Source organism: Molothrus ater, chromosome 3, assembly GCF_012460135.2.
Source record: "Molothrus ater isolate BHLD 08-10-18 breed brown headed cowbird chromosome 3, BPBGC_Mater_1.1, whole genome shotgun sequence".
NCBI lineage: Eukaryota > Metazoa > Chordata > Aves > Passeriformes > Icteridae > Molothrus > Molothrus ater.
The window spans coordinates 87337148-87459043 of NC_050480.2; the positions used below are offsets into that span (position 1 = coordinate 87337148).

Consider the following 121896-nt stretch of genomic DNA (forward strand, 5'->3'; position numbering starts at 1 on the left):
AGAATACCAGAAGGGAAGGATGCCAGGGGCTGGCAGCATTTCTGCTCAGCTCTCCAGCTGAGGTCAGTTGTGCAAAGGGCAAATGGCAGGAGAACTGCTCAGCACAGTGGGAACCACAGCACCCTGTGCTCCCAGGCCAGCAGCACCTCATCAGATAGCCCTCATCATTACTGATCCCTGGTGCCTTTTTCTGTACAGTGCTAATCATCATCTTGGCTGTTTTCCAGCCCACATGACTGCCTTCTGCCTGTTGAAATTATCTTCAACAGTTTGAGATAGGTTTGGAATTTTTCTGCATGTCCTAGGAGTGCTAGGGAGATGTGTCTACACCATGTCCTTACTGCATCTCCTGACTGAAGGCATGGAGGTGATGCCCTCCTCTCTCTATCTCTGCCACTTTTTCATGTCTTACAGCAAGGTGCTTAATAATTTTGCTGGGTTTCAGATCACACAACTGGAAATTACTTTCAAGGTCTAAAATATGGCCCTAGCCTTATTAACAGCTGTGTGCATCCAGACAGGAGAGACCCTGCATATAAGTGCCATCTACTACCTAAGAAAGTGTATGTCCAGGCAATTGAACAGAAGTGCCCTGTCTGCTTCCCAGGTGACAGCTGGCCTCCACTGCCTGTTTGCTGTCAGCCCACAGGATGATCATGTAAAACCTGTTGGCTGCAGGGATGGAAATAACAAGTCTTCTTTCACAACTGCCCCAGGCTGAGAAAGGCAGAGCAGAACTCATCAATGTTACAAGCAAGGCTGGGCAGCTGCCTGTGGCAGCAAGACAGGGGAGCTGTGGGCTGCCTACCTTGGCTGCACTTACTCCCAAAATCCTGGCACCTGGTGGCTCTGATCCCACTTTTCTTTTTCACCTCTCCCCAGAACCATAAGCAGAGTCTCTTCATGCTTGAATTTTGCTTATTCTGCTGAGAAATTTGGAGCTGCTGTCATATATATACCAAATTACTGAGCTTCAACTGACAAACATAAATCTTTAATCACAGTAATTTACCCTCAGCATACCACCGAAGAAAACATCAAATTATTCTCCCAGCTCTGTTTGGGCAGTTGCACAATTCCCAGGAGCTTAAGTGAGGGGAGGATATGGCCCCTAATCTCCCGGGAGAGTCAAAGTTGCTGCTCAGAGTACCTCCTCCCAAATCCTCTGAGCTCTTGGGCAGTTTTCCTTTCAAATTGCCTTGAAAGTATTAAAAAAAAAAATAGAGTAATCTGTTGAGTCAAGCTTGGCTGAATGTTTCATTGTTCCTTTGTTTCTCAACACGTGGAAGCTGAATTACTTCTGCTGCTATCCAGTTAGAGAGGAACAACTGCTTTATAAAAATAACACTTGGGAAACACAAGGGAAAACAATTGGAGTTTGAACATGCATGGCCATAAGCCCAAAGAGAGTTATGTCTGACAATGAAGAAAAACTACACAATTTATTCTTTCTATATATAAAGCAAAATATGTTTTTAAATCCATAAGAACAGATGCCCTTTGTTTTCAATGCATGGTCAAAAGCAGTGGCATTGGTAGCAGGGGGAAACTGTTTTAATGCTTTGCTGGGGAAAATGGCATTGGCGCTTCCCATCTTTGTCAGTGAACTATTCCCCAGCTGTGGCAAACAGCCAGCCATGGCTGGGGCACACTTGAACTCCTCCTGAAAGCCATGTTTCCCTCTTTTCCTTCCCAGCTGTAGAGTTCAGTGCTTGCTCCGAGGTCACTGAGTAAGCCTGTTAGACAAGCTCAAGGTATTATTAACTTTGAAATATTCCTGAGCTGCTCTTGTGATTTTTTTGCAGTACTACCAGATATGCTAGTGCAATATTTATTTCCAGGCAGCAACTGAAGAAACCAAACATATGATGATAGGTACAAATGTATTTTTGTCATCCACAGAGGGCCTTACTTAAAGCACAGGAATGAGCTCTAATGTCTGCACAATCCTGTTCTTGATTTCTTACTCTTTCTTCCAGGATCCACAAGAAATTTAGCTTGCAGCAAGAGGAGATTTTGGTTTTGCTATGAAAACAGGACAAAATAATAGTTTTTACATAAAATCTTAAATTGTGTGGTAATCCTAACTACCAGAAGATGAGAATAATTTAAGAGAAACCACTTAAAGCACTTTGCAACACTTTTGTGTCCTTTGGTAGTAGGAAGAGGCTTTAAAATGTGGATACACTGCGGGCTATTTTATCTTGCCAGAAAGATGTGTGTAAGTACACGTGTCAGCAGAGCAATAACCACTTTCCTCTCTTGCAGTAATTTGAAATTTTATGCCATTTTTTACACTCCTGCAAAACAGACTATTAAGAACAAGGCCTAAATGCAGCAGTCACCGACTGTCTCTTCTAGATTTTGTAAAGGATGAACCTTTTATCAAAATCACCTTTTTTGTGATTTTTCTGTTGCTTTCCTTGTTCTTGTAATTGCACAATTCAAATGCAACGTTCAAAAGGGGTAAATGCTCCTCAGAAACAGCTTTCTCTCTCTACCCATTGGATACTAATAACTGCTGTAGTGGACAGGACAAGACAGAGGCATGCTGTACTCTTGATCTGTCGTCCTCTTTTAAAAATGTTGAACAAAACTTTACCCAAAATATGTTCAAATATTTGCAAAGGACTTTAATGGTATTGCCTTCATACATTTAAACAAGCCCTGAGTGCAGATGTGGGCTATACAACATCACCAGTGAGTGGATAAGCAGACAAGAAAAATGAAAGATAATCTGTTTACCCATTCTAATTGCAAAACCCTCCTGCTGGATGGCTCTCTGCTGTCACTTACTGTCCGTGCAGTGCCAAGGGAACCTCAGTGCTGTAACTCTGCATCCACAGCAACACAGGGGAGGGAACCCACATCTAGCAGCATACCTCGTGTTGATTTTAAATGCTCTGGACATACCCTTCTGCCAGGTTTGCATGGCTCTGCATAGTTTTCATAAGTAACAAATCTCTGCTCTGAGGTGTGATATCTCTTAAACAAATGCCGTATGGGGATGAGGAGGAGTGAAATATGAGGTCAATAGGATTGGAAATATGGAATATTGGTCTTGCACTGGAAATCTGTGAAGAATGAGGGTGTTTGAATTTGTGCTTAGAAGATCAGGAAAGTTTCTCCTATGAAAAGGGCACCAAGCTAGAAGATGAAGGCAAGCATCAGCAGAGGTAAGGATATGAGGACATTGTTCACCACAAATTGGAGACATGAGGAGATTGCACATGCTCTGTCAGCTAAAACCAAGTTCTTGATGTGACTTCCTGTGTCATCTGTTACCTGACACAGGTAATGACCTCATAAAACATTCATGGATACAATCAGGCTTTATGGTACAAATTTGAGGAAGCATAACACCTATTAAAACTCCTTTGGTGCTGTGTTTTTCCATGGATCCTGGGTATCCCCCAAAACGTAAGAGTGGATTGGGGAGTAGCAGGGAATCAGGAAGGAGAGATATCCTTCCTGGTGGTGTCTGCTTTCAGAACACCAGGACATGCTCCTTACATCCTGCCCAAACTTCCTGATGCAGTATTTAGAGCCCCAAAAAACTTCTGCTTGGAGAAGATCCCTTTCTGCTTTTAGTGTTACACTCTTTTAGTCTGAGATATTCACAGCAGACCTATGATGCTCCATCACACACAGCAGCATTCTGGCTGCTTAATCTCAAAAAGCAGCATCACACTCTGGACCAACCATGATGTATTTTCTGATCTTTTCCTCTCTGTGTTTGTGCGTGTCTCTGCCACAACTCAATCATTGTCCATTGGGCTACATTAGAAACCTGCCTGAAGCTGAATGGTTATTCATTTTGTACTAGTGAACACACCAACTTGGGTTATGTAGTTGTGTGTATCTTGTACAGATTACTGGATTGGAAAAAAGTAATAGCTGAGGTCTTCTTCAGTCAGGTGGAAGAAGCCTTGTTTGATCAAAATTATTAGGAATAGTCAGCACAGATTTGTGAAAGGGAAATTGTGCTTATCCAAACTCATGACCTTCTACGATGAGAAGAGTGGCTTGGTGGATGAGTGGATGTTCTCTTTCTTGGCATTAGCCAGGATTTCAAAACTGTCACCTGCAACATCCTCATAGACAAGCAGAGAAGTGTGTGCATGATAAGTGGACAGTGAGGTGGACTGACAGCTGTGACTTGACAGGCTTAAAGGGTTGTGATCAGTGACACAAAGTCCATCTGGAGGCCTGTTACTAGGAGTGTACCCAAAGGTGGATACTGAGACTGCTATTATTTAACATCTTCATTAATAACTTTGGCGATGGGAGATGGGACAAGCTCAGCAAATTTGTTGATGGTTCAAAATTGTGATGAGTAGCTGATTCCATTCAGAGGGACTTGGACAGCCTGGTGAAAGGGGCAGAGAGGAATCTCATTGAGCTCAGTAAAGAAAAAAAAAAGTCCTACACCTGGGGAGGAATAGCTCCATGCTCCTGTACAGACTAGGGGCCAACCAGCTGGAAAATAACATGGGATAAAAAGCCCTGAGTATCCTGGTGCACAAGCTGACCACGAGCCAGCAATTCTCCCTCATGGCAAAAAAGGCTAATAGTACCCTGGGTTGCATTAGGCAAAGTGTTGCCAGCATATTGAGGGAAGTGACACATGCCCTCTGCTCAGCCCTGGCATGCTGTTCCAGTGCTGGGCTCTCCTGGACAAGAAAGGTATGACCTCAATGGATTGGGTCCCATGAAGTATCTGGGAGTTGGTTAAGGGACAGGAGCAACCGTCACGTGAGGAAAGGCAGAGAAAGCTGGGAATGTTTGGACTGGAGAAGAGAAAGCTCAGGGGGAATCTTTTTATTGGATATAAATACCTGATGGGACAATATGAAGCAGAGCCTCTTCTCAGATATCAACAGGATGAGAGGCAATGGGCACATGCTCAAGCACAGGAAATTCTATCTGAAATAAGAAAACACTTTTTTATTGTGAGGCTAGCCAAACACTGGCACAGGTTCCCCAGAGAGGCTGTGGATTCTCCAGAAGAATCTCTGTGGAGATATTCAAAAGTCATGAGGACATGGTGTTGAGTGAAATATTCTAGCTGACCCTGCCTTATAAAGGGTGGTAGGGAGTCGACTAAATGATCTCTAGAGGTCCCTTCCAACCTCAACTGTTATGTGCTTCTGTTCCCTAATTTCCAAATTGCTATGCACTTGAACTGCACTTTCCTTTATCAGGAAAGGATCCTGCCCATATTACAGGTAACAGGCAGTGATATTAGACCCCCTCCCTGCATGAGAACCTCTCTTTCCTATTTCAGACACAATGTGAGGATGTAGCTTTTAGATGTTTTAGAAAAAGTTGGATGTGAAGACAGTGTATATAAAAAAACATTTGCTATATGAGACTCAAATGCTGCTTGATTTACACAAGGTTGAATCATAAATTTCTGAGGATTTGCTATTGCCTGGAGCTGTGGTGCTTGACCAGCTTCCTCATCTGTGAAGGGCTCCTTTGGTCCTGTATAGTACATGATATGTCATCAAGTGGTGCTGGATGTAACCCCAAAGGCATAACATTCCTCTAGGTCTATAGAGAGGCAGGTGACAAAACAAAGAAAGTATTTGGATACATGAAATTTAAGGTGTCATTATGTGAAATTTATGCATATAACCTGGTTTTGCCAATCAAAGTTGGTGGGAGGCATATAAGCTACATCTGTATTAGTAAATTAAATAGTCAGGGGGGCTGATTTACCTGCCAGCTTTACTTGTGTCCATGTGCTGACTTTGGCTAGGATAGTTTTCTTTACTGTAGCTGGTATGGGCTGTGTTTTGGATTTGTGCTAAACACAGGTTTGATAATACAGAGATGTTTTTGTTGTTGCTGAGCAGGGCTTACACAGAGCCAAGGCCTTTCCTGCTGTTTGCACTGCCACGCTGGTGAGGAGGCTGGAGTGCATGGGAAGCTGGAAGGAGGCACAGCTGACCCAAACTGACCAAAGGGGTATTCCAGACCATATGGCATCATGCTCAGTATATAAAGTGGGGCGAAGAAAAAGGATGGGGGGGCATTTGGAGTGATGGCATCTGTTTTCCCAAGTCACTGTCACATGTAACGGGGCCCTGCTCTCCTGAAGATGGCTGAGCACCTGCCATGGGTAGCAGTGAATTAATTCCTTGTTTTGTTTTGTTTTGCTTGCATGTGTGGCTTTTGCTTTTTCCATTAAACTGTCTTTATCTCAACCCACAGATTTTCTAGCTTCTAGTTTTCTGATTCTCTCCCTGATCCCACTGGTGGGGGAGTGAGCAAGTGGCTGTGTGGGGCTTGGCTGCTGGCTTGGGGTTAGACCACAACATCCTAGAGCTAAATTCTACCTGCCTGTGAACAGTGTGGCTGCATCCTGCCTGGGTGACTCGTGGGCTGTGCCTGCAGAGAGTGCACCATGCAGTACCATGAGCTAGCACCATGCAGGGAATAAACTAACCATATATTTTTGTACAAATATTTGACCAGACAGGTCGTTTATGCTTTCCTTAGACTGTATCTGAGCCCCAAATATTTTCTGCCTAATGGGTAGGGCTGGGTATCCATTCCATGATTCCAAGTAACAAGTAATGCCATCAAAGTGTCCAGTTAATATTAACAGGCTGTTAGAACAGTGTTGCCCAAGATGTGGCCTGTACCCATTATTCAGGTTATAAAACATCATTGGAAAAGTAGTCCAGGGCATGAGCAAGAGCAACTAGAGGTAGATTAATACATTACTTGAGTAGTTAGGGAGATGATGTGAATCACTCCTGTTCACCTAGAACAGGAGCATGGAGCAGAACAGCTGAAAATGCTGCTGCTTGGCAAAGTCAGAGGGGAACAGCAGGGCTTTCTTTACATTCTGCATAGTCAAGGTACCTGCTAGACAGGGCGGGTAGCCCTGTGAGAGGCCTCAGTCATCTGAGGAGAGGCACCTGCCTGTTCTGTGTGACTGCTGAGAGGGTTGGGCAGGCTCCACCCTGCTGCCAAGGAACATAGTAACAGGGCTGCAGCTGTCTGGCTGTCTCCTGTGCAATGCTCCTGTGTTTGGAGGGCCCACCCAGAAAGCTGGAGACTTTAATTCAGTTGCGTGCTCAGCCACTAACTGAGCTCAGCCATCGCCAAGGAGGAGTCCCCAGGCATGACAAGGCTCCCACTGGAGTAGGGAATGTGCATGCTGGTGACCGGGAGTTTACCTGCTAGGGGACCTCTTCTCAGTTGCTGATTCTCTTCTCCACCCTACTCTACTAGTGACTGCTTGAATTCCATCCAGCTTCCAATGCCTGCCTGATAGGCTGAAGTCTGTCCTTTCTACTATGCCTGCTTCTCAATTAACATTGAATTTTGTAAGAATATGATTGAATCAGACCAGAAAGCCAATGTTCTCTCCCTGGCAGATGTGGATGCTTCAGGAAAGAACACAAGGAGCAGCTGGTACAAAATTATCTTTCTCTGACTTATTTACCCCATTCCAACATCCCATGAATTTGGATTTCCTTGGCAATGGTAACCATAATACTGAATATTAAGCCAGATAATAACAATAATAGCAATGACAATGATGATGATGATACCTTTATCTAAGTACTAGCCACATCTTTCCATTCATTTTGCTGATCACCTGGAAAACCCTTCCATATTTTCACCTCTTGCAGTGATCAGTTCCACAATTTACTTAAGTGATTCAATCATGTTTATCCCCCAGACACCTATTTTCAGGAGAAAAATTTCTAAATTATTTTGTCTGCATCATTATGATAGACCTTCTATTTTTCTGAAAATTCCCTTTGTCCTTGGCCATCTCTTGCTCTGTTTTATGTGTTTTGAGATTAGGCAGGGAGAACACTCACACCACGCAATGTGTATTACACAGAGGTTTACAAATATGCACTCTTTTGTTCTCTGTGGTAGCAAAGTCCAATAAAAAGGCTGGAGAATTTCCATCCTTTCCTCTCTCTCCACCAGAGACTCTTTAAAAGCTATGTTAAGGAATTGGTTTAGGTACTCTGAGTGGAGATTGTGTGTATGCAAACCCTCAGAGGCAGCAGCATATCTCTGTTGGGTCTGACTGAGACAGAGTTCCCTTGTCCCTCACTGTGCTGTGCTGGGCATCAGTAGCTGGGAGGGTGTTGATAACACAGCGGTGTTTTGGCTACTGCTGAGCAGCACTGTCCCTGTAACATTCCTTCCCTCCACTAAGGGGCTTCACCTGGAGCCTGTGGCAAAGGACCTCAGGAGAAACCCGAGGCCAACAGTTAAGGATTTGGAGCTGGAGTTATGGAGGATCAGAGGCCCGCTATACTCCAGCTGAAAGAGCAATGTTAGTGGCCTATAGAGGGGTTTGAGCTGCCTCAGAAGTTGTTGGGACAGAAGCTTGTCACTTCTTGGCACCATGATTTCCATCCTACACCGGATGTTTAATGGAAACATCCCCTCAACACCTCACAACCAGTGCTACATGGAGTAAGTGGGTAGCATTGATTACACAACAAGCTCTAATGGGAAAACCCCATTTCCCAGGAATCCTAGAAGAGCTTAGGACTGGCCAGAAGCCAGACATTCTGGAGCATTGCCTGAGAAAGTGACTCATGCCCAAGAAGCACCACCATATAACTTCCACTTTCTGAGAATGCCCTAACCACAAGGGTCTCATAATAGCTTTGAAGCTGAGCCCTTATGGAAAAACAGAAAGTGCACTTGGTGGATAGCCTGTTGCTTTCATTCCAGACTGAGTCCCTCAGTCTGGAATGGGACTTGAGCATCGCTGGTTTGGTCAGTGACTGGACCTACACAGGTCTCTCGGTTGTCCCCTCTCTTTGGAGAGGTGTGTGCTGAGATGTCCGGGAAACTTGTGAAGTCAAAATGGGAGGAGTCTGGAGGTCAGACCCTTGGAGAGGACAATAAATGAGCAAGGGTCTGATGCCTCAACCCATCTTGGAAAAAATGTCACCATAAATGGACTTTTATCACTCCCGATCTACACAAAACATTGCTGTAAGTCTGCAAAAGCCTAAGTTCACGTTAGGATCGGTGGCAATGTGCCACTTGCCAAAAGCTTCACCTGCTGTCCCATGGCTGACAGCCATCAGCACAGTGAGCATTTGTTATGTTGGACCCAGCTGCTTTCCAGCCTCACCCTCTCTTCAGCACCAAGTCCTGACATTTTGACTGTTTTACCTCAGTGATGCTTCACTCTTTTTTGGTTTCTATCTGCCACACAGAAAGAAGCAGAAGGAGGACAGGACCCCCAGCTTTTCTTGGGGAAAAGGAATTGCTCGGCTTTCTTAGTCTAGCAAAGGTCTGCCAGCTGCATGTCCAAAACTGGTTCCACGGGAGCCAGACACAGAGCAGTCCCTGCCTGCCTCCCTGTGTGCCAAAGCTAATGAGGTAAGAATATTAAAGCATTCCTTGGCAATCACTTTATGGAAAGAGAGGCTCAAAATTAGAGAAATTTTTTTTAATAATTTTTTTAAGATAAAATTCTAAAACATGAAAAGGTCTTCCATCCCAAATTACATGCCAGATTTATCTGGCCTGGATCATCAGGTTTCACAGACACTACTAAACTCCCCCTGCTATATAAATCTTAAATCTTCTCTGACTTTTTCCTGTTATGCCCACTCTTAGGTTGCCTCCTGACTACCACCTCACTTTATTAGGTGGGTTAACCCTTTGGTGGGGTCTTCTCAGCTTCACACCATCCCTGTATGTCCTGCTGGTCTCCATTTCACCTGTCTATTCTCCTGTCTCTGAATAAATGCAGACTTTCCTTTGCCTGTCTCCTTGCAGATAATTTACAACTCACTCTCTACACCAGACCTGTCTTCTTCTGCCTACACTGAAATCTGAGCTGCCAGATAAACTGAACTTGGACAAACTGGAGCTCCTTAACACCTCCTGCTTTTCCTTCTTCCTTTTTTTTTTTTCGTTAACCATGGACAAAAAAAGCCAGACACAAGCTTGTATCTTGTGCACTCTGTCCTCAAGTCTAGGCTGCAAAAGCCTTGCAGTCTTCCTTCATGGTGTTAAGTAATGAGGCATTTTAAGAGGACTATTGTGTGGCTCAGGCCCATGTCTGCCTTCCCAGGTTTTTTGTGTCTCTTCCAACACCTGGGTAGTGGAAGCAGGCACAGCCTCCCATTTTGCATCCCATGGGTGCGGGGCTGCTGACATGGAGCTGCAGAGGGGCAGGCAGGCAGGCTAAAATCAGGAGGCAGAAGTTAGGAGCAAAAGAAGCAGTCAGTTAGACAAGAGACTCAACCAGGGAGATGTGCTATGTGGGGAGAGGAGGGGGCCGGAAGGGGGTGGTCCTGAAGGAGAAGGTGAGGCTGGCAGAGAGGGAAGTAATGATGAAGCTAGCCTTTTCCCCTGGAAAACATCTTTTGTGGTTTCTCTTGACTGGGTTTGTTTCTTGGAACAGGCAGAGCTCCTGGGAACACTCGGACAGAGAAGCTGGGATATGCTGGGTACTTGTGATTCAGATTTTTTTTCCTTTCCTATCTCCACAGAAAACATCAGGCAAGTTTCAAAACTGGGAACTTGGTGTTACGTCAGTGCTTCCTGCCCCATTGAAAGAGTTTTTGAAGGTAGCTGTTAAATCACCAGTTCCTGTTGTAGGGCCTGTCATAGCTGCTGATCTCCAACTGGAGGTGTGCCATGAAGACACAGCACTAGTGTTCACTGATTTCTGAAGTGTCCATGATGCCCTCTTGGAGGCACATGCCACCTGCAGTGTCCCAGGACACAACCCAGAGGTGTTTTTTCATGACAGGTATTGGAAAATCTCCAATCTGGCTGATTTTGAGCCAGTGGGCTCCACCAGTAAAAGTTGTTTACAAGGAAGTAGCTAAGACAAACCAAGTTTATACACACTCTGCATTTGTTGATGATAAAAGATAAAAAATGCGTGGGCAAGGCTGTCACTATGTCATCTCTCTCAAACTCTAGGCACAGCCAAGGAAGAGTTGTAAAGACAATGCAGTTTGATGATAAAATTTATCAAAATGCTTTACACATTGATTACAATTAGAGCATCAGACTCACCACCTCACATCATCCAGTGGGCACTTCTAGACCCGCACTGTGCCTTTGGTTGCCATATGCCAGCTGTGAGTAAGTGTGCTTGGCACCCAAGTTTTGACACACTACAAAACTCTGTTGGCTGCATCAGGACAAAAGGAGATAAACCTCTCTTTCAGGATGAAAGCAGAGTTGGATGGAAACAGTTAACCATTTGGTGATGTCCTGACAACTGGTGTGCCTAACACATGATCCCCTCTGGCCAGTGTGGTCCTGGAGGAAGTGTTCCTCTTCCCAGAGAGCAGCTTGCTGTGGTATATCTTGAAAACTAACACAGAGCTTTGTAAAAACATATGAGTACAGAAGGCACTCAGTGAGAAACACAGCAGCCTGCTGGGATTTTCCCTGGATACTCTTGTTGTACAGTTGTAATCCTCTAAGTTTCCTTTCTGTTCTGTGGATTTTGATTTTCTGAGGCAGGATGAGAAATGTTTTGTCCTAGCACTGTGTTGGAGTTCAGGGCAAGCAAGTATCACACTTTATCAATTAGAAGCAAGGCCAAACATGCCATGAGTCACAGCTGGAGGGACTTAAGTGGGATGCCTTCTCCCTTCCTAACTGTGCCACCTCTTTGAGTCCCTGTGGCCTGAGTGGGAATGGCCAGATACTGATGACACCACATGTGCTGTGATGAGTGGGAAGCAGAAAGCCAGAATGAATTTCCAGGGATATGTGGGCACTCCCTTCTGGAGCTCTGCTTTTCATATGCAACTCTAAAAATGGCTGCATCCCTCCCCCACAAGAAGCTGTGGGATGTGTGCCAATTGGGCTGCACTGAAAGTAAAGGGAAAAAGACAAAAATCTGAAATATGTTGTTTTATGCCATTCTCAAAAGAGTCCTGGGCAGATTTTTTTTAAAGACTGAGTGAAGTTTGTTGTCTACAAATGATTATTTTAAGAGCAAGAGCAAACTGCATCTAAAAAGGGCATTCACCTCTTCACCTCACACGGTTGTTCAGGATGTGTCATGTCCGGAAGCACTGGAATGTTGCATGTTTTAATTTGGACCATGGCAGTTTTGCTCCCAGCAATTGTGTGGGTAAATTTTGGAAAGGGACACGTTGGTCTGGATTGCTCTTTAAACACATACAGAGGTCTGCCCTGCTTATAGGGCATCTAGAAAGCACATCTGCCTGGAGGGCTCCCAGCTGGGGTGTCCCCAGGCAGCCCCACCACTGGCTTCATCTGTCATATGCCCCTTCCCAGAGGGAAGCAGGGATGGAGAGGAATAGCCACTGCTCTGCTGTGTGACCCCACCGGGAAGAGTGCATGGGTTAACCCGTGAGTAGCACCTGGGGCATAAATCCACAGAGGATTTGGACCTGGAATTCCGCTGTGGCTCGGGCTCCTTTTCCCCTGTATTCAGCTGAGAACAGCTGTTTTCCTCCCAGCTCACTGCAGTGCCTCTTACCTTAGGAGGACACCTAGGGCTGGCTCTGGCCTTAGCAATGAGCTCTGTTCAGCCTCATCCCCGTGCCTTGAGCACACCCCAGTGAGGACTCTGCCTGGCTTCTGCTGTCTGTACCAAGGTTATTTCATTTTGCTGGCAATGGTCACACTGCCAAAACCCAGGGATCCCATTGGAGTTTATATTGCACTGCTCTGGTTCACCCTGCCAGGGTGAGAAGTTACAGGCAGAGGTGGTTTGTGCTCAGTGGTCCAGTTTGTGTCTGAGACAGAGTACAACAGCCCCATCTCCTGCTCTCCACAGTCTGGGGGGTCTGGAGAGCTGGCTGCCAGCTTGGCCTGCCTCCACTAACATCCCATGCCATCCTCTGTCCTACTGCTCTTTAGAATCAGATGCCTGTAGCTGATGCCAGTGGGATGAATAACACACAGAAATGCTGCAGAGTGGGATGAAAGGTAGGAAATGTGGGTGATGCCAAGTCTTGCTTCCCCTCAGCAGAGGTATTTTTTTGCTGGAAGGCTTTCCTGTTTTTCATTAGGCAGCTGTGTGACGGTCTCTGGGCAAGACATCCCAGTCCCTTGTGGTGCCAAGAAAAACACTCCAAGTTCTTGGCCTCAGAATGCCCATGTGGTGAGTAAGCTGGCAAGGATTAGATGTCCAGCTCTGCCTGTGCATGCAAGATGGGAACAGACGGGAAGGAATATAGTCCAAGCTAGAAAATGGTTGAAGGGAAAGAAGAAACCTAACTGAAGAATGCTGGGGAACTTGAGGTCGTCTTGGCACAGATGCTTCCCCAGCACAAATCAAAGAGTAGAGAGAAAAATGGAACCTCTCAGGATGGCAAAAGGCTTCTCTCCTTCATTCTTTCCTCTTCCCTGTCCCCAGTCACCTCTTCTGAATATGACCTGCCAGAGCAACACACAGCAAGCAACTCCTCACTGCCACACAGACTGGCTGTAGTCAAGGCACTGACAGTAAGGCACTCCTTAAGATCTTTCATCAAAATCTGTACCATCACCCTGTACCATCAGATAAAAATCTGCTTACTTTTGATCTAGTTGCATTTAATAGAAGCTTGGACTTTTTCCAGAATAGGAACAATTTTTGTTGCTTAAATATTTTATAAACTAGCATTTTTCTGGCCAGAACACAAACTCTTAGAAGTCAATGATGAGCCATCATGTACCAACACCTTTTTTTGGGCACAATGTGGCTCTGGGTATTATTTTAACTTTCCTTCACTAGGAAGTGAAGGAAAATTTACTTTTAACTTTCTCACTGTCAGCATGACTTTAGTTTTCCCTTTGTGTCATGTCACAGGGGTGTAACTTTGGAGTAAATTTGTGATACATAACTAAATTCAATGGCTAAATTAACATAGTTTTCAAAGACTGAGAGAAGAGTTTACAGCCATTTCTTGCTTAACATAAGCCATAGTAGCTTGCCCAGTTGTTCAATTCTAAAGCCAGCATTTACAGTTACACTTCTCTTCAGGAAAGACATTGCTTTGTTGAAAGGGAGACACAATGCTGCTACACAAGCTGCAGAAACCTGCATTTACTGCTGTACAGAGTGAATCCTCATACTTGAGAGGGAATGGGCAGAAAGTGTTGTAGCGTGCAAAGCCTTCCTGACTTTACCTGTCTAGGAGAACCTTACAAGGAGATTCTCATTTCTAAGGAAATCTTATTCCAGGGAACACCGTATTTGGTTTGCATGGCCCAATTTTGGTATTGGGTAGGTTACAGGGGTGGCTTCTGTGAGAAGCTGCTGGAAGCTTCCCCCATGTGCAACAGAGTCAATGACAGATGGCTCCAAGATGGACCTGCTGCTGGCCCAGGCTGAGCCCATCATCAACAGTGCTGGTGCTTCTGGAATAGTATTTTTAAGAAATGGAAAAAACTGCATATCAGCACTCAGCTGGAAGAGGGGATGTTGGAACCCAGGACATCCCTCTGGCTGTCCTGAGCAGCCAAGACCCCTGCCAGGGGGCTCAGAGACCCTGGCACAGAGCCCAAGATGCCTGTGGTTTTGATTATGACCCGTGGAGCAAGTTACCAACCTTAGATGAAGATCTGCAAGCCATGACAGTTTAAGTAGAATGATAGTGAATTTATCATGGGGTAAAAAAGTAGATTTTGGGGTTTTTAGAATGGGGGTTCAAAGGGCAAGATAGAGGAATCTGGGTGTGTTCAGCCTTTCTCCTTCTTCTTCTTGGCCTCCATCTTCTGCTGTGATGTTGGCACTTTTAGATTGGTTTAGAGTAGAAGCTCACTGTCTAACATAGGTGATAGGTAGTGGAAAGTAATTGTAAATATTGTATATGTAATTTTTAGTATAAAGACATAACACTGCCCTGGGGGCAGGATGAATGCCTCTGACTGTCTTGCTGAGTGGACCTCAGCTGGACAGGAGAAAACATTTTATAGATAAGGAACAATAAACAACCTTGTGACCAAGAACTGAAGAGCCCTGACTCCTTCAAGCGCCGGGCTGGGAAAAGAGACTCTCTAACTTTTCTCTGGGTTACTCTGACCAGAGAGAGATCCCGAGAAGGGGAGTGAGAATATGTGTGAGAAACAACTCTGCAGACACCAAGGTCAGAGAAGGAGGAGGGGAAGGTGGTGCTCCAGGTGACAGAGCTGAGATTCCCTGTAGCCCATGAAGGCCTGTAGTGATGCAGAGATCCACCTGCAGCTCCTAGAAGAACCCCCAGCAAAACAGATGGATGCCCAAAGGAGGCTGTGATCCTGTGGGAAATCCACAATGGCATGGGCTCCTGGCAGGACTTGTGGCCCCGTGGAGGGAGGAACCCAGGCTGGAGCAGGCTTGCACCACTGTGAGAAAGGCAAGCTGCTTGCAGAGCTCTGTGCACACACAAAAGGAGACATTTTAAGGATGCAGGCCATGATAAAAGTATGGCTATAATAACCCAGAAACAAAGACACTTGAACATAAATAGTCTGATGCAAGAGAAAACTGGAATCAGATTTCATAGCATCCAGACCTCTGAAGATCACAATGGAATCTCCTAGCTGAAAATGGAGTGGAAAGCATGAAGGGTGCTACTGGGGCTGAACTGAGACCAACACAATGATCACTGAAAGTGCCATGACTGATGCACAGTTAGTCTTTGGGCAAGGAATCAATCACAATTCAGCTCAAGCGCTGAGACTTCTTCCCCTCCCTTTGCTCACATGACTGATGGAAAGGTCATTGTTTCCACTATAGCATTTCATGACTGCAGAACCAAAAGTCCTGTATGCATAGCCCAAAGAAGTTTCTCATGCTCTCTGCAAAAGGCCAGCCGGGGCTTGAGGCTTGGACTAGGGTTTGCTTCTCTACCTCAGAGTGGGCACAGATAGAACAGAGCCACCTCTAAGAGACAGTGGCAAAGCTTGCCCCCTGTCCCTGCAGCAACTCTGGTTTGTGCTGACAGCCTTCAGCACACTATAAAGAACAGGGTGGATCACATACCTGAACTCCTCATCTAGTGAGTGTACAATGCTCAGACATGCAAGCAAACCTTAACTTCTACAAGTTTAAGGTAACTCTGACTGCAAACATGCATGTCTCAAAAAACAGAAGCAGCTCTGTGTTTGATCTCACCCATCCCTTCTGGAAACATGCACACAAGAAATCAGGAGGGAAATTTCCAGCCACAACTTTTTAGGCATTGTGACAAAATGTTCTCTGTCTTACAGGACACTTCAATGCTTCAATGTCAACTGAAAGGGAATAAGGACATGTATTGAAGCAGTACCAGCAGAAAAGCATTCCAACTATTTTTAAGGATTTTCCAAGCATAGTGGCTCATGCTGTGCAATCAGACAGATGGTACAATTTTAACAATAGCAAGGACTTCTTCGCTGTAGGAATGTCAGACCATTTGTCTGAGTCCTGAGCAGCCCCACTGTGAACAAATTAAGTCTATGTGAGTTGTACCTGCCAGCTATGCAATGCCTCCTTTTTTGAATCTAAAAGTGTGGGTTCAAGTCATGCAAGTGACCAACACATACTGCAAATTTTATTTTTATTTCCTTGTTACAGAAACTAAATTAGCATATGCCTACATCTTAATTAAAACAAATTCACCACTGCAGAGAAAAAGTATTCTTTTTATTCTCTAAAGCACACCTGTGAACACAGAATGAAGTGTAATTCAGTACATAAAAGCTTCTTGGCGCACCTCTCACTGCAGTTTCTCCATTAGTTCTTTAAAAAAACCATTAGATCTTAGGGATTTTAATATGCTTCCATAAGCTTTGCATCTTCTACCCCTAATGCAATTCACTTTTAGAAATCAGTTAAGAAGCTAAATCAAAAAGGCCCCTTAAGTTTGCTTTATTTACAGATGCAATGGCTGAATTGAAATAGATTACAGTCACTCCCAGCACCAGCTTCCAATTCAAAGGATTAGTGCATTCCAAAATTTCTCTTTCAACTGTTTCCTAGAGGGGATTAAACTGTCTGTAACTACAGCTATGTAGGTAATCCCAGCCACCTACATAAGTTACCTTAGAGAAAATAAACGTGCTGACAAAAATATTTATAATTAACAAAATGACAAAATGAGAAAGTCAACCTTCAGGAAGAATGGACAGAAGTTTGGTTTTGTGCTGCAGTCATTGTTGACTATGGGAGCAGCAGCAGTGTGGGAGAAGAGCCGTTAAGCAGGCTGAAGTCCAGAGCAGGTGTCTCAGGTTCTTTTGTGAGGAGGGCTGTATGTCCAGTTCCATTTCCTCCTCCCTTTCCACACATCTCCCGTTACTACTTTTTTATGAAATCATTGGGCAGATTTTCTGAACAGAGACAGCATGCAGCTTATTTCAGAGGGGAAGAAAATAACTGCATCTGCAGGCAGGCTGACTTGCATTATCATCTGCTCCTCTGAGTTTTACAGTTTACAAATGGATGAAGGTCTTGTGGCAACTGAGAAACTACTATAAGATTAACAGCTTGGATGCACATATATTTGTCTGTTCTTACATACTTTCAAAACCCAACGGAAGGAAGAAGTATCTGTGATTCAGGTAGATCCAGAAGGATTTTTTTTCTTACACAATAAGGTAAATTACTTAGCACATTCCAGGTTAAAAAAATTACAGTAAACATTCAGTAACTGGAATGCATATAATATACAAGTACCATTACATTTACAAAGCTGTTCATGACAATTTTTCTTTCTATATTAAGCATAAAAAAGTTACAAGCTAATTCACAATAACCTTAGTTACAATGTTATTAAAATACATTGATGTTAATCATAAAAATATTTTACTATTTACATGTATATTGTATAAACCTTAACAATAAGAATATGCCTATTTTATGATGCCTTAAATGAATATTTAGGCAGATTGGCCCATTTTATAGTGCAGTATCCCTGTTTTGGTCTTCACACCATGAAACTGTACCAGATTCACAGTATCTTTGCTAGTGCTTTGCTAAAAGGCTTAATCTTTTTATTATTTAAGAAGCATTCATTCATTCATTACAAAGAGTCAGTTTTATTTCCACTTTGTTTCTTATTAAATCCTACCCCCAGTAGTTCAGGACACTCTGCCTGGCCTTGAGCAATTTGGTTGCATCTCCACATAAGGCTGTAATTCATCTCATCAGTTATCACACTGTCTTGCTTGTAGTCCGGATGCTGCGCGATGAATTCCCTCATCCATCGAGCCACTGTCATTAACTCTCCTGTGGGCAAGAGCAAATGAAATTTCACAGTTTATACAGCTAATTTAGCAGTAGAACACCTAGAGTTCTGTGCACTATATACACAATTAATGAGTAGCCCATGCTTTCATGAGAAACACATTCCTATACTTTTTGGTTTTCAAATATGGCTAAACGGCAGGCACAATTAGGCTTGACTTTTCCCTGATGGTCTAAAAGACACTTACCTGGTGCAGTTTTCCAACTTTCAGATGTTCCAATGACACAATGCAGAGAGAAGTAGCAACTAGAACGGGTGCTACCAACAGATTGTACAGCAAAAGGTCTTAAACTCTTCATTTAACAGAGAATCTGGCTGAGATGAATCAACAGCCACCTCTGCACTACTGCATTTATATAGAATAAGTTTGTAGTTGATCCATCCAACTGACCTGCTAGTTTTGGTCAGTCAACCCTGGCTTATTATTCTTCCTCTGGCAGCTACTCTAGCAAAAAATACGCTGGTTCCCAATTATACCAACTTCTGGTTTGTACACAGTGCCTCTGTTTCACTCCAGAGTTCTTGGGTTGGTCAGCAGGTACCTAAGGGTCCCCAGCACCTCTGTAAAAGGTCACTGAATGACACACACCACTTGCAGGAGACTGGCAGCCCCATGAAGCTGCAGCTGGGGGCTGGCTGGACACCAGGGTCCAGGCTGCTGAATCTTGCTCCTGAATGCAGCACATGCAAGCAAACCTTAACTAATACAAGTTTAAGGTAATTCTGTCTGTTTTAAGACATTAAGATGGGCTGATGAGATGCTCAAAGAGTCTAGAAAAACTTTCATGGCTAGCTACCAGAACATCAGCTTCACTGTGAGAGTGGGAAGAGTCAAGGGCTTCCACTACACAAGTCTTTGGTTTAAGAATATTATAATAAAGCAAGAGAAATCAAGTTAGAGAAAGCATGAAGGAACACACAAGTAAAAAGTAAAAAGAATCCAACACTATTTAAAAATATCCTAGCAGTGGTTTTGAACAGATGTACATGAAGACAAATCAGAAAAATTGCAGAAAGTACTGGAAAGAAAAGCAGAATGAAAAAGGTTACTAGAAATCAAAATCTGCTTCAAAAACCAGAAGTAATGTTTTCAAGGAATGAGGCCAGAGTTTACACTTCTACATAAGAGGGCAGGAAAAAAATTACTCAAGAGGCTTTATTTATTGAAGGCACTAAAACTCAACATGAAAACTTTCTGACATCAACGAGAAGCAGGGAGCCTGCAAGAAAGTCAGTGGAGGCAGGAGCTGAGTAGAGTGAAGCTCAGGAAGAGACAGGTTTGGAGTGCAAGCCGGAGTGCAGCTCAGGAACAGGTTTGGAGTGCAAGCCGGAGTGCAGCTCAGGAACAGGTTTGGAGTGCAAGCCTGAGTGCAGCTCAGGAACTGACAGGTTTGGAGTGCAAGCCGGAGTGCAGCTCAGGAACTGACAGGTTTGGAGTGCAAGCCGGAGTGCAGCTCAGGAACTGACAGGTTTGGAGTGCAAGCCGGAGTGCAGCTCAGGAACTGACAGGTTTGGAGTGCAAGCCGGAGTGCAGCTCAGGAACTGACAGGTTTGGAGTGCAAGCCGGAGTGCAGCTCAGGAACTGACAGGTTTGGAGTGCAAGCCGTGCAGGAGCAGTGCTGCAGGAACAGGCAGTGTCCGGCACAGCAACACGGACACCTAGTGGCCAGGCAGCCCGGCACTCCTCATCCCGGCCCCGCGGTACCCTGCCCACCTGCACTGGGAGCACAGCCTGCAGCTCTCAGGAGTCCTTACGGGAGTATGGCACCACTGACTGCCAAAAGGTGTGAGACACCTTCCAGGCAAGGAGGGGTAAAGGGAGTTGTACGTTCAGGAGCAACAATACACTGGAGAGGTCCGCACAATTAAGAATGCTGATGACAAGTGAGTAGATAAACATGATCCTACAACAGAAGCCTAGAAAGTGTATACTGGAATAACTGTGAAGAGCATTTAAACTAGAAAAACTAGAGAATTAATTTTTTCAAAAAGCATACCACAGAACTGTGTAATTTCTTATTATATGACTTTAGGGGGAGCAAAAGTGTAACTGCTTCAAGAAAGGTAAGGCAAAGATCATGGAAAGCACATCTGTGAAGGCTCATCAAGCTCTTTGATTACTGCACTGCAGGCAGCCAGGAGAGCACACCAGGACAAGGACCACTTGATGCTGCTACCTCAGTACTGCTTGCATCAATAACTGGTGGTGGTCAGCAGCTGCTGCCTGCCTAGCAATCTGTAGTTTCACTGAGTGGTGGCAGTCACACACCAGCTATACAGAGGCCAGGAGGGTAATACCTGCTCTGCTGCAGGAGAGGAGGTTGACTGAAGCTCAAATGAATTATGCCAGGGCAAGGTTACAGCCACAGCAGCTAAGATGTCAGTGGTCTTAATTCATGAGTGCTGTGTTCACCATTTGAGAAATCTGAAAAATGGCCACTCTTTGTGGATGTGACTCATACTAAACAGGCTGTGGATAAGGAACATTTGATTTAAGATCAAGAGTAAACTGGAATAATCCAAAGCTCACAGCTGAGAAACATTGTGGCACAGTAATAAAATACCTAATGCTTTTTTATTCTGTGAATTCTGGTTCTTAAGACGCTTCATTTAAAAGTAGTTTCAGTTCGTAAGACCTGAACTATAAATCCTACACTCTTATCTACCTCACTCTCACAGCTTTTACATCTGTGTAAATACAGGAGCTGACTTTTGCAATGACTGCAACTTTGCACCAAACAGCAAAGTTTTTCTTTGGTGGGGAACACCTGCAGCTGGTCACTAGGCCTTAGGGAAAATGCCTGCTACAGTTATGGATTCCTTGTTTTCTCAAGATCATTTCTCTGAAGGAAAAAAACCCAAACAACAGACAAGGGAATGTTGAAAAACATATTACCATTCTGAAGAACTGCTAAAGTAGTGAATTACCAGATAAGACAAAATCCTGATTTCCACCTTAGCTTTGGAAAGGTCTTTACCGAGAAGCTTCTACAGCAATTTTCAGGAATTAAAAAGGAATGCAGCACTTTAGTTTAAAACTTGGGGGGGGGGGGGGGGGGGGGAGAGGGCTAAGAGAAAAACATTCTTGACTTAGGAGGCTAAAATTAACCATCTAGCTAACTTTTCATCAATGCAATTATACAAGGGATTTACACCAAAAAAGTTAAAAAGTTGGCGCAGACTGAGCTACGCACACAGTTCTGAATTAAGTTTAGCCTGCATCTTTTACTTATTATACTGCTGCATTTTAAGAAGAAACATAAACAATCATTGTACACCTGTCCTGAAAAACATTGCAACGTGGGAAAGACTGTGGAAGAGCCAGCTCTGCTCTCCCTTGTAGGAGTTCTGCTGCTTACAGAAGGACTTTCTTATCAGTGAGCTGAAGTCTAGGTCCCATGGTCTAGCAGACCTGAGTTTACACTTATGAATGCTTTGCAGTCACACCAGTAATATCAGGCAAGCTATCAGACCCAGCCTCAAATACTCTTACAACACTCCAGTGACAGGGCAAAGTGGAGTAGTGTATGTTTAAACTACTACAAAGTGGACAGACAATACAGTGGCAAAAGAGCAGTAAATGGTGTTGAAAAGCAAAATTGAGAACTGGGTACATACTACCCTCTAAACCATCACTGTTACTCCATCAGTTACTCTGAATTTAAGTTCTAAAATGGATCACTACACACTAAAGATCAAAAATAGACACGATAAGATTGAAGCTAGAGAACACACTCGAGTCCTTTGCTCTAATGATTCAACAGCTAACAAGACATCCACAGGTCCCATCAGTCTTATCCAACTGAAAGGAGAAAAATGCCAAGAAAGTCAATGTCCAAAAATATCAAACATACCAGAGGCTCTCTTTTTTATTAGCTTCAGGTAGTTTAGGATGCTGCATCTTGTATCCACATCCACTTCCATGTTTTCAAGATAGGAATTCAAAATTGGGATCAGACCTGGAAAGACTCCTTCCTGTGTAAGAAGAACAGAATCAGCATAAAACACACTAAGTCTGGTTTCTGGGAGGGTAGATTAGGATGTGTTCCAGGTAGAAGAGGCTATTACCTTCCCATTGATAATTGTGTCAATGCTCATTAAGGTGTACTCTTCTGCATCGGTGCCTGTCCCATTCTGTGCAGAGCCACATCCATCCAAAACAGCATTTCCACCTTCACGTGTGACAAAGGGAAAGGAAAAAAAATGGTTAAAAGGCAAGACATGTGCTAAACATCCACAACAATGTTAGTCAGATTACTTGATGTGATACCTTTGCAGATATCTTTTCTGAAGTAAAACATTCCCTGTCGTACAGCATCTCTTTTCTGGGCCTCCTTCATGTTTTCATCCACCTGGCAAAAAAAATATTGCAGAGATCTGTGACATTTTAGAACAGTAGGATTCTACCAAACTGTCACATTTGTGTTTCATAAGTTGAAATATCTACTATATTTCTTACTATTTCATCACACAAGGCCAAACTGTGAAGCTAAGTTTTATTTCATTCTTCAGCGTCCAGGACAAACCCACCAACAGATGACATTTTACAAAACTGGGTCTCCAGCAGAATAGGTAATGGTATTGTGTTAGAACATGCTATGCTAATCTCAGTTTGGATGAAAATGCAGTAACAGTTACAATTAACAGGTTATATCCCTTCTGGCAGACTTCTTTGCATATTTAGATGCAATTTAAATAAGTATGGAAGAAGAAAATTTCAACTTCCCTAGCCATAATTTGCTGCTTTTATTAACAAAATCATCACTGTCTTTAGAAGAATTATCACTATATTAAACAAATGTTCAGAAATAGCATTCAAATAAGTTTGTATGGGAATTGTATCTATTCCATCCCAAACATGTTAGATATTCAAACTTAGATTGCCAGCAATAAAAGTTCTAAATTTCAGGCTTCTCAAAAGTCCCCAAAACTACGTTTGCTCTGCAAATGACATAAGCATTGCTCTGTCTTTCTGGATGGAAGATTTTGTCCAAGGTCTTTGTTAATTAACATCATACAGCTTTTGGACATTAGCTTTACCATATCGTCTTCAGAAAAAGAGATATATTTTGCTGAATTCTTTGTCTGATATTTAACTAAAGGCTATGCAAAATCTTCACTTACTTCTTACCTTCCACACCTTTGTTTTCAATTCACTTTATATTATGAAACCTATTTACACAACAGGTTGTTTTGAAAGTTTGAAAGAACTCCAGTCCCAGCTGACGAGTGTTCAACCACATTCAATCAGACAGCCAAGATTAGTGTGAGATTAGCCCCATAACCCCCTATTATTTTACTTGAAAGAGGCAGGCTTACCAATGGTTGTGCAATTCTGTGTTGCATTACCTGCCAAATTGCTTGGCAAGCTTAAGCAATTTTAAGCCCCCCAGCCCTGCAATTCTGTTCAGGTTCTTTCAGCACCTGATCTCTTATTCACTCTTAACTGGTAGTTAAAATTTTTGTGCTTTTGAGACATTGAAATAACAATGCAATTATGTAATCTAACTGCTAAATTGCTGCATTATGCATAGAGTCTGAACTCCCTGACATCTCCTTTTAGAAGTCATACCAAATCATACCATGTATGAATGGTATGATTACTGTAAATTTATGACTTCAATATTTTTCTCCATTTTAATTAAAAAAACTCTATGAAAAGCCACAGGATACTGTGGCTATGCAGGATTGTCCAGTATAGTGTCAAAAGCCTTCTGCCCTACAAGACCTTTTTTAAAGCTACCTATAACATCACAGGAATATCCATCTAAAAAGACATGTTTTTGGTCAAGCGCCTCAGAAAAAGGACATGCAAAGACAGTTTCACACAAAATATTTCAGCAATTGTGAGGGCAAAATTAAGAAAAAAGTACATTTTGCATGGCTGGTCTGTCTAAAGACAAGTCACAGCTGTGACCAGAGTCAGCGGTATTTGTTTCCACTCAAGTACTGTGTAACGCTAAGCATGCTGAACTCCTCCTTTCCCTCCCCACTCACTACATACAAACAAAACACAGAATAAGAGCATGAGACACAGGCAACATTAATGTTAAATAAGTGGAAAGTTTTTATTTTGAGTTCCACATATTTCTCCCCTGCATGTAAAATGGGGGAAACATACCCTTTCCCAGCCTCCAAAACAGCCTTGTGACAATGCTATTTCTCAACATTTCTGCAGCAGTTCAATGCTAGGCATCACAGAAATTCCTACAGCATGGAAGGAGTTTAATTTCATGACACAGCAGTAAAATATTTGTTTAATATTGTAGAGTTTAAATTAATTCAAAGTACTGGTACAGATGAAAACTGACTGGAAGATAAAAATGACTGTTCTGTAAGTGGACAAATATTATTTCCTAGCTTGCAGGGGATAAAAATCAGATTTGATGCATTACATTTAGCTCTAACAGATCTGATCTTTCACACCTACCTTGGACAAAGGAATGAGAAAATCCAGTTTATATGACAGAATCACTCTGGTTAGCAATACCACAAACACAACATAAGCAGAGTTTTCAAAGTCCGTTAACTGGACCTAGACAGGAAAGAAGTAGGGATTCAATTACTTTGGTGGGAACACACTCATGCAAGGCCAGTCTGGAGCAGTTTGACTCAGGTGCTCATGCTGGCACTCGTGCTCCCACATGCTGCACTCGCCGAGGGCTGAGCCACACACACGACCACCAGCACTGACTTCCAGTGCACAAAGCACACACAGGCTGCAACAAACAACCCTGCAATTCCATGCAAAGCACACTTGTGCTTCAAAAGACTAATAACCTGCACCTTCAGGCTCTCTAATTACAGAAATATAGTAGCATTTAAATTTCCAGTCTAAAAGGATTAAAGTCAGAGAGCTTAGAAACAGACTACTATAGAATAAAAGCACTTTGTGAAAAAAACAAAACTGTGACAGTGGAATTGTTCAGTACCAGGAAATGTACTAGAGAAATACAGTCTCTAGAAGCTAAATGGGGCTTTGTTTGCTGCTGCTTTAATACAAGGCTAATTCCTTTCCCCATCACCCCAAATCCATTAGCATGCGTTGATTTACTGCAGTGGATTCTCCTGTCAGTTACATTCCCACAGTCCATGTCTGATTAAATACTGCTGTCCACTTCACTTGCATCCAGCAAATCAAAGGGGAGAAAACACAGCACAAGTAATAGGAGTTTGATACTGGATGGCAGAATGCCTGGTACTTTTCCACTTAAAAGGAAATGTGCTCTTGTACATACTGATGTCTTCCTTACCTCCATAGGTCTGAATTCCACTCTCCATCCAATATCTGAATTTGGAGGTGGTGGCTTAAACCTCATTGTCTGCCAGTTTGTAGACTGAATATTCTGCAAAGCACATGAAATAATCTGTCACAATCAAAATGCACATCATTCTATAATATAATTGAAGAAAAATAAGCAGATAACTAGAGCCCTGGTGTTTTTCGTGGAACAGCACAGGAGGTTACAGAAGGGGTTCCAAAGTAAAGTGCTGTAATTTCCTAAAGCCCACAGTACAACTACCCAACCTAGGAGCAAATATGTTGCACTTTCTCATGCTGTTTTGGTTGAGTGTTATGCACAAGATACTAAGGGTGTGGCATGCAAATGACTTTATTTTTTCATGAGGGGCTGACACATCCTGAACTAAAAAGGCCTAATATTACCACAGCTATTACCTCATAAAGCTGTAAAAGAGAGATTTCTACATAAATAAAATACAAACCAGGTTTCAGGAAGCCTTAAAAATTGACAGTTCCCCTTTACATTTATATACATAGCTATAATTTAGGCTCTTCATATTTTATTTAAAGTATAAGCCATCACCTTCTAAATAAAAGATAAAATTAATAAATGAATGTGCTTATAACTGCAAAGTCATATGCTAAAAAACTACCTGAAGTGAAAAATTAATGAAAAAATTCTTAGCTAATATAGCCATCCTCCAATTCAGTATTATGAAGATAAGCAATTTATATATATATATATATATTTATTAAATTCCTCTAAATTAGACGTAACCTCAAAATGGTCGGATTCATTTGCATCATCTAGATGTATTTTCTCCTCAAACAAAGTCAATGGGTCTCGAATGAACAAGTGTGCAATATGCTGTGCCAAAAGGTGGTCAATACCTACAAAATGAAAATTCAAACAAACAATTCATACATATCAAAACAGGTTCTAGGAATTTTGTTTTTTTAACAAGACTGAAAACATCTAACACTGAAGTGCTACCTCAGCCCACCACATCCTGTTAAAGTGATGACTTCAGGAAGGAAGGAAATGATTAAAAAGAGCAAAAACCCCCAAACCAAACAGGTTCTTGTTTGGAAATGGCAGCTGAGTATTGGTGTGGCTGCCATTCTTCCTGTTTTCTGATGCATTCTGTGCCATGTTTCCTAAAGCAGTTCGGCTCTCTCCATAAAAATAAACCTTTAATTCCAGCTTGAGAAACTCAGTTTGATGCATTAGGGACAGTTTCTGTTACAAATGAATCCTTTTTAAAAAACTTTCAAGACCACTCTGTACAGATACTTCCTGAGTAGGAAATCACCCATGATTTCCTGAGGGCTGCACAATATTTGTAACAAACAACAACAAAAACCAAAAAGTATCCCCACACACTGCAAACATATTTCTTAACCTGCTCATAATGAAGCAAACACTTACCTTCCTTTATTAGGTGCTCGTAGATATCTTTGTCTATTGTCAAATCAATGTCATTGTATTTCTCACCACATTCAGATAGATAACTGTCTATGGAATCATATCTGGATTTACTGATTCTATAATGGTTGTTCTTCAGTGGCTATATAATTTAAGAATACAATATTTTAACAGCTTGTTAACAATGTTACCTAAGTTTAGCTCACTAATGACACTTAAGTTGAGAATTACTATCCTATTTAAAAAAACCCTACAACCTCAATTAAAATTATTAAAAGCACGAGTCTTAAACAGGCTCAATATAAAGTGATTCTGGAATTATGACTATTTTGTTTGCAGACATATATATCTCAGCAAAAAATCAGTCATCACACATTTACTAGAATTCTCTAGATGTAGAAATGTTTTCCTGATGTAATATGCCATTACCCCAAGCACCTGGAAATCATTAAACACATACCAACAGTTTCACTATGTGCACACTGTTAGAGATGCCCTTAAAATAGGTAGTTCAAGAAATATTTCAAGTAAATTTAAAAAAAATATTTCTTGTGTGTAATTTTGTAAGTGCATTGAATGGAAATTCCTGCTTAGAGAAACTCTACAAGTTCTGATACCTGGCTCTCTTGATTTAGTTCTAGTTTATACTACTCAGCAGCACCCACTATTTAATCTAGTGCAATTTTTGCCTTTTGGGCTCAAGCATAAATTAGAAAGTTTCCTCACTGAGGCCCTTTTCAGCCAGCTGTGGAAGACTGGGATTCCATACCTAATTAGAAATATGTATTTGTTAACACAAACTGACCAACCAAGGCCAAGTGTTTACGCCATCTCTCCTGTATTTACCACAAAGACCATCACACTTCCTCACTAGGGTTTCTGATGAGCACAAGTAGAATCTGGTAACGAAGATTTAACTGTTTTGCCCAAAAAACCCCAGCCGCCTTGGAGGCAGCGTGGCTTACCTCCAGCCCTCGCTCCTCGCGCGTCCGGTCATCCACGGAGGCAGAGATCACTCCCCAGCGACAGTCAATGTCAGACACGTAGCCTCTGTAGAATGGAGACGCAGCACTCAGCGCCATCTAAAATGGAACAGCTGGCATCAAAACAAAGGACAGGCCAAGGAACCAGAAGCAAAATACAACTCCACAGGAAAGGGATCCAGAAGGAGCTGAAGTATATGTATTGCAGTTTGACATCCAGCCAAAGCCTGAATAACCAGAAATATCTCAACTGCTGCCTCCGAAAAACGCCTGGGTCAAGGGTTGGCATTCCTGAAGTGGCTTCTGACACTCTCCAAAGGTTTCACCTCTACAGATCAGCATTCAAGGAAAGCAAAAATGACACTGGCAGAAGCACTTTTGAGACAAATCATCAAGTATTCTGCTTGCTCACTTCCAAAGTTCACCTGGCAATCATTTTATTTTGTTTATCTTTGTTTGGCCAAGCACCTTAGTAACACAGCTGGAACATACCTCACTCGAGGTAGGATCTTCTCATCATTCAGACCAGACTAATACTTTAGTTTCATAACTCCTGTTATAAACAGTTGTTTATGACAACATGCTTATACAAGGGACAGATTTAAACAACTTAAGCTGAAATCCTTTGTAGCACCAGAGAGTTTTCAACACCAGTTGAAAAATTAAAAATTGTTTTAAGACCGAGCTTGCCTTGCTTTCATGAAATCTGCCCAAATCTATTTCTAAAACTATTTAACAAGAGTCTCACGCATGTGGGAGTGAGAGCAGAGGGGAAGAAATAGACATAAGGGCCAAGAAGGAACAGATATTATCTGTTTTGCGGTGTCATTTGCACATTAAATAGTTAACATGCTTCACATGGCAACCTAGTCTTCTCCCAGAGTACCCAATTTGTGAGCTTGCAGTATCAGTATTATTTTTTTAATATATAGTGATTTCTGCTATTAAGGAAGAGTTCATCTGACAGATGTCCATCACTTACCACAATGGGACAAATTGTAGCTAGCTGATCATAGAGATACCTTGCTTCAGAAATGCTGCAAGCCTGAAATGTTACCTGTTGGAAGATGTACAGTTGCTATCAAATTTCTATCATCATACAACAAGCACAGTCTTCCTAGATTTAAAATCAAGTATATAATAAAATTATTCATATACTAAAAAGTTTAGGGTTTTTTGTTTGGTTTTGTGTGGGTTTTCCCCCTAAGTCTTGGACACATTTCTGCCCCACCTATCAGTAGTGTTCATATTACAAGCTTCTTTCTGTGCCATTTCCACGTTCATTAAAAGATTTCAGACCATAATGCTTCTATGGTGAGGCTGAATATACAAACACTTGCCAGAATCAAAGAAAACTGAGTTAACATCTAGAATACACATGGGTGACTAATGCACCTTCAGGAAGTAAGCCAGGAACCTACTTACTTAGAACAACAGTCAGACTCTATTGTAGATTTAACGTTTGTTTTATGTGACGCTAATCCTGTTTTAAACAACATTTCAAGCTGCCTTTGGATCCTGAAAAACTGTGGGGGAAAAAAAGAGTATCTCTGTGTCTAATGTAACTTTCATAAAAAAGTACCTTCATAAAAAAAAAAAAAAAAAAAAAGTACAGCTTTTTCTGTATTAGAGGCTAGAACCCAGCAAAAAAACAGAAAAGAAATATTATTTGCAGAAGGCATTAATGCTCTGGAAGCCCCACCACAGACAGGCCACTGGAATAGGTAACTCCTTTGTAATATTTTTGTGAAATTTACTCAGAGCACATCAAACAAAAGACACATTTCTAGTAGCAGACCTTACCTGCTAAACTTTGTAAACCAACACTTTATGAATTTAAAAATGATTGATCAGTCTCAAAACTCCCTTTGTCTGAGCAGTTTATGTATTCACAGATCAGAAGAAAGCAGATGGGAATGTACACCTGTACCGCTATCATAACATTATACAAGAGGCTTCAGCTCTAAATCAACACCTCTGTTTGCTATCCTGAAGAATTCCAGTTGTACACAGGCTTTCCTCTTCCAAGGATAGTAATTAGAGTGACACACAAAACATGAATTTTCTTCTCAGCTTGCCACTAAACCAAACAGCACCTCAAGTAAGACTAAAAAATAACCCAACCAACAAATCCCTCCAAAACTCCTGAGTTCACTGGTGCCTCAGTGATGCATTTTTTGGGGGATGTTGATGATGGTGGTATAGGGGAAATACGGGATTTGTTTGTGTTTGTCTTTTTAAATCTTCATCCAATATTCATTAAAATATCCCAAATTAGAAAACAGCTGTGCTGTGGAGAAAATATTCCTTCTGTGTCTATCCTCCAAGTGGCTTGTTTTTTTTCAGAAAAAAACCAAGCAAACAAACAAAAACGCAGGTGGTTAAAAGACAAGATTAAGTATTATCTTGCAGAAAAGCAGCTAAGCATGATTTCTCATCATTAATTTTGGCCATTCAGCACCAGGGAGCCAGCCTTGAAGTGGGGGTGGGTTGACAGGACACCTACACTCTTTCCCCAGACAATGATATCTGCCTCCCCTTTCCTTTTTTTGCTTATTTCAAACCACATTAAATCTGAGATTCAACATGGTTTCTAGGCCAGTTGTCCCATTAGGGAGGAAAAGGGCATGGCTGTCTTCTCCAGAAGGGCTACATGCACTGCCAGTGCATGCCCAAGCTCATCAGGACATTATTTTTACCTCTGGAAATGCATCAAACCAAGTTGTAGCTTGGTATGCACTACAAAAAAAAAGGAAGAAAAACCAAACCAACAGACCACCCCCCAAACATGAAAGGAAGTATATATACTACAAACTACCTTACAAAAATAGGTGGGCAATACATGCTTTCTTCTAGTCAGTCAGTTATCAGGAATTATCAGTTGATACAGAAGCAGCTGTCAGCCTTTTCATTCCCCCTTTGATGATAACAGGACCACCAAATTTGAATCTGGCCACTTATTACCAGAATGTAATAATAAAATGTAGCAGTATGCAATAGTAAAATAGTACTTCTTTAATAATGTTTTTAAAGTTCATACAATGACTGAATAAGGCTGGATTTCTTTTATTAGTCTTAAATAAGAGAGATGGTATAAAACAAACCATGGCAAACTAACACCTTGTAAAACTACACAGTATTATGTACACTTTACTATCTCATCAGATTCACCCTAATTTGCCCTATTGACAAGAAACCATATGTAGCACCTGTCAAGAACTTTTATTTGTACAGCTTTTGTAGTTTCTCAAAGGGAGTGCTTTTTATAAGGTTTTGTGTCCTTGCTATGAAACAAGAAGAGCCTAGAGAATTTTCTTTAATCCTATAGAGTTAACACCAGCCTCTTCCTAGCTCTGCTTCCAAGCCTGTGGTGGCAACAGGCACATTTTATCAAGAGTCAAATACACCATGGTTACCTAAGGTGTTAGTGCCCAGCATCAGAGAAACATTTAAAGCAAACAGAAAAGGAAAAGGATTAAAGCACTCAATATTCAGCACCTAGATTTAAAGGGAAGATACTGTAAGACAGGAATATCTCAGGCAAATTACTAAAAAACATAAAAAGTGGGCATGTTCAAATGAGAGAAAACAGAATCAAAAACATCTTCCAGCACACAGTCAGAGAACATGGATTTGGTAGATTTGTGGTACAAGCAGTGAGAAGACAACTCCTTTGCAGATAGCTAAAAACATTTAAGAATGAGAAACTTTATATAGGAGTTCATGACGTTTGTAAATGAAATAAAATTATACAAAGCAGAAAGCTACTTATTTTAAAAAATATTCCCACAACCTCTTGCCACTCCCTGCTTTTGCTGTTCTAAGGGTGCAGAAGAAGGAAAACACCCAAATGAGTAACTAAAAAACCTCTCCCATTCCTACACGATAGCTCAGTTTCCATCTCCACAGTGTCCTTTGGTCATGCCTAAAAGATGAGCAGAGTAGAGGATGGCCTTTCACACTCAAAAAGTGCTGGAGTTTCAGGAGCAGGTGCTTGATCAAACGAAGCTTGACCAGTTCAAGAAACTCTCTTAGCATGTCATCCAGTTATGTTTGAATATTAACAGAAAAAAACCCCATAGAGCAAGTGAATAAACCTGGTGTATTGGACTGACCCTGGCTGGATGCCAGATATCTACCAAAGCCATTTAATCACTCCCCTCTTTTGCTGGACAGGGAAGAGAAAACGTAACAGAAGGTTAAGGATCAAGGTAATGCCAGGGAGAGAACACAGAATAAATTAGATTGGCAAAGACCTCTGAGATCCCTGAGTCCAGCCTATGACTGAACACCACCTGGCCAACTAGACCATGGCACTGAGTGCACATCCAGTATTTCCTTAAACACCTCTGGGTACAGTGACTCCACCACCTCCCTGGGCAGCCCATTCCAATATCTAATCACCCCTTCTGTGAAGAATTTCTTCCTGATATCCAACTTGAACCTCCCTAGGTACAGCTTGAAGCCATTTCCTCTTGTGCTGTTGCCAGTTGCTTGAGAGAAAAGGCTGACCCCAACCTGGCTACAGTCTCCTTTCTGGCACTTGTAGACAGTGGTAAGGTCTCCCCTGAGCCTCCTTTTCTCCAGGCTAAACACCCCCAGCTCCCTCAGCTGCTCCTCACAGCCCTTGTGCTCCAGACCCTTCACTAGCTCCACTGCCCTTCCCTGGACTCACTCCAGCCCCTCAATGTCTTTCTCACAGTGAGGGGCCCAGAACTGGACCCAGCACTGGAGGTGTGGCCCCAGCAGTGCTGAGTACAGGGGGACAATCCCTGCCCTGCTCCTGCTGGCCACACTATTGCTGATAGAGGCCAGGACGTATGAGCCTTCCTGGCCACCTGGGCACACACTGACTCATGATCAGCTGGATGTCAACCAGCACCCCCAGGTCCTCTTCCATCAGGCAGCTTTCCAGCCAGTCTGTCCCCAGCTTGCAGCTCTGCATGGACTTGTGGTGACCAAAGTGCAGGACCCAGCACTTTCTCTTACTGAACCACCTACAACTGGCCTTGTCCCATTGATCCACCCTGTCCAGGTCCCTCTGCAGAGCCTTCCTACCCTTGAGCAGATCAACACCGACCCAACTTGGTTTGGTGGAGATCACTCACCATTTACTGTCACAGGAAAAACAGGCCTAACTTGGGGAAATTAACTGAATTTATAACAAGTCAAATCAGAGTAGAACAATCAGAAATATAAAGTAAATCTTAAAATGCACTTCACTCCCAAATTCTCTACTTTCTCCCCTCCCAGCAGTGCAGAGAACGAGGAATGAGGGCTGTGGTCAGTTTGCCCCACATTGTCTCTCCTGCTCCTTTCCCCTCACACTCTTGCTTCAGTGTGGGGTCCTTTCCCTGGGACAGTCCTCCAATGAACATGTTCACTGCTCCAACATGAGTCTTTGTCCTGGCATTAGCTGGGATAATTACTTTTGTTCCTAGTGGCTGGGTACAGTTCTGTGTTTTAGATTCAGTATGGGAATATGTTGATGTTTTAGTTCTTGCTGAGGAGGACTTATTCTAACTTAAGGACTTCTCAGTTTCCCATGCTCTGCCAGTGAGCAGCTGCACAAGAAGCCAAGAAGGAGCACACCTGGGACGTGAAATGGCCCAAGGGATATCCCATCCCATACCATATGGCATCATGCTCAAGACATAAACTGGGGGAGTTGGCAGGGAGGGGCCAATTGCTGCTTGGGGACAGGCTGAGCATTTGTCAGCAGGTTGTGAGCAACTGTTCTGCTGAGCACCACTTTCTTCTCAAGTTTTATTCCCTCCCCTCTTATTTTCATCACTATTGTTATTATTTTTTATTTTATTTCAATTATTAAGCTGGTTTTATCTCAACCCACAAGTCCCTTTTTCTGATTTGCCCCTCATCCCACCAGGGCCAAGGGGGTATATGTGTGTATGGAGGGAGCAATGGCATGGTACTTATTTGCTGTCTGGGTTTAAAGCACAACAGCCCTTCTCATGGGCTACACTTAATTAACTGCTCAAGCATGAGTTCCTTCCACAGGGTTCAGTCTTTCAGGAACTAAGTGCTCCAGCACAGGTACTCCATGGGGTGACAGGTCCTGCCTCCTCATGCATCCACCTGTTTTGGTGTGGGGTCCTCCAGGGCCTGCAGGTGGATCTCTGCTCCAACACCAACCTCCTGCCTTACCATGATCTTCACTGCAGGCTCCAGGGGAATCTCAGCTCTGTCACCTTCAACACCTCCTCTTCCTGCTTCTCCTGGTGCCTGCAGAGCTGTTCCTCCTACATATTCTCATTCCTATCTTCACCTACAGTGTCATTGCACAGTTTTTCCCCTCCTTCTTGCTGTATGTACATCAGAGGTGCTACCACTGTCACTGGTGGGCTCAGCCTTGGCCAATGGTGGGTCTGTCTTGGACCAGCTGGCATTGGTTCTGTTGGATATGGGAAAAGCTTCCTTCTCATGGGAGAAGCACCTTCTCACAGCAGCCACCCCTGCATCCCCTCTGCTAGCAAAACCTGGTTACAAAACCCCAACATTTTTGGATTTTAAAACTAGACATACCACTTGTTCTTTTATCTCCCTTTTTGCCAGACTGATGTACAATGCATCAGTTGAAGAAAGTGAAAGTAGACATAGGACAAATCTTAAAAAGGGAAGTGTTGAGAGAAGACAATGTGTAGTAACATCTTGAAAGCAGATGCACTTTACCTGGAGGCAGCAGTTTCCCATTCCAAAACCCATAGCATCCATATATATGTAGTCTGGCTTAGCTGCCTTTGCTGCTTCTCCATCATCATTAGGAAATGTTTCAATGAAAGGTGATGGCGTGTTCTTATCTTTAAATACTGTGTGGAAAATACAGGCACTCAGTAACTCAGAGCATGAGACTAAACAATCACTTTGAAAAAGAACAAAGGTGAGACTGAATTTACTCACTTGGTACATTTATCACAACTTTCTCTCCTCTTCGGTGTCGAATGTTTCTGGTCAGTGTACTACAACAAAAGAAAAAGTTTTTTGAATGATATGAAATTTTCTCTTTATGGAAATATTTTGGGACCTACTTTCTAAATAATTTTTAGGGTTTCAGAATGTCAAATTTCTATTTATTTTGAGCACTCTCCTTCAGGATGCTTCTTTTCCTAGTTTTAAGATAGACTGTAAAAGATACAACCCCGAATTTTTCTTCAGTAAAGTCAGTCTTATTTTGATGGACTTAACAGTAGTATACTAAAAAAAACAGTAAAAGGCTACAGACCTGAAGAAGACAAGGCCAAGTTAAAAGGTATGCTCAGTTTTAAAACAATGATTTTTATTGGCCAAAGTCTCATTTTACAGTGAGAAGTACATTTCACAGTAACTAGGGCAAGCCACTGGTTCAGAGATGTCAGTGTGACATAACTTAGGGAGAGCTGGATTAACCATGATGGAAGCATTTAGGCACAGGACTTCAAACTGGAAACAATTTTGCAGTAGCAAAATCAACACTTTTTGCCCCATAACAGTGTGAACTATTATATAAAGTTCCTCTAGCTTAACAACTAATTTTCTTAAGACACTTTGAAAAGAAACTACATGTCATCAGAACCACTTCTATTCAAGTCCTTCTGATATCTGCAGCAACCAGCTACAGTGTTCTCTATTCCAGTAATGTAAAGAATTTGCAGATATGTCTATGATATTTAGGTAGAGACAAAATATTTGATTTCTCAAATTTTCCAAATATTCTTACCTAAATCTAGGATGTTTATTGATGGCTTCATCTGGAAAAAAGAGTGATTTTGAAGCTCCTCCTTCTACTGGTGTTGGCATATAATCTGGCAGTGTAAACCCAGGACAGCCTAACCTATGTAACACAACAATGAGATCCAAGCTGTAATGAAAACAGACTGTGATTTTAGAATGGTCAGATAATCAGAGATTAGGATTCTAGTAGACAGCCAGCCAACAACCACCTTCCACAGTAGTTAACACAGCCTTTTTTTAAAAGAAACCCCACTAGTCTATCATTAGACAGGAAACAAGGACATTTTCAGTTGTTGAAGCAGGAAACTTCAGTACTATGTGGGGTACACACATATTTTAGTGTGTTAGTGCTTGTTATTAATACTGACATGTAGCTGCATTCCGTGCTTCAAAGTTTATCTTGAGGACACAGGTTGACTGCCAAAGACAATTACCCAGCCCTACTCATAACCATCTACCTTTTTAAAAGATATGCTTAACCAACTCTGTAAGAATTAGAGGTAGTTTCAAGTGGTACACATGTCCTAAGTCTTATAACACTTCTAGAACGCTGAAAACCCCTAAGAGACGAAAGTCATAAAGCAAAGAAAAATTGCAGCTATTAAGTCTAAAATGCTGACAGATATGCAAGCTAATCAGAATACACCCCTCCCCTTTGGGAAACTCCATTTTAAGTTTCAGAGTCACCTGAAACAAGAATAAGCTCTCAAAAGAATATCTGACAAGGCTGAGGTAAAGTAGCAGATTAGTTTCTCCATGTTGAACAGTAAAAAGGGCAAAGATTGTGTTGAAAGGCTCTAGTATTTGGATAGTTTAAAAAAGTTAGCTGATAAAATTACAAACTACTCAAAATATCAGGAAACACACTTCTGAGATTATTATTTATGTTCAATATTGTTTCTTCTTCCTGGTTTCAGTAAGTTGTCCTACAACTTGTAAAGCCAGCTTCATCACCTACCTAAGTGCTACACTGTAAACTGCATCCCTCCAGTCCCCAAGAAAGAAAACAGCTTTCTGGCCCAGCAGTGGCAGCTCACAAATTTAGGAACTAGGGACACCTATTTAGTATCTACGCTATAATTTTTTAATATTTAAGCATTTTCAAACAGTTCACTTTTAAATGAATTATTTTGATTTGAATAAGCTTACTTCTTTACCTTTCTTCTGTCAGCACTCTTACAAGTTTTTTTGTCTTTTCAGTTGCACAGATTTTAATATATACATGTGTACATGCCCAGATGCACACAGGCATACATACATGTTATTGTAGAGACAATGTGGCAAAAAACTTCAACCCTATGAAACCTCAGAAATACATGTTAGCAAGACTTCAGTCAAACCAACAAGGACTTGAATGGGAAGACAGCAAAAGGCAGAAATAATAAACTAAATTAGGCTAGCCTAGGGAGAGCAATCTCTGAGGGATGAAAGTATGTTTGGAATGACCCGTAAGTCATAAACAAACTACATTTTATTACTTACTGGCTTTCACTGAAGTCCAAAGTACTGCTCCTACAGTGATGTAAAAAGTATTTATCTGTATCTACAAAGGGATTAACAACTCCTCTCCCTGTATTCCCGCATGACTGGGTCCAAAATTTATTAGATGACATAATGTACCTGTAAGGTTGCAGGGAAACCTGCAACTACTGATAACTACTTAGCCACTGGAATTTAAATAAACTTTTATTACATCTAGTATAACTCTAATAAAGTGAAAGTAAATTTTGTCAAAGAATGTTCTTAAAACAGCATTTGTGGGGCATTATGCAGATATTTTGGCACCACTGCTGCAAAGGCATATTTTGTATTGTTCCTCCTCTCAGCAAGAATTTTGGGCTATTGCATTCTGTATTACACAAGAAACTAGTCAGTAAGGCCAGCTGCTTCTCTCCTACTTCAGAGCAACTTTTATACCATTATAACCATAACTATCTTCATTCACTTCACTGAGCAGGCTAGTTAGAACAAATGTAATAAATCTCTGCCTAGAATTGTATTTCAATAGAATGTCACAAAATACAGTTTCTCCTAGATAATGAAGTTCATTCTAAACTTAATTTCTTCAAGAACTCTTTACAACAATAAAGAGGATGAAATCTATCCTTTGTAAGGGTATTATTAACCCAGGAGAGATGCTCTCCTTTCTGGATTCAGTAAGTATTGTATAATAGAAGTACTAAGTCCAGGTGCCCTAAACTACCAGACGCTTGCATGTACTTTAGTGAAAAAATAGTATTAAAATTGATCATGTTGGCCACGTTTTGCAAAACTGCTACTCATAAAGAACACAGTTTGTAAAACAGGTAAAGATAAACCTTTTCTATATAATTTTCTCTATCAACTCAAGGTGGTAGACTACTCTTTACTTAGAGGTAACACTTTATGTTACAAATATTCTGTATTCTCTCCTAATACAAAATCATCACAGGTTAGAAGCAACCTAAAAATTTAAAAGATGCTTATTTGCTTGTCTCATTGCAATAAAAATTTTAGGAAACATGACTGGAACATAAAAGCCAAAATACTTTAATCAAATAATGTTTTTCTGTATTGATTGAACAGTTTAACTATATGCAATAAGGAGAAAAAGTGTATAAGGAGACCAGGGAACATGGCATTACACTTCAACAACCATGTCACCTTGGAAATGATGTCACTGTACAAACAGCCTCATTTTCTTTGAGTACAGAAGCAGCCTCTTGCCGTCTTTTCCTCATGTTGTCTTGCACAGTGTTGAATTCAGACATGGTTCCCCCATATGGCTGTCCAGGTGTTCCTTCAATCATGTAACTTCCATATTCTGGTCTCCAGAGTGTTGGGTGACTGTAATGAAAGAAGAGCCACTGATGAATTATTTGTGAGAATTTCAGAAATTAATACCACTTGCCAGAAAAATCTCCTAGTATTTGACAGAGGAACACAACGTATCTTCCAATGCACCTCACCTTCAGGAAGTGGTGAAAAGAAAGCAAGGTGCAGTTTGGCAGTAATAGTGTCGCTGTGTAGTACAATACCCAGGATTTGCCTACACCAAATTGCAGTCACCCTTAGCATCTGTCTCAAGCTTTGTTTCTTGGGGTTTTAACCAGAACCAGAAAATACAGATCACTGCTGCTTTTCCACAGGAGAGGATAGGGAAAAACTTCCCTGCCATTCTTACATCTACACTTCTAGTTCTTCCAAAAATGGGAGAGTGGTCCTACAGACAACAGCCTTCCCCTATACAGCCCTCACTTGCTCCTCTAGCCAAGAGATACAGGAGCAAGTACACATGCACATGTACTTTATGGGACATGGATTACTGCATGCACACAGACACAAAATCAGAGCAAGACAAAACAAGTACCCAAATTGCAACTTCCGTGGGTTCACCATTACATTCTCCTTTATCTCAAAGCATAATAATTTCAAAGCAAAAGTGCATGGACTGCCTGCAAGTGTGCTCAAAAGCTTTCACTTCCTGACCCCCAGATTTATCTGAAAATATCAGTATCTGTGGTTTACAGTTTTACCAATAGCAGACTTGCATGTGAAGCCAGGTTAACAAAATTCTGCACAGCATCATAACAGGAGGGTTAAAAAAAAAAATCTGGAAACAGCTACTCACTTGGGGTTTACCTTCTCCCCCTTGTCTTGCAGTGTTTGAAGAACTTCTTCACCACAGAGTAACAAACGCACTTTCTTATTTTCATGGTCAAATTTTACCAACATATATTCCACCTTGTAAATAATAAAATCAAAACAAACAATTAAAAGTAAGGTTTTTTTCAGGCACAAAAAGATTGGCATGCAATTTTAAGCATCAAGTGAAATAAAAAGATATGTTTCACACTGAACTTAATGAAGGTTCAAAAACATTACTAACTACAAATGCAGTAAGCAGTACTGGCAAAGATGGCTGCAGGCTTATTTCATCTTGAATAAAGACTTGAAATTCCTTGAAATTTCTTTCCTTCCGTTTCTAACTGGAGACACTTCACCAAAACCATCCTGAATTTGTACCTGCCTCCACATTATTTCTAGACAGAATTAAATTCTAGAATTATTCAGAATTATTTCAGAATATTCAGAATTATTTCTAGAAGGAATTAAAACTCCATGCAAGCTATATACAACCCACAAACATTTCACTGTCATCCCATCAGTTACAGTCTCTGCTGCTGACAAAAAAAACCCAAACAAGCAAAAAACCCCAAAGTTATTCTACAAGACATCCATTTACACACATCACTTGTTGGAGCTATTAAAGACTAGCACTGTGTCCCATTTGCACCACAGAAAGCCCACAGCTGCTGGTGACAGCATCAGTCCTGTCATTATGACACTCCAGCTCTTGGCACAGCACAGTGGTTTTCACCCCTGCTTGATTCAGCTTTGCTGCCACATTTTCTTCTCCTCCTGCCCAGCAGTGTACCTTGCCCCAGAGCTCCAAGCTGCAACCCACGCGAGATGCAATAAGCCACTTGTGACAGCACTGCTGCATCCCAGCACTAGAGAATATGTTCCCCTAATAGACATTATCTGAAAGCAGCCAAACCTGGAACACCCCATCTCAAGCTTCCTGATCTCCATGCACACTTGCTGTTAAAGCTCCCATAAAGACTTTTAGAATGCTACCAGCTCAGCAACCTAACAGCTGCTTGGACCTTGTAGCCCTTCAATATTTATGGAGACACTCTATTTGCTAGCACCTCTAGGTCAGAGGATCCTTGGCAATGTTCTGGAAAGTGTAAAAGACAAACCAGCCCCCAGCTGTGATGTGTTGCCTACCATGTAAAAACAGAAGTCAACACATGGAAAAGCAATACCAGGGCACTGGTAATGCTTTCAGGGCTTTCTAACCCCAGCTGGACCAGTGGTGACAGGCAGTGCCTTTTGTTGAAGGCTCTCGAACCACTGCCTCCAAGACTTACAGAAATCATCTAATTCAAATATCGACTTAGAGTGAAAAATTCAGACTGCAATTTCACTGCTACAACTGTCAGAGGCGCCCTGCGCTCCTCAGTTTCATTTTCCAACGCTGTCTAGAGCCACATCCCTCGGTATTTAACAAACGTGACTGCTCCAGTCCCAGGAGCTCAGACTCACATAAGATGCTCATGCGTTAAAGTTGCAGCATACCAACTCACGGCAATTTCTATTTTGTACAGAAGTCTGATGAAAATAGGAGAGCAGCTTGCCAAAAGACAGGGAACTTGTGCCATGTTTTACAGCACACTCTAAGTAGATTCGTGGTTTTCATGTTCTTTGTTTGCTTCAGTGTCCGTGGAAGAGTGATTGCTTACTACTGTGACAAAAAATATAATCCTTGTTTGGGATTTGTGATTAAATCACAAGCAGTATTATCCAAGAGTGTTTTAATTCTACAGAATCTGATCAGAGGCAAAATCTGGAGGGACTCACCCACCAATTATACACATTTGCTGTGTGTTTCCTAAGATCAAATTTTAATCTCCTAGAGAAAAAAAAAAATTCTGGTTTCTGTGCAGATTGCACTTTCTTGCATGGTATATTTTGTCAATTGTGTGTATTATGCCACAATAATCTACTTGACATTACTACAGATTGTAGTCAATCAGAACACAGTTGAGCACTGATTTAATTATTGACCAGCACCAGTCTCTCCAGTGTCACTTGACCTTGAATATAGGAAAGAAACAGGGACTTCCAGTTTCTTACTACATTCAACATCATCTCCTGCTTTGTTAAAGTATCATTCTCACTAGGAGCTGGCCTAATCTAGAGAGGGTATGTGAGTCCACAAGTCTGAGTCATTCAGATGGACACAGAATGAGCATCAAGTTCGCCACATCCCTGGCCTCCCCCATATTGCCTGTGGGAGTGGGTAGCAGAAGGGAGAGCACAGGAACTGCAGCTGCTGTTGAGAGACCCAAAGTTGAACATTTGTCCACCTTTACATGAGTATGCTACTGTGATTAGCCTCCTGTCCTAGAAATCCCTCTCCAAATGTGGCTGTAATGAGCTGGTGGGGAGAACACTGAATTTCTCTATAAACCAAATTGCAAGTTAAAAAAAAATAAAATTCAAAATTGTAAAGAAACACTAAGTCAAGAAGGCAAACCCCAGAAAATCAAAGTGTTTCATATTTCAAGTACAGTAGTGCATATATTGCATTTATGCATCTAGCTTTAGAAACAACTATTACTTTTGCCTCCAGAAACACTGACTAAATCTTCAAAGCTGTCTTAACACACAGATGATCTGCCATTAATTTTAATAAGAAAAGAAAAAACTTCAGATGGCTGCCAACAGTTCCAAGTAACCCACAGAGTGTCTTGACAACAGAGGGACTGACTGAATGGGCATCCTTAAAGAATGGAATTTAGGCTCATCAAAAGATTTAGCCTAAAGCTACAAAGAAAGAAACAAGTTCAGAGTTCATACATTCTTACATTCAACTTCAGGTCATCATTCACAGACTTCTCACATGTTTTTTATCCACAACAAAGTTCAGAGAAACGCAGCCAAGCTGAGACAATCAGCATGCCTGGCAGAGATTCCAGTCCAAAGGCCAAATATGAGGGGCTTCACCCAACATCCATAATTCATTATTTTGCTGAGCTCTTTAGAGTTCACTTTTCTCTATAATTTTAACTAGGCTCCTTAGCAAGAATCAAAATACACATCAGATCAAACTACTGATGCAGATGGCTGACCAGCAGCCTTGCTTAGAGCCAGGAGGACAATACACCCTGTCATGGCCACTCTGGACGCAAGTTTCCAGTCAGTGCTCTCACCGTGCAGCAAACCCCATACACCTCTGTCTTCTGGCTGGCACACACTGCAAGGCTGCTGAGGACAAGATGTGGCATCCCAGCTCCTCCCTGCAGGCAGACAGACAATGCTTTGCACAACCTCAGTGGATGAATCTCTCTGACCACCCCTGCTCTGCCAGGCTCACAGAAGTTCTGTGGTACCTTACCAGGAAAAGGAACAACAGTATGGCCAGCAAGATTGCAAAGCAAAAGCCCAAAGTCCAGCCCCCCACCCTGTTCCGACACAGAGCAAGCTTAAACCAAATTATTGTTCACAGTTAAATGCATTAAAAAAGCAAATATGATCCTAGTTAATGCAAATACTAGGAGTATCAGAACTACTTATGAGCCAACACAAGGAAAAGCTGCTCTTTAGAGGTTTCCTTCCTCTTAATTACTTGCAATGTAACTGCATCTACAGAGTACTTCCATGCCAGCTCTGCTCCCCTCCATTGCTGGATCTTCTCAAGAAACACTATGTTCCATTAGCTTGCTAGCACCCAGAATACTGCTGCTTCACTCACTATGACCTTTTCTCACAGTTGGCTACCAAGACAATTTCAGGCTTTTGAAAATTCTTTGATATCCCCTCTGTAAATACAAGTGAGACCTCGAGGCCTTTCAACTGTGGAGAACCACAACCATTCTCCATTCATTAAGTCAAACAATTGTGCTGGAGGCAAAATGAAAGACGACAGCTCTCTGGAAATGGGTAAGCATGTCTGAAATTGTTTGAATGCCTGAGTTGTTTGACCATAATTACACATATTATTTCTGCACAAGCAATGTTTCTTAAAAGTGAAGGTGTATAAAAACCAAGACATTAGGGGGTAATTCTAAGGCACAAGGAGGACCGAAGTTGTCACCTACGCCGGTGTTGTCCTAAATGTGGGCTTGTTGCCCTGTGTGCACAGCCAATGTACACACCAATATGAGGTAGCTCTATTTAATCACAGACTCTTCGACATCAGAAGAGACCTTAAGGATCAGCAAGTCCAACTGTCAACCCAACACTGCCACTGTGGGCCCTAAATCACTAAACCATACCACCGAGCAAGACCTAGATGCCTCTTCAACATCTCCTCCAGGGATGGTGACTTCATCCCCTCCCTGCATAACCTGTCCCAATGCCTGACCACCCTAATGGTGAAATTTTTTTTCTAATGTCTAATCTGAAACACCCATGTTTCAACTTAAAGCTGAATATTTCTTTATTCTAACTTGTGCAAAGCAAGGAGCTAGGTGATAACCCACAAAAGCTTGCTAGCTCTCCTATCATCAAAGCTTTATATCATTTATACATTTTAGCAAAGAAATCACAGTTCAATGACTACAAGTTACGCATTTCTCTTATTAATTCTACTTTCTGTTGGTTAAATGATTCTCTTGCTTCTCATGCTAATTAGTCTGCATGCTCAGTATGTCTCTTGAGTTGGTGGGTTTCTTAAGTCAGTGGACCACAGAGGTGAGAATCTCTCCCTGTTGGGATTACCTTATACCCAGTTTGAACTGATCTCCACAGTTGCTGAGTTGGCTTTGTTAGTTTACTACTTATCTTGGGAGTTTTGCCAAATGTCCTTGTGGCCTGTAAATTCTGTGTCCTTTGTGCCCACTATCAGTAGTACAACCTTCTCCCCAAGCTTTGCTAACCTCTCTCCCTAGACCTAAGATCACTGAAGCGTGTTAAGCCCTAAATTTTAACACAGCAATTCTACCGACAAGTAATTTATCTTCCTAAGGCAGGAACAGCAACTTATCATCGTCCAAATGCTTGCCTTGGCAGTGGTCTGCTGCCCAATATAAAAACCCACCCTTGCACACTCAATTTAACACCATCATGCTAACTACACAGGGAACAAAACCTGTCTAATAGATGGGAGCAAAGTCTCTTCTGTAGTGTTAAATGTTAAAATCCTTTTAACTTTCAAACTATGTGCCATGAGGAACTTCTGCCTATGAAAACATTAGTAAGCACAAAGTCTGGACCTTAGTTAGCTCAGAAGTAAGGTGCCAAGATTATATAATAGAAGAAAATAGTTTAGAAGAATGATTTGAAGAGAAGTTTTTTTTTTTTAAAGAAAAGCAATGAAAAAAGCACTGCTTCATGTTTTCTGTGTGTGAAAAACAGTACCTGCATTATCCTTGTACCACACTCCTGACCACCCATCTCAAATGTGCATGTCTCATCCCTGAAGTGACCAAGGCCAGTTTGGATGGAGCTTTGAGCAACCTGGTGTAATGGAGGATGTCCTTGCTCAGAGCATGGAGTCTGACAACATTATCTCCAACCAATGATCACCATTGTAAGGCCCCTTACAACACAAACCATTCTGTCTAAATAAATTAGATCATAGGTGATCTAAATAAATCTGATCATAGGTGACTCACTGACCACTCTGTTTCTCAAGGACAATCTCAATGACAGCTTCTTTCTCCCTCCACTGGGCAGCTATTGCCACACATAACTGAAACAATTGTTAGCAGTCCCTCATATGAACCTTCTTTCAGGCCTGGAGCTTTAAGGGAAATTGAAAATTTTTCCTGAACATCCAATGAGGTCTCATGGGTATTGTTTACTGTTAACAAAAGCCACTACCAACATTTAAGTATTTTTGTGCCGTTTGCCTCATATATACCTAATGCCTATTGCCTTATATATGCAGTAGAAAATACCCTTTTCACTAGTTATTAAGCTCACTTATGGAAAAAAAAGTAGTTCTTCCATATCTTTATTCATCAGTTAATGCATCATTAAAATACCATTATCATGAAATGACAGTCTAAAGAAGAACAAAGTTTTAATGATCTGACTGTTCAATAAAGAACCTATGCCACGAGTTTTCAGTGTTAGATGGAAGAAGCAGATTATTTTCTGTAGGTACAAATACTTCTGATGGATGTAAAACACAATACCCAAGGTAGGTTTTTTTGATGTACTCATCTTCTCACCACTGATGTGATAAAGCATGGAGCTACAGAAATAAACAGCTGGTAATGTACCCTTAATGAAAGCTTTTCTATCTTACAATAAGTCTAATGCCCTCAGAAGCAAATTTCAGAGGAAAACAAGTTTGGAAGTGCCACAGAGGCTTGTTACCCTGTTTCTAGCCATCAAGCCCCCACACTGCACACTGGCATGAGGCAAGCATTTCCACACTCATGAGATTACCATGGATGTTCTCTGCCACAGAAATAATTTCAAAAATCTGCAACAGGAGAACCAAGATTAAAATGTAATTCCCAAAATGCTTAATTTTGATCACGCATATTGGAAGTGTCAATAAACAAAACACAACTCGTGTTTTACATTACAGTGACAATAATGAAAAAGTTAAGAACTGCTATCCCACATTATACATTATCATAGACAAAACAAAGAGGATGCAGAGGCTCTCAATCTCAGTCAACACACCCAGCCACAGCTAAGCACTCTTGCCTGTTCCCCTCCATGTGACAACATCAGGGCTGCTGATTTTTTTGTGCATGACACAACGTAACTAGAGGACTTTCTGCACACACCACAAACCAGGAAGCTGGGTTATTGAAAATTAAAATTGAGAAGTTATAACCTTTTGCATGATTTTAAAGAAATAAGATGTGGTGCATTTCAGAAAGAAGTGTCATCTTTGACTTCTGTACTATGTAACACCTGAGGCTAATATTATTAAAAAGACTAGGATCATGTTAACTTTAGATTTCTGCAGCAAAGACAACATTATTTATTCACCAGTGAAACAAAATGCTCCAAGTTTATAATTCACCTTTGGCATAAAAAAGAAAAATAAAAAATCTGAACAACCAAACATGCAACATCAACCATAAAATCTTTCTTGTACTAATCCTTCTGACTCACCCTTTCTCATACTGTTAACTAAAATAAGGCATCTGCATAGCAAGAAGAGATCCTGAGGGAAAATAGGAATTATAATAAAAAACGTCCCATGATAAAACCACAGCAATTCACCTGATATCCACAGAAGGAAATACACTGTGAACAGAATATTTTTTTTATCAGAAATATACAAACAGTAGGCAGTTTAAACTTCTCTTATTAAAATCTGAGATTGGGAAGGAGGAAATCAATGTTTATTATGGGGGCAGGTCAATATTTACTACCAACTGCAGCTTGCTTTGGGAAAAGCACTACTAAAAAAAACTCCTAAAAAAAAGCCCTAAAAATCCCCAACCAACCAAGACCTCGAACCTTCCAAACTGGTTTCCATTGATTACAAATTTAAATTTTCAAAGAGTGTGTCAGTATAAACTACAATGAGTCTTGCACTGTCACATACACAGTGCATCTGGGAGTACAGCTCTCAGGTAGGTCACTGGTGCTGCACTACAGCCTTACATCATACACACACACACATCTTATAACCCAGCCACTGGAAAACCTAAGCAGAGGGAGATGAAGCAAAATTATCAGCCATCATGGGGTTAGCACACTGTGCATGTTTTGAGAGCTAGAGGGTTTAGTTTAGGTTTTCCCTGATGCCAGCATTAAAACCAGGCAGAAAAAGTAGTTTCATGGAAGGCAGTCAGTCGAAGTATCCAGGGAAGGAATAAACATGAAAACTCTTTAAGGGCACCTATCTTGCTCAAGTCAAAATTTAAAGAGTTACATTTCTGTGCATTAGTGTATTCCTTTTAGAGGTTGCATACATACACACTCATGGCTGTCAAGCAGCATAAGCTGATGCACTAAAATCATACCTTCAGACCCAGCCCCAGAAAACGCCACTATCTGAAACAGCAGGTATCCATACAAGAGATGTGAAGGAAGCACTAAGTCTATCTGTAAATAAATAATTCCACTGTCTCCTTATTTAGCCAAATAAAGCTCTGAGAGAAAGGGTAAATAAGCAGACATGTGACAAATAACGAAAACATTCACGAGTGCTGCTTCCCCCCAAGCTGCCAGTGGGTGAGCACATTGATTAAGACAGCTCCATGAGATGTATCTGCACATGTCACATTTGGCAGAGGCCATCATGAGGAAGTTCTGCATTAAAAATCAAAAATGCATTCTGTTAGGAGAATTTCACTGGGGCACAGGGAGACGAAAAGCGTTTGTCTTAAAATGACAAGAATGCAAAAAGAAGACTTCAGGCTGCCATTAGCTTTAATATAGGCACAGGATTACCAAGAAAAGCTTTTAAAAATGTAATTTCTGCACACTGGTATACTGCAGCAGTTTGTACAAAGTGAGAATGTGAGATCATCATAGTACTAATGATGAATCTGTATAATGACTTGGATGAATATTTTTAAAAGACCATATAACACTGACATTCTGGAAAATGCAACAACTATTTTTTGCGATTCTGTTTTATTTATAACACATAAAACAAAGAGCTAGTTAGAAAGTTTCAGATAAACATTAAAGAAACCCCACAACTCGCTATACAATTATCTAAGTGGTTTGGATAGATGGACAAACATCTTGCATCATGTAAAGTTTAAAGAAAGTGTAATAAACTGTCTATTCTTGTTGTTCATGTAAGTCAATGTCTATCTCATCTTCAAAGCTATCATGTAGCATCTTGTTCCACAAGGCATCTAGGCTTTGTAAAATAAGTAATTATCTTAAAAGTACATCTGCTCTTCTGGCCCATTAGGTTAGCCAAGTTTCTTGTAAAATAAGAAATGAACACTACCTTTCTGTACACCATGATGCTCTCTCAACGTTCTCATTCATCAGTTCTGGTCCTTTCTTATCTCTTTTTGAACATTTTTAGGCATGTATATCTGTCTCTCACCAAGCCTCAGTGGTTGTCTTTTTAGCAAAGAGATGATGAAAACTTGCTCTTTGTACATTAGGGATAGTACCTGTACTTATTTTATGCAGCTGGTGAGCTAGATTCACCACTGCTAAAAAATGCCCTAGATTTTGTTCCTGGTTTTAAAAGGGTGACAGGCAAACTGGAGCCTCAAACCAGTGCATCTGAACCCAAATTCATTTCCTTAATATGCAGCAATAATTTTACCAATCTGAAGTTCTGCAGACTGTAATGTAACATCTCCAATCATACCATTTACAGGCTGCTACTGCCCTGGAAACACCCAAAACCATAACAGGCTAGAAACTGTAACTAGACACTAATGCAATAGCTAGTTCCCTGGGAAGAATCACTCAAGAGGAAATACAGCTCTTTTCACAGCCTAGGCTTTCATTAAGAAAAAGGAGAAAGCTTTCAAGAGAGTCATGCATCTTCTAATCAGAAGCAACACCTTTGGGACATTCTGGTAAGAAAACTCTGGCTTCTCCTAGCTCCTGAGAAGGGCTGCTTTGCTTCTTGCATGAGGAAGTGCTGATTAGCACATGTTCATTTTAGTTCTCATTTAACTTATTTACACGGTATAATTCAAAAACTAAAAGATAAGGAGAGAAATTAATTGAGTGTACAGAAGAAAGATCAAAAGAAGCTTAAAGAGGACTGAGAAAGAGGTAAAAGGAAGGAAAGAAAACAAAGAACCAAAACCAAACTAGAATTAATTCAGTACGACTTCAGCTTGCAAGCAGTGCAGTGGTACATTTGTCATGCTGCCTCATACACAGCATTATCAAATCTTTATTTAAAGGCCTCAAATTTTCACTTCAAGTTGCTATTAAGAAAACAACTTTTAAAAAGCTGAATATGCTTACTGTGTGCTAGGTCCCTACACTGATGGGAACAAGACTAATACACAACAAAAGTGTCATTATGTCCAATTTCACTAAGCAAGGCTGAGCAAGTCAGATTCCTACTTCATTCACTTGTACACGTACTTTAAAATAAAACTGTCATGTTTTGCCCATGCTTGCTTTCTAAATCTCTTCCTTCTGAGATCTCCTTCAGGCACGCCTTTCTCAGAATTTTCTTATGCTGAAACAGCTCTTCGTCAGTCTTTACAGACTGTGGCAGACAAGTGTCACATGCACATGTGAATACACATGGATATGTAGTTTGGTGTGAAATGCTGTGACTCTACACTTGTGTGCACGCTGAGCACAAAGGAGCAGCAGTGAGCCCTGCCAAGGGCCAGCCATTCCACTTGCCTGATCCAAGTGTCTGCATTAAGCTCCAAAGGGAAATTTAAGCAAGACCCGTCAGTTAGAGGAATGCAATCAGCAGACAAGAGGTGCTGAACAGCACAGGAGACTAATAATACACTGGCACAGAAGGGAGTTTTTTGGGATAAAAACTGGGAAGCAGCAGAATAGGCTAGCATCTGCCAAGCTGCACAAACTAATTGTTTCAGATAGTATCTGCTAACTGTACTGGAGTTCTGAAACAGTACTGAAAAGGTTTTTGATTCTGCTGCACAAAAATAAAAAAATAAACAATGATCACAACTCCGCAACCTGGAGGTCAAGCATACGTTATTGGAAGGAAGAGGAAGATGAGAACACAAGGAGATTGTTGTTAGCATGACAGGGTCTCACCAGCAGATGTAATTGTTGCCCAAATTTTGTGAGCATTAAGGCAATGATAGTAGGCGGAGTTTGATGAGGGATAATGAGACAGTTCACTGTTTTGTATTTCCACAATCAGGAGAAGTCAAGCATAAACAGGGAGGTCAACTATCAGTTGAGGTAGAAGGATGATTAAGAGGCAGAAGACCTTTACCTGCAAATGCAAATTTAAGGAGGCCTTTAGAAAGCTTTTTTTAGAGCAAGACTTACTCTGTTACATATTTGGTAGGCTTTTGTTTTTTACCATTGCAAAGGCTTCATGGCTGTGGAAAATGGAGTAAAAAAGAACTTACCCCAAAACAGACAACAGCTCTTAGTTCTAGTAACACAGCAAGCAATAAAAGAGCTGACTTTTCCAAAGGTAGCAGAACCAGTGTTTTGACCTTTACAGCTCTTTATTCTGGAGAGGATGGGAGCACCAGGGAATGCTACCCTGCAATGTAAGCTGTGATGCTGTCTCACTCCCCTCAAAACAGATGCCACCATCATGCTCTGTTAGCACTTAGCCTTAACACTCCTGTCTTACACCCAAGAAACACTACGTGATAATTCCCCACAGTTTCATTCCCTTGGCACCCCAGAGAATGGTGTCCTTAGGAGGTTACAAGCACCCCAAGGGACCTCCACAGCTCTGTAATGAATCTTACAACACACACTGAGAAGTGGGAGTCCTAATGAAAACAAAACCAAAGCAAAGGCTGGTATCTACACTAGTGAGCAAACACAGTATTTCCTTTACACAATGGCATCACTCAGATGGAGAACAACCTTTCAGGTATTCGCACGTACACCCTGAAAGACAAACTCAGCATGTGCTACAGAAGTTGAGCCTTTTCTCATAAACATTTCTTAAAAAAATATACAAGATAGATTTTTCACTAAACACGGTCACAGAAACACAAAAGTAATTTTGTTTATTCTGATTTTATCTCTACCACTACATGAGGGCTGTCATCTTCATTCTTGATTTCTATCTTCAAGAAATTTTTAAAACAATTAAACACCCTCAGGCTATGACTTTATACATGAAGGTCAAAGTGCAAACAAGACTTTTTATTAAAACAGTCCAATTAGTCAGTTGATTCATCTAAGCTGCATATAAATGTGGCGCCACTTTCTAACAACTAGGTTATCTGAGAGGAAAAATGGAAAACAAATGTGCTGCCCTCCACATTAGCATATCTACAGCACAGCTCAAGTATGCTACAGACTGAGGTAGTTTTGTGTTTGCACAAGAGCAGACTGGCTACAAGTACCTGGTCCATTAATACACTCTTAAATGCTATGTTACGTAAAAATATATAACCACATAACACAGCAGAACAAAATTGCCACACCTGAGTTTATTAGCATTTGCTAAAATGAAGAGGTAGACAGTGAACCAGGTTACCTGACCTTCTCAGAATGTCCACAGACATTTCTAATACAGCTCTCAGCTCCTTACCAAAATAATGTCTGCAATGATACTGCTCTTAAAATCTTGCCTCTCGCCACACTGGGGCATGGTAGAAGAGAACTGTGAATCTCCTTTGACATCATGCTCCACTATTTATTGAGCATAAACACTTTGTTCAGTAGGGTCCCTGGGCCAAAGGAAGAATGAGGCTCCCAGAGTCTAGCCTTACCACACATCTGAGATTACCAAGCGATCAGCTGTGGGTGCTGCAGGGGCTGCCTGTACTCGACCCTTTCCTCCACACATTCCTGGTACTTTCCTCACATTAAGCAGAGCTTGTTGGGCCTACCTGTGAAAGAGCTGAAGCTCTGCTGAGAAAGCCAACCACCCTAAAAAACTGAATAGAAAAAGAGTTTTCTCTGGGGTAAACTTTTTGAACTCAGCTGGCCAGTAACAACACAAGGCAGGCAGCAGAAATAGGAGCCTGGAATACAGGGAAGGAAGCTGAACCAGCTTGCTAGTAGATCGGCCTTAACTATCTTGTGAAATCTCACCCTGAGAAAGCAAGGACAACTAAAATCTAACACCCATTGAAAAATGAGCACCATCTCTTAAAGATTAATGAGAAAACCCTTGAGCTAAGTCTCAGAGCAACAGGAAGACTGTTGATATTCCTGGACTCAAGACTGTGAGGCTCTTTTGTCAGCATAACTTTAGCCATACAAGACATGTGGGAACACAAACGTCAGACAAGGCTAGATAAAAGTGTATTTAAACTTTCTGAGTGCACACCACTCTAGGTGCAAAACTCTGTGGTGTAGACTACATATACTTTCATTAAACAGATTTTAGAAGCCAAGCCCCTGCTCACTCATGGAAGCAACTTCTGGGCGCTGACACTTGCCCTACTATTATGTGAATTATAAAAGGGGTTCATTTAAAGACAGAACTTCTCTCAGAGTGCACGCATTGAGAAGAGTGAACAGCATTCTCCTCTGGCAAAGAGCATCTGTGAACAGCTGCTATTACCCGAACGAAGTTTTCTTACAAACGCCTTTGCTGTTCAAAAAGCAAACTGTACATGAGACAGAGGTGCAATGGCCAAGACCTCCACATTGCCTGTATCCTACTCTGCTCTTCCAACTTCCCTGCAGCTGCATCTAGAACACCTTCAACTGACCAATGCTGGACTTCACCAACACCACGGACAAGGACAGCTTCTAGCACAGCATGTGAAGCTGCTCCGTGTCTCCTGGAGAACTGATGAATAGAGGAGGCAGCCTTTGCTCCTTGCAGAGTGCCGTCAGGCTGTGGCACAGATGAGTGCAGGTTTACAAGGCAGCACACCCAAGACCTGTGACTAAAGTTACGGTCCTCGGGCACAAAGCACCTCTAACGAAGTTCAAGTCATGACCCGAGCGATCATCCTAAACCTTGTTCAGAAGGCAGGCTAACTCGTACCAAACTCCCAGGAAACTCTGGGATAAAGCAGGGCTCTGCAGGTCCCTTTCTCGCAGGGACACAGGAGGAACGCGGTGACAGGGCTGCCACTGCAGAGCCGCCCGCCCACTCCCGCTCCTGCTTTCCTCACTTTCCTCCCAAAAACTGAGTCTGTGTCCGAGCAGGCACTGCCTTGGACTCGAGGCATAGACATGCTTTACTCAGACTCATCGAGAGAGCATAAACAAACTCCGGAGCAGGAGCGAGTGCTGCCGAGCATCGCCGTCCCGGGGATACACCTCCCGAGGGGCTGCCCGGGCAACCGAGTGGTGCCAGGCGGAAACGCTCAAAGTTGTTCTGGCGTTTCAGAACCGCGGTACCAGCGGGGCAGCCGTGCTGCGCAACGAGCAGCGTTGTGCGAGCGGTGCGTGTGCGCGAGGTAAACAAAGCCCCACCGGGCAGCCGCAACGTTCCCTCCCGCCGGGCCACCGCGGCCGAGCGCCCGGGCCCGCTCCAGGCAGCACGGCCCGACCCGCGCCGCACCGGAACGGCACCTGCGCCCGCGACAGGGGGGGCGGAGGCCGTGGCGGAGGCCGCGCTCGCAGAGGTCTCACCCACCTCGTCGCCCCACTTGAGCACGTCCTTGTGGCGGTCGCGCAGGGCGCGGTAGATGTGGAGGAACTGGAGGATGCCGTGCCGCCGCACGTGCTCCGCGTACCGCCGTGTCTCCTCCCAGCTCAGCGGCGAGCCCTGCGACAGCAGCCCCATGCCGGCTGGCAGGGAGAGAGGGAGGCAGGCCGAGGAGGCGAGCGGAGCAGAGCGGGTGCGCTCGGTGCCGCGGGTGCGCTCGGCGCCGCGGCGGCGGGACCGAGCCCGGCGCCGCACGTGACGGTGGCCGCGCGTCAGGGCCGTGACTCAGCACTTTCCGCCGGCAGGCGCCGCCCCCGCCGTGCCGGGCGCGGGGCTGAGCGCGGCCTGGCGGCCCCGGGCGCTCTCGGTGCGGAGCCGCCGGGCAACGAGCGAGGGAGCGAGTCCGGAGAGGCAGACTCGGTCACCGGCAGCAACCGTGAGCGCCGCTGCTCCGAACGCCCGGCCCTCGCCCCGGACACAGGGGAGGAGGCGCCGCTTGCCCGCGCCAGGCGACATGGCGGCGGGAGGGTGTCCCCCGGCAGGACGGGGCACGTCTGGCCGGGCTGGTGCTCCGGGGGCAAAGGGACCCTTGTGGGCCTGAGAGTGCCAAAATAAAGGTCCTGACTGAAGGCCCCAAAGCGCGGACAGTGTGCGAACGCTCCTGTGTATTTTACAGATCAGAGCACGGGAAAACTCGGAGTGATGCTCGGAGTGGGTGGAGTGAGTCCAGAGAGGTCGTCCCTCATCCCCCATGAATTCTCCTCGGCATCTCTCCGGCTGCAGAACCCTCGTGCTGTGGTGTCGAGCAGTAAGCCCAGCCCGTGAAGATGTTGAAAATGAGTTTGTAACCTGGGGGTTGTTCTGGAGGGAATTGCAACAGCATTGTGTCGGGAAAGAGGATGCGGGGGCGTGTCAAAGCGTGTATTTTACAGTCCATAAAAAGTAGATGGAAGGCCTATTAGTGTTAAATCTTTACTAAATGAAGAGACCAAAGGCTAAACGTTAACACGAAGGGAAGGTTTCTCACTGTTGAGAAGCAGAAATTCATTACTCCTGGACCCTCGTTGTTACATTCACAAAGCTCATCATCGGCCGCAGGGCTGGTACGTGGTAAATCAATGCTTTGAGAATTAGTAAGGTATTTAAATTGTAATATAGCCCACTAATGGATGAACTGTATTAATAGATATTTCATTGACTGAATGACTATACTTACAAGAACCGTTTGTCTTATTCCAGGATATGAGGTGCCTAAAGGATAGAATAAGCTCCCAAGATAATAGAATAACAAAACTGAAACACATTAGTGGAAGATACCAACTACTAAAGTAAAATGACTCAAAAGTATTTTAATGGCATAAGTTTCTACACAAAAGGCAGCACTGACAGAACGAGGAGTAATAGTTAAAATTACCAACAATTTATAATGACCTGTTTCTTAGGAGCTCATGATTTTTAAAAAAAATGTCATGGTTTTGGCAGAAATTGTACAGGCTGGCCTGATTGAAAGCAGTGCTGTTGTTGGTACTATAGTAGCTCTGGAGATGGCTGGTTGACTTAGTTTGGTGGACAAGAAAATATTTTCTTCTAGCTAAAAATTCCCATAGCCTTTTTTATTTTTGAAACATCAAGAAGCCAAAAGTCTCACACTTGGCAGTGGTAGAGTCTGATGAGGCATATCTCTCATGTGAAAGCCAAATTGTACTTTATTTCAGAACTAAGGGGATAAAGCCTTGCATGTTTGAGGGCAATTGCACCAAAATATCAAGATACCATATTTGTGCCATCATGCTGCCATCCAGCCTCAGCTTTTCCACAGCTTTGAGTTAGAGCTGAAGCACCTCAGGAGTCCTGGCAGTGACAAGGAGCACCTGATAGCCAACAGCTGTGTCAGCCCCTTTCTAGCTCTTGGGGCAGTGAGCCTGGGTCTGGAGCAAACCTTGTATCAAAGTTAATGTTGTCATCTTACAAATCTGAGCTAAGGTGTCTATATTGTTTAGGGTCCATGCTCTCAGTTCACTTGGCTGACAGCAAGAGCCCTGTGTTAGTGAGAAACTTTTCTAGAAGAACTGGGTATTTGGTATAGTCCCAGCTGCTTTGAGTGTGCTGGTGTATAATGCACTGTAAATGTTTCCAGCAACATACAAAAATTTTTGAAATTAAGATCGGTTTTATTATATTGCAGGCTGCTATTACTCAGTCTGTACTCTTCAGCTGACCACTAATGCTACTGTTTGACCTGCAATTCAAGAGTGCATTTTCAGTGTCCTGTCTTTCTCAGTATTTAAACTCAGCTCATTTTTGTGTTCTTTTAGTGTCAATATCTGCTCCATTTCCAGTCCTGTGTGCTTAGTCTCGTCAACTGTTGAGCTAATACATTGTTTGTAACCGAAAATCAAGGTATTTTCCTTTGGCACCAGTAAAACTGATAAAGATGTAAACTCTTTTCTCACACTGCAGTCTCTAGCAGAACAGTGTGACAAGTTCAGCTCTGTTTATGAAGTGTTCACCACCTTCAGCTGAAGCCTTTTCCCCTCCAGTTCTAATGTATGTGTTCTGGCAGTGTGGGGTGATCCATAGTGGAGGACTAAGCCATTCTAAAGTTGACAGCATCACATGCAGAAATGTTCATGTGCACATCACCTAAAATATGACTTCAAGACAAACCACCTTGTATAATATCTGCCCACATGCTTAATGTTGTATAATTGTTTCCAGTACACTGAGTATCATGTATAATTACTTCAAATACGCTTAAGATGAAAAAAAGCTTTTCTGAACATACAGGCAGTACTTTGGATGATGTTACTAGTTTACTCTGTACCCATATCCCCAGCCCCAAGGCTTAACTACCTTTTCTGAATGGTTCAAAGGAAATAGTTGAGGGGAAAGGCTGGTGTACCAGTAATTTAGTAGGTTGATTGGCGGAGAATATGTGACTTGCAACTTGCACAGCAAGGAGCTGTTTGACACGTTCCCATCATTCTCCACAGAGGATAAGTCACTTTTTGTTTTGTTTAGCTGCAAAGCTATTCAAATCAGCTGCCACTAAATCTAAATAGAGTAGCTTGGCTCTTTGAGAATATTACCCGCTGGGAGAGATGAAAGATCTGTAGACTCAGGTGAGGCCACTCCTACAGAATCCTTTTCTTTACTGGCTGTCATTAAAAGTAATAAGTAACGAGGAGACGTCTTGTGATGAGGCTGTTATTAGAAGGAAGAAAGAGAGATTTGTTTTACTTCATGAATCATCTGCAAAAAAAATTTAAAGCAGCTTTATTCAAGGTAATTTTTGAGCTGGCATTGCTGTATATTGGGTTATTCTCTGAGTAAAATGAAAAGACTTCAAATGAAACAATCGTCTTCTTCTTCAAAAGTTTTCAAATGGTATATTTGGTAGAATTATTTTTTTTTTACCAAATATTTTTATGCTTCCAGGTCTATAAATTATGATAGGCACTTGTGTCCAGTATAATTGACTCAGGTGAGCAGCAGATGCAGTATCTGCTTCCTTTTGAGTGAGAAGAGTGAGGAGGCCTCCAGAGATTTCCTGAGGCACTGGAGAGACCTGTGCTCAGTCAATTATTTCTTGATGCAGAAAGTCTTGCTGACTAGCAACTTGGATTAAATGATCTGTCTGGGGAGAGAAGGAAGTCAGAACACTGAAAAGATTCAAGTGAAGGATCTTCTGATGTATCTTCCAGTTAAAGTCTTCCTGCTATGCATTGAGGAATATGACTAGTGGGGACTTACTTATTCTGGTCTAACTAATAATGCTTATTCCTCTCCAAGCCAACTTCTCAATTAGTATGAGAGACATGGGTGTGGCTTGTCAGTATTGCTTTAAAATTTCTTTTTCTTGCTATTGCCTGATGTAGAAATGACTGTAGTAGCATGAGTTTTAAGTGGTGTATTTCTAGGAATTTTTTTGCGAATTTTTATTGATAACCATTGGTTTTGAGGGTTGGAGTTTTTTACTTTAGTAAGGATGAATTGTGCATTTCATTCTATAAAGTTTCATGCATTTATGTAAAAAATTAATATAATCACATTGTTTCACCACTTTGGTCTTTATTAGCATGTTCATTTCGCAAGGAACTTGAACTTCTCATTTCTGAGTAGCCCACATATTTTTTTGCTGTGTCTGTGGACAGGACATGATTATGGTGCCTTGTCTGACTTGGGCATACCTAATCATGTCATGAATGCTGCTGGCAGTAATAGCAGTTGTAGTGTGTGAATTACTCTGTGTGCACATTGCTGAGCTGCTCCCTCTCAGAGTGGTCTGGCATGGTGACTGATGCCCATTGCATCCTGTTCACCTTTTTGTCCTGCCACCACCAGTTCCCTTGGAAGTGCACTCTCCTACCAATTCAGCTGTCACTGTGTCCAAATCTGTCCTAGAGGCTCTTTGATGACATGCACAAGGTACAAAGCATTCCAAAGAAAGCAAGAATTTCCAAATTACTTTCCAGTTTATTTTCTTTCCAATATCTTCTAAGATGGAGACCCTTTATTATAGGATTATCTTTATATTCTTTTCCATAGGCTGACCTGTGGGTTTTTTTTTCTTAGTAGATACCTGTGTAATATAAAATAAAAGAAGGCAGGTGCTTGATAGCAGAGCTGAAGGCTTCCTCCTCATCCTCTCTGCATGTCGAGTTGTTGTATTTAATGCATCACTTCATTCACTGTGAGTATCACAAGCAGTGAAATTCTTCTTTAGACATAGAAGAACAGGGACTGAGTGCAAAGTCCTTCCAAAGACTCTGTTGATAATTAAGCTTTACAAAAGCCTGAATTGAGAGTGTGCATCTTAACAAAGCAACTGAGCTCCTTGGTTACTTGAATTCCCACCACAGGCAGGAGTGTAGGTGTGTGCATTTTTTTTTTTTTACACATGTATCCTCTTGAAGGACAACATGCCTAAAAGTCCTAATTCCATCATCACCATATCCTGAAAAGAATCTTCAAATACTGGAATATGATCCCAATATTGCCGGATGGAACGTGCCTGGGCTCGTCTGGCCCTTGCTGCTTGACCAGAGGTGGCAGCTGTGGTGGTTTCACCTCAGAGACACCTCTGGCTGGCTGGATGCTGCAACTGGCACTTGGGACAAGTCCAGGCAAGCAGGAGCTCAGCTTTACCTCTGGTGGAAAGGCTTTAGGCGAGGTGAAGGAAAGGAGTCGGGTTCTGCTGGAGGGTTTCAATCCAGAGCTTTATTCCTGGCACACAGGCCTCTGAATCCAGCAAGAGCTCCAACAGAACCATTGAACTGCATGGTTGCTGTGTGTTTTAACCTCAGGGAGAGGGGGAGGGAAGGGGTAGGGATCCCACCAACCAGGTAAGGGTGGGGAATCTCAGGGGACAAATGACACCTGGATGCCCAATGTCCCCAGGGCTGAGAGGCATCTTTTGAACTTCACCAATTGTACAATGCCCTTGCTGGAATGCCAGGATTGATGGACAGCACTCAGCAGGGGGCAAGGGAGGGGAAGGGAGAGGTGATTGGCACTCTGGGTAAAGAACCGGGATGACTGAGACAGGCTAATATATCACACTGCAACATTCAAACCCACAGATATTAGTTAAATGTGGGTTGGAGCATTCAAAAGTTAGTTGAAAAGCAGAGTAAATAAATAATATTTTTCTCTTTAGCAACTGTCTCATCTTTCCTGCCACACTCAAGCTGTAACATATTTTTTACATAAAGTTTAGCAGCTAAGAATAAAGTACTGATCCTTAGTAAAAAAAATAGTAGAATTCCTAAGTCAGATGCATTAGTAGCAGCTTTTATATATTTTTTAATATCAGTTTTCAGTCTCCAGTTTTTTTACAGGCTGGGAAATAAAAGCAGAGCCAGTGAGCTGCACTGCCAGGTAAGAGTTGGAACCCAAACCATGCTTCCCATTACCAAATTCCCCAAGGTTCCATTGTTCTAGTATTTGAGGGTTATAGAAAATAACTTCCTGGTTTCTCTCTATGCCTGTAAATGATTACAGGCCTCAGATTTCTAACGTCTCCAAATTCTGCCAGTAACAGCAATACAGCCTCCATGTGGTAACCCAGTTGTTCACATCTGTAACTTCTCTAATCTTTGTCCAAATTCCCATTTCTGCCAAAGAATGCATCAGGCAGCAAGATAAGACTCAGGGAAATGTAACCCTTGTCCCAAATAACCTGTCGTGAACTGTAATGTTTTATCACAAGAACTGTACTTTGCACAGTTGTGTAAAAGAGCAATCATCTGCTTGCCAAACCTGCAGCTCTCCCACGCCCTGTGGTGCTGACACCAGGATTCCCAGGTTTTGCCTGTGGGATTCCTGCTGCCAGCTGGTTCTTTCCAAAGCCATGGCTCTTGGGCAGCAGCACCAAGGCAGCATTGTTGGGTTTGTACCCTGCACAATCCATGCTTGGGACAAAGAGGAAGAGGAGGCTGCAAGGTTCCCTTGGGGAACCTTGGGGGCATACAGCAGCAGAGCAAGAAGGAAGAACAGCAGATAAAGCCAAAAGATTCCATGCTTAAAATAATTCAGTGCTGGTTATAGCCTCCCTTTTAGTGTACCTACGTGTGCAGGTTTTGGTCACCCCCTGAGAAACCTGTGGATCACCCCCTGAGAAACCTTTGTTCTTCTCAAATTTCTCATGACTCCAATGTGCTTTAATCTTCTTTTTCATCAGAGCTGTGTAATTCTGTGGCACTCCACCAAGGAAAAGGCTTTAACTATGTCATGAAAGAGTTGTTCAAAATCCCAAGTAGAAACCTGTGTATTACTACATGTAACAGAAGATTGAATTTATTAATAAGCCTAAACATGTTCCAGGCATCTTGAGTGAAAAATGCTGTTAGCTAGCTCAGCACATATTAGTGAGGCTGAACTGCCAATTTGCAAATAGACTGGCTATATCAAGAAAGATGTCATTGGCCTTCCATTTAATAGTTCAGGTATTTGAATAATTTTACATTCCATTTTTATCTTTCTTTGGCAGCTTGTATTTCTGGATAGAGCTTCAGGTACTGAGAAATGGGTGGAATATAAGCTGAATAGGTCTGCATTTTCCCAGTGAGAAACTGAGTTATGTGAGGGAACAGCTCCCAGCTGCTGTCTCCCTGCTGCTTCCACATGGTGCATAAACAACACTATTGGAAGTAGCTATAGATCATGGGCTGCAGGGTCTTTGGTGGTCTTACCACACTTGTTTCTCAGTGTTTGCTGCTGAAAGATTCAGTCCTAAATGACCTGGGAGGTTGTTGAGAGATAAGGGATAGATTCTCAGAGACAAAGATGCTACAACTAAACAGGCATGTGCTGCTCTCAAGGGATGGCTAAGTGCTTTGGAAACACCTCAGTAGATACTACTGGACATTTTAGGCCTCTAAACATACTTAAAAGGTAGCTTTCTCTTGGAGTTCTTTTTGTTCACCTTATCACATTATTGCTCAATCCTTTGAGCCAGGCTATATAATTACTGTCAGGCTGCAGATGGCTATTAGGAGAAGCCTGCAGGACACATAACAAAGAATTAAAGTGTCTGCAGCAAATCTGCACAGGTAAAGTTACACGTTTGGGCTTGAGATTTTCTGACAGCTCATTTCCACTTAAAGAGGTTCTGTGCCCTTCTCCCTGTCCTCCTCCTGCCTTGCCCTACCTCCCCTTACATGCACTGGCTTGTGTTTTCTGACCCTGCACCAAGCCAATTCTAATTACTGGAATTGGGAAGAATATTAAACTGGAAAAAAGGTGAATCATTTGTGATAGCATATGGAGTTGACTCAAAGCATAAATGTACTGATGAGCACAGAGATAATGCAAAGGATGTGACTGGATCTGGGTCTAGGGAAAGGAAGAGGAGAAAAATGAAGCAAAAGCTTTACAGCCATGGAAATGTGGTTAATATTCTTTGTGGTGAAGTGCCATTACCCCTGAATAGCAAATGGCCAAATTCTGCTCATGCACAGTCCAGCATCATCCTGCATATATATGTTGTCTTTGTCATTATGGTTTTGCCTTTCACAGCATGGGTCTCAGTGGATAAAGCTGGGACTGCAATGTGGCAAATCAGTGACACACCAGCAACAAGGCTTTGCTCTGAGGGAGGGTGGTCAATAGTAGTGGCACATTTTAAGCTTGCCCCTCAGCTCTCTCCAGGTGATAATGTCTCTTGCCAGCTCCATGAGATGAAGGTAGGCTTTCCTTCTCCTTTTTTTTCCCTCATTTTTTAGCTGCTTTTTTCCCCCCTATCATAAATTCTGGAAACAGATCAGCTTTCCATCTTCCTCTCAAAAATCTGTAGAAGAACAAGACATCAAATAAATAAATGACAATGAAACGTACTGCCCATGAAAGGTTTGGCATAATTCAGTTGGAGGAAAAGGAGGAAAGTTAATGGTTGGCAGCAACTAGTAATCTCTCCAGCATTTCAAATTTTTGTTCAGATTAACTGAAGATTGTTGAAGTGAAAGAAAATATTTCCATTGGCTGCAGTTGGGGTAGTTTTAATCCCTTAAGTTTTGAACCATCCTGTTTTTCAATCTAAAATAATAAAGTACGATATTCTTTCAAAACTGGGTCAGTTATCTGATGCGTGGATTCATCATTCATTTTGACACTTACCTGATTATATCCTCATTCTTCTACTGAGGTTAGTTTAAAAGAAAAGGCACCTCCCAAGCTGTCCTCCCTTGAAATGTCACCTGAGGCTTTCTTGTTCACTTTTTAAGCTCTGTGGGAAGTACAGCTTCAGCCCTATTATAAACAAAACACAGCAAGAACCTGTCTTCCTCACGCAACATGTCTTGGGGTGAACGTAGCAATGAGTCACTGTTGCCTCTGGCACCCTGCTTTGGCTGGGCAGGTGCAGTGGCAGGAATGTGGGAGCATCAGTTGCATGGGCAATTCATGCACAAGGGCAATTCATGCCAAAACATGGGCAGCCATGTGTGCTGGGGAGCAAGGCAGTTGCCTGGACATAAATTGCAGAGGGTGGCCAGGATATCCACACAGAGCTGAAGACACAAAACAGGACTTAGTGGACTTCTGTGCCTTCTGCCTTGTGGCTGGAGGCTGGGTGCAGTATGCCAGGCACTCAAGAGGGCATCTACATGTGAAAACCTGCATCTTCTTGAAAGAAACACACCCTAGAGCTGGTATGTTAAGAAGTCATGGGTGAAAGAGCTAACCCACACATAGAAGGTACTTGCTGGTTTTCCTTAATGTATTCTCCTCTGAAACCTTTAAATGGATTATGGTTTCCACTTCTTTTTTAACAAATGGGCTATTTGTGCTGTTTTTTTCCTTTGGTATAGCATATTGGACCTCTTGGCAGCCTGAAGGTCAAGGTTCCCATGTTGCAGTTGCCACTGCCTTACAGGCAGCTCTCAGCCCAGTGCTTCTGGTTGCACAAATGCATTCCTCGTGTTTTGTCTCCTGGAAAACTGGAGGAATGGTCCACCTTCAAGTGGACAAATTAATCAAAACTCAAGGAAAATTATGTCCTTCAGGTGGACAGATTTCCTTTGAAGAAAAGAGTTCTGCTTTGTCTGTGCATGGAGGCATTGGATACAGTGGTTTGTCCTGGCATAGATCAGAGGGAATTTCAAGCTTTCAACTTCATATTTCCCTATGATACCTTCAGGTATTTTTTGTAGTCTGTACTGTGCAAACACATCCAACAGTCAGTCAGTCAGTCAGTCAGCCTGAGGACATTGGTGTAACTGTGCCCAGTGAGAGTAAAAAATGTGTATTTTCTGGGGTTGAGTTGAAATATGCTGCTCTCTGAAACGTCAGCTTTTAGGGTTGAGTGGAGAACTTTCAATGAGGGTAAGAGTACTGCCACAGTAAATGCAGCTGGACATGGCTATGTCACACAGCCTGGGGACACAAGACACAAAAACTAGGTTTTCACAGCTTGCTTAGTCTGCATTTTTTAGTTAACCATCTTGGATTACTGAGTCATAGAACTCAGCTGCAGTTGACTTGAACTTTGAGAATAATTACAAAAAATATTACATTTTCAATTTCCTATTCAGAGCTGTACTGGGAGTCAGTTCAGTAAACAAAAGAGAGTGTAGAAGATCAGTGCTAATAAAAATCCTGCCTAGAATCTCATTAAGAAATCTCATCTGTTCCTGTGTACTGAATGAAGTAGGGATCTCTTGAAAGAAGTCCGATGCAGTTGTCTAATTTAAAAAGTGTATCATCATATGTACACAACAGGATGCCACATTAAAGGCAAGCTTAATTCTGGCATTTCATGATGTTAAAGGTATTGACTTTGCAATAACAAATTTCTTTCAGTGCAGGGCCATTTTTGCTTGGGTGGTGTGTGTGAATAACCTCATAGTTTCACAGAATTGGGAAGGTGAAAATGCAGGCCTCCTATGAATGCACCAGCCCTCCCATGCACAGTTTGCTTTTTGAGCAGCAAAGGCATTCGTGAAGGGTGTCTCAAAGGAAAGGCTTGGCTGTGGTGTGTGGGGGCCTCTGGCCATGGTTCTATACATGGTTGAATACACTACTCATTCTGTCATTTATGTCATTTAACTCAGCAAGTTAGGATGCTTTTGATTCATAACATGTCCTCTGTCCTTTGAACTGCACTCAGAGACAGGCTGCCCTTCCCAGGGAGTCTGTGCCAAAAGGATGCTAAGATATCTGTGTTCTCATTGCCTTTGACACATTATATGCTGATAAATGAAACTTGCTTATTCCCAGCTCCAGGAGAAGCCGAAATGAACTGAGCACAAAACTGTCTGGTATTTGCTTTTCATAATTTCTTTGTGATAAGTGTGTATCTTGTTCTGATCCATTGGCTCCGTGTGCTGATCCTCGCCTCGGAGCCTTCACAAGAGCATAAGGCTGAGCCTTCACAGGGAGCCTTCAGAGAGCAGCTGCAGCCTTACTGTGTGGGGATGGCACATCTGTCAGTCCCTGCTTGGTTCATAAACCTCCACAGACTGGGGAAGCAAGGCCCCCCCAGCACTTCCAACCCATATTTGTTGTGTCCTTGGAATTTGAGGAGTTTCTCATATTGTGCAACCCTCACCTTTCCAAGTGGGAAATTCTTCATCAAATTCAAAGTTACCAAAGAGCTTCCCAGGGGACCAGTTGTAGTCCTGTCAGCCTAGGAAACAGCACGTTTCCCACTTGGTCATGTTCTCAACAGTGACTGAACTCCTCCATAAAGAAGCTGTATTTTATGTCTTGTTCTCAGTAATGACAACTATTTTTGTCAACATTTTCTAATGACAGGCACTCTTAGTGTACCAGTGAAAATTTTCAGCTGTATGGAAGTCTTACAAAGTCTAATGAAGAACTTCAGGGGAGAACCACTGGACACTTTCCTGAAGACACTGATGCCACATTTGTATATGGTACCACTCAGAAAACACTAAATTACTCATTTCTGTCAAGAAATAGAACATGATTTTGCCCTCTGTAAAATAAAGACAATAGCTGCTATTCAGTTGCATGTTGTACTTGTGAAGGAAGCAAGTTCCTGTATTTCAGATTTCTGCATTTGTTAAGCTGTCTCACTTGCACACTGACTTCTTCAAGACCTACAGAGCCGCTCAGTAGCAGAATCCAAAACAGAATTAAACCTGAGAGGAATCAGAAGATAGAAACTGTCCTAGCTGATGGGGAAATATTTGATTGGCTGCACTAAGGATGTAGTTTATTTTAAATATTCTCATCCTTTTGAAATACTAAGAGATCTAAAAGTAGATACTGCAACTTTGAAATGGAACATTGCTATTTGTGGGAATGGTACCAAAAGTAAATGTAATTGCCAAAAATAAACAGAAATATTTAGTTGCTTTTCAGCAAGCACTGACCAAATAAAGGAGCTCTCCTGGATCAAACTGTAAGTTAATTAGTGACCCATCACTAGGGTCTTTGCTTCTGAAAGTTTAACACCACTATTTTATAACAGACCCATAAGATGCTGCATTTTAGAAAATACTGACCACGTTCCCTGCTCCCTCTGTCAACCTGAACAATTTCAGCTGAACTAAAAAAATGTTTAGCTGTTCTCAGGCTCCCCTAAAATCTCTGCTCTCTGCTGAGATCTTAGGCTGCTTGGAATTTAAAACAATTAATATTTGTGCATGTGTTTTTGTATTGTTGTTTGGCCATACTGTGGTTATATATAATCAATATGGGGTGTTTTCCCTGGTAAGTTACATCAATACGTGGCAGCAGTGCTGTGAAAGTCAGGTTTCCAATTCCTTGGTAGTCTGGAATTTCTGACCCAATATGATGCTATTTGAAATCATCTAAAAGGATCAAATATTCTGTAAGAAAATAAATTAACAAATCCTTTTTATCAATTCATATTGGTTTTCTGTTGATACATCACCAAATTAAGCCAGAAAGATAAGGAATTCTTTTTTTTCAGAGAAAATTAATCCATTTCTTATCTTTGGAAAAATTTGTCTGGTCTCTATCCTTGAGTGATGTTATGTTATTTCTTTGAGCTAATAAAAAGACCAATGACTCAGCATCTGTAACTTATAATTCAATCTCAGGTGAAAAGTTTGAAAGCATGCCAATATTTCATCCTAGTTCTAATGTATTATCTTCAGGAGAGACCAAGGGGAGCCTTCTGGAATGCAAAGATGAATACATTGAGCCATAATTATTTTTAAGTCCTCTGCTTGTTTTCCAGGTGGCACCTGTTATTCCTAAATGACTTTAATTCCTCATTTGGATTGACAGATCAAATTTGCCATCAACTCTGCCACTTCCCTACCAAAACTGGTAGGAAACGTACTAAAACAGAAAAAAGGATAAGTATTGCAAGAAGTATTTTCTCTTCTCTCTGGTGAGTTGGTGTTTTTTGATCTTCTGCACTATCAATTATTTCCAAAGCCTTCAAGTGGAAAATGCAGATGTAAACAGAATTATGGGACTCCATAGAGCACAGCTTGCACAGTTTCAGGCGAAAAAGTAGTTTCAGGAATTAAACTCAGGTGACTTTTTTTAAAATTACACTTCAAAGTTGTGGGGAGAAGGGGGGTGCACAGAGATAGGAGGCAGCCTCAGAGTATTTATGGGGAGGTCACTGTGCAGCAGCAACGTTTTCCATGAGTTCAGCAGCACAGGGCCAGGCTGATTCAGGAGCCCTCTTGGAGCAAGAGCACCTTGTCTGGGTCTCTCTTGGCTGTGTCACTGAGCAGCGTCACATGTGCCATGGTCTGATACTAATTCTTTTTGCAGAGGGAAGAAAGAGAGTTTCTCAAGTTGCTTAGTCACTACTAAATTGAAACATAATTAAAATAATACCACAAAAAGCTCTATACTGTTTCCTGAGGGTTGCCATGAGGCTCCTGTGCAATACAGTCAGGTGACTGCTTCGTTTAGCTTTTCACAAACCTGGTGACTTGTCTGAAGTGAACCCTTTCAGAACCTCCTCTCCTGGCACTTCAGTTTGCATTCCAGTTCTAACAACAGCTGCTCTTTGAGGGCTGTATGACTTGGGTGGCCCAGCTACAGAAGCAGCTATGCCCTCCACATTCTTGGAGAGAAGGCTCAAAAGGATTGCTGTGCTAGGGCTGAGAAGTTGGTTCAGGAATGGGAATTGTATTTTTAAGCTAACATTTGCCAGAATTGATACTAAAAGAGTGTTGCCTCCCTCCTGTTCATTCCTACCCTCTCCCTTGAGTTTGCACAAGCTTGGTCTGAACAACAAAGGAATTAATCCAGTTGAAGTCTCAGCCAATGGGAACAAAACCACAGCTGTAATCTGTCTCGAGGTTGTGATGTGGTGTTCCATCCAGCCACGTGGACATGTGTGCCCACAGGAGGCAGACCTCGAGGGAAGGGAGAGAACTGTCTCTCAGGGGACCAGGGAGGAGGATGCAGGGTGGTCTCTGGGAGCTTGTGCTTCCTCACAGGGTGAGGTTATGTGTGATGGCTGAGCCTGGGGGTGGCTGTTAACCTGGGGACAGTGACACTGACCTCCAGCAGAGCTCTGTGAGCATTTGTGAAAATTTTCTGATCCTTACTGCCCTGTGCTGGGCTGGTGCACACATGAGCACCAAGTCCCATGCCACAGCATGCCACGAGCAGGATGGAAGTGCTGGAGCAGCATGAGCAGGAGCCCTCAGACAGGATTTCCCAGGCAGCCACAAAAATTGCAGAGATGGGCATGTGGCAACCTGGGATGACTATGCAAAATGGTGTGTAGGACATGCTGGGAGGTGCCCAAGCCCAGCTGTCCTAGAATTTCACCCACAAGGTAAGTCATGAGCATTTATTGTACAACTGTGTGTTCAGGATGGCTTTTCACAATGAAGTCGCATAAAATTGACTTCTTTGTGTGTTGAGAAACCAAGTCAGATTGTGGAGCACCTCTGCATCTACTCACTAGCCCATAGTAGGGATTTTGCAGTCTAGCTCCGGGGTTGGAGAAAGAGGCATGTGGAAACTTGGGCTGTCCTAAAAATAGGGCATTGCAAGAAAAAGTTTCAAGGTCCTTTACTAGTAAATTGTTGTTTTTTCTGTTTTGCAATACAGGACAACTAAATATTCTGATCTTGTTGAAACCAATATATCTCTTTCATCGTCTTTCTTTCATCACCTTCTTTCTTTATCACCAACTAGAAAAATATACATGAATTCCTGGAAAAGCTTACAAAAACCAAAAAGGTAAGTGAACTAATTTCACCTTTGTGGAAGAGGGCAACTTGTTGGCACTTGCTGTCAACATTCATTGATTTTATCTGGTGGGAAGATGGTGGTGACACCAGCATTGAGGTGCCTTGCTCTAACAACTCACACATGTACAGGGGCTGTTGAGCAGATGGAGAGAGCTCAAAAAAGTGGTAGAAAATGTAGCATCTTCCTCTGTGAAAATATACACTAATATTTTTTTGTTTTCTCACTCTTCCCAGTGGGAAGATTTTTTGATTTTTCAGTCGAGATTAAGGAAGACTCAGCAATCACAGTGCCCATCCATCTGTCCCACTCTAAAAGCTTTGAAACCAACCACCAGTCTTTAACATCATGAAGTGACACAGAGCTCAAAAGAATTACAGTAGGATTCATTTCACCTAAGTTTAGCCTTCTGTAGTACCAATGTCCTCATCTGAGATAATCCCTTTGGTTGCCCTTACAGTTAGTGGAGACCAGCTGGCATGTTTAACCATGATTCAAATGGCCTGATTTAGATGTCTATTTTGGGATACGATGAATCATGGACTAAGAGTGCCTTTCTCTCTTTTCTGCTTCGTTAGGATGACCATCTGAGATGAAGAATAGTGGGATTTCCTACATGACTTCTGAAGATTGTCTCTGTATAAGAAAGGAAATTTAATGAGGCAAAGCTGAAGTGTGTGCTCACCAGCAGTGGTTGTGCCACTCACTGTGAGTATCAGGCTGCGAGACAGAACATGTCCCTTGTCCGGGCTTCAACTAGATGGTATTTAGAGGTCATGAGAAGAAACATGCTGAAGAAGTACAGCTGAGGTGAGGAGAAAGTCATAAAGAGCTTTAGGAGAGGTTATTGTGTTGGGCGAGTAAGAAAATAAAACATGAGTTCAAAATAAACCAGGCTTCACCAGGTTTACTGTTTGTGGAATTAAATGATTATTCCCAGGAACTCACCACAGTTCTGTGTGCTGTGACTGCTCAAATAAAACAACTTCTAAAATAATCCTGTCAGTATTTAGAGGTCAAGCCTTACCTCTGATCAGCTTATGATGCAATTTAGTAATTTTCCATTTCCAAACTGATAATTTTCAAACACATGCTTTTGATGCTTTTTCCAAGAAGCACTCTCTCTTCTCTGAAAAAGTCATTGTAAACACCCCATGGCCACCTAATTATTTTCTCTGAAAGTCCTCAGGCTCGTTAAACTCTTGATGATGATTGAGTGGTTGCTATCCTGAAACTGCTGCCTCAGAGTGATTGTTTCTGTTTTCTTTTACTTTCTACCTCATGGCTCCCAGTCCAAGTGCTTCTGTTCAGACCTTTTCTTTGTTGAGCACAATGAAAGTCTTAGTCAACACATCTTCCTGTGTCTATAAAATTTATGGTAATGCAAGTAAATAAATGTGAATATATTACTGTACTAGTTGTGTCCCGAATGTGTGAATGTTAGTGGTGTTCCTTCTAAACTGAAGGGTCTGGAAGCTGTTATGACAATGTCTCTAAAACACAGTGAGACCTGCAAAGTTGCCTGGTTAAGCTGGGCACTCAGTTGTTTGTGGAAGGAGATTGAGAAGCAGGATCAAGCTGCACCTGCAGAAGGGGCAGCCATGGACAACAACAAAAGGAGGAAACAAAACTGAAGAATGTGCTACATCATTTGCTGATCCCTGTGATACCATTGAATAAAAGAGTCCCCTTAATAACCTTGGTAGCAATTTGTGCTTTGTCACAGTGACTCTCAACCTTTAGTAAGGTAGGGTGTTATTCAAGACTGACCTCAGTGAAAATGCAGTTGCTCCCACAAGCATATTCTTGTCTTAGGATCACTTGTTAATGCATATTTATTTAGTAATTTACTTTCTGGGAACAATTCAATTCATGTTCACTTTTTCATTATCAGCAAAAACTCATTACCCTGTTTTTCAGGAGGCACCAATGAGACAGCAAGTGAGCTAGTTGCTAGCTCAAAGCCATGGAGTGGGTCAGTGAGTCATCAGCAGAGCAGTTTGCATGTCAGGCAGGTTTTGTTTTGTGTTTCATTCCAGCAAAAACAAAAGAATGCAGGCTGGGAGAAAAAGTTCAAAAGAAATGAACTGGAACAATCACTCCCAAGCTGATCTTGACCAGAATTTGGTCCAGAGTCCAATGCTGCATGATGATCAGTGAATGCCCGATCCTCACCTCAACGTCAAAAGCTTTTTTCTCCATAAAGCTTCTGCAAGGTTGCTGTCTGTTGTCCATGATACCTCTGTTGGGGTACCCTCATCTTCCTCATGGGACAGTGGAAGGAAGCACGGCCCATGTCACATCCTTGTTGCCATCCTCTTGCAGAGGGAGCAGAGGTCTTCTGGTCATGATATAAATGAACGACTCATCCCTCAGCATTTTCTAGTCTGACTGCTTCCATACATGTCCTTGGTTATTAATACTAACCATTCCTTTGAACTCATTTTACTGTTTTTTTCTGATGTTTTTAAACACATTAATTCCCATGTCACCCACAACTCCCCATAAGTACAATTTTTGTCCCTGTATGCTGAAGGAGGGCCACAAGGCTGCCTTCCAGGGATTTTCTGGCAAAACACAAGTAAGCCAGTGTGACCGTGGTCACAAGGGTTTTCAGGATGAAGAAGAGACGAGAATGTTGACTCTATGATCAGAAGGCTTGATTTATTATTTTATGATATATGTTACATTAAGACTATACTAAAAAGAAATAGAAAGGAAAAGGTTTCTTCAGAAGCTAGCTAAGCTAAGAATAGAAAAGAATAAATAACAAAGATCTGTGTCTCAGACTGAGAGCAAGAGCCAGCTCTGCCATGAGTAGTCAGTAAATCTAAACATCTAGAGGAGACCAATCACGGGTCTACCTGTTGCATTCCACAGCAGCAGATAACTATTGTTTACTTTTGGTTGCTGAAACTGTAGCTTCTCACAAGGAAAAATCCTAAGAAAGGATTTTTCATGAAAGATGTCTGCGACAAGCTAGAGTTAGGAAAATTTGAATTGAGTCTCTAGAGCTACCTTTGTGCACATGTATTTGTTCTGTACCAACCTCTTAAGGCTTGAGAATGTGAACTGTTGATGGACATATTTCAGGTGAGTGAAACAAAGCATGAGAGCTTCTAAAATTAAAAGACACAACAGCCTCAAAATGAAACTTCTAGCCAACAAAATTTTCAAGGGCAGAGAAAAACAGATAATATCAAGATGGAGGCTCTTAAATTAACATGCCTACATGCAGCTAAAGATATAAACATGCTTGCTGTCTATATTTTGACTGTGGAGATTAATGGATTAGTGGAAACCAGTGGTTTGATTCATTTGCCTAAATCTTGGTGCCTTTGGATCAATTTAAGAAATCTGAGATGTGCCTGGCACTTAAAACATAAGGGAAACCCATGTCTTTTGGGATGGCTGGGTGCCAGACAGGACACCCACCCAGCACACAGGCAGTGCTGGACGTTTATGTGTGAATCTTGTCTCAAGCCAATACAGTCAGTAAAGCCTAAGGAGCAACTTGGGTTATCCTACAGCAGGACTTGTGGGTGACCAAATAAATCACTTTATGTGCCTGCATTGGCTGACAGTGTACCTTTGACTGTACTGCCTGTAATGGAAGGTTTAATAGCTTGTGCATATATAGATGTCTAAATTTATGCTTCCTGACCTTGGGTTGTCCTCAGTGTTTCAAAGGATCAGTGGCAGATATGAAAGCATTTAGCTTACACAGCAGCTAATACCTGCAACTCCTCAGCTTCATGGCTTGCATGACTGATCTGGCCTTTTTAAGTGGTCTGCCCTTCCAAAGAGATATGATCCTATGGGAATTCTTTGAACACTTACTTCTCATATGAACAGATCCCACTTCTGGATAGTGACCCAAACTGGCATATCCTCCTGTTCTGCTTCTGCTGCATGAACCAGTCTCTTTGCTGTGATTCCCTGCAACAATTTCCATCCAGGAGACAGGTGAATCTTTTGTTTCAAAGGATTTTGTGAGAAGAATTCAAGTTGCTGCTAACATCTTGGGGTGTTGTTATTCACATAACACCTTAGAGAGCTCTGCATTGAGTTTTAAGAGATGATTTATGATCTTCGCTTTCATTTTTTCAGCTTTGTTAAGATTCCTTTGCAGTCTCAGTGCTGTGCAGTTCACCTGGCCTGCCACATCTGTTCCTCCTTCACTAGAGCTGATCTGTTACTTCTGACAATGTGGCCAAGGTGTCCTTTTGCCAGAACTTGTTTGACACCAGCAATGAAGCAAAGGGACCCTGAAATATCACTGAGAGCCATTTTGGTGTCTTCAGTGCATTTGCTGTTGTTCCACTGAGTGTGATCTAATGGAAAGCAAAATATTCTTATTATAGCAAACCATAATTCACTGGCTGAACTCTCAAGTGCATGCAGTGACCAGCATAACAGCTTTAGAGCAGCAGCAGAGCCAGGAATCTGTTGGCTGCACCATTCTCCCAGCAACATAGGAAATAACTGTTTTTCCCATCTGCTAATGTGCTAAATGTCAGTAATTTAAAAAATGTGTTCATACTGCACTGGGATGAAAGCAAAATATGTTCTTGCAAGAACTTGTCCAGCATTTAGCAGACTGGCTTAGGAAGCTGAAAAGAAATGTATTTCCTACCCTACAAGGGTGGTAAATATTAAGTTATGTATTCAAACTGGAACAGCTCTGACAGAGGAGACTGAAAAACTTAGAGATAGGTTGATGGTAGGATCATGTATCTGTAACATGCAAACGAAGTCTCAACCATGAAAGATGTATGTCCTCCCCAGTCAAGACTATGTCCTTTTCCCTGTGAAAGCAGGGATGGTACTCTCTTGCAGTGACCACAAATTCATTCTGAATCCAATAAACATTTCCCTGATGCTAATGTTGTCAAACCTTATGCACCATTGTGTACTTTGATTTTAGCAAATGGAATTTTTTCGCCTCATTCTTGTTGAATTGCACTTTGCTTTTTAGGATCATGGCACCAGCCTGCTGGGATCATCCAGACGTATGAATCTCTTCTCCCAGGATGTTTACGGACAATAGATGGACATGAGAGAAGGGACAGTGGGCAGACCACTGCTGAAATACACATTTTTACAATAACTCTCGACTTGAATGTTCTTCCTCTCTTTCTCCCACGTCCCCGGAGCCGCCAGCAGTGCTGGCTGATATAAGCACTTGCTGGCTTTCCCTCCGCCTGTGTGCCGGTACTGCCGCCAGCTCCCCAGTGGGACACCCTTGTCCCCTTGTCCCCGCGGCCGCAGCTCGGCCCGGGCTGGCAGGGGCGCGTCAGCTCCGGCTCTGCCGCGGGGCAGGGACCGTCCCTGGCTGTCCCGCAGGGAGCCCGGCGCCATCCCCGGCCTCTGGTGCCCTCCAGTGTCTCCCTCCCGGAACAATTCGGGAGAGCAAAACCCTTTGAAGATCCCGCGTAGAGTGATGATCCTTCGGGATGTGTGAACATCAGGTGCCGAATTGAGGACTGATACTAAATTAACTGGGCAACCTTTGTGCCCTTGACTAAAGGCAAGAAATAGAAGCGCCCAGCTGACATTAAGCCAGTCTGAGAAAGACAAGCTTTGCTACGTTGAGTAAAGCAACATGGCGTTCCTGGTTATCCGAGTAACAATTTGGAGAGCAGCTTTATCAAAGATATTCCAGCATAACCATTTGCACTGTAGTTAAAAGGTGGCATTACCCAACACAGAATGAGAAATTGTGATTTGTTCTGTGGCCACTTTCAATGAAAAGAACGTAAGTTGCAGGCTGACAGACCTTTAATCTGAATTTATTATCTTCCTTTAGAGAAGTAACTTCAATAAATTTACCATTTGGCCCATGATAATCCCATACACAACAATCACAAAACAAAAGCAGTCAGTTTGATTTGGCTGTTTCTAATTAAATTCAGCGGAATTCTGATCCTACTCAGCTATTCTCACATCACTACAGAATCAGAGGGCCACAGAATGGCTCAGGTTGAAAGGGACCACAGAGGGTCATCTGGTCCAGCCTCCTGCCTAAGCAGGGTCATCCTAGCATACCTGGCACAGGATTGTGTCCAGGTGATTCTTGAGTGAGGGATACTCTACAGCTTCTCTGGGCAACCTGTTCCAGTGGCTAGTGACCTGCACAGTTAAGTTCTTTCTCATATTCAGGTGGAATTTCTTGTGCTACTTGGGAATTTTACTTATAAAATACGTGGTGTTCTTCAAATTAAAAAAGAATATGGTGCCATAGGATTGAGTAACATTTATCTTATAAGCATTCCATGAAAACAAGCAGCATACCAATTTATGGGCCTCTTTGTACTGGGTTTAAGTTGCTATAATGGACACCATAAATCTATGCAAGACCTAGTGCAAAATAATGGATAATTTGCAGAAAACCAGCTTTTGCTAAGTAAATACTTCACTCATATTATTTAACTGTTTTTGAAGGGAAAAGATGACACAATAAGCTCTAAAATATAACTGCAATACAGAAAAATAAGTTTTCTCAAGCCCTTAAGTAAAAGGCAAATAGAAGAAATAAAGGATCAAGATAGTTTCTACTTTAATTCATGTTTACTTTAGCAATGCTGGCAAATAATGCATTTGTAAGACTTGCTTAAAATATTTTTGCTTTTATATCATAGTCTAATTGTAGTCTAATTCTAGCAGTTTTTATGATACAGACTCATGGCTTGACTCTTTAAAACCATCCTTGAATTTTGAAGCAAAATTATCCCTTCTGTTTCCTCAAAATCCTCATCACTGTCCAAGGCAGCCAGGACTAGTGGACCTACACACAGGTCAGCCACTCACTCTGGACTGCAGTGTGGAGAGCAGAGGGGCAAATAAGTCCCCTTCTCCAGGCTTGGCTTAGTGGCCATAGCTGGACACCCAGTGCCATTTGAAACGCTCTGCAGCACCTGGAGCATCTGCACAAGGGATATTGAGACAACTGGGTCTGACTTGATGTGCAGGTAAGCACACCCACAGGCATGCAGTGGCTTTTCAGGTGACCCAAGGAGTCCAGCTGCTGCTCCAGATGTGCATGGGTCCTGGTTCAGAGCCAGCAGGCTCAGCTAGCTGCCTTGGCTCTCCCAGCTATGAGCAACCTGGTTAGAAGAGGAAAACTGCTGTACAGAAAAATTTGTTGGTTGAAAATCATGAGAGAGAAGGTCTGGCAGCCTGGGATTGTGAGGCTGAGGACTAGGCCTGGGAACTGCAAGCATCCTTGAAAAGTGGAGCCAACGACCTAGAAAACAGAGACATCCCAAGGCACCAGGAATAACTGCAAACCCAAGAGACTGTAATAACAATTTACTGTCTAAGAAAATGGAAAGCAACATAGAGATATAAAATTGATGCAAAAAAAAAATCAGAAAACAGAATCATCTATTGCCCGTTATAGGTGAAAAATAGAAGTTAAGATCATTTATTAGTCTCTCAAAGCAGAATCTCCTACACACACTCAATGTTTCTCTGTTATAAAACAGACTAAAGTTGTGTCCCTCTGAGAACTTCTCAGCTGAATCCCACAAGAACTGTCCATTCTCTTGGACTCAGTGGGAATGCTGGCTGACTCCACGCTCTGTGTCAGGGATCTGTTTTGAAGGGAAACTCTATCTGTTGTCTTACTACTTGGATCTTTCTTCCCCTCTTTTGGGGATGGTTGGGTGTCCCCTCCAGGATCAGTTTGTTCCTCCCTTTTGGGCTGGTTTGGCTTCTTCTTAAGTCTGGCTAATTTGCTGAATGTAAATATTCAGCAATAAATAATAATAAATATTATATATATTAAGCATATTTGCTATTATTGTTGATCAGTTTGTTTCAGTGGCAAGCTCCAGTGATTGCAGTAGTGCACACTTACTTGGCTGTTGCTGTCATTTGGTGTACTACCATACTGCCTGATGCTAGTGTTGACTGACACTATACTATTGACTGATATTATTGATTGCTGATAATAATTGTAATAGCTTGACATTCATATTCATTCATATTCATTCATACTCATTCATATTCACTTTATTAATCTTCATATTGGCTGTAATAACTATTGGTATACTTGCTAGCAGTTATCTTTGTGGTAATCTGTAATGAAGTAGAAAATTTTAGAGGATAAAGCTTCTGTGTCCTTGAGTATTATGGAATCTTAGGAACCCACAGTCATGACCTCTGCACAGCCACAGGCCAGGTAACCCTTCAGGTTGTGACCTATAGAATCACACTTTGAACCAAGTCCTTGGTGTTGCAACACAGGGAACAATTTTTGACATCTCAAACTCTCTCATCTGTGGCACAACTTAATTGCTCTTCAGAATTTGGACTAATTTTTTTTTTCTTGAAATGTAGATGTTTTTATTTTTGGTACTGTTAGCCATACAATCCAAATGAAAACATATTCAGTTGCTAGTCAGACATCTGATTTATCATCACTTCTTGTTAGGCATTTTGATTACAACAAAAGACTGTGAAGTTAATTGTAAAAAAGCAAGTTGCTGTCTTTGTTATAAAATGGAAAAAATAAAAGTGGCTCCAGTGTCACATTGTGCAGCTTATTGTGAAGGTGGTTTGATAGCCTGGGTGTAACAAACATTCCAGTTGGCTGATATGAAAGCAAGGATCAGCCCAGGGCTCAGAAAACAAAGCATATTTCAACTGCAACCAGGCGTTTGTCAGAAAGGCAGTCTCGCAGTTTCCAACTGATTTTACAATAATTTGTTTGTGCCATGTGTCAACAGTTTTATTTAAAGCACACAATGAAAAATACCAACATGCTGTTTTCCTCTTAATGACAACTTGCTGCACCACAAATTTTAGTTTTTAAGTAGTAACATTCTCACATTACACTTACAGATTTTTTTTCTGTTGTATTATGTTCCCTTGTGTTATCACAGTCCATCTTTAAAGTGTACACTTAGAAAACCCTTCTGTATAAGCAATCTAACAGTTATAAGCCAGGAAAATGCTTTATACAAATAAGTTATATTTTTAACTTCTCTTGTCAATGAAGGAACTGATAAGACTGCAGTTAGAGTAACAACATCTTCCTTTCACAGTGTATCTAAATGTGTGTGTTCCCATTCTTACCAATAGAAATTGCCTATTCCTCATAAGTTTATTAATTGCCTATATTGTTATTGAAAATTTTCATTGAGACGAGTATGTCTTTTGCATGGCAAAACTTATCTGGTATTAACCAAATCTCTCACACCAGCTGTATAGAATTGCATGTATTTTCCTTTATTCTTTAGGGAACTTCTGGGAACAGAGCTCTGTGCAGGGTCACACTTGCAAATGAGCACCAGCAATTCATTTCTTGACAAGGTTGTGTGTTTGATCCCCATACAGGCCATTCACTTAAAAGTTGGACTCTGTGATCCTTATGGGTCCATTCCAACTCAGAATATTTTGTGATTCTGTGATCTTTCACCCTTTTTATCCAGCAGGCATTTCAGAATGTTTCCTTTTCTTTATTGTGGCCACCAGCAATGAGATTTTTATAGATTCACAGTTGAGCTTTTATGTACTGTTCACATCTGTGCATCTTCTTTGGTGCTCTGATAGTCACTCAGTTATGGATAAGAAAAGAGAAACTAAAAGAGACAAAAGATCTTCCTTTTTCAAGGAGAAGCCAAATTATAAATCTGTGCATTACAATGTGCTTATACTCATTACAATGAGTACTTATAGAAAGCAAATCTTTGACAAAAGAGAGGATTCATTGTAAAAAGTCAAGAACCTGTAATAGGACTACTGTTTCTAATTGCATTCTCTGAGCAGGTGAATTCAGACTTTGAAAAAGATCTCCCATCTTGGCTAAACAGTCAAAATGGACTGAAAATTCAGTTCTACTGAGAATTGAAGTTACAGACAATTGAAAATTGATCTTTGCTTTTCATCCGAAAGATGATGAAAATCTCAGTAATGGAACATAAGCAAAGCTGCTTATGGAAAGGGATGTGTTGAAGTAGGTGCTTCTTTCCAGCACATTTTTCTTAAACATCCTTGAGGACTTGGAACAAAATCTTACTTTGCTTATGGCTCTAAGTGGCTCCATTTTGGTTTTTCCATGGACTAGAGCACCTTCCATCCTGTGTGTTGTACAAAAAAAACCTTTGGAGTATACATAGGATTTCATTGAACAGCCATTCCCAGGAAATATTATCCTTACAGGGTAATTGAGCTCAAAAAATGCCATGTGCTGGTATGGTAAGTGAATAGTGATGTTGAGGATCAGTCTAGCACCCTCATGTTGGCTTTAATTAGACATTGATGTTTGCCTGCTCATGGATTTAGTTCTTATATTTTATTTTTCCAAATATAAATCCTTGAGAGTAACTTCTGTAGCAGAAGTCCCTCTGAATGCAAGAAGGTATGCATGCTCATACAATTATTTGTGTGACTGCTGGGTTTGCAACTAGAATTACCAAGCCCAGCTGCTAAGGAAAAACTGCTCCTAAACTCAGTATGATTTGGTAAGAGTTAAAACTGTGAGATAAACTAATCTAGGTTTCAGGATAATATAAGCGTTCTTACTCAGTCATTTCATTCATTGCATCCTTTTTTCCTGCAAGAACTGCCAGTTAAAAATCTCAACACAAAGCACTTTTTCATACCTCACTGAACTTGGTTGATGCTAATTTTGCCTACTTCCCTTTTTGAAGGATTCAAGTTTACTGGACTCTTGACTGATCCACAAATGATCTTGCAGGTTAACTTCAAGAAGAGATTAAATGATTATGATCTAGTCTTGATTAAGAACTAAACACAACATCTTCATTTCAACACAACTTTCCAACAGTAAGTTCCTCCCTCACAATCTCTAACACACTCTCCCATACAACTAACAGTCAGGCATAAACAAGAAAACAAACCCTTGCAAACTGCTTCTCTCACAGACTGAAGAAAGGTTCTTTCTCAGATCTGAATTTGAAGCACAGCTATTTGAAGTACAAAATGCATGGGCATTTTATACAGAATTTTGAGGATAACAGCGTACATTAATTTGTTTGGGTTTTCTTTTCCTACTACTAATATAGCATTAAAGAAGATCCCTAGTGCTTTAACAGTCTGCATCTCATACAGTTGGAAGTCCTGTGCTCTACTTAATATTACCGCATACAGTACTTCCTTGCGCTTTAAAACTTCTTTTTGGTGCACACAGTATTTCAAGTTCAACTGAGATGTCATTATTAAACATGTAGAGATTGAATATATGGTACCAGACAATGAAAGAACACCATCCCATAAAACAGAACATACAAGTAATTTTCACAGTTCTAACAAAAGAAGGTCACACATAAAATGTAACAAATAGCTCAGTACATAGCATGATTCAACATAATATTAAGTCCAGCTAATAGTGTCACATATTAAGGGCCAAATCCTGGCTCAATGTGCAGTTGAAACCTAAACAGATGTTTAGAGAAAATAATGTAAAGCCAAACTGTAGTGTTCTTTTGATAACAATACAATTTGTTAATCTACCTAAGATTTTTGGCCTGAAGTATGTACCTAACTTGTGCTACAGAAGGAACACATGGCCAGTGGTATTTGGCTCCTGTCCTAGGACATGTCTTCACGAATTTGTCATGGCCAAGGGCACTGGAGGCAGAGCAGCAGTCTTCCTTCTAGGTATGACATTTTCATCTACTGTTCTGCCAGAATTTGGCCAAGAGTTCAAAATCCTGTACATCTTATTCAGCAGTCCCACTGAAGTCAATGGAACCTTTTTTGTGAGTAAGATGAAAAGGATTTGGCCCCCAACGTTTTTAACCCTTTAAGTAGTAAGAGAGAAGTTTCATTGCACTTAGCCCATCATTCGTAAGTAATTTACTTCTCAAAAACAAGATGGTTGTTGATGTACACGAAGTGCTAGATCATAAACAGGAAAGCACGCAGGCAATGTCTGACTATTCATGGCATTTTGGAACTGAATTACTAAAGGGAAAAAGAGACACTTGCATATGGCAATTCCATCCAATATCTGTTTGAGCCATAACAGTTGTTTTTTCAATTTGTAAATACAGCCTCATGGATACATTATAAACACTAAATAACTACACCATGAATACAGTTATAATTGAATTTGTACAAGTGTCTTCATTGGACTGGATGGATTAAAAAATTTACAAAAGAATATTGGAATAGATGGTTATTTCTAAGAACTTCCTAAATGCATTCATATGGAACACATGGTCATGACTTGGGAAAAGAGAATTTTTTTCTATCCTTCAGGAAAAGCTTTTGGTGACTGGAATGGGCAAGAACAGAATTTTCATACTTAATGTAAGAGTACTCTGTTACACCGTTCCACATTTGTTATTATTTGAATTACACGGAGTAGAGAACAACTATATGCCAATTAAATGAATCAAAATTATATGAGAGTGCTACTCTGACCACAAATCATTGCTGGCAGTATATTCTAATAATATGCAGTTCTCAAAATTACAATTTGAAACTTCAAATTGTGAATTCAGGATGCAAAGGTGAACTCTAAGTTAGAACTGGAAAACAGGACCGAGTACCATGGAGTTTAATCCCAACCGACAGAGTGAATTACTTCATCTCTAATACCATGTCACGCTCATGCTGATCCTCAATATGCAGCTTTAACAAAGCCACAAAGAGCTTGGGTCCTGAAAATGCTTGTCTCGACAACATCTGCACTGACAGACAATTTTATAGTGTTCCCTTTTTGAAAATGAGATAAAAATTTGTCTGCCTTATAAGCGTTGCTAAGAGCATGGCTTCTCATTGGCACTGAAGCCTGGAGCTGTCAATGATAATCTGAGGAAACTGAATGTGAAGCCTCCATGAATAGGTTAAGGTGAGTGCCCTTCTAGTTATAAAAAATAATTTTAATTCCTTGTATTCCCTCTTTCCTCCCCAAAAGAAGGATATAGACATTTCGTGCTGATGTAGACATTTTGTGCTGACAACAGTCCTTTGGTATCAAATCTTCACGGGACATGATGGGCTGCATATCCCTTTGGCTATGGGAATAGGATTAGGTTTCATACTTAATTCCCTCACCTCATGCTGAAATCAGGAAGAAAAGTTCTTGGAAGTAAACTAAGTTGAGTGAAGACTCCTGGGAAAACTTCAACACAAAGAGCGTTAGTCTAGCCTTTGGAATGAAATCTCCCTAGAAAGGGCTCTAATGAAGGCTTCAGGAGATGCATTATGGTATGCCCAAGAGAGGGTTACTTTGGGTGGTGTTGTGACTACACCTGGCAGGAAAGGTGTTAAGGTATCTCTTTATTTCTACTAAGGCAGTTTTCCCATGATTTCCTGTTTCCACACAAATTCTAAAGGACAGATCCCTAAGTCTTTATTCCATCTTTGTTCCTTATTCGTAATGGGGTAATGTAAGGGAGTTTGCTCTGTGCATCCTCCCCATGTTCAGATGCCATTAGCCTGTGGTGTCTCCTGGCATGAACTCAGCTTCCAGGTTTTTCCACCTGGAATGAGAGGGGTATCTCCCTGGCATGAGGAGGAGGATGAGGTGATGTTGCCTGGTGTACACAGAGGTCAGGAGAGCCATCTGGCACCCAAATTAGCCTCTTGGGGCTGGGCCCTAGTGCTTATGGGAGCTAAAGTATTTTGTGGATTCAGATCTTGAAAGCCATGTCAAAGCATTTGATACAGAAATTAAAGGGTTTCATGGCAGAAGATGAGGAACTCTTTCTACCTTCTGAAGGAGAAAATGCTTTGAGAAGTTTTTGTGAATACCACTGCACCAAAAGGAAAGTATGCACATGCTATGTGTGGTATTTTTGATTTGCCTTTTTTCCCCCTTTTGTTTGTGAAAATAGAAAATGCTTAGAAAAGAACAAAACTGATCAATGCTATGATGACATGGCACATTTCTGATCTATATTGAGATTTATTACTGGTCATATTTGACTTTCATTTTGGATTCTGAAAGAGTTTAAAAATTAGTATTAAAAAGCCTCATAACAATCTTCTCAAGCAAGTTTATGTCAATTTTACTGGTAAGGAAACCAAGGCATAAAGAAATTAAATTATTTGCCACAGATAGTATAGTAAGTCAGTGGCAAAGTCAGGAAGAAAATGAAATTCTGTGGTTATGGGTTAACTCTCTTTTCCTGCTAAGAAAATTGATCTTATCCCTAATGTGCTGTTTCATGCCACCTGTACTAAAGTTCATGAAAACTCGCCAGTTTGCACTGTTACAAAGCACATTTGCAAAGCCAATGATTTTTTTTTCTATACAAGCACAAAAATTCTACTTAAAGGGTTAATTATATTGCTGTGCTGGTAAACATTTTTACTTATTGCTGGTTAGACCTATCTTTAGATACTGACTGGGACAGAAGAGACTGAGCTGGCCCTGGACTCCCTCGTCTTGGTGTTGGGCATGGATATAGTACAACAAGATACACCCACAGTGGCCTCAGGCAGCTCATCTTCCTCTGTCCATTCATTGAGATCTGGGTTATAGCACTGAATGCATTTCTTGTACTTTTTCTCTATTTCATTCCAGCCACCCACTAAGTAAATTTTCCCGTTGAGGGTGGAGGCGCCAGCCGTGCTAACTCCGGTTTGAAGCGGCGCCACGTAATTCCACTGGCCCGTGTATGGGCTGTAACGCTCCACAGGGAGAACATCGACCCTTTCTGCTCGCCCCCCCAGCTGAGACCCACCCATGACGTAGACCCTCTCCAGAAGGGACACTGCGCAGTGCCAGCCCCTCGGGGTGCTGAGGCTGGCCTTGTCCTGCCAGCTGTCTTTGCTGGGGTCGTACATGCACACCGAGCGTGAGTAAGCGTTATTGATGTAACCTCCCGTGACCAGGATCTGGCCATCCACCACGGCGCTGGCGTGGCAGCACCGCGGCACCTCCAGCGGGGCCTTCATCTGCCACTGGTTAGTTGCAGGCACGTAGCACTCGACAGAGGAGAGGCAGCCCTCGGAGTTGCGGCCTCCCACCGCGAAGAGGAGCCCATTGAACACGTTCAGGCTGAAGTGGGTGCGCCGCTGATTCATGTTTGCCAAGTGAATCCAGCTATTGAAACGAGGGTCATATCTGAAAGGATTCAGAAAACAAGGTAAGTCTTACTTACTGCTCTGCTAAATTACACAGGACTCCTATGCCACTGCTGCAAGAGCAAAGTTGATAGAATTTTAGTTAGTTATTTAGCCTATTAAAAGTCAGCATAATGAAACTGGTATTCCTGATTAAATTTCAAAATAAGTTTAGCTTTTGATTGGAGAAAAAATATTTTTGTATCATTCAAACCTGGTATTATTTTAAAGAAGTAAATCTGATTCTTCTGTAATTTGATTTTGGACAATAATCTCATTAGAATACTGGGAAGAGATAATTTCAAGATGCAACAGAAATTTTAGAAGTTCTTTTGCAATTTACACCCACAGCAAAGATATCTCAATTTACTCAGAGAGTTTTTAAAAACTTTAGGTTGTGATTTATACTTGCACCCTCTTCATGCTTTCTAAATGGTGAGTATGCTTTCCTTGCCACTCCCATGGAGTTTTATGTGGAAAGAGCATCTGTGCTTCCTAACACCTTTGCTATCTGAAATAACATTCTTTGTCCTTGGCATTTAAATGACCTACTTTGAAGTAATAAATGGCAAATTATGACTCCTGAAGATGCTACATGAAGTACAATAGTGGACCCACACACTTCAGTTGCATGCTAAAGGGACCAGAGAACCACATGAGAAAAAGACAATGGGAAAGTAAACACTAATTATCATTCAGCATTCAGCATTGTCATCTGCAAGTCTGCAGACATACTGATGTGACTTGACATGCTCAAGGTTAAGGGCACAATGAGGATTCCCCCACCTCCTCCCTGCAACCAAGGTCAGCACTGAGGACACAACTCCTGGTGACAACGTGAGGCATAGCTTAAGGGCAGAAGGTCAAGAGAGCAGATATTTTTCTGCAAAGTAGATTACACAATAAAATTGATTTAGAGAATGTTCCTCATTCATTAACTCCTGGTGTCCTCAGGAGAAGCAGACTGTTCCTTCTGGGAGCAGAAAAGGAAGCACTGGTAGGACTGTGGCTGTGTAATGCCATTGCATGTCCATAGTCTGCTAGTAGATAAAAGGCAGATAAAAAATTTCCCACCTCCAGCCTTTGCTTCAAGCTGCTGTGCACTGCCGGCCTTTAGGCTGAACTATTTAAAAACTACTACTGTAGTGCATGTGACATTGCATGTTAGTGTATGCACTCTTCTGACCTTGCTATCACCAGCGCAGTCTAGGATGACTATAGATAGGAACTGCAAAATTTTAGAAGCAAGGTATTATTTGGGGTACACTGTAAAAGACAGCCTTCAAGCAATGGTACCATTGTTTTTAAAGTCCTGATAATAATAATAATAATAATAATAATAATAATAATAATAATAATAATAATAATAATAAATGGAATTCAATACAAAAGCTGTTGAAAATATGGTGAATGAACAGAAAGTGAAGGGTATATCTAAAAGGTGTTTTTCCAAATTTTCTGTGAGGCATCAAAAGGTTTCAAAAATTTGAGAAGTCTTCTTAGATCATCCCATGGCCTCCTATTTATGTTCCTATCTATTTCCTTCACTTGGAATAAGTTTTCTTCAGTTTTTCCTCACTTCTCAGTGTGCATGTGTAACCATGGTGAAATTTTTTGCATAACTTCAGTTGTATATTTCTGTTCATTCAAAGTTTAATATAGAATAGCATCTATACCTCCCCTACATTGTCCCCTTTTTCTTTATCCAAGTGGTTCATGTTGCATGACACAAGCCAGCTTAGACTATCTACCTGCCTTCTGTGGAACAGATACCTACATCCCTTTTAAAGAAATAGCAGTTACCTGCAGAAATTGCTGACTGCATGCTTGGCTTGGTTCCTAGCATCATTCTGGTCTTCCCCACCAGCCACATAGAGAAATCCATCCATCACTGTGACACACTGATTAAAACTTTTAGCAGGCATTTCACTTAGCTTCTTCCATCCGTTTTCAGGATCTCTGTATAAGATGTCTCTGCTAAGAGACTTTTCTGTTAAAGCAGGGCGTCCCCCAACAGTAACTAAGACTCTGAAACCTCCACGGATCCTTGTTCTTCTGGACTGAAGTGTATTCTGGTGATAGGGAAGCAAGTGATAGTTCATGGCATCCACTAGGAGCTTGTGGCAGTCTGCATCTTGCATCATTCTTGGCACAGTTTGAACATAATTGACAAGGTCTTGGGCTGAGATGGTACCAAAACGGATGTTACTTAAGAGGTTGGCAGCAAACTTTACTCTTTTTTGGTCAAATTCCAGCCATTTTATTGCAATCTGGAATGCAACAATTTCAGAAGGCAACTGTAAGTCATCATCTGCAAGAAGTTCATTAATCTGATCAAAAGTAAGTTTTAGGAACTGATCAGTTTCTGAAAACTCAATGAAGTTGTCTCTAATAAATTTGTGTGCTGCTTCCTTGGTTGTTTTTAGTCCGTATGTTTCTGCAATATTGGCAATGTACATACAGTTCTCAACACTGATTTCTTGGACTAGAAAATCACAGCACATCTTTGTAAGGGTGTGAATCTGTAGATAAATTGCTGTGGAAATAATACTACCTATTGTGTAAAGTGAGAGAGTAAGTTTTCCAGTGTAAGCATAGGTGATAACAGTAGCTAGACCCACTGGGGACACATCATTGAGGTCCACTCTTTGAGTGGATGGATCTTTCTTTAAGATGTTGTGAAAGTATTCACTGCTTGAAGCCATCACTACCTTATGAACATTGAAAGATTTGGTTTTGGTACTGATAGTCAAGTCACAAAGGAAATTTTCTTGTCTCATTTTGCTTAGACCTTCCAAGAGGTTCGGGCAGTATGATGAGTCAGAAACCTCAGATGAGATGCAGCTGAAACCATTTCCTCCTTCCAAGAGTCCATTCAAACCATTTAGTTTACTGAGGGGGCTATCTTCCACAATGATAGTTGTTTCGTTGATATCTGCTTTGTTCTTTTTCACATTCTTCTTCTTAGGGGCCATGACTGCAATGAAATATTACAGCCAAGCACTTGCTAAAAATAAAATTAAACACCAGAGTTGTGAAATTTAATAGCTAAGTGATTATGCAACAAATCTAACTTTTGTCAACACGTATAATGCCACAAAACCAAACACACAGGATAATCTGTCTTCCTAAGTTCTAGGTTGCAGCATGGCTGCTTCTTAATAACAATCAGTACTCCAACTGTGAAGAATATACCTACAAGTAATTCAGTAATTCCTTTTTGTTTTAAATAACAAGATCATAAATTAACATTCACCTATTATCACCACATTCAGAGAGTTAAAGTCTCTAAATGCGTTTGCCAAATTTTACATTCTGGCAAACCCATTTAGAGAATTTAACTTTATATAATAAAGTTATATATTTATTTAGAATTTAACTTCATATAACAAAATTATATATTTATTTAAATTAGACAGGTTCTAAACCTGAATTCATTAGCCTGAAGCATAGGAAAAATATGGGCCCCCAACTTCATTCATCCTTACTTCATAGCTACAGACTTACAGGTGAGTTCAGAACTTGAGCAGGAAATATTAAGACTGGGAAAAATTCTTTAAGAAACAAAAGCCAGATCAGACATAAAGAGAAAGAGGATTGTAATACGATGTCATATTGATTTTAGATTTAGGTCCTGCTCGAAACTGCTTCCAGGTTTTTGTAACTTTTGGTTTTATAGACTGATAGTGTTCTATTTCCTGTGTCAGATGTGCAAATACTTTCTGCACACAGCATAGTTGGATCGCTTTTCAGTATTTGAAATCTATTGTCACACTTCTAGGATTTTGTGGAGATTTAGGGAGAAGATGTCTAACTTCTATTTGAAAAGATGTCACACAAACTCTATCAGGATGTGTTATTTTAAACAAGTTCTGCATACGGGAAGGTAAGAATCAGTCCATTGTTATGTTAAAGCACATATTTAAATTATATATATCAGCTCTCAGTGAGCTCTCAATGAAATAAGAGACACTTTTTTGTCAGATGCAATGCGAGACAGCCCCTAGTAACAAAGGAGTTACTTTGAAAAAATATACGTATGTGCAAATATACTTGAAGGAAAGCACTGATCTTCAATAACACAATTTAAACAGTATTGTGGAGATCAGCATTCAAATAGATTCAAACACAGCATTTATCTCCAGTGTTGATTTTAAAACAATTTACACATGATCCTTGCAGTCATAAAAACATGAAAAAATGATGTTAATTAATTATAAATCAAATGACTGGTTTATTGTAGATAATTAAATCAAAAAACTTCAGTAATATTTCGATCTAGAATCTCAGCACACCACTTCTTCCTTAAGCACAAAGCATGTAACAAAATGGTAATTTAATTATAGAAAGGAATGGTTGCTGCCTGTGAGCACCAGCAGTTTTTTGCTGCTGCTGCTGGGTGATGGCCATGTGCAGAGCAGGCGAGGGAGAGGCCATGTGTGCCCAGAGTGTCAGTGTCAGCCTGTGCTGACGTGAGCTGTGATCCCTGACATGCCACTGTGCCAGCGCAGGGGTCAGCTGCTGCCCGGCTCCCCCGCTCTGGCTGCATTCCAGGGCTGCATCTGTTGAGACCTATCAGAGTCACCTCCCAGAATAGCAACCTCCCAGCAGCTTGCCATTTTAAGACAGGTTCAGTTGAAGGTATAGCTGGTGTTTTAGTACACTTGGCTGTTTAACACAAATTTTGTTGCAAAAACACTATGATGTTGCAAGCGTCACATATATTTGTTGGCATGAGAAAGAAGCAAAACAAAACTTTTGGATAACTTTGTGCGTTACACACATAGTTATAACTTTGCATATTAGCAGTCAAAATTTTAAAGTTGGTGAGGGCATATTCTTTCGGCAGCCTTATCTGTTGTTCTAAGTATTGTTAGAGACTTGTAACTTATAATTTTTAATACATGTAGCACTTGAATGTTTATTGCCTCATTGAATCATGGCAGAGCTCATTTAAATACAACATTTTAAGCTCTCTGTTCAAGAATGCTCACTATCCAAAGTTTTTTTTCCTGAGAAACGCTTTTTCATCAGCAGAAATTTCACAAGGTAGCTTAGTGTACAAACACTGTAAGTGATGGGACATGCAAACCTACTGAAACAAATCAAACAATCCTATAATAAAATCAAGTTACTGAACTCTGAAAACACTGAGCTATTTGGTTTTCTATGATTGTTTCCTTTCCCCTACTTTATTTTAGCTTAAGTACCAGTCATGCCAAAGGACGCTTGGGGTCCCAAAACAATGCCTTATACCAACCAGCCTCCCCCCTGCTTTAAAATGCCACCTTCTAAAAACTATCAAAGTGAGGAGTTAAAAACTTCTTACCCTCCTCAGAAAGATACTGTTCCAGAGCTGTCCGTGAAAATACCTCTTCCTTGGAAAATGCGAACACAGAAAGAGAGGAATTGTGGGGAAAAAAAGAGTGAGAAAGATCAGAGGCCACTTAAGTCCCAGCTCACTGGTTTTCAGTGAGGCACTTGGCTGTCACAGTGAGCAAGAGAGACCGGAGCCTGTGCTCGGGTGCTCTTTACAATGACCCCTCCTCTCCATGCCTTGCTCCCTGCCTCTGCCCAGCCACAGGAGCTCAGCTTCCCTGGGCTGCCTGGCCACTGGAAATCAGGAGGACAAGCCTGGACCCTGCAAATGCACAGGTACATGGGAGGAAAGGGAGGTGAAGGTGAAGATAACTACAGCAGGTAATAACTGCCTCAGGTAAGTGTAGGGTGAACCACTGGGTTCCCCAGCTCCCACCTGGGAGCCTGGGTGAAAGCCCTATGGTTAGGGAAGGGCACAGGATTAGACTGGACATAAGGAAGACACTTTATGATGAGGCTGGTGAGGCACTGGAACAGGATGCACAGAGAAGGTGTGGATGCCCCACTCCTGGAAGTGTTCAAGGCCAGGTTGGACAGAACTTTAAAAAACTTCGTCTAGCAGAAGATGTCCCATGGCAGGGGGGCTGAAGCTACATGGTCTTTGAAGGTCCCATCAAAACCCATTCTATGATTATTATTATTATTCTATGACTTAAAGTAACCCACAGAAAACACCACGAAAATTCTGGCACTTTACACTTCCTTGGATTTTCCATGCTTAACTCCAGGCAGAAGAAAGGAGACCAGCTGATGGGGATTCAGTCATGTTCTGCTTTGTGGAGTTAGGTCACTGCTTCCATAAAGACCTGCCTCAGCTTTCAAAGATTATGTCTCACATCCTGATATATTTTCAGAGATGTGAACTTTGATCTTTTGTCTCTCATGTGTGTATCCTGACTTGGGGTTATACCATACACTGGAATAATTTATCCCCGCATCTTTGCCAGGCAACCTCAGGAATAATATAAAGCCAAACTGCCACATCCCAGGAGAATTTCATCCCACAGGAGAGATAAAAAGAGTGCAAGTGTCTGCATGGGAAGGGAAGAGTACTGGGGGAAGTGGAAGTCTGAGAACAGGAAGATTTTCTCTTGGATGTGCTTTGAATAATGCTTAATCATACAGATTTATTTGGCTGCCTTCAGGCTCAGATGGGCTTTTACAACAACCGCTGCAAAGTAACATTTGTCATTTTGAACAAAAGGGCATCACTGTGTGGCTGGAGCTACATCACAAGGTAAGAATGAAAAAACAGAATAGGAAATTAGAGTCAGTCAAATGTGTGAAATGAGAGTGGATGAGAGGGACATAAAGCTCAGCCCTCCCAACAGCAACAAGGGAACCAGCTTTCCTTTTGAAAAAAATGGCCACAGCTACAAAAAACTAAGGACAAAGACTCATTTTCATAGAATCGTGGAATACCAGGTTGGAAGAAATACCAAGGATCACCTGGTTCCAACTTTTTTGGCAAAATCATTTTCTTGACCACATGGCCCAGCACCCTCTTACAAATCTTACAAGTGTCCAACCTTGGGGAATCCACCACTTAGTTCCCTAGGGAGATTAGATTCTCATTGTGAAAATTTTTCCTCTTGTGTCAAATCATAATCTCCTCAGGAGTAATTTGTAGTCATCTCCCTTCACCTTTTCCTTGTGATTTCCTGTAAAAAGGGAGTCTCCATCTAATATGTCGCTGTGGTTTGACACTGGCCAAATGCCAGGCACCCACAGGAGTCGCTCACTCACCCTCCCCTGCTACAGCTGGACAGAGGAGACAAAAATAACAAAGGTTTCATGAGTGAGATAAGGACTGGGAGAAATATTTCAAGGGCAAACCAGGCTCAACTTAAGTGGCAAAGTGAATTACTAACAAAATCAGAGGAAGATAATGAGAAGTAAAATAAGCCCTTAAAACACTGTCCCCCCCCCCCCCCCTCCTTCCCACTGACAGTGCAGGAAGACAGGGTGTGGGAGTTTGGTCAGTTCATCACCCGAGGTTTTCTTCTGCTGCTCAGGGAGAGAAGTCCTTCCCCTGTGAGGCCATGGAGTCTCTCCCATGGGAGACAGTTCTCCATGAACTTCTCTGGCATGGTTCTCTTCCCATGAGCAGCAGTCCTCCCAAAACTGCTGGAATGTGAGTCCCTCCCACAGGCAAACAGTCCTCCCAAAACTGCTGTGACGTGGGTCACTCTTCCACGGGGTGCAGTCCTCCAGGGACAGGCTGCTCCAGCCTGGAAGCAAGGGCTCTCTCTCTCTCCATTCGGGTCTCCCACTGGATCACAGCCTCCTCCAGGCATCCCCCTGATCCAGCATGGGCACCTCCCCCACGAGCTGAGGGTGGATCTCTGCATTCCCTGTGGATCCCCATGGGCTGCAGGTGGATATTCAACTGCACTATTCTGAATGTATTGGGTAATCACACCAGCAATGCCTTTAGGAAGGATGAAATTCCTTACACAGACAGGAGGTAACTGTCGAAGCATACTGAATTTCAGTGGGAACTGCAGTCTTAAAAAAAGAGATAGAAATGTGGGTTTTTAAAGGTTCTAAATTAATGTAAAACCAACATTGTTAGGAACAAATGCACAGGGCTTGATTTCACAGAGGTGGCTCTGAGTTATTGTGTTCAGCAAGGCACCCAGCCCCAATGGGTCACTCAGACCTCCCCCTGTACTTGATCATTTCCTCCCACTTCCTTGCTTAGTTTTGCCAGTCAAGCCTCATTGATCAATCCCCTGAAATTCCACCAGGCTCTTCCCCTGAGCTCAAACAAAGCCTATTCCTCTTTCTGGTTTCAATCTTTCCTTGGAAACTCACTAAGCACTGGAAGTAGGGCATAGGGAAGTCCTTAAAGGTCAGAAGAGAGTTTGCAAGCCTTCAGCAGAGCTGATGGTACAATACACCCCTTCAGCATGTAGTGTCAGAGCAATTTTTGGAGCAATATTTGTGTGTATGTCAAGCCCACTTCTTCCAAAGAGGAGTCATGCATCAATGCCAAAGAAACAAATCCTTGTAATAATCAGCATTGGCTGCAATTTTGAAGGACTGAGTAAACTTGGAATTCTTTCCTCTTGACAGTTATGACAAGCAATACCAAAAATGCTTCAGTTAGGTCTGGGCTAAAAATATTTTTTGTGTTCTACTGAGATTTTAAATACCGTCTTCGCTATCCTGAAATCATTATTTTTCAGAATAACTGGGCAGCAAGAACATCTTCTTTACCCCAGGAAATCCAGTAGTTTGATAATTAGGCTTTCAAACAATATAGGGGAATTCCAGCTTCAATCACACAATTCGTATGACAATCTGACCCTCAACTTCCCTACTCAATTATGACTTTAATCACAATGCTGGTGTGGGCTGAATTTTTCTGAAGATTTCTTCTGCACAAATGCCACTCTGTACAAATAATGTTATACTATTTGGCCAGAAAACTGAAGAGTGACTAGTTGTGAATGGTCTATTTTAAGGTAGGGTTGATGAAGTCTCTACATTCTTTGAAAATGAGTTAATTATTTCTGTAAAATAAAAACATGAGTATGGTAACTGGAGAGACAGTCTGCATCAGGGACCTGGATTTATTTTTTCCATTTCTAACCAGAATGCTCTACCTACTGTATTGTCCTATCAGTTATTCTGGTTTCTCTACTGATGAATTTGCTATAAAGTGTGCCAAGCTGTAGTAAGATCTATTTTGCAAGAGCAGCAATCCTAACGTGCAAATACCAACTTTTGCCTACTTAAAATTCTGTTGTAGTTAAGACTGGATGCACTTTTTTTAACACTTCTCTCAAACACCACTTTAAAGGTGAAAGGTGTTCTGTGCACCAGCTTTCATTACACCTATAGTAACTTCACAGGGAATTCTGCAAACACACAGTTTTAGGATGGACTCATTCATCTTGGAGTCTTACAAGCACATGCTCAGCCCCAGCAAGCTCCATGGCAGAGATCTCGCTTCAGATGCGCAGTTCACGCAGAGCAAAGACTGATTCCTTGTCACAAGCTTTTTAGGTAATCCATGGGAGAGCCCTGCTGAAAGTTGTGGGGCCCAGGAAGTGCTCAGGCCCTAAAAAAAAAAATTAGAAGAAGAAAAAATAGCAGCAGGACCTAAAGAAAAGGATGTCCCCTTCAGCCCGAGTCAGGAGTGCAGCGGGCTGCGTGCCGGCGCCAGTCGCGGCTTCACGGCTCGGCCTCGCCACCCCAACACGCGGCACCCTTCCACAGGGCAGCCTCGCCGCCACGCACAGTCACCAGGGATACCTCGGGCCTCGGGGCTGCTGCAGCTAACAGGACAGGTAAGTGACACTGTCCGTGTCCCACCTGCCGCACGCAGCGCAGGGCCCGCCCGGGCTGCTCCCGAGGCTGGCAGGGGCCCTGCCCGGGCAGGGGCACAGCGCCGAGGCGTTCCCTGCGCAGGCCGCTCCCTGACCCCTCTGCAGGGGCTCGCCCCAGCCACGCTGTGCCTGCTCAGTACCGCTGGCTCAGTACCGCACTGCGCGATCAAATGGAGCCCAGCGGGTCAGAGGAAAGCACACAATGCGCGCTGTTACTGCTGGTAACTGGGCGGCCAACAACCAGCTCGGCCGGGATGAACGGCCAATGGCGGAGCGGGTGCAGCTACAAGAAGGCTGGGCGGTGATAGAGGAGCCCCGGCGGCGGTGCCGAGGCGGAGAAAGGAAGGGCGGAGCGGCGCTGCCATGGCGGAGAAAGGGCGGAGCGGTGGCGGTGGTGCCGTGGCGGAGAAGGGGCGGAGCGTGCTGGGGTTGCAGGAGCGGCTGCGCCGTGCGCGGCAGCCCGCGGAGGTACCCGGCGCGGAGGCCCAGCGCAGCAGCTGCTGGGCTGCTGTTTCTGTGTTCATAGGAGCTTTTCTGTGCGAAATGGGCGCTTCTGCTTGGTTTTAGCGGCACACATCCAAGAGGAGCGGCGCCTCTGATGCCCTGCCTTGTGCTTCCTGGTCCAAGGAGGACTAAGCTGTTCTCGTGAAACAAGTCCTGTAGGGTGGCCGGGCTGCTCAGTAGCTGTGGGGAGTAGCTAAGGGACACCTGAGGCAGGCAGAGATGAGTGGGGAGCGCGATCAGAGCCGGTGCTGAGGCTGCACCGGGCTTTGGACGGGCAGAGGGGACCAAGGTGCACAGGGGACACCAAGGCACGCCACGCTCTCTGAGCAGCAGCCGGCACTCCCAAGGAAATGGAAGCCAATAGCGTGTGCCAATTGGCCTCAACGTTTTATGAAATAATAAGTTATATTTGACTGAAGAAGGTGTATTCGAAACAGTGGTGTGGTTTCTGCTTGGTTTGTTTTTTTTTTTAAATTCAATTTTTGGAGGGTCACATTCAGTTTGAAAATACAGGGTGCTTTTATCTTTATGGGCTTCAAAGAAATTAAAACTTGATAGAAGTTTTTGGTTGGAGGCAGGAGGGTAGCAGTAAAAATGGCATCGTATTTGGTAGTTGATGAGAATCTTAGCTATTAATCATGTTTCCAGTGTGTTTTCAAAGTATGTGTGTATACATACAGAAGAAATACTGGTTTTCATAGCCAATAATGGCTTATCTTCTTGAATTGTGATGTAGACAATATCTGTGTAGGTGCTTCTTCAGAAGTTTTAATTTGCAGTTCAATTAGCCTAAAATCTCTTCATATGCTACAGGAGTAATCAGCTATTACAGTGTCTGAATTTGTACTTGGGATTAGTGTTGATACACTATTTGAACAAGAGGTAGCAAAGGAAAAGAAAATAATTCTAGAAGTAATAAGTTTCTAAGTAATCCCAAACCAGTAAGTTTCAAAGCATTCTACTAAAGGGAAAAATCAGAACAACTCTGGCTAATTTGGATTCATTAAGGGAGCAGAGGCAATGTTTTTATGTGGCATAGCTGCAAGTAGGTGCTGTGTAAAACGGAGCTAATGGTGGTGCTGCAGCACTTCTGTCCCTGGTAAAACTGTGTAGTGAAATAGAAGTATTTATGGGTAACACAGCCTGAGGAGTGGCAGGGAAAGTGAGAAACTGATAGCTGTAAATTGGCAGTCATGAAAGGTGCTCCTTACAGAAGTTGAATCTAACAAGAGAAATTATGTGGTTAGTATCTTTAAAGGCAAAAAAGTGAGTTCTAGAAATTTGTGAAAAGAATTGTAAATCAATATCACAGATGTATATGTAGGCAAGTGTTTTTGTTGTCAAATACTTCTGTTCCATACTGAGAATATTTGTCTTTGGACTTTTTAATATTGCTAAAAAGTTTTTGATAACCACAAAGAACATCAGTTGTCCCATTTCAAAAGTTTCTTGATGTGTGAGGTTTGATAGGTACCCACTGAGTTTTCAGAGAATTGACAAAGGAAAGAACAGTTATTGAATGATGCTTATGGTTCCAGGGAAGGTGTGGGAAAAAGTACTGTGCTAGCATTAAAGATCAGTGAGATGGTCTTCACTGGCATTGATCATACAGGAATGATGCATGATGTTAAGATGCCTGTATTGTACCTGATGTAGAATTGAAGGGTGGTGCTGTGATCCATACCACTCCGTGAGATGTTATGTCTCTGCCAAATCTATCTCAAATTGTGTTTGGCTGACACTAATTGTTGTGAATTAGTGTAGGCAAGCTTCGAGGCATTTGACTTGCTTCTGTATGATGCTGATTAGAGCAGCAGTGGCATGGGCCTGATACAATATATGAAACTGATTTCAGCTGCACTTGCCAAAAATAAGTGCCAGACCTCATAAGGAAACAATGCTGGGTTGTGGGTTTGTGGTGGTTCTTTGGGGGGTAGGAGAGTGATTATGCATCTCTTTGTGACATGATGCTGCTGAAACTTACTTAATTTAGAAGACAACAAACATTGTAGGGAAATGCTACCCATACTGAAGTCATTTGTATGAAATGAAGTGAGTCCCTTCTAGAAACCAAATTTGATCATGTGGTAGGCTACATTCATTTGAGCAACACATGTTTTACCATGGCTCAGTGGAAAGTCACAGCTAGGAGCTATGAATATAGGTCATTCAGCATAGGAGACTGTATTTTGGAAAGCATTGACTCAGAAAATGATTTGGAGCTCTGATGTATTACCAGTTGAGCATGAAATTGCAGTAGAGTGCAGTGGCTTATGGGGTAAATGCTATCTTTGGGTAGCTTAGCAGGGTTATGTTATTATTGCTATATAGCATTAGAGGGGCAATCACAGGAATATTGTGTCCTGTTCTGAGGACTGCTTTTAAAAACAACACTGGTCTAGCTGGAAAGATTATAAGATAGCAAGAGAAGGGCTGTAGCTCTGGCTAGCATAACTTAATGAAACTAAAGAGCCAAGGTAAAGTGTGTGATTAGTATTTACATTTATTTCTGTATTGTGTAAGATGATTGGAAGAAAGCTCCTTTAGGTAATTACCAGATCATTAGATTTAGTAGCTGAACACAAAGCTAAGCAATTGTTTTAGGTGAACAGCTGTGCTTGGTTTTTTTTTGAGAGGGTATTTGTTCAGGTTTTTTTTTTTTTTTTTTTTTTTTTGTTAGCTGAGGATATAGGGATTATCTGCTTGGGACAGAGTTGGGTTTTTCTAAGGTGTTTTCCTCAAAGTCTTGGTACTCTTTCAAATGAGTTGTCTAGCTCAGCCAGAAGTTATTGACCTGATGGAATTTCAATATAGGTCAATATAACAGGCTTTGTTATAGAAGAGAATAAGCTAAAGAATCATAGGCATCTCTTTGAAAGGGAAATGCAACTATTGAGTGAAGAGAGGGAACAGGAGTTAATATAGAGAAATGTTGTCCCCTGAGGACAGATGGTCTGGGAGCCTGTTAGTGGGTCACATCCTTCCTGAGGCTCCAGGCTCAGAGAGGAAAATAAGAGGAGACTGTACAGCACTTGGATGAAGGATCATGGAGCAAGAGTGGTGTAGTGGAAATTGCCCAAACCCAGTGCACCTGGCAGCTGTTGTTACCACTCTGCTTTCAGTTCTAGCTCTGGAAAATTTTGTTTGCTTACGTGCTTCTTTCCCATTGCTTATTACCAGTGATCTCTGCTTTCCAAATTCCAGCCTGCTTTCCCTTCCTCCCTGATTGTTTTCTTGCTTTTGTTCCTACTGTGATCTTTGCTTTAGTCTCACACCACTCTGTAGGTGCAAGCTCTGAGTTTGTCCATAAGGCTTTGCCTGTTTATATTGCATGAAGACCTAGGTCTTGTTTTTTCTTGGGATGTATTTTATGAGAAAACCGCCTGTCCTATAGGGTTTTGATTGTTCTTTATAAATCAGAATTTAGGAATTATGTAGACTAGTTTAGGAATTGTATATGAAGATAAATTTTTTTCACATTTTTTCTATGAAGTTTACAGTCTCTTTTAAAGTAGATAGAGTTTTTCCACAAGGATATAGCTGATAGTGGTATGTGAGGTAAAATAGTCTGAAAACCAGTGGAGGGGTACATATGTATTGTGTGTATATGGAAGGTCTTCCCTGAAGAAATTGCTAGATCCAGTCCAGTGAGATAAGAGCCAGATAGGCCACAAATGCTGTGGTAAAAGCAATGGTTAGAGAAAGATCAGTCTTTGTTTTGTTTTTAAAGGCCTGCTCAGAACAGACTTCATCCTTTTGCCTTATTTTATGCGATAATTATAATGGTATACTATATATAGCTATCAGGACAACAAAGTTGGTGTTTCTAGCAAGCTCTGGTTTTGGTGATAGACTTTGCTGTATCTTGTGGATCACAGTATACCTTTCTCCAAAGCCCAATAGATAATACAGGAGCTTGGTATTTGTGCTTTGTCTTTGGTAGAGAAATCAGAGATCTCTAGCAAATAGGATAAACACAAAGTTTCTCTGCTGCTACAGATGCTTGCCACAAATTTTATTTGCTTATTTTCTGATTGTTTCTGTAAGTAAGTTTGGTTCTACATCCCAAGAACTTGGAGATGTGTGATTCCTACTGGCAGGCTGGATGTGGCCATTTACTTTGTCCAGGTACAGAACAGAGTCTTGTACTAGTCCTGCACGTGCAGAGCTGCTGATTGCCCTGCAGCCTGAGCTGTTCCCTGCTTCTAAGTGGTTGGTATCACTTCTAAAAACCTTATCAGTGTGTCTGATCCATTTTTTCTATTTTTTAAAATGAAACAGTGTTTTTTGTCTTAGTTTTCCAAATGTGATACACATTCCAAGTAACCCAAATGAGCAATGTGGTCTGTAGTTTAGAAGACTTTGCAAGTTTTGTTTTTCATTAAAATGTGTTGACTGCTTTTGAACATGCTTGTCATCTAGGTGCTTTTGTAATTTAGCCTGTTGGTTTGAAGTTGTATGAATAGTAATTGCCTGCTTCCTGAATTTTTTCTTCTGAAAAAAACTTGGCTTTATGAATTAACTTAGTCTAAAATCCATCAAGAGAAACTATTCAAAACCCCTATTCTCTGTATCTTGATGAAAACATCCCTTAGTATTCTTTCACAAATAGGTTTGTCTCTGGCAAAATAAATGGGATTTACTCCCAGTGGTTTGCATTGCTTGATTATCTAGACATGTTAAATATCACAATATAACATGTCAGCAGTGGGTGACTTACTTTTTCATTGCAAAATAAATTTAATCAATGAGGATATAAATTCTTTTAATTAAATAAAAGTGAACTAACTTGGCACTGATCCTCTCAAGCATTAAAAACTGTCAACATTGTGAACAACTGCAATTTGCAATTTTTCTTGGCGATTGCCTTATTTTAAGATAAGCAGAACTTCATATGGCTTTTGTGCTGGTTCTGAAATCTTGGTAAGGAAGCTTTTTTAAAAATTAATTTTTTTTTTTTTAGGTCTCCTGCCATTTTGTAGCTAGCTGAACTTTTTGGGAGAGATTTGATTTGTTGTCTCTGGTCCTAGCTGTATGTTTTACCTTGTCTCACATTTTCCCAGGCTGTGAAGCATTTCTGCTGTGCTTGTTTAGACTCAGAAGTGCTGTTTCAGGGTGGATGATTTACAGAAGAGCTGCATGCCAGGCATGTAGATAGAGCCCACTGAACACAATGAAGATCAGTGTCAAGTGTGGGATTCCACTGCTCAAATGCATTATAGGAGCAATGAGACTTAGAGCAACAGTAGAGCAATATATCTCTGGAGTGCAACTTGGAAATTGTTTCTTTGAGCTTGCTTTTCATTTTTAGTACCTCTTCCACCACCTGCAGTGCCATTTCAGAAACAGTATCTAATATAATAAATGACAGTTCATCATTTATTTAAATTATTATAGCTGCTTTTGTTGTCAGAAGATTTCTGGGTAGTGTGTTTTGTGTTCCTGCTGTTACACTGAGAAGTGTCAATGATCTGAAATACTTGACTAGTATTTCAGGCTTTGTGAAAGCCCTCTGAAATGCTGGTATTTCAGTTGTACATTAATTCTGTCATCTCTGTAGCATAGCTTCATGTGTGTGGTTGGGAGTATTTTAGTGGCAACTCTAAATTGGGGAATGCCATTCTTAAACAATGACAGATAAGAAAATTTGCTGTGTATGGTTAGCTGCAAGACTGGGATGCTATATGCTACCCATTGCCAAATAAATTGGGTTATACTGCTGTTGAAATTTATACTCTGCTTATAAATGTGACTTCTTTGTTATTAAAACACTTCTCATGGAAAGATGAGTATTTTTGTACATGAAAAAATCTTTCCTGCTTTTATGGAAGTGTTGTGTTTGGTAACAGGTGTAAGCTTTGACAGCGCAAAAGGAAACAGTTGTTCTAGCTCAAGCTTGTTTTGTTAAAATTCAAATTGCAGTTATGGTTTCAAAACCTTATTTTGTGCAGTCTGGGCTTGCAGCAGCTCTATTGTCCTTTCTTGGCCTGGATTGATGGAGTAGTGCTGCTGACTCTGAGGCTTGCTGATTTTTGCTTGGTGACTTTGCACAATGCAGCTTTTGTACTGGCTCTGTGGCAAATGAGGGCCACTGCCACAGGATGAGTAGGCGTATATATGTAGCCTCTACTGCTGTGTTACTGATATTTACTGTAATCTCTGCAGCAGTAAATTCAAACTATTTACTGGATTTTCTGTTGTTACTGAAATTGAGGGGTTGGCAGGACTGTACTGGTTCACAGCACTGACTGCAAACACTGCTTGATGTGCAGTAAAGGAGTGCTCATGTTTTCCAGGAGTTACTGGATGTTCCTTTTAACACTGTTGTGTGTTTTTGGATTAAATATGTGAATGAGGATGGGAGGAACAGAATAAGATTTCCAAGAGTTTGTTTAAAACAAAAAATCTGATGTTTCCTTCCAGATTATAAAAACACTTAAGGCACTACAAGGTTTGGATTTATCGCTGGATATTTTAGTGGTAAGTGATCAGTAATAATACATTGCACTCTTCTACAGTGAATTACTATGTAAATGTCAAGAGTGTGCATTTGTAGAAGTGGTGAACATGTTTCATTTTATAATTTTAAATTTATATCCTGTTTGGTTAGATTAATTTCCCAAAAGTGGGTCATCCAGCTTGATGGATGCAGTATTATGTCAACAGTGATAGGAAACTGAGCATATAGAGGACACTTTGCTTATCAGGTTGGCTTTTTTTTAGTGTAAAACTGCCTTCAATCAATGCTTAAAGCAAATATGGGTGAACCATTCTTTAAGTCAGTTGTCTAACTCTCCTATCTTTCATTAGCAGCTTAAAGTTAGTTTCTTGCATTTTAAGAGGAGGAATCCCTAATAATGATTCCTGTGACTATTATCGTCATCCACGCTGCATCCTGTAAAATTCTGTATTAGATATTCTCACACTGGTCTGTGAAGCTTCTAGCTATTATAAGCAACGTGTCTGTGTTTTGAAAAGAAAAAAAATGTTGTTTTTGTGAGAGAATTCTTTGCAGAGTAAGAGGAAAAATGTAGTTGCCAAGATATTTCAATACCTGTTCAGGTAAAGGCATTTGTCTGCCTAGACACAGGCAAACTTCTACTGAAATGAAGCAATATTTATTTTGTTTTCCAATAAAAATACATAGTCTCACATTGCAATTAGTTGTTTAAAATGACAAAGGGTTCCTGCAGATGATTCATGTTCCCAGAATTTTTGCATGCTTTATAATGGGACAGATTTTGATGGAAGCCTTCAAGTCAAATAGAGGAAAGTGATGTCTTACAGCAGAGGGCTCCACGTATTTTTAATGCATTTGAGGAACATAAATAGCTTTATGAAGTAGTCCCCCCAGATTTCTTCCATCTGTTTGCAATGACTGACTTACCAAATCAGGTTGCTCAAATTATATACAAGCTAAATATACTTGAAGTGAATTTAAGCAAGTCCTTTCTGGAGGCTGAGCTGCTTATGTGGGAGTAACGTGTATAGCTCAGACTTCACAGGAGTATAGTTGTTAGTTGTTCACAGGTTGCAGTGAACATACTGAATTCCATATTTTGCCTCATCTTAAAAGTGAGGGTTTGTGAATCAGATGTTTACTGATAATACATTATTAAAATCACCTGTGATTCTACAAACACTCAAAGTCTGCAAGATATTTTTGCTTAAACAAAACACACTCAAATGAGATTTGAAGACACAATGATGTTGAGAAAATAACTCTGCTGCTCTGACCCTTCAACCCTGTACTGCTGATTGAGATGTATTTTGTATTACACCATGCCCAACATATATGCTCTCTAATATGCTCAAATGTACTTCATAAGCCTAAAGGAAATTTGAATTGATGCATGTTGTGGGCTTAAGCATTTGAGAGAAGTGAAATTCCTGAAGTATGTACATTTAATGGAGGAAAATTACTTACCTCAGTTTTATAAATTAAGCCTGCATTTTGTTCCCCATATTTGGTTATAAATAACTACTTGCTTCAATTCTGTTTGCAGTATAAAGAGGGCATTTATTCTTTGCCATAGGACTGCTCTGAATACTAGGCTAATACTGTTTGTAGCAGTTGTAGAGGAGGTTTTATTTGGGAGGAGAGTTGTGATTTATTCTGCCCATCTTTCTTGCATTATCTTCAACAGGAAACTGGCATAGACAAAACAGTTAAAAGTTTTAGGGAACATGCCACTGCTGGGAATGTAGCTAAAAGTCTGTTAAAACAGTGGAAAAAGCTTATTTCTCCAGAAAATAAAAGGTAGGTGTGAACTTTTTTCTTTGAAGTTAATTATATTGTAGTGTAATTTGAAAATACAGATTGGCAAATTAGGAGGGTGTTTGGAATGCCATATGTATGTTGAATTGGAATGTGAATTAAGAGAATGCAGCTGTAAAATATGAGCAAAACAATCAAACCATTATTGGTCAACTAGCCAGTTGGTTCTCTGACTTCAGCTGCTTTTTGTGAGTGTCACAAGTTCTTAGGTCCCAGCTGGTGCAAGCAGGGACTAAACCATGATGGGCACTGCTCTGCACTTGAGGAAGTTGGGAAACTTGCTCTTTCTTCCCAGAGGTGGTGGTTAAATGAGGCAGCTCTCCAGTGATGTGGTTGTATAGAGGTTTTTCTTGTAATGTTCCTGTGGACTGAGAGGGCTGTCCAACACTGGAGGAGGCACAGTGAAGAGATGCAGTTTCTTCTGAGACTGAAGCAGCCACCACTGCCATGGCCAGGCCTGCTCTGCTTTGTATGTTTCATGGAGTTCCAACAGTTCCAACCAGTTGAGCTGAGAAAGCCAAGGGAATACTTTGACTAAATAGTGCATTTTAAATCTGAAGTTGTTCAAATGACAGTAAAGTAAAATAGTAGAACCTGTGATAAGCAAATCATAAAGGCTGACCTGTTAATCTGTTTCACCTACAGAACATGTTGTAAATTTTTCTGACTCCTAGTTATTTCAAGCACAATGTCTTTGTTATAAAGCATGCAGGGAAGCTTTGTGAAAACTGGTTTCCAGCCTGTGATAAGCAGATAGTACTGTCAGGTTTGTTTTCCTGCTCAGGCTTGTTTTGCTATCAATTCTTGTTTCAATATTTAGCAGTGCTGGACCCAAGAGCTCTGTGATTCTGTACTGATAATGGAAGATTAAGAACACAGTGCAGAACTAAGTTCTGGGTTTTGTGACACTGACACATGGTGTGATTTTATGCTTTTAGTTTTACTAATATTGGAAAACCAGATTGTTTAAGAATTTAGCATCAGCTAGAGAATGGGATGCAATTTTTTTATCGTTGCAGTGATCGCAGGGGAAGAAAAAATAATGAAAAAGAAAAACATGAGATGAAATATTCTGTTTCCCAGGAGATTAAGCCTTCAGAGAAGCCTGAAACATCTGTACCAGCCTTTACAAGTTCCAGCAGTGCTCCCATTACTACAAAGCTGAATAAGGAGCATATTTGTAGTGAAAAGACTCATCAAAGTACAAATTCTGAGTCTCCAAAAGAATGTGATAATAAAGTATGTAGCAGCAGTGGTTCTAAGCATGCTTCCCAGGATACCAATTCTCAGGCTAAAGAAAGTGAGTTCAAAGGGAGCACCTCCACAGAGAGAAAGACAATTTCAAAGAAGCAGCATTCCTCTGCAGCCAATGAAGGCTTATTGTCCCTGAAACAAAAGCCTAGTAAGGATGCTTCCAAACAGAGAAATCCTAAACGTGTGAAGAAACCAAAACAAAATCTTGTCATGAAAGACCAAGCCAAATCATCTAGTGATGAGGAATTTGAACCCCCTACTATGTCTTTTGAATCTTATCTTACTTATGATGAGGTTACCAACAAAAGAAAGAGAAAAGCTTGTTCTACAGGTGCACAGCCAAAAAAGTGCAGTGAAGAGAAGAACAGCTCATTACTACAAAAGACTTCAAAACTTTCTCAGGCAGAAGAGGGAGTTGAAGATGTAAAAAAATGTGAGAGTGATCAATCAGAAACTCTGAGTAAAAAGGTAAATCCCTACAGGGTTGAGATAAAAGCAGATAAACAGCAGACAAACAAGTGCTTTCGACTTTTAATTTCACTGAAATTTATCTGTGTTTATTTGAAGGAACAGATTGCATGACTGATGTATCAGCTGCGTTGCAATTGCCAATAATGACAATATTGGGGAGAAAAGAGATACAGTTTTTAATTTAATTACTTGTATTTTTAGTATTGTTTCCAATATTACTATGGTGTTTGCCCCTTACCAATTAATCTGCATTTGACTTTCAAAGTGCAAAGGCAGTTACCTTTGGAAGACATCCACCTTTTTCTTTCTTGACCGTCCTGGTTTGTGGCTCCTGCAGCTCTTTGTGTATAGAACAGTCCTTTTGTCAGATGCTATGGTTCTTTAATAGTGAATGTTAATGTTTGCAGTGGAACTAAACATTCTTTAAATGCATTGTTGCATATAGAACTAGATTATACATACAATAATCTGAGCTGTCCTAGTCTCTTGAAATGCAAAAAGCTTAAGTAGCTCCTCTGAGGAAATATGTATGCAAAAAAATGTTTGAATTAAACCTTTTAAATGAAGACCTTTTGTGCACTGAAAATTAGGGTTATCTTCAGATTTATATCTTCACTGTGATGTGAAAGCTTTAGGCTTTTTTTATTACGGAAGATCTGCAATCTGAATATGGTATCTTCTGTCCCAGATGAGGAAATATTAATGTAGAGGCTTATGTATGATACTCTAACATAAACTGTTTGAGGAAAAACCTCAGGTATTCAAGCAGTTGTGAAAAGTTACTATAGATACTTAAATGAAGTGAGGGAATTCAAATTTTGGGCTGACTTGCCCAAAATTTGTAAGTGCCTGGCTTGCAATTGGAGGACACCCAAGATGCAATTTAGATGCTGCACCTGATCCATTTATAGGGACTCATACATAACAGGCTGCTGCATCTTTAAATCCCGTTTTAGGGAGTTAGCTGTGAATGTTTTAGGCTGAATGGCTTACTGAATGTGATCTAGGAGACTTGATAGGACTAGGTGTAAAGCTGTTTCTTGTCTTTTAGAATTATGCTTTTGTCATCTTGCAGTTTTACCTCATTTGTTGCATGCCTCAGTAGTGATTTATCTGAAAGCCTGTTAGCTCTACATATCTACTCTGTTCTTTAATCTTTCTGTGTGCTAATTGCAGATGTCCCACTCAGTTCCTTTTGTGGTATAGTGTTGCTAAGTGGAGTATAAAAGGATATACTGCAAAGTAATCCTGTGAGTAAATGTTAGTGTAGAAAAGCAAGAGTTCTAGTTATCCTAGTTAATTTTGGGATTTGCATAAATGTTTGGGGGTTTATTGTAGCTTATTTTAAGCCTGGTTAACCCTGAATTTATAATATTGAAGCAATCTTTCCTTAACTGTGCACAGGCCAAAGTGGCATCCCTCCAAGAGCTTCTTAATACTCCACTACCTAAGACTCTGCCAGGCATCTCAGAATCATCTCCCCCATGTGCTGCAGACTTTACAGGTAAGTAATAGACAAGGCTGATAAATGTGAAATAGTGCAGGTGTTTATAGGTCGGCATAGAAATGTTTTATCCCCTTTTCCAATAAGCTGTATTAGCTCATCAGTCCATGGCAAAGAGGGGCCTCACTTCCTCATCTGTCAAAACTCTGTTGAAGCTGAAGGGAGTTATAAGACCTTCCTTCTAATGTCTTACTGAGGAAGGTTACCACAGACTTAGAGAAGGCATAAACCAAGGGGCTGTTCTACAGGCTCCATTTATCTTTACTCATGTCTGTACTTAGAGCAGGCAAAGCCTTAGCAGAAATGATCTTAGGTAAAACAAATATATGAGGCACTAGGTCCAGCTTTGGCATAGGAACCACTAGTATCATTATAGGTAGGTGGCATAAAGTACCAGTGGTTCCCTAGCAGCTCTTCTCATGTGGCTTCCTACCACTGGGATCTTGAAACATTGCTGCTGTTGAAGCTTCTGGCTTCCCTAAGATAACTCAGAATGATTAGTAAAGTTCTGTGGATGGGTAACAGAGCAATTGAGATGTGAATACAGCTCATGTAGACTGGAGATAAATAATGTAGGGCTGGTTTGAGTTGGTGCAGCTCAACTTGCAGTGTACATCTTGGAGTTAGATAATGGTGAATGGACTTCTGCAATTTACAATACATGCAAGGGGCAAGGGTCCCCATGCTGTAATGCAGTAACTTTTTATTAAGAAAATACTTTGTATATGTAAGTAAAGGTCATTTATGTTTATCTCAGAGCTGAATGTTTAAAGCCTTGTGAAACCTGCCTGATGTTTTGCTTGCAGCATTCACAGTACCGGCTGTAGAAGCACCCCAGCAAGTCAATGAGATAGTTCAATTCACAGGGCAGAGACTGAACTCCAAAATGCAGGTTTACTCAGGCTCCAAGGCAGTCTGCCTTTCCAAGATGCTTACGCTGCATGAGCAGTGTGTCCGCATGCTTCACAACAATATTGAGTGTGAGTACTTCAGGGGATTTGTAGCACTTGTGACTATTAGGGGTATGAGATTTTTTTTCCTCCATGCCAAACACTGGCCTACTAAAATATATTGTCCCTCCCTTCAAATGGTGACTTGGAGCAGGGTGAAAAGCAGTTGCAGAAATGGATTGATGGCTGTGCTAAAATGTAGCTTTGTTTTGCAAAGTTACAATTTTAAAGGTCCAAGTTTACATAAAATAATGTCCTATAAATGATAAACTAAAAATTCTGCCCCTCCACCCCCATGTTTATTGTGATCAAGACATTCTTCATTGCATAGGCAGAGGAGGAAATGATGCATATCAGTAAAAGATGGGGCAATTACTATTCAAAGATGCTTTATCCATCCTCAAGTATAACTGCTAGTCAGTACGGAACTGCTGACTTTTAAATATTTTCATAGCCTGGCATAGGATGTTGTGTTAGTGCTTGCTAAAATTAACTTGTGTTTTTATTTTTAAACTGAGTGGTGTTACCCATTGAGTAAAATAAGTGAGATACTGAAAGTACTGTCCTCTTTTGTAGTGCTACAAGAAGCAGGAGGTGTGCCCTTTGAAATTCTTGAGCCTGTGCTAGCACGTTGCACACCAGAGCAGTTGTTTCGAGTAGAGAAATGTAATCTGGTAAATTCTGCCTTGTTAAATTTGGGAAACCACAGAGTTCCCTAACTCCATGGGCTGCACTGGTTTTCTATCTTGCATACTAATTTCTTTGAATTCAGCTGTCATTATTAAGTCCCCCTTTCTCAAGTTTAAACCATTCAGGAGTATTACTACTGATGACTAAGTGAAAGACAGTATGTATACAAGAGTATTTCTGATAGTAAGAAAGAAAAAAGGTGACCATAGTATTTACCACTGAAATATCTGGGAAAGTCAGAACCAACTGTATTCAAGTTACAAAATACTAAGCCTGCAAAACATATCAGTCAGGAAGTACCTGGAGTGAGATTTCATGTATGTGGTAGATTTACCTGCACAGTTGGGACTTGAGCTCCATGATGCACTTGGACATTGATGTTCTGAGTATGCAGTCCTTTGGAGGGCAAGTTAGCCTTTCCTCTGTGTGCTTCAAGTTGAGAGCTGGAGTGGCCTGAGCCTGTGCTGCAGAAACAAGTCTGGCCTGTAAGCGTGGCTCGCTGACTCCAGCTCTGCTGCTTGAAGCTGTGTCATTTCCAGGCTGCAGTCAGTGTCCCTGCATGGTATTGCCACAGTGTGGGTACCTGTGTCAGCACGTGTGGTGGGATTTGCTCTGCACCTTCTTCCACCAAAGGTTTGGGTTTTGTCTGTAGGCTCAGAGAATAGGTACTTTTGAAAATGTTATTTTTAAATCTCTGATTTAAGATGTCTGTGTTTTAAATTAGATGTTTATAAAAGAGGCTGACCACTTGTGGAAGAAACACTGCCAAAGAGCCTTTAAAAATGAGAGCCTTCTGGAATATGAGTCTTGGCGTGAAATGTACTGGAGACTGTTTAATCAGAGAGAAGAAAAACTGAAGATCCTTACAAAAAATATTCTTTCAGCTCAGTCTGAGAAACCAAAAGGTAAAATCTCTGGTTAGCTCTTCCACTTAAAAAACCTAGTCTCTTCTGCTGTTCTTGACAATATGTTTGGTTTAGTGATTTCTTTGCAGTGAGTACTAATGCTGTACTTCCAGGAGAAATCATCAAGAACAAACACTTACTCTTAAATTAAAATTTGCTTAAAAATAAACAGATGCGTTAATACAATACGTTGGTGTATCCTGCAAATATTATGCATTAGACAAATCTTACCTTATTGGTTGGACTAAGGATTCTAAGCTGCAATGCAAAGAGTTTTGGACATAAAGGATATGAAAAGTTATGTATCCTCTGCTCCTTGCTTCTATATTAGGAAGGCAAGTAAAAATGGCTTATGTGATTGGGGCAGCAAAACCACCCAGGAACCTTTGCCGACAGCAAGAAATCCATGGGGCAGCAGGACCTGTCATCCAGCTTCATCCTACAGGGAAGTGCAAGTAAGTGCTATGTACCTATGCTTTTGAGTTTGTGTCTTTCAGTTCAAAATCATGCTTGTAAAATAATTTTGAAGTTCTACATAACTCTATTTACTTTCCTTTTTCAAGTGTCTAGTAGCTAGAAACAAACTTGCCTTTTAAGTCTTGTGTACTCCTCTGCCATGTGTGCTTTGTCATTGCACGTTTCTCACAAGTGCCAGTGAATTCACTCTCCCAGCTGGAGTGTAAGTGGACGCTGTTTCTTTTCTCCAGATTGCACTAAAGCTGCTTTGGTATCCTAGGGCAATTCCATTGTTGATGTTTTGGGTCTATTAACCTGCCTAGTAGCCTCACATGTTCTCCTGCTTTGATAAAATCCCAGTCAGCTGCCTGGTGTGATACAGCTGACCAGAATGAACCTTGGGAACTTTTAATACTTTTTTTTTCTTCCCTGTGAATTTCAGAAGCCAAGTCAGACTTGCTGCTCAGGGTGGTTGTAAGTATGGAAGGGCATACTTACATGTCGTTAGGAAGGGCAGCCTGGATGTAAGAATTTTCTTAAACACAACTTCTATACCAGATAAATTTTCATAACTGTGCCTTCAGCTTGTGAGATTTGGAAGGTTCTTTCCATACTGTTACTATTTCCATTGAAAAGATAGTCCTTCACCAAGGCAGTAGCTTAAGGCACTTTGAGTTGCACTTTTGCTTTCAGCTGCTCTGTGGGAGGTTGATTCTGTATTGTGACAGACCTGCCTTTCCAGTTTAGGTGCTTCAAGTACAGTAGCATACAAGTATATATGTCCTTTGTGCTCCAGTAATCTCTGGACCAGTAGCTGAATGATGTAGACCAAGCCTTGCATGATTTTTTTTCTCAGACATGAAAGAAGCTGGAAGAGACTCATTGGTTTGCCTTCTGGAGAACCAAAGGGTTTGTTTAGGCACAATGAGTTAAACTTCACTACTTTGACCTGTTGGTTTTTTAAGCTGCAGAATTTGTGTAGGTGAAATTCTCACTTGAGAGGCTGGTCTTGCAGGAGCTAAACAATCCTGCTAAGGATTTGTGTGCAGACATGCAGCTCCTTAGCAGGCTGCTATTCTCACTCAGGGTGCAGTGGTACTGAGTGCTGGCAGAATCCTCGGTGTCTGGCTCCGAGGAGTACAGGGCTGGCCACGCTTGGTGACACTGTGCTGACACTTAAATGCTGTGTTGGGTTAATGCTCTTTAGCAGGAGGCACCAGCTCTGTGTATGTATCTGCCTCAGTCCTTGTCTTGCTGATTGAGGATTCCAATATGATGTTTAGTTAGTTACTGTACCTTTTGCTAGTTGGGTACAGAGGTTTTGTTTTTAAACATTTGCTCTCATTTTCTATCAATGAGTTAGTTAGCAGTTAAGCTGTGTTCAAAGAGGAAAAACAAGGTGCAAACTAGAGCACAGGGCATTATGAATCACAGTGGTATTGCTGGCCATTTTGATTTGTCACAAACTCTGATTATTTGATTTTAAAGACTAATAGGAGACATGAAATCTTATAAATATTTGTTCAACAATTAAAATGGAAGAGATGATCATCTGAAATCCCTTCTAACCTGAATTATCCTATGACTTTGAAATGTATAAAGTTCCTTAAATGTACCAAATCAGGCTGTTGGTTTTGATTTTTTTTTTTCCAAATGAGCCAGAGCAAATAGTAGCTTGATATTAAATGTTAACTTTTTTCTTAACTTGCTTGCTTTAAAAGAACAGGGATTCCAGAAATGAGAGACAGAAATAACACATTATCAAATCTGATACGTGCTGGCAACAGTAGAAGTTCTAGCTCAGGTGTCATGATTCAAGATGGAAAGAAGCCTACCAAAAGTAAGTGGCATTTCCTAAGATGATCAATTTAATTGTTTTAACCTTCTGCCTAATATATGCTTAGTATTAGACTAATACCAATTTAAGTTGTTCACAGCTGTAATCCTAACTGGTCTCTTTTTTTTTTGTTATTGAAGAAATAGCACCAATCATGAAGAAAACATTGAAAGCACTGAGGAGTAGAGTTGGACAATGATAAAATGAGGCTGTGTATTTGAAGCTTATTTGATGTGACTGTATGTATATTATGCTACCATGAATGAAAGTAATGTTCATGTAAGCACTGGTCAATTTGCTTTAGTTAAATAGTTCTGAAAAATTGCATGCGTGAAAAATAAGCAATAAATACTGAAACCTCTGAGTTCTTTCATACTGCTGCATTCTTACTTGAATTGAAATAAGGTCAGTACACACTAATGACAAATCAGTTTATACGAACCCTTATAGGTGATGTATTTATGAGTTTAAGCTGGTGAAGGGTCTGGGGCACAAGTTTTTCTAAGAATGGCTGAGGGAATGGGGGTGCTTTAGTGTGGAGAAAAGGAGGCTGAGGGGAACCTTATTGTTCTCTATGGGTACCTGAAAGGAGGTTGTACATGGGTTGAGCTCTCCTCCCAAGTTACAGGACAAGAGAAAAAGGCCTCAAGTTGCACCAGTGAAGGTTTAGATTGGATATTAGGAAAAAATTCACTGTAAGGGTTGTCATCATTGGAACAGGCTGCCCAAGGAAGTGGCTGTGTTGTCATTCCTAGAGATATTTAAAAGATGTGTAGATGGGGCATTTGAGGATCAGAGTGCTGGATTAACAGTTGGACATTGATGATCTTTAAGGTCTTTTCCAACCCAAACAATTCTGTGATTCTATGATTGTATGTAAGTGTGGAGATGAAAGAAAATGTGGACTACTCTCTGATCTGCTACTCTCAGTCTGTCATGAAGAGGTCTAGCTCACAACCTCACAGCCAGTTGTCTTAAAGTGAAGAAGCTATTTGGTCTTGCATAGCTGTCCTTTCAAGAGTTAGGGACTGCTGCAGTTTGGCATTGGTCTATGAATGGTTTTCGTTTTAGAAATGAGATATGTCTTTGTAGTTTCTTTTTCTAAACCAGTTAATTTGCCTGAATTGTAAGCCTGACTTTGCCTTGAAGGCATGCCTTAGAAATGGAGAAGCTCTATCAATTGTACTCAGTAGTTGCAAGTAGGTCTTATTTCTTCCTTTGTACTTCCATAGGATTTGGCATTTTAGAACTCTTCATGAAGCAAAGGATAAGGTTGTCATGAAACCTTTAGGTTGATGTCTCTTACTCAAAACACCTTATGTGTGAATTTCCTCATCCTATATGTTAGGTACTACAGATAGATTACAAAAATAGTGCTACTAAAAATGGCTTTTCCAGCCATTAACTTAGTCACCCATACATAACAGCTTGTGCAAATGCCCTGTTTATACAGGGGTTTGTTGTCAGCAGGTGTGCTGTGACTGTGGTCACAAGGGTTTTCAGGGTGAAGAAGAGACGAGAATGTTGACTCCATGATCAGAAGGCTTGATTTATTATTTTATGATATATGTTACATTAGGACTATACTAAAAAGCAATAGAAAGGAAAGGTTTCTTGAGAAGCTAGCTAAGCTAAGAATAGAAAAGAATGAATAACAAAGATCTGTGTCTCAGAGCAAGAGCCGGCTCTGCCATGAGTGGTCAAGAAATCCAAACACCCACAGGAGACCAATCACCTGTTGCATTCCACAGCAGCAGATAACCATTGTTTACTTTGGTTGCTGAAACTGCAGCTTGTCACAAGGAAAAATCCTAAGAAAGGATTTTTCATGAAAGATGTCTGCGACAGTGTGCTGTTGTGTTGTGGTTTTTCTCCATGCATTACAGTGGCACTAAAAAGAATGGAAGTTGAAAACATGCATGTTGAACTGGAAATGCTGGGGGAAGCTTTTGCTGTTTCTGGAATCAAAATAAGCATTAACTAATAGGAGAGGTAATGCAGCATCTGTCATACATACCTGAACAGTTCATCCCAGAAGCATTCCTTACAGGACTTAAATCTGGCTGAATGACCAATGTACCACTCTTTGTTGCTAATCAGTTGGTGGCAGAAGCTAAATTCAGCTGAAGGTTTCTATCAAGTGTGGTATCCTTTTGTGTAAGAAAAGACAAAGTCATTGTTTTGGCTCTGGCATTTGAGAACACAGCTCTAGCCATCCAGAATATATATAGATGATGGGAATATCCACTTTGGAGTCTGAAGGATAAGGAGTTGTTTTAACTAATAGAATTACATTGTTGATTTGCAATAACTTTTCCTATCCTTGACAATGGTAGCAGAGTTATGTGGAGGACAAATTTTACTTCAAGATTAGGTGACTTTAATTTTCTCTTCTCACTTTCTCACTTCAAAGGCTCTAGATACAGCTCTGGTAAGAGATGTGCAGAGGGTGCTCATGGGATCAGATTGTCAGCGTGATAATTACTAATTGAGAAAATACAGTAGACAAGCAAATCTCTTTACTATAAATTAGTTGGTGCTACACACACTTTAGGGTAGGGTTTTTCTTTTGCTTGTGCTGTGGTCTGTTCCTATGGACTAATGCCTACCTGAGGCTGCAGTATGCTGGGATGCTATGGGAATGCATCTTTGTGAGGAATCTTGTTTTTGTGGTTTGACACTGCTTGATGATACAATGCAAATCAATCATGGAGGCAAATTCAAAGCCAACTTCAAAGGTATACTCTTTCAATCTGAACCAGAACGCTAATGTAGATGCTTCTGCAGTCTCCTGCCTTCCATCCCTATATACAGAGGAATGATTGCTGGATATGTGTTCCTGGCATCTGACATACCTAACAGTACACATGGTATTGGAGTATATTGGCCTGAGGCAGATGACTTTCCTTCTGCTGGATGGGTGAAAGATGTTTGGTTGTTTTGTTGCATATTCCCCAGGCTGGCTGCCACATCTCATCAGAGGAGACCTCTGATCCTTCTTGGAAGAGGGATTATTTTCACAGAAAGATGGAATGTTACAAGTGCACGACGGAGTTCTCTACCCTAAAAACACACTGCAGCTCTTAGTCCTCTTGCAGTATCTCTGGAGCCTTTTATCCCAGCAGCATAATGCTTTTCCAGGTGATAAGCAACTTCCATATTAATTTCTAGAAAATTAAATAAGTAATGGGAGGAAAATATGGGCACAAAAGGAATGTCCTGCTGTTGTGGAAAGGACCACAAATGCATAATGTTTCTTTTCCTCTTGAGCTCTTTTCTTTCAAGCACAGAAACCACTTTCCACTTCCTGACAGTGTTTGTTTCATAGCATTCAGGAACGTTTTCCATCCTCTTAGTGGTTGGGCCCAAGAAGAAAGCTTGGCCTGACTGCTATGCCACTTAAAAAAGGAGCATGCTTGATGTTGCCATCTAAACAGTCCCTGTGGCAGAAGGAAAACAGTTTTGAGGTGAAGTGTTCGATCTTAGGAGACCCTGCTCAGAAGGCATGTGAATTCCAGGAGCTAAGCTCTTCTTGGGGACCTTGTAGGCGTTTAAATGTTAGCTTAAGTGCTTAAGTGCTGGGCCAAGGCCAGAATGGGGTGTAGGGTTTGGCGTGATCCTTCTGGAAGAGTTTGTAGCCATCAATGTAGTGCCCTATGCATGCTGTTGTCAGTTGTTGCTGTTCAGGGATACTGTCTGAGCTGCTGCTAAAGCAAGGCACAGCTGAGATCCCTGTGAGCAGGGAGGTGGTTACAGCTCTGAGCATGATGCCATTGGCTGTGTGGTACCTGGGGATGTCTGAGGATTTCTGGTAGTCATAGGAGATGACCTCACTAGAGGGAAAAAAAATCCCCTTGCACAATGCAGATCTCAGACTTGCCGTCTGAAAGTTTGGCAAAAGGTGTGTGCCAAGGTTTAATGTGGTGAGAAATGTTGATGTACTGATGGATAAGAAGACCATCCTCTATATACTGCTGTTAAATAAAAAAACCAACCAAACAAAACACCACTTGACAAAACCCCAAGTCACCCAGTCAGAGTTGCCTCATTCTTTTATTTATTTCCTTTCCCTGCTCTTCCTGTAAAGACAGGAGAGGCTTTTGAGTGGGTGATTGAAGGCCTTGGTTAGACAGCTTACTGTCTCCCTTTTCAGCCACCCCTACCGTATTGTGATTTTGTTTCTTTTCTTTTTTTTTTTTCTTTCTCACTAATTTCCATATGAGCAATTCTTGCCTCCAGCCCCCAAAATATTTCCTTTCCCATCTGCTGAATCATTTGGAGGGGAAAAAGAATGGTGTTGGGCTCTTCTGATCAATCATATTGATCCAGTGTAGGGGCTGGGTTCAGCATTTCTTGGTGTGATCATTTGCCTTTGGTTTTCAGTGGTCCCTGTTTTGGGTACCTTTCAGGAAAATGCTGGAATCACTCTGCAGTTGTGCTGCTTGACATGAGAATGGGAACAGGTTGTTGTTCTTCCTGCTTAATGGAAGTGATGTGCAATGTATCTGCCTCCTCTCTTACAAATTCTGCTAAGCATTTTTTAATGTGCTTTATTCAGTTTTCTGGTTTTCACACATGAGTTGCTTCCTTACACAGCTATCCCATCTTCTCCCTCTCTAAATTTTTTTCACATAGCTGAATTATGTTTTATTCTGTGGTACAGAATTCTTTGTACAAAATTCTTTTGATTACATGTCTTGGGTTGTTTTTAAAACTTCAACCCTAATTGTTAGCAAAAAAGGGGCTCTGTGACTACACACATTATAGAGACAGAATTGCAGGCTTTTCAAAAGATAAATGTAATATGTTGACAGTTTGGATCTAAAACAACAAAAAAGCAGATGAAAACCAAGCATTCCCAGATGTATAAAGGAATGTACTAATCCCAGAAGACTTGAGGAGATTTGTTTCCACAGATGGACATACCAAATCCAACTTTCTGATGGCCTGGAGATCAAACATTCTGGAATCTGAGATCTAACAGTCCTCTACCTACCACACCCAATATCCTCACCAGTGTGCCCTAGATAAAAATGATGCTAGAAATGGAGCTTGGATGTACTAGGTTTTCTAGAAGAAAATACACAATAAGACTGTCATAGTTTTTCAGAAATGAAGCATCAAAACCTCATAAAATTGCCAACTATTTAAAGGCATAGAAATCTAGTTTTAGAATCCAAGTGTTTCTCCTAATTTCTGATGATCAAATGAATTCAGGTCAGAATAGTACGGGAGGTGGCAGTTTTATTTTTTCCCCCCTCAAAACTTTAAAATTCCTGCTTTACATGTGAAACTATAAAGTCATGAATGTAATCTTTGTAGCTTAAGCCCTAAATGGTGTGCTTGCTGCGGGAAGTGCTGGTGGAAGCTTTCAGCAGCATATGTTATGTGAACTCTGTTTACAGAGAAGTTCCCTCTTTTTATCCCTGGTGACAGACCTAAAAATGGCACTTGCTGAGGGACAGGGCTGAACAACTCTGGAAATCTTCTGTAGCTGTCCTCCTACAGAGCTGTAAATAAGTATTCCAGCAGTAGACAAAGCTTTTTATGGCATCTCTAGGCCCTATCCCTTTGTGTTTATGGAATTGCTGAGGCTGCAGAAAGAGATGCTGCTTCAGAAGCAGGAAACTTAGCTGCTCAGGCAGAGATGAAGAGGAGCAAACTACTGCTAGCTTCTGGAAGAAAGAAGGAGTCTAACCTGCAAGACTGGGAAAAAACTGCTGAGACGAGATTGGGAAGCAATATTCCCTCTTTTCAAGTTGCTGACCTCTCTGAGGGGCAAACATTGAAGCCCTCTTCCTTATGCTATCTAACTCTGTGAATTACATGAGTTTCTTTCACCAGACAAGGCACATTTGCTGTGTACAGCTCTTCACAATGCTCAGGGTTCTCAGCTTTTCTCTCCAATGGATGTGCTGTAGCTGGCTCTCTGCAAAATGCATTTTCCCACAGGTAACTTTGTTGATGTGCTTTTTAATAGTTTTAGACCTTTCAGTCTAAAAGTTAGATAATTAGTCTGTCTCAAGTTTTAGATAACCACTAAAGTGGCGTATTAAGCATTAGTATTGTGCTTGAGCTGTGCTGACAGCTGACTTCTGGGCTTAGATATTTAGAAAAGCATGGAGAGAATGAAATGTTTTAAACAAGTCCCAAAGGCTTATGCACAAAGCAGCTTTGCCAGGTTTCCAGAAAGGCTGAGACTTGAGTTTGCTTCTGCAGCTGAGGGGTGGAATATCACAGGCTCTGACCAGAGGTAGCAATCCCTCTATAGATAAGGAGAAAAGTATTCTATGTGGCTCTGAAAAGGCAAAATTGATACACTGGGTGCCTCATTATAACAAGGAGCTATCTCTGCCACAAGGTTTTGTTGGGACCTGGATGTTGATCACCAGCTGATTAATTAGCTGCATCATTTAAAATTCCTTCTTTGGTAAGGTGCAAGATCCATCACTTGTCCTTGTTGAACTTTATGTGGATGGTGATTGCCCAGCTGTCTGATTTGTCTGTGTTACTCTGCAGGGCTTCTCTGTTCTCAAGGGAGTCAACAGCTCCCCTCAATTTAGTGTCATCTGCAAATTTGCTCAGTATCCCTTCCTATCCTGCATCCAAGTCACTTATGAAGATGTGGAAGAGCACAGGGCCCAAGATGGAGCCCTCTGGAACCCCACCAGTGACAGGTCACCAGTCTGGTGTCACCCCAGTCACTGTCACCCTTTGTGCCTGACCCATGAGCCAATTGCTGACCCATCACATGATGTGTTTATTCAGCAGAAGGATCCTGTGAGAGACAGTATCAAAAGCTTTGCTGAAATCCAAGATTACCTCAACTGACTTCCCTTGATCAACTGGGTGGGAAAAGGAAATTAGGTTTGACCAGTAGGACTTTCCCTTTATGAAGCCATGCTGGCTTTGAGTGATGACTGTGTCATCCTTCAGGTGTTTTTCAGTAACTTTCAGAATAATATTCTGCATAATTTTGCCAGTTATAGAAGATACACTGACAGGCCTGCTTTTCCAGTAGTTTCCAAGTTCACCCTTCTTGCATTTTTTGAAAATTGGGACCAACATTTGCCAGCTTCCAGCCAGCTGGCGCCTCTCCAGATTCCCAAGACCATTCAAAAGTCATTGAGAAAGATCTTGTGATGACATCAGCCAGCTCTTTAATATCCTTGGATGAGTTGTGTCAGGTCCCATAGACTTATAGGGATCCAGGTAGAACAGCAGATCCCATGGACGTTCAGGGTGGACTGGGATCATAAAAGGTTTTAGTGGTCTTAAGAAGAAGTTAAAATTTAACATTCTCAGCAAGGTATGGGTCCCTAAGAAGGGAAATGTCTGTGGTCTGTATCTAATGCCTTTTCCAGAAGTTTCCCAGTATGGAGAGCTGCAGTAAGCTGTACCTGTGTTTGCTCTGCTGTTGGTACAGCAACATGTTCTTCATTACTGAGAGCTTGAGCCTCCTAGGCTTGCCTAGTGAGAGAAGCATAAGAAAGAGTTTCCTCAGGAAAACCTTAGAGTTTGATTTACTATGAAGCTATTTAATCATTCAGTGTTATCAAAACTTTCAACACTCAGTGTATCTTGTTTCTCTGTAATTTGTATCAAGATCTTTGTGGAAGAACTCATGCATAATGTATGAAGTGTTTTTCTAGATTGTTTAAATAAGACTGAGCTATATTTTGCATATAAGTCAGTGTTAAGCATTGAAAACATGGTATAATTTTCTCAAAATTATGGCACTTACAGCACAGAAAGAATTTTTCTGAAGATTTAAGGGAAAAATCAAGGATGTAACAGACCATGCTTTTAGTGCTGCTGTGACTAGCAGCAGCTGTTTATATTCTTAGTTCTTGTAGTTAACACCCACTGATATCTTTGAGCTGCTCAGTGAGAAGACAGCCATTCTTTTTCACCCATATTTTTCTCATTGCTCTGCAATAGGAGGCTTCATCTCTTATCCCTTGTTTATAATAATCTGCTGAATTATTTTGAGAATGCTTTTCTTCTAGGAGTGAATTCTCAAAAAATGACTATTTCCTATGGCACTACTATTTCCCTTGGAGAGAAGACACTTTGGCTTGGGTGCTGACTGTCTTCCTGGATGCCCATCTAGTATTCCCTGCTTTCTCTGTCAGCATGCTGATACTGGGGAAATTATAGCTCTTACCTGTGGGGAGAGAGTGAAGAGCTGCCTTTTCCTTATTATGCTTATTAAACCTAAGTTTAAAGGTTATTCAGTCTTTTAAAGATAGTTATTAGGTAACAGAATGTGGTAAGAATTTTGACAGCAAAAGGCTAACAGTGTCACCACAAGAGTGCAGTCCTGAGGGCGGGAAGGATTTGGGAGGGTGCTGTGTATCCCATGTCCTGTGCCCTTCTTGGAGCATGGCTCCTGTCATTCCTTGTCCATCCTTCGTGGTGGCTGCTCCATGGCCCAGGAAGGATTGTTACAGAGGGTTTCAAGTGATGCAAAGAAGCTCTGAGAACCAGGTCCCTGATTCCTCCTGAAGCTGGGTACAGTTGGACTCTGTAACTCCTCTGGGCAATTATGGAAATTACTGTTTGGGTCATTTCTGCCTTAACAGCCTCTTTCCGAGAATGTTGGTGTGCAGCTTAGAGGGTTTATTTCCTCAAGACAGATGCCAAGCCACAAGCATGGAAAATCTGAAAGATCTGAGAAACCTCTGAGAGGTCAAGAATAATATAAAGTTTTTTCAGTCTGTCATCCAAAATGCTAGTGTAGCATTGTGCCTTGACAGCTCCTTGAAGCGAGTTTTGCTTCTACCTCTTCTTTTACCCAAAGCCTGCTGTGTCCTTACCTGCCCTCCCACCCCAACCTTCTGTGTTCACCCAGATCCTGCAGTCTGTCTTTGTGCCTCCTATTTTTATCATAACCCTTCCTCCTCCAGCTCCTGATGCCATATAGCAATGCTGCACAAAGAAATGTCTCTGTGAGAAGCCCTAGAGTGTACTCTGCCTTCTCTTGTGTTGCACCTGCATGCTTTTCTTATTTTAAGGGGTGTCACCGTAGTTTAGCTCCAACATCAAAACCATTCCCTGTTCCTCATTACAAATAATTCCATAAATGTATTTCCAGTGGCATTTTTTATTTTTCATGACACTCCAACAGGAAATTAAAGCTTCCTAGTTTCAGAGATGCAGCTGTTCCTTGCTAAAGTATTCCAAAGCAATCCCAAAAATGAGGATGTGTTTGCTGTCTCCAAGTGTTTGTTCATACTTTTCAATCTGCTAAATTTGATTTCTTTGCACTTTGACTTGCTGATTTGTTGTTAAGTGTGAAATAGGTGCTTGTGTTCCTGAAAGCAGGTGCTTCAAATTCAGGTTTAGAAAGTAACCTTTTACTGTGCTTGAAAATGGGACTTTACAAAAAAGGGAGCTTTCTCTTTGCCCAAACTTGCCTTGCTCTGAGGTATTGCTTGTCTGCAGCTCTGCTTACAGCCTCAGATGATGAGTGGGCTGTACCTATTTGGAAGTGAGTAGATAAATATGCTGTCCTCTGCTCACCTAACCCTGGCTTCCATGCCTTTTGGCAGGTTTAAAAAAGGGCTGTCTTTTTCCTTGTTTTCACAGAGGAAGAACATGGTGCTATTTTATCTGAGACAGGATACTTCAAAGCAGTAGTAACTATGTTGGTCTCCATACAAGACCACACATGGCTCTGATGGCCTCAGCATAGCAGTCTGCAAAGACCAGAGAGCAATGTCTGTGCTTGCATTTTTTGCAATTTAATCAGGTGTCACTTGTCCCTGTTAAATAAGAGGAAGACTTGCTGGAGGGAAGGCTTCCTCAAATGCCTTGTAAGAGCACCATCATTTTCCATCTGGGCTATGTAAAATAAATCCTCTTGTCACAGCAGTCCCTGCGGTCCGGCCTGGTGACTGGCAGCATGGCTGTGGCAGGCAGCAAACCTCCAGGTTTCGTTCAGGAGGAGCCAGCAATTCACTTGAGTGTGCTGCTAATGACCTGCCACTTTCCACTAGAGAAAATTAAGCACAAAAGGTTGGAGAGTGACATTAGTTTCAAGATACACTATAATGTATCTGTGTGGGGACTGTGAGGCTCACTGCTTCTCTTCATGGGGAGCTTCACTGGCCCTTTATATTAATCCTCTTTTTACTTGCTCTAAATAGAGCAGGTTGTAAGGTCATCTAAAAATCTCTTGTTTGCATGAGATAAAGCTTACATCAAAGTGGGTGTTTGAGAAAGTTAGAGAAACCCAGTGCTGCCATGACAGAGAAGTGGTAATGCTTACCTTAGGGGAATGTTAATAAGAGTCATCCACTGGAGTCCTCCAGACTTTGATTGGAGAGTAAATCTGAGTGGAGATGTTGATTCCAAACACGGCAGTGGATGGGCAGGGGAGGGCATGCAGATTGAACTTGGAAAAACTAATTTTCCATTGCTTGGATAATCCCTTCAGAATCTGCTTTTTGAGCATCAGGGCAAGATCCTATCTTTTTATTAATGCCTCTGTGGTGCTTGTGTTGGAGTGGAATGGGTGTCAGTGGATGAGTAGCTGTGCAAGGCTGTTTCCATAACCGGTCAGCAGGAGATAGCTGTGAAGCTGAACTACTTAAATCTGTGCTAATATGCAGCAGTTGGGATTTATTCTAGAAAATTATGCTGGAACTTGAGAAACACAGGAATGGCAATATGCACTCAAACAGTCAGATGAATTGCAATATTCACAGTCAATTCAGTCCAATAAAAAAGTCCACTATCATTAAAGTGGAAAACCAAAGGTCTGTGATATACATCTGTTATTTTTCAATATGTTAAGCATAACTTGTATCCATTCAAACTTCAAAATTGTAAGCTAATCTGGTGAATGGATGAATCTTTTCAAAACACAGCATATGTTGCCTCACTATTTTCAAACCTCAGCAGGAAATAGCCAGGAATTCTCTTATATTTTTTTGGGATCTTTTACAGACAACTGGATTGGATCCAGATTACTGGCTCAGGCTGATACAGACAAAATGATGATGTTTTAACATCCGGTTTGTATTAAAGGAGAATAGGGATTTATTTATTTATATTTTCCCTCTGTAGAGGATGAGCCATAGGTGCTGCATAACTTTCTGAATGTTTTTACCTGAAAAGAACAGCTTTCATACATTATGAAGTGGAAGGGGGAGGTAGTATTTAGTCACTTCCACAGACGTCTAAGGTTGATTCTTATATCAATAATGGCTCTATAAACTTTGTACTATTGGAAAAATCAAAATACATATTTGCTGTTGTTTTTTTACTTCTCGTACTTACACTTTTTCTCCCTGAAGTAGAAAGGATGACAAATTTTTACCTTTATGCGTCTCAGATGAAAACAGGCACTATGAAAGCAAATTAGACACATGAGCAGGAAGTAATGTGGTTGTTTTGTCATTTTTCAGCCTGCGTACAGTGAGGTTTCTGTCTGATGGGCTGGTGAAAGGAATGCGAGGATGAGTTGCTTGTCACCGTGTAATCTGTCAATATATAATTTGTCAACATATAATCTAAAGCAGCCTCTGGAGAAATAAGTGCATGCTTTGTGGTTGCATTCATAATGAATTCAATGAAATGCAGATACCTTGTGTAAAGCCCGGATAATGTAGCCATAAAACTATGCTAATTGAAAAGATCTTTTTAATTTCAGGATGAAGTTCTTGTCAGCTGGCAGGGGCTCTATGTAAAAAACAGGTGTCAGTGGTGTTGAAGGAAGAAAAGGACCTTCCAGTATTGGTATTCAGTTGTTTTGCTAGTTCCAGCACAGGTTGCAACACCTCTCAGAGTTCCAAGTCACTTTTTCCCCACCTGTCCCTGTCTGCTGTCCGTAATTTAGGTGCGCCTCATGAGCTCCTCTGGGAAGTTTATGTAATTAAAATAACCTTTGTGGTGGAACAAAGAGCAATTCAGTTTGACTGGGAACCTTGACTTGACTTTGCTTAGTGCGCTGGTTTTCTCAACACAATGTAAAATCAAGTAGCTGAGTATGACACTAATGGTCCAGAAAATATATAAGATACTTGAGACACAGAACACTAAGAGTAATGGGGAGAAAAATAATCTGAATTTCTCACTCATGCTCTTTGCTTCCACATTTCAATGCAGAAGTTTATATGCTGTTAGCCAGCAGGCATGGCCTCCCCACATACCACCTGTCATACAGGAACTTTTTAATACAGGGTCCAGAAATCCATGGTGGGATTCTCATTCTACTCTTCATAAACCCCAAGCCAGAGAAGAAAAATGTGTTACAATTCTAAAGAGTCAGTCTGTGAACACTACAGCTCTCCTTCAAAGAAAGTAAATTCCTTGTACTTCCCAGCACACTT

The 121896-nt window shown here is 41.4% G+C and overlaps 3 protein-coding genes and 1 long non-coding RNA gene across 4 annotated transcripts; 2 read left to right on the plus strand and 2 right to left on the minus strand.

Annotated features, from left to right (window-relative positions):
- Window positions 1–16500: 16500 nt before the first annotated feature.
- On the minus strand, window positions 16501–53519 carry GCLC (glutamate-cysteine ligase catalytic subunit). Its single transcript, XM_036380364.2, has 16 exons — window positions 53273–53519; window positions 39194–39306; window positions 38227–38409; window positions 35570–35683; window positions 34774–34832; window positions 34546–34682; window positions 28838–28912; window positions 27838–27954; window positions 26876–27014; window positions 26225–26337; window positions 25457–25549; window positions 24634–24738; window positions 22474–22555; window positions 22272–22375; window positions 22058–22178; window positions 16501–18184 (listed from the first exon to the last, which is right to left on the minus strand). Exons 1-16 carry the CDS (start codon window positions 53420–53422, stop codon window positions 17979–17981), a joined length of 1911 nt encoding a protein of 636 aa, XP_036236257.1. The 5' UTR covers window positions 53423–53519; the 3' UTR covers window positions 16501–17978.
- Window positions 53520–62881: 9362 nt separating this feature from the next.
- On the plus strand, window positions 62882–69359 carry LOC129046652 (uncharacterized). The gene is made up of 2 exons (XR_008508294.1): window positions 62882–66110; window positions 67805–69359. It is a non-coding gene; the product is annotated as an uncharacterized LOC129046652 (long non-coding RNA).
- Window positions 69360–80025: 10666 nt separating this feature from the next.
- KLHL31 (kelch like family member 31) lies at window positions 80026–88493 on the minus strand. The gene is made up of 3 exons (XM_036381183.2): window positions 88323–88493; window positions 84797–86000; window positions 80026–82994 (listed from the first exon to the last, which is right to left on the minus strand). The coding sequence occupies exons 2-3, from the start codon at window positions 85966–85968 to the stop codon at window positions 82262–82264; spliced, it is 1905 nt and encodes a 634-aa protein (XP_036237076.1). The 5' UTR covers window positions 85969–86000; window positions 88323–88493; the 3' UTR covers window positions 80026–82261.
- A 4579-nt stretch (window positions 88494–93072) lies between these two features.
- LOC118684713 (elongin-A-like) lies at window positions 93073–109841 on the plus strand. Its single transcript, XM_036379786.1, has 11 exons — window positions 93073–93177; window positions 99637–99693; window positions 101361–101473; window positions 102511–103213; window positions 104621–104720; window positions 105527–105700; window positions 106247–106344; window positions 107085–107265; window positions 107597–107720; window positions 109443–109561; window positions 109699–109841. The coding sequence occupies exons 1-11, from the start codon at window positions 93073–93075 to the stop codon at window positions 109755–109757; spliced, it is 1833 nt and encodes a 610-aa protein (XP_036235679.1). The 3' UTR covers window positions 109758–109841.
- Window positions 109842–121896: the final 12055 nt, after the last annotated feature.

What these genes read in the sequence shown, in the direction of transcription:
- KLHL31 (XM_036381183.2), bottom strand. Translation starts at nt 85,968, where the DNA reads ATGGCCCCTAAGAAGAAGAATGTGAAAAAGAACAAAGCAGATATCAAC. An exon ending in GCAGTCAGCAATTTCTGCAG is followed by an intron (nt 82,995 to 84,796) that starts GTAACTGCTATT and finishes GAATCCTTTCAG; the next exon opens with ATATGACCCTCGTTTCAATA.
- GCLC (XM_036380364.2), bottom strand. Translation starts at nt 53,422, where the DNA reads ATGGGGCTGCTGTCGCAGGGCTCGCCGCTGAGCTGGGAGGAGACACGG. An exon ending in GGGGAGAAGGTAAACCCCAA is followed by an intron (nt 38,410 to 39,193) that starts GTGAGTAGCTGT and finishes CTTTCATTACAG; the next exon opens with TCACCCAACACTCTGGAGAC. An exon ending in CTACAATTTGTCCCATTGTG is followed by an intron (nt 27,955 to 28,837) that starts GTAAGTGATGGA and finishes GTTCCATTTTAG; the next exon opens with ATGGCGCTGAGTGCTGCGTC.
- LOC118684713 (XM_036379786.1), top strand. Translation starts at nt 93,073, where the DNA reads ATGGCGGAGAAAGGGCGGAGCGGTGGCGGTGGTGCCGTGGCGGAGAAG. An exon ending in ATTTCTCCAGAAAATAAAAG is followed by an intron (nt 101,474 to 102,510) that starts GTAGGTGTGAAC and finishes TTATCGTTGCAG; the next exon opens with TGATCGCAGGGGAAGAAAAA. An exon ending in CATCCTACAGGGAAGTGCAA is followed by an intron (nt 107,721 to 109,442) that starts GTAAGTGCTATG and finishes TTGCTTTAAAAG; the next exon opens with AACAGGGATTCCAGAAATGA.